We start from the raw sequence: 144,179 nt of genomic DNA on the forward strand, positions 1-144,179 counted from the left end.
TTAAATCAAATATATGCCAGTCAAAATTTTGGACACAACTGCACATTCAAAGGTTTTTCTTTATTTTTACTATTTTCTACATTGTAGAATAATAGTGAAGACATCAAAACTATGAAATAACACATAGAATCATGTAGTAACCAAAAAAGGGTTAAACAAATTAAAATAGATTTGATATTCTTCAAAGTAGCCACCCGTTGCCTTGATGACAGCTTTACACACTCTTGGCTGGTTTTCCTTCACTCTGCAGTCCAACTCATCCCAAATACCTCGTTTTTTCCCACCCCTTTTTTGTGGTATACAATTGGTAGTAGTTAAAGTCTCGTCTCATCGCTGCAACTACGGACTCGGGAGAGGCGAAGGTCGAGAGCCATGCATCCTCCGAAACTCAACCCAACCAAGCCGGAAGCCAGCCACACCAATGTGTTGGAGGAAACACCGTACACCTGGCGACCTGGTCAGCGTGCACTGCGCCCGGCCCGACACAGGAGTAGCTAGTGCGCGATGAGACAAGGATATCTCTGCAGGACAAACCCTCCCCAACCCGGACGATTCTGGGCCAATTGTGTGCCGCCCCATGGGCCTCCCGGTCACGGCCGGCTACCAGAATCTCTGGTGGCACAGCTAGCACTGCGATGCAGTGTCTTAGACACCCGGGAGGCCATCCGGGAGGCCATCCCAAAGTATCTCAATTGGGTGGAGGTTGGATGATTTTGGAGGCCAGGTCATCTGGTGCAGCACTCCATCACTCTCCTGCTTGGTTATATAGTCCTTACACAGCCTGAAGGTGTGTTGGGTTATTGGCCTGTTGAAAAACAAATGATAGTCCCACTAAGCCCAAACCAGATGGGATGGCGTATCGCTGCAGAATGCTGTTGTAGCCAAGCTGGTTAAGCGTGCCATGAATTCTTAATAAATCACAGTGTCACCAGCAAAACACCCCCACACCATCATACCTCCTCCTCCATGCTTCACTGTGTGAACCACACATGCGGAGATCATCCACTCATCTACTCTGCGTCTCACAAAGACACAGTGGTTGGAACCAAAAATCTCAAATTTGGTCTCATCAGACCAAAGGACAGATTTCCACTGGTCTAATGTCCATTGCTTGTGTTTCTTGGCCCAAGCAAGTCTCTTGTACTTATTGGTGTCCTTTAATAGTGGTTCCTTTGTAGCAATTCGACCATGAAGGCCTGGATTTCCGGATTGACTGACCTTCATGTCTTAAAGTAATAATGTACTGTTTTCTGTGCTTATTTGTGCTGTTCTTACCTTGTCTTTTACCAAATAGGGTTATATTCTTTATACCACCCCTACCTTGTCACAACAGAACTGATTGGCTCAAACGCATTAAGACGGAAAGAAATTGCACAAATTAATTTTTAACAAGGCACACCTGTTAATTGAAATGCATTACTCATGAAGCTGGTTGAGAAAATGCCAAGAGTGTGCAAAGCTGTTATTTCATAATTTTGATGTCTTCGCTATTATTCTGCAATGTAGAAAATAGTAAAAATAAAGAAAAACCCTGGATTGAGTAGGTGTGTCCAAACTTTTGACTGGTACTGTACTTCATATTGATTTTGTTGTGTTGAATTCAATTAAGGAATTTCCTCATAGTTTACATTATTTTATTTGACCACACAAGACAGTGTAGCTGAGAGTTACAGTTAATCGTTACTGAAATAATAATGTGATAAGATCATAAAATAATGTGGTTGACTGACTGTATTGCACAGGTGATATTAATCACTCTCTCTGTATATCTGTGGTAATAATAAAATACGTGTGTGTGTGCGTGTGTGAGAGAGAGTAGGTCTACACCCCTACATTTTTCTTCTCAACTCTCAATTGCATTCTCTCTTCTCCTTTCCCTCCACTATGACAGTCCTATTGTCACAGAACTATAAAGGGCAGGCGTATGGCCTACTAAACGTCTCCTACACACATTACAATGGAGACGTTCAACAAAAAGCGACGTTCTTCGCAAACGACCCACCACTAGTATATTATTATGCACCTTGTAGGTGTATGCGATGGAGAGGGGTGGAGGGTTGCTCAAAGTCCTGCCTATCTTATTCTGCAAACATAATCCGTGGTACTCCACCGCTGTGTAAATGATTAAAAAAACAAACTTTCGATATAGCGGATGACTTGACAGGAAAGAGGGAATAGGCTTGTGTTTACAAAAAGTCAGAGCTCAATGAGTGTTTTGTACTCTGTACTTCCATCTGCAACCTTGTACATGTGACTATTTAACTCTAAACGCTATAGGCTACTCTAAAGAACTGTATTTGGGCAGGTGTGTTACCTGTACGTGCAACCGTGTAAGGGACAAGGTTGTATTCCCTTCCTTGGTTTACTACTTCTTCCGGCACAGCTCACTATAGGTTGATCAAATTCTATGCAAATGAGATGTATCCAGCAGATGGGAAACATTGGTGATTAAAAACTTCACTCGCCGCATGTTGTCGCGCTTGTCTGTTCTAATAAGGACATTTGCCAGCCTGCATTTAAACCTGCTTGCTGTCAGCCAAATAAACTCTTGTCCTTCAGTGATAATAGTGCGGGGAGTCCACCTAAACAGGATCACAGGGAGTGAGCAGCTTCCTGGTCATAAAGAAGTGCGTCCTGCTTCAATTTCAGTGATTGCCTACGCACCGCAGTCACCACCAGAGCGGGGTTATTGACGCAGTGTGGAGTCTCCCGGCAGCATTGCCAACTCGGCTGCACTACAGACGCATCCATGAGCGAAACCGCGATGGCCGTGGTACAGCTCGATACCGAGGACCATCAATCGGAGAACGGCTTCGTGTCCCCCGAAACCGAGTCGCCGGGATTGCTCACACGCATTGACAGTTGTGTCTTGCCTTTTCTTGGTGGATTTGGGAAGTACCAGAGACAGCTAATCGTGCTGACATGGATTCCGGCGTTATTTATTGGATTCAGCCAGTACTCTGATGAATTCCTTCTTGCCCAACCGAACAACACATGTGTTCCGCCTATGGCAAACACAACTAATTTGACCAGAAGTCCTTTATTTCATGGGGCAAATAATAGTTTTCCGCGAACAGCGGCGTACGTTTATACCAATGGCACCCTAAATGATACGGCTAGGCATCTGCAACATTGTATGTGCAAAGAGTGGACGTTTGAGCTGCATACCGGACTCATTCAGAATGTGGTTACCAAGGTAAGTTTCGTGGCCTGACATTGAGCAATTAGGACTGCATTTCCATAGTTTATATTATGTCATACATTCCTCCCTCTTTTCAGATGAGGTGCATTAGGTCAATTGATTTATAATAGGCTATTAGCATATTGTGGCGGGTTACCCACAGCAATGAGTAAAGGCTGTTACCAGAGGGCTTTGTCGTTTTCACATAGGTTAATAGTCGTACAATAAAACAATTCCATGTATTGTGGTCTCATAATATAATGTTTTGATTACAGACCAGCACCTGGTTTAACCGTCACACCTTCATATGAGTCAAAACATATGGCTGGTTCATGCATTGCAGCCTCCAATATCCTACTGGCGCAACAAGCCCAGGAATGGATAATAAAATGAGCTGCTGCACTGAGTACATTAATAACCTGTTCGTGGGGCTAAGAATAATAATGGTCAATAACTGGCAGTATGTTGGCAGTACTGTGATCTTAATTTTAACATGCCAACAGTATTCTTAAACGAGGGATGGCATGACATTACTCTTCCGAGCAGCTGACGAGGTGTGAGCTAGAGTGGAGAGATCTCTGACCACGGCGGAATGTGCCTGTGGTCATAAAGACCCAGACCAAAGTGATACTCGAGTTTTGATTTAGAGCAAAGGGCATGTACTGTCATGCTCATTAGTGCTCCTCCACGCGCGCCTCCCGAGAATAATGACTTCCCTGTTTTGCCATTGTCACCTGCCATATATTTAACTTAACACGCCATCACTAGTCTGCCTTTCTTTCTTTCTGAATTTATATCTGAAAAGTATACACGACTACTGTATCAAGGACTGTAGTCATCAGGTAATGGGATTTTTTTCCCCGTTTCCATTGTATTTTTAGTTGTTGATAGTTCAGATTAGGGCTGGGAGATATGGCCCAAATATTATCTCATGGTATTTAAAAAAACATTGAACGGTATGACGGTATTTTTCGTTTTTGAATAATGAAAGGTCTACATTTGCTTTGAGTCGTTAGTGATCCTAGGGTGGCAACAAATACATTCTAAGTGATTTCAATTAGTCTTTCTCCAGTCTGATTGTTTTATACTGTTCAATTCAACTTCAACAAAACAAATGTCAGCACTTTTATAATTTCTGAAGTTCCTGCACCAAATTGTCATACTTGAGTAAAGATAAGCTATAGAAAATGACTCACGTAAAAGTGAGTCACCCAGTAAAATACTACTTGAGTAAGAGTCTAAAATGTATTTTGTTTAAAATATACTTAAATATCAAAAGTAAATGTCATTTATACAATGTACTTAAGTATCAAAAGTGAAACTATAAATCATTTCAAATTCCTTATATTTAGCAAACCAGATGTCGTCATTTTATTATTATTTTTTATTTTACATGCGGATAGCCAGGGGTACATTACACCACTCAGACATAATTTACAAACAAAGCATTTGTGTTTAGTGAGTCCTCCAGATCAGAGGCAGTAGATGTCAAGAGAACATCCCTGGTCAAGTGTGTGAATTTAGCCATTTTTCATGTGCTGCCTAAGCATTCCATATTTAATGAGTACTTTTAGGTACCAGGGAAAAAGTATGGAGTAAAAAGTACAACATTTTCTTTGGGAATGTAGTAAAGTATAAGTTGTAAAAATAAAATGACTTAAGTAAAAATACTTTCAAGTACTAAAGTGCTTTACACCACTGCAGGATATGGGCAAATAATCTCACACTTATTTTTAACCAAATGTTGCAATTGCGATTTGACTTGCGAATTAGAATTATTCTAATTCTATAGTTAGAATATAATAGTGGGCACTTTTGAATACAGTTTTAGATGACAACTAATTCAAATGCCAGGGAGGAGTTATTTTGACAGGGTAGGAACTAAAGTGTTGAAAAGTGTTTCCTAGGGGACTCTGTAAGCTTTAGCTGCATTGCATGTTTTCTCTTAGCTTCATGTAGCTAACGTTTTCTTGCTTTGCATATTCCTCTTTGATTTAGAAGATACTTTTGCACAAACAGCATGCTGATTTAGGTCTACACTATCGCTGGTATTATCAGGCTGTATTAGCTAGCTACGTTTGCTCTTACTCATTACATGTATTAGCTAGCTAGCTATTAGCATATCACAAGATTTAGGGCAACTTGCTAAGAAAAGACAAACTAGCTGTTTGCTGATGTAAGAAACAAACTAATACTGTCATTATAGAATGCTAGTGGATTTATATTAAGAAGCAAAGTGAAAACAACATTGTTATCAACATTGTTGCATGTGCTGCATTGACCATGCAGACTGAACGAACGCAAGTCTCGTGGTTGAGGAACATCAAATGCGCTCCTTGAATGACAGGGGGCGTGGCTAGGTCTGTGTGGAAAGTGGTGCTGAGAGATGACTCAAGTAGCGAAATAAGCTATAAAAAATGACATTAAACATGGCGTGTCACATTTAACAAACCAAACATTCAAATACCGGTGGAGAAGTTAAAGTAAAAACCCAAACCGGGCCCTGCATCAATAACAGTATGTCAGAAAATATGGTATACTGCTTAGTTCAGTTGCTGTTGTAGTTCAATTCCTCTTCCTCTGGTGTTTATCGATCCACACAGGCCTAGATCTAGGCCTCCAGCACCGAAACTCTCATCCATGCCTCCGGAACTTCCTGTTTAGCCTATTGCAACACTCTCCTCACTGGTATCCCCACCAAACGACTTCAACTGAAATCTGCTGCCAGAATCCTCACCCGCATCAGGCCAACCGAACACATCACACCAATCCTAATCAATCTACACTGGCTCCCTGTGCAATCCCGTATTAACTTTAAGACACTCCTCACCCACAAAGCTGTCCACAACCTGGCACCCACCTCCTCCCAGTCTATGCCTCCCACTACCTCTGCTCCTCCTCTGCTGGTCTCCTTGCCACCCCCTTCTCCAACATGGGTGCTCGGCCTTTCAGCTGCAAGGCACCCAGGTCCTGGGAATGCACTCCCCCACACACACAACATGCAGAGAGACAGTCATCTCATTCAACATCCTCCTAAGAACACACATCTTCAAGGATGTCGATAACATTAAGCCTATAGCAGGTAGGCAACCCTGTTCATGAAGTGCCGTAGACTGCGTGAATTTGTTCCAACTAGTCACCACACCTGACCAACTGAGCTAAGGGTTGCCTACCCTGGCCTATAGTTTAGGATTGATTCTGCCCCCCCCCCCCCCCCTTCTGTGTCTTCTCTGTATACCTATGTGTACCCACACCATTACCCTAAACCCGTCTGTAACTTATTCCCAACCCAACCCCCTAAACCCTTACCCTCTAGTCTAAACTGTTTTGTCTGGTCCATTAATTTAAAATTGCACTTTGATGCACTTGATTTGATGATCTTATGTACCAATTGCACTTGATTTGATGTAGCCCTACCTTTTAATATAATATGTTGAGTGCCCTGGAAGGTGTCCACCAAAGAAAATTTATTTATTTATTATTATATACTAGGCTTAGATATACTTAAAAAAAAAAAAAAATAGTGACACAAAACAGGATTTTGCACTTTCAAAATAGACCTCACAAGGCCTACTATTTCACAAAAGGGTGTCTTTCTGTGAGAAGATATTGAGAAATCATTTGGCATTCTTCTCATGGACCCCTAGCGGTATAAAAGTACATCCATAGCAGAGATGCCATTTCTGGAGGGCTGCACATCAGCAACAAAACTACGACTGGAGGCCAATGTTGTACACCCCCAAATTGTTTGCTGGGCTTTGTCGTTACACTTTGTCCCAGTGAGTCCTTTCTAATGTGTAGTAAGTTCTACATAGATAAACTAAACATCCTCTGGACTGAGTTAATGATTTATATTTTTATCAAAAAGGTTGAAAACTGAACTTTAAGGTCACGTATTACTACATTCTAAATGCTATGTCCTGTGTCCCTGTCATTTGTTTTATGTGAGTCAAAGGTGTGTGTTTACACCTGTCGAAAGCAAACTTTTTTTTAAAAGTAGCCTAGTATCTCCATCTCCGTGGGGCAGGGAAGGAAGGGGCAGTAGAGTTTGTTAGGTTTCTGTTGAAGGTACACATTCGTAATCAAACACTGTACTTCAAATACACCAGTTTACCCACAGATGCGTCATCCAGTCCAGTGTTTCTCAACTCAAGTCCATAAGTACACATTTTTGTTGTTGCCCCAGGGACAAACAGTCCTAATTCAACTCATTACATGCTCAATGATTAGTTCACATGTTGAATCAGGTGTGCTTGTTGATGCTTACAATTTTTTTTTTACTCTTGGTGCTTGAGGACTTGAGTTGGGCAACACTGTAGTCTGGTCTATATTGACCTAGACCTGACATTTTGCCACTCAAAGGCGTAAGAGGACCAGCTTGATAAAGAGGCTGGTTTTGAAGCCTTAGTACTATACGGTCACTGTTGACCGTATTACCGGCGGCCACGAGTCACAAAGGCAGTCGAATTCCACATGACTGTTTAGTCACGGTAATAAGACTTCTCCAAGCTCTGTTGCTGCTGCTGGTAATTAGTAGCCTACAAAACTTGCCTTGTACTCGGCACTCTATTGTTCCTCTAATCACTCTGACATCAATGCATTTGTATTTGAAAATCTAATTCAAACACTTCATGAGAGCCAATGAACTCATGTTGTGCAACATTTCTATAGGCTATGCAATTGCGGGAGGAAACAGAGTTGAAGGCCACTATTAAAAAGAGGATCCCATCAGCTTTCTATAGGCCTACTATATTTATTTCTCAACTTTCCTAATATTAAGCACATTGCTTAAATTTACAACAGGAGAATGCCTACCTGGCTGGCATGAAAATAAACCATGGGGAAAAGCGTCCTGCATTCGCTATTTAAGTGCATAGATGACATGTATTTTTTCCCCTGCCCATTTCGATACAGGTGCATGATAATGCTCCATTCTACATCTAAACAAATGTCACACATATTATTTAGTCTATGTAAAGACCAGATTAAATCAAGAATAGTCTGATCGGTGCCAACATTAGCCTATCACTTGTGAGTTCTATATTATCACTTGAAAGAAACAATGCGTTTTTATTGTCATTTTTAAAAATCCGAGTCACACACCTCATGTTGCCTAGCCCATTGGCCTATGTGTTTTAATAAGGTTTGTATAACTAAAGTGGCAAAATGAATTCTTAAAATGAAGCATAATAATCTGCTTTACAAGGGGTGTAGAGTCTAACTGCCATACATAAGCAGCGTGTGAGTTTCAAGTTTGAGGAAAATAATTTTTACCATAAATGCACCTTTATAATAAAAGTTGTACATTTTATAATTGCATTTCCGGTCACTTTTGATAATGGAGTTTTCAACTAATGGAACATTTGAACTTAAAGCCTACCAACATGTGCGCATTGCTGCATTTATTATTTTAGTGTAAGAGCTGTTTGAAAAGACTGCCTGGTTTGGTGGGATGTAGTTTTGGCCTGCATGTCGACGTCATCAGATGGTAAATTAGTTAATAGACCATTAAGAAACCATCTGCCAATAAATAACAGCTAGTTTTCAGTTTTCCGCTCGACACTCAGAATTCTTGTTTGGGAAATTGCTCTTTGCTAAGAAGCTATTTTTGACAAAAAAAACATTTTTTGAAAACAATCACAGTAAGGTACTTAATTGTTGCCCATAAATAATTTGATAGAGATACAAATGTCTGCATTGGAACTTTACATAATTTTTTTTAACAATATCTAACAATGTTGCATCATTCCACCTCCTCTCTTGGACTAAGTAGTATAGCTACTGATATTTCTTTTGGTTTTCCTGTTGACACTGGCACCAGAGCAAGGCAGTTCTTGACACGGCCGAGCAGTTGGTGACAAAAACTAGGTGTCCTTTTCCCCCCAAGCAAGCATTCCACAAACCAACAAGGTCGTCCCCAGAAGGAATTGATTCTCGGGCTAATGGACGAATCCAATCCCACTAAAGGACCTCATTATAAGCCCACTCCCTTTCCCTAGACTCCTGGTCTGACATGCGATAACCAGGAAGTGACACACACGATGACATAAAGTGATGACACCGCAGTCCTTGGTGTGTTTAGATTACATAGGAATAAAGGCACATGATTCCGTCTGAAAATTCTGTGTCTCCCTATCCTTCAGGAGTGGAGCAGAGTGCCGACACGATGGAAAGGTGGTGTCGTTTTCCTGTCACAATGTACTGGAACACACCGAAAACGTCTCATCTCAGACTTAACTCTTTCATAAAGAAATCAAAGGAATTACTTTCACAAAGTCTCTCGGAGTAGGCCTTGGCATAGCAATACAGTAAGAGGATATCTCCTTGAATAGTAATAGTACAACAGTAATAATGCAATGAGAGTTTGGCTATATCGTCTTTAAATATTAATAGTAGAGCAACAGAATGGATTTCCACGGTAATGTCTCCTTGAATAGTCATGGCATAGTAACTGTGCTCCTCAGTGCAACTCTCCCCCTCATAGCTTTGTTCAGAGAAGGATTTGATAACGCTAGGCTCAGAGGAGGAGCGGATAGGGGCTGATGGGGGATCCAGACTGGCTGGTGTGGATGTGGAGGCCCATCCTAATTGAGACCTTGGGCTCCTCGGGGACTCGGTTAATTGGACTGAGCTGAATAAAATAAAACGAGCCTGGATCATTACAGCGAGACAGAGGGTCTCCCACTCTCCCTGCTTAATCTCACGCCGCTCATATATTCTACCTTACATTAAGATGGGAGCAGCATCACACAGCCAGGAGTAGAGCCATAAAGACTATCATCACATTCTATCTAGACCAGTGGTCGCCCACCGGTCAATCATGATAGACTGGTCGATCTTCAAGACATTCCAAGTTGATCACCAGACATGCGCTCCGCCTACCGGGCGGGCCTGGGAGATCTGTGCGTCTACTGCACTGGCCAATCGGATAGCTCAAATCATAGGTTCCTACAGAGCTTCCACGTCTGTGGCCACAGCAAAGTTTTTGATGGGCTACTAGCCTACGTAAGATTTAATACATTTTAAAATCATGACCAGAGAGAGACTGTCAAACTATACAGCAAAGAGCTGCTGTTTTTATGAGTTCATGTTTAAGTTTTTATTCAGCACTGTCAACACTTTTCATTCAACACTATTACAAAACATAAAAGCTGCAATAAATAAGTAGCCAAGTGTATCGATAGCCCTATGTTTTTATAATTATTTAATATCACCTCGTCAAGTGTATTTTAATATCGATCCCGCTAGCTAGCTAATGATAGCTAGCCAGCATACTAGCCATGCATTCAGAAGCTAGCTAGCTTACCTAACAGATATGCAATAAAAATATGCTCTTACTCAGAGCTGCATCAATTTCTTTAAAATACGGGCAGTACTGGGGGTTTGAGCAATTTGTTGTTGTTGTGCTTAATGCTCTGTCGATAGTTGATTTGTTCACAGTACTTCGCTGCGTCGCCAAATGTTGACTTGACGGCTGGACATTCCTCACACACCTGCTTAAATATTTATTCCCAAACTTTTTATGGTTGTGAATCATTTCCTCGAAATGGCGCTGGAAGCGCAGCTCCCCCAACACAGATTTGAGATATAATGTCTCCTTTCTTGCCCAGTGCCTGGTTTTCTTCGACTTGGGTGCCATATTTTGAATTGCCGCTGCGGTTTCCACGTGTGTTGTTGTGGTAGGCGGAAGTAGTGTGTGACAAGTACATCTGGGAACAGACCAAACATATTATCAAACTCCCTCAGTGATATTTTTTTATTTTTTTTGGGGGGGGGAGCCTTATCCCATGCGGATCGTTCATTAAAATCACGGATGTGCAATAGTAAAACGCACATTACCCACATCCTGTAATACTAAATCCGACTGAATAGGTCTCAAGACAACTGGGAACGCTTGGGGGAAAAAACTGGATCCAACTTCCAAGTCAAACTCTTTCTAGAGCTCCAACTTTCTAACGTGAAGATCACTGACTTCATGATTTGACTTCACATTTTTTGGGGGGTGGGGGAGAGTTCCTAGTTGTCTTGAAAGCACCATGACCATCAGAAGCAGTTAACATCAGTCCAGTAAAATAAAAAAAAAGCTAGTTATTTCAATTCATCCTCTGCAGTTCCTTGCAAATGCTGCACTAACTGATTTATTTTGTTATCAAAGCATAAGCTTTTAAATATATGGTCTGAGAATAACAAGATTGGCAGGCCAGGCATATAGCCAATATACTGTGATCATGAATTAAGGCTACTGCCCAAACCACATTTCTACAGAACTGTTGTATTAAGTTCATGTTTTTTAAGTCATGTAAAAAATAAAATCTGAGGGTTAGACCTCAGCTTGCTTTTTGACTGTGAAAGTGATCTTGACTTAGAAAATGTTGGTGGCCACTGATCTAGACTATACTGACTAAAACCCCCAGTGTGGTCAAGGAATGTTGTGGTTGTCCATATTAATTGCAGAGTTAGTGGTTGAAGGGGGAACAGCACTTCTTAAAATGTAGCTGTAGAAGTATCTAGGTGGGACTGTTGTATAGTAATTTCTCTAGCATAAGCCACCTCCAACATCGTTTTAGAATTTGGCAGTACGTCCAACCGGCCTCACATCCGCAGACCACGTGTTTGGCGGCGTGTGGGCGAGTGATTTGCTGATGTAAACAGAGTGCCCCACGGTGACGGTGGGGTTATGGAATGGATAGGCATTAGCCACAGACAACAAACGTAATTTCATTTGATCAGTGGCAATTTGAATGCAGAGAGATACTGTGATGAGATCCTGAGGCCCATTGAGCATGTTTGTGATGCTCTGTATGTCAGCCTGTTCCATTTCCCGCTAATATCTGAGGCAATTGGTGATCACACCAGATACTGACTGGGTTTCTGATCCACGCCCCTACCTTAAAAAAAAAAAAAGGTATTTGTGAAAGGTAATCCATTGATTATGGCCTAATGAATTTATTTAAGTTGACTGATTTTCTTATATGAACTGTAACTCAGTAAAATCTTTGAAATTGTTTTGTTTTTATATTTCTGTAGTATAACAACATGCAGTAATTCCTCAAATGTAATAAGAAATGTTAGAATATACAGCTCCCCAAGCTTGCACCCCTATTCTCTCATACACGTTATCTGTTATGTGTATATGTCCAAGCAGATATCTTTTTCGTTTTTTACAAAAGTCTTTATTCTTTACCTGTAGAAAAAGATTAATTGTATGTTATGACACCTCACTTTCGTACAAGTACGGCGAGATAAGGTTTGCACCCAATTCCACTGTAGTGACAGAGTAGCAGGACTGGATAATGGCCCTACAATGCCCTGTGAGTGAATACAAGAACACCTAGCCTTTGAGAATCTCTATCTTCCATATAATGGCCTGCCCTGTCTTATCCACAGACCCAGAATCAGGGTGGAACAGCAGGAGACCGACACATCTGTTTTGGATAGACGCAAACACACACACGTCAGGTGGGAGGAAAAGAGGCCTGCCTGTGGCACTGAAAGATAAAGCTTTGTACAGGCGTTGTATGTGTGTGTGTGCTGGCGGGAGTTAGATTCTGATAAGAGGTGTGTTTTTGAGCAGAGAGGCAGTAAACATGTAACTAAATATGTGACCCGGCTCAGCCTTTGGCCCTGGTCACAGTGGTTTTAGGATTCATTGATGTCATGCAAGGATCAGAGGGAAGTAGCCAATCACGCCCTCTCTCTGCAGGATGACAAACAGTAAGATTTATATAAAAAAAAAAAAACATTTAATTATATGGTTCATCATCTATATTACCAGAACTGAATAGACTGGAGCACTTTGTGTGTAAGAGACAGAGAGAAGGAGCTATGGGAGTCAGGCAGTACAGTAATCGTTCACTGCATGCCGACACACTACAAGGACAAAAGCCTCTCGTTTCATCCACTATCCGCCCAATAATATTGTCTAGTCTCTTTCTCCACACAGTACATGGTGACTCATACCCAATATGCTATTACCTTAGTGTACACACACCCAAACTGAAGAATGTCTTCTGATCCTTGATGTGTTTGAGTATGTCTTGTGTATACACTTTCAGGATATGGTAAGAATGTCTTGAGTGTCGTCATGCTTCCTGCAGAACTCAGACAAGTCCTTTTTTTTTTTTTAGTTTGATCTGATCAAGTCTCTCTCTCTCCGAAAGTGGTCTGACGGACACTGGTACCATTTTTCACTGTGTGCTCTGTCATGGAAACATACACACAGCAGGCCTTCATAAGGAGATTGTGGTGTGGTAGAAGATGTCCCGTTGAACATTTCTGTAATTTGTTTAACCTTTGTGTAACTTGAGAATTGATTCTGGTATGATATTTATCTGGGATATGATATCAAAATCTTCACATAATAGCTCTAGAATATGGCATTTCTAACCTAGGGGATTTCCAACCTAGGGGATTTCTCAATGAGTTGCATATTAATTATCAAAATGATCTCACTGATGGTACAGTTGTGGGTTTATATTTTTGGATATTCTTTCTATGACAGATGTATCGGTAATGGAAGGTCTTTGACGTCTCTCTCTGTCACTCACACCTCCACCTACTCTCCTATATTCCCTGATCCCAGAGATGAAAGAATCCTTCTAAACGTATACTGTTAATTAGGAAAGAAAACTGATAACCAAGGTGAGTGTTGCTAGGTGGTAACCATGCATCAGTCTCTCTACTCCACTCTCCCTCTCTTCACAGTCCCTGTCAGGCATATAATTTCTTGCTCTTTTTCCCTTAATATAGTTCCTTTATTCTTTTTCTCATTCTTTCTCTTTCCAATCCTCATTCACTGTCAAGCATTTGATTACCTCCCCCACCTCCCTCTTTCTACTCCCTCCCGCTCTTTAGTTAGACATGTACTGTACATGTAGCTGTAGTTGGTGCATAGCGTCCTTGTCAGGGCCAGTCCGAATCACTGATGCAGAGTGACCATTGGGGTTAAACGACTCAAAATCACTGATGCAGGGTGACCGCTGGGGTTAAACGACAGACACAGCAGCGGGGTTTATACAGGGAGGCTCCTGTCCCCCTCTGTCTCCTCCCAGAACTGGTGCTGTCACTCGGGGCCAGTGTTCAGGCCCTGATGCCCTCCACTGCTGCCACACACAGACCCAGAGCACAAATAGGCCTTTTGTCCTTCCACTTGCCTGTCAAACTAATGGATTAGTAAGGCATTGCCTTCTAACACAGAGCCTTCAATTCAGCTCTCTGCAATGACCCTTACAATAGTGTGTGAGTGAATGAGTGCACGAAAGGAAGCATGGTTATGCTTTTTATCATGGCTAACATTTTAAGATTAGCTTTAAGACATGCTGTTCCTCTAACTAAGATGTGGTCAGGCTTCTTGCCCGGTCATGTCTTTCTTTGCTGATTTAATGGTTAAGGTTACTTTCAACCTTGCAGTCGTCAACTGCTTTGAACCGCATTAACCGGTCATGCTTAGTCAGTCACCTCGACCGCGTGGTCTGGTTGGTCCCCCATTCTGCACAGTCATGAGTTCTCCATATCCCATGGTCTTCACAGTCCCAGCTCTGAAGCGCAAACACACACACCACACTTTCAACACGCTAGTTTGACACAGACCAAGACAGAGCAGACTTCCTTGGCTTTTTTGTATGTGGTATTGCGCAACATTGAGTAACTTGTTTGCCTCCTGTCTTCGTCTTGATCCATAGTGACATCGATACTGAAGGTATGAATGACATGGCATACATGTGTCTCATGATCACTGCATGGTGGCAATGAGTAATCCTCCAGAAGTTTCCACTCTGAACACAACAGGTCACTATGCCAGAGGTTATAAGAGGTTATAAACCCTGATCGCCTAAAGACATTGAGTTTCAAAGGAGAAGTGCAAACCCAGTCCCCACTTCATATCCATTGTTATATTCCTTCCTCATATTTGTATGCACAGAGGGGGCTCCAGACCAGAGTACCAGGAACCTAGTAACCATCCCCAATAGCCTGCTTCATTCACAGCTGCATTGGACTCAAATTGTCAGGTGATAGTGGAGTGGATAAGTCGAACAGATTTGGGGTGAAATTATCAGTTTTCAAAAGTGAGTTTATTCATCTACTTTATGTACTGTACACATACAGTACTTGTACAGGAGCTATGACTCTGTATACGATTAGTTGTACATCATGTCTAATAAATCTATCTCCTTAATTAATGTTGTGTGAGATTTGTTCAAAGTTGATTTTTGTTCTGTTCATATATGTATGTACCTACTATATCTATAAATAAATCAAATGCAAATCATCTAGAGTGACAGAGTATGCTTTGCATTCTGGGAATCCCACTGTTGCTGGGGTAGTGGACTACAGTACACAGCTGGAGGGAGAGTACACAGACAGAGGGTATATGTAATTATAGCCTACACACAGAGGGAGATCTAGGCGCTGGATGAGGAAACGCTGCATTATAGGCTATAGTACATTTACATGGCTGAACAATTCTTAATGGAGGCTTTAAAACAACGTTTCTGTGTTTTTGCTGAGTCTCTCTGGTAAAGGCAGTGTTGGCAAAGTGAGAGTTTGGTTAGGGGAAACTGGATTGGGATCAGGGATTTTGTTGCCTGTTTCAAATCACTATAGCAAGGTAGCTAATGCGTTTGGTCCCCATACTGTCTGACAAATAATGTATGTGCTTCATTTAGTTATTGGATGTATTGAGTAACACACTGTGCAGAAAATCCTCCTTCTAGTAATAGTCGGGGCTTGGGGATGGGCTGCCCACTGCTCTTACACCATAACTGAAGAGTGCATACTTGACTGCAAACTCTGGACACTTCTCCTAACATGGTGGGGTGCTAGTGTGTCAATGCGAAAAAATTACAATTATGCTTTTACTTCCTCCACTTCCACCATTATCAACACTAGTACTAACAATTCAATGCTGTCTGTGTGTGTGTGTGTGTTTGTGGCAATAAATGAGTTACTTGAGTGTCTTCTGCATCATTGTCCCTGTGATCGGGGACCCGGGGTGATTGTCTCTAGTTTAAACCTGCACCTTTCTGAGTTCACCAACCAACAGGTGGCACTCTTAATGGTCATTCGAGACGGATTAGAGACAATTAACCCTGCCTGCCTTGCTGAGGCTCAAAGGCAACATCACCACTTCAGGTGACTGCCACTCCAGGAGCTGAGCCAAGTGACACCTCTGCTTCTCATCAGTACTGATTACTCGCACCTCATCACCCCAGTCCAGCTTGTTCGATCATGTATTGCAGGCAGTCCTGTAGCTGTTAAGACAAAGTTGGGCTGGTTGGTCTAGGGACTCACGGGTCTGCCTTCGCGTGTCTGCTCACCGGCATCCTGATTCGAGACGGATTAGAGACGATTAACCTGGATAAATGACCAGTAGGGGCTAATCACCGTCCTCTCAGCTCCTCAGCCAACTCTTGGCCTTGGAACAGGGCGGTCCTGACCAGAGTTATGCAAGCACACACCGGCGAGAAGAGGATGGCGGGAATGACGGCGGCCTGCTCAGGAGGCTCACCTACCCGGAGAGATCTTTTGACGTGCTCATTGAAGCTTTCGACCGGCCCAATCCTTAGTCACAGGCCTCAGGCGTCCAAGGTCTCCTGGAGACGCTGAAGGAGATGGAGAAGCTTACTCTTACCACCCGGACGCAGCCGCTGTGGCTTCTATGTACCCACCTCAGCAGCTAGTACAGCCCCTGAGCCAGAAGCTGCACCAGCAGAGATGACCATCACAAGCCCCGAGCCAGTAGCTGTATCTAGGTGCTACCGCCTACATGTACCCACCTCCGCATCCAGTGTTACCCACCTGACCAGCCTCAGCCCTGGCCAAGGTTGCCACAGTACCTGCCACGGATCGGCGCCTTCTTGCACCTAGAGACACTGTCAACAAAGATGACAGGAGTTTGCTCTCTTCAAGATGGCCCTCGAAAACCTATTGCTCCCCGATGAGGACGCATTGGTCAAGTTTCACCACTTTCTTGACCACCTCAAGCTGCCTGATCCCCATCTCATGGCCATCTCACTCCATGACCCAGTGCCATACACCGCTGCCATGGCAGACCTTGAGCAGCAATGGGGCCAGCTACATTACCTTGCCCTGGAGATCTGTCATCATGACGTTGCAAGACATCCGGCCAGGGGACACAAGGCTTCTGTCAGTTTCCTTTTCTCATCAAGACCTTAGTGAGCATGCCCTGTTCACTTTGGCCCAGGGGTAATCGAGTCCTGTGGCTCCAAAGTTGAGTGTCTTCTGGGGAAGCTCTGAATACAGGGCCAACGTCAGTCACATGCATACATACATACATGCATGCATGCCTGCCTACCTACAAGCAAGCACTTGTACCTAGCACAATGGCTGAAGATGGAAGCAGAGTGCCAGAGCAGCCAGTGCCCTTAAACAATGGGACAAGCCTGCAGCCTTTGAGCAGAAACACCCCGGTGCTTCTATACTATGGGGCTTCAAAGACACCTGCACAGGAACTACCACTTACACAGCCCACAGCAGAGACCAACGCGTATTGTCCCTGTGCAAAAGCAAGGACCACTACCTCATCAGGTGTTAGAGATTCAACTCAATGACTGTCGAGCAGAGCCTCAAGTGGCTGAAGGACAAGCGCCACTGTCGACGGTGCAGCCAAGCTCACCGTGAGGCTCTGTAACTTCAGGAGACTATCTGTGGTGGATAGCACCTCGTTGTACTCCATTAAGTGCACACGTAGAAGTATAGGTCCAAATATCCCGACACCTCTTCATATCCAGCGGTTGTTCAGATGGGTCAGGTGAGCTCCTCAGGCCGGACACTGCTCAAAGTGTTCAAGGTTCTCCTGCAAAACAACAAGGATGGGAACCTTGGAGACCTATGAAGCCTCAAGCTCGGGCATGACGGGGCGGAAGAGTCCCTCACCGTCGGAGAGTGCAACAAGATAAGGGCTCATCTCTCAGCTTCAGATGCTGTCCCTTAGAGGGACCCAGGAGGGCCTTCTCCAGGCCCTTCTCCATCACACACAAACCCATCCCACCTTGCTAAGGCTCAAAGGCAACACCACCACCTCCGGTGACTGCCACTTCAGGAGCTGAACCAAGTGACAACTCTGCTTCTTATCAGCGCTGATTACTCACACCTCATCACCCCAGTCCAGCTTGTTCGATCATGTTTTGCAGGCAGTCATGTAGCTGTTAAGACAAAGCTGAGCTTGTTGGTCCAGGGACCCACGGATCTGCTGCATCCACCAGATGAGATTCCCCACAGCAAATGCAGCACCCCCTGCTGTGCTCACAGGGCAGCTATCCAGGCAATGGACACCAGCCTGCAATCACCCTGATCACACAGGGCGGCGCAGCGCTTCTAGAGACAATCAAATTGTATTTGTCACATGAGCCGAATACAACTGGTATAGACCTAACCGTGATATGCTTACTTATAAGCCCATTACCAACAATGCAGTTTTAAGAAAATATTTACCAAATAAACTAAAGTAACACAAAATAATAACAACCATGCTATATACAGGGGGTACCGAGTCAGTGTGTGGGGGTACATGTTGAGGTAATTTGTACATGTAGGTAGTAAAGTGACTGCATAGATAATTAACAGCCAGAAGCAGCAGTGTAAAACCAAATGCGACCGAGCCTGGACTCAGAACCCAGTGTCTCTGGTGCCCCTCAGGAGGCCCCTTGCTAGCTAGTTAGCATAGTTAGCATGACCAATTATTAGTTAGACATTTTACGACTTTGGGTGTGATCTTAAAGTCATTCTGTATTGCCAGAGTGCGCTTGTAAATTCAGAGCGTTGTCAGATTGTCCGTTTAAAAAAAAAAAAAAAAATATTCAGTGTTTCGCTCTCAGATCGCACACTGACTGCTCGGGCCGAGGAGTAGGGTTGATTTGAGCGTTCTGCCCAGACAACGGCAGTCAAGCACCCAAGGTAGCTTGCTAGCTACTTCCAGACACAAATGAGACCACTGACCATTTTACTCGCCTTAGCAAAGCTGGTTATGTTAGAGCTGGTTTCATGTTATCCAGAGTGTTGGTGACTAACTGTGCTGCTGGCAACAATTTAATGACGTTTTTTTGCGACGTTTACTGACTCAACGGGTGTTGAGCGCTTGTAAATGATTTATTCTGTACTGTGGGCACTCATACGCGAGTGCTTCGAATTCAGAGTAAATAGCCAGAGCGAATTTATGAAAGCACCCGATTGTCCAATGAGAAGGCAGAACGACTATACCATTTTAGCTAAGCTAAGAATGATGGGAATAATCAAATCAATAAACGTTGGGTAGGTAGTGAGCCTATAGTTAATATACTGGCAAGTTTGATGTTTAAGTAGCCAACTAACATTAGGTAGCTAGCTACAACATACCAGTACATACTGCTATACTGAGACGCTATGTGGTTCGTAAGGACAGTGTAGCTAACAAATTGTCAGCCAATATAACATATGGTAACTTATTTGAAAAGTCATTAGTTTATTACATTGCTCAACATTTTCATAACATTTGTCATAATTAGTTAAAGCAATGAATTTGTATCCGCTCTCATTGTACTTCGACTGCATATTTTCCGCCATTTTCTTAAAATCTGGAAACGATGTGAACCATGTCCATTTCATGAAGAATTGAAATATGGTTCTAAACTACAGAATTAGTGTCCTTTGCGTGTGTGCTTCTTATTTTGGTGAATTTAGTACGACATCCGGAAACTTTTGTCATACTAACTATATCCATACTATGACCAATAAACGTACTATATACTCAATCACGTATTTGAGCAAAGCTTATGACTTGGGTGACTGGAGTCTTTGACAATTTTTTTTTGGGGGGGCTTCCTCTTACACCATCTAGTATAGAGGTCCTGGATGGTAGGAAACTTGGCCCCAGTGATGTTCTGGGCCGTACGCACTCTGAAAAGTCATTAGCATTGTCATGCCCTCTTCACGACTGTCTTGGTGTGCTAGGACGATGTTAGTTTGTTGGTGATGTGGACACCAAGGAACTTGAAGCTCTCAAACTCGCTCCACTACAGTCCTGTCTGTGTGTTCGGCCCTCTATTTCCTGTAGTCCACAATCATCTTCTTCTTTTGTCCCTTTTTGCCTTCTGGTAGACAGTCATTGTAAATAAGAATTTGTTCTTAACTGACTTGCCTAGTTAAATAAATAGTCAGGGCTTGTTTATTATTTTGTGTTGTAAGGCCTGCTGGAGGGAGTCTGGGCTGCTCTTAGAACATGCTAGGACATTTCTCCCAACTGTTGAACCAGCCCGCCCACCTGATCCCAGGCCAATGGGCGGGTGAGGCAGGGACAATTACAAAAACATAGTTCCACCCTAACAGGTCTTAGTTCTTCCAAGAGAGATGTGGATACCTTCATTCAAGTGGAGTACACTTTAGCAGAAGATTGCATACTGTACTGCAAACTCTGGACACTTCTCCTAACATGGGTGAGGTGCTAGTGCATCAATGCAAAAAAATAATAATAATTGCGTCCACCATTATCAACAATGGTACTAACAATTCAATGCTGTGTTTGTGGCAATAAATGAGTGACTTGAGTATGTCTCCTGCGTCATTTTCCCTGTGACCCGAGGCGATTGTCTGTAGTTTAAACCAGCACTTTTCTGAGTTCACCAATCATCAGGTGGTGCTTTTTTTTCCTCCTTAGCTGAGATAATTAATACCTGTCTGAATATGAAATGACTGATGTTAACGTGTTCTTTCTCCCTACGCCGTATTATGGCTGCCCTCTCTCTCTCTCTGTGTGTGTGTGTTTCAGATGGGTCCGGATAAAGCAGAAACAACACATCTGTTGTTTACATTGGATGGCCTAACCTTCATATGTTCTTAATCTTCCTTTACAGTGGAGTCTGGTGTGTGACTCGGCATGGAAGGTCCACATCGCTAAGTTCTCTCTGCTTGTGGGCTCCATATTCGGATACCTGGTCTTTGGGGTCCTGGCAGACTGGTGAGTTTTTTTATTTCTAACTACTACATAATAAAGTTAATATATTTGAATAGACATTCAGTTCAGGAGTGTTCAGTGTGTTTCTTGCTAATGCACCGAAACAATAAATACCTTAAGGGGCAGACTCGAAGTCTTTACCTTGTATTGTTTAAATATGGGACCTCTCCTCCCCCCCTTGTCTCTCTCCCCTCCCTCCATCCTTAGGTTTGGTCGCCACCCGGTCCTGATCATCTCGGTCCTGTTCATGCTGGTGTTCGGTCTGACCGTGGCCTTCTCGGTCAACGTTCCCATGTTCAGCACCCTGCGCTTCTTCGAGGGCTTCTGCCTGGCAGGCATCATCCTCTCCCTCTACATCCTCAGTAAGTCTTCAGTAAGTCCTGCAGGCCTAGTACACCATGCTTTTCTCCATGCCTTTGCTATGCTGTACAGTCAATTGATTTATCTGTTTTGTGAGAATTTCAATTAGTGTTGGGGTAATGGATGTGCTGCAGTGTGGGCAGTTGTTGGTTTCCATAGCCTTGTCTTTGTGGGGTGTGTTATATTAGACAGACCCCCATGTCTTGAGTTGGCGTTGGGATTCTATATATCAACAGATGGTGTTATGACTATGAGTAGGGCCATATTACCTGACTAGGGGCTACATCCCAAATGGCACCCTATTCTCTAGGGCTCTTGTTAAAAGTGGTGTACTATGTACAGTAGGGAATAGAGTGCCATTTGGGACCCAGATTAGGGAAAACCTTAGTGACGAGGTGTAAATATGGTGTGAGGGGTGTGTTCTTTCCAACAGCTGCTGTTCGTTCTAGTTGCCTGTAAACTGTTAGGACAGGCCCCTGTATCACTGGAGATGACTGCAAGCGTTTCAGAAGGAGCTGTGGAAACCTATCGCCCCACAGAGAGAGACGCTGCCTTTCCTATGTGGGTTATGTAGATGCTGTTGCAGCAGCTTCCATAGGTCCTAGCTATCGATCTGTGTTGTCACTCATCCCCATTTCCACCAGGCCTCTGCGTTGATAGAGATGACTGCAAGTATATGTACCTGTGTGGAAACCTAAGTTTTGTCTAAAATGGCACCCTATTCTTTATATAGTACCCTACTTTGAACCAGGGCTCTGTGTCAGTAGTAGCACACTATATAGGGAACAGAGTACCACTTCAGATGCAGCCCTAGCCTTTCCAATGTGGGTCATGTTTGTGGAGGGTCAGCAGAGGGTCAGAGGCTGTTGAATATGTACTAAACACCGAGGGAGGCAAAGCAGCAATAAGGTACCTGCAGCCTGTCTGGTCTATTACACGGAACACTGTCAGAGCTGTGTCAGGCTCACCCTTTTGATGGGGTCAGTTACACTAGGTTTGTTTTGGTCTGGGTTATAGTTCTAGGAAAGACGACATCACGTTACTGGTAGACGGAGTGGAAAGTTATCAAAATGTTTTTTTGTTTTTTTTAAAAGGTCATCCCAGCTTGATGCCTGTGTTCCTGTGGCGCCAAATACCCTTGATCAAAGTGCCTTTCAGTGTAAATGTAGCCTCGGATAGCATACAGCTTCTATTTTAAAGGGTGTGACCTCCTTCTGAGGAGGTATCAACTGACAGAGAATTGCTGACTTTCCACTTTTTGGAAGTCCCTCCGAAGCACTCCCAACAAGTACAGAACAGCTTTGAAATGAGTGCAGTTTTTCTAAATCAAGCTCACTTCCTTGGTTTGTCCTCTCATTACTGTTAACCAATAGACTGAGTGACAGATACTGAGATGGAAACAGAGGAGGTGGCTAGGTGATAATCTGTCCGCTCCGCTGTACTCGCTGGCCTTGCCCACTGCAGTGCTTCACTGGAACTGTGTGTACTGTACACTCCATAACAGTCAGAGAGATGAATCCTTGTGACCTTTTCTCTCCGCAGTAAAGGTTTGATGAGTGATAATCTGCCCTAGAAAGCCGTTCCAGTCGGTCCTGGCGCTCATTCCCGTTGAAATGCATTTACCCAGCTAGCGAGGAGAGGGTGGGGTGAGGAGGAGGAGGAGGAGATGATAACGTCCTGATAACTAGTCTTGTGGTTGATGCGTGGGGGGACGGAACGGAAGGGGGGCAGAGCCAGGGGGCCCCTTGTCATTCTAATTTACTCCACACCGTCTACCTTGAAAAGCCTCGCAGTGTTCCCAAAATAGACGGCTGGGACCTTCTGTCAGTTTGTTTTGTGTTTGATAATTGCATTCAATGGTTGGTTGTTTACATAGTTTTCGCAAAGTCGTCTCACTGTATGCTGACTAGATACTGTGTATGTATGGACACAATTAAATTAAGGCCCACCCTCTTGTCTGTCTCGCCAACTCTTTTGTCCCCCTCCACCCTCTTTTTCTCTCGCTCGCTCTCCAGTCTCCACCTCTCCGCCCTGTCTTTCTCTATCCTGTTTTTCCACTCATTATCAACTGCCATCCCAGTGATTGCTGAGTAAATACTGTAGAGTGTACGTACGCTCTAAGGAGTGCCACTGAGTCACTCCGGCAACGGTGGTAAAAGACTATGTACGAACCTGGAGTTCAAACCGACTGCATTTCATTCTCCGGCAGTGTTGTTGAGGAACACACAGCAGAGAGGCAGAGCAAGGATATGGGGATTTTCCATGAAGGTTATGTGCTGAGAGGATTCATTATGTCGGGACTACATTGGCTGTCTACTTGTTAAAACTATCACACGGTCATCATGCATTTAGAATGATTGGTATAATTGATTTGTAGCATACCCATGGTTTGGCTGTGCGATATTTGCTTTACAGATTTGTCGAGATTATGTCTGAACTCGCATATTCAAGTTGTGCAAATGACAACCAATACAGTTTGGAATAATTACTCTATGGAATGGTTGGAGTTCTCTTTATTTTTTACCAGCTAGTCAAGTCGTTTAAGTTGAGCTATACCGTTGCCTATATTGTTGTTCTTAATGTGGAGGCGGTATACGTCCACATTCTGCGTCTCCCCTCTGTATTGCCACAACTCTACTAATGCGGGTTGTCTTCAGATATTGGCACTGTTGTTATCCAAACCCTATATTACTAAATTCATAATACTGTTATGTACAGGATAGGCATATTTAGACTTTCCAAAAAAGTTATAATTCACAAAACATCTAAATTTTTCAGGGCAAATTGAAGAATTGTGTATGCCAGGTATCTAGACTCTCATATCAACACAGCTGAGACGTGTGGTGTGGGAAAACCTGGGAAGAACCATGTAGTATTTGGGTCAAGGATAGTTCAAGATGTACTATTAAGGAGTGTAGGCGAGGCTACTCCTTTATAATGTCCAAGGACTTCATATGTTCGGTTCAGCGGTAACTGGCTCTGGCAACCAAAACTGTCATTCTCAATCTAAACGTGAATCGATTCTCAATTGCCATACGGTTGTAGAAACATAAATCCCTCTACTTTCATATCACATCAATATAATTTCAAATTTGCAAAATTCACTGAGTGTACAAAACATTAAGGACACCTTCCTAATATGTAGTCCCCCCCACCACCACCAGAAAAGCCTCAATTTGTCTGGGCATGGACTCTTCAAGGTGTAAACTTTTCCACAGGCATGCTGGCTCATGTTGACTCCAATGCTTCCCACAGTTGTCACATTGGCTGGATGTCCTTTGGGTGGTGGACCATTCTTGATACACACAGGAAACTGTTGAGCATGAAAGACGCAGCAGCATTGCAGTTCTTGACCCAATCCGTTGCGCCTGGCACCTGCTACCAGACCCCGTTCAAAGGCACTTAAATCTTGTCTTGCCCATTCACCCTCTGAATGGCACACATACACAATCCACGTCTCAATTTTTTCAAGGCTTAAAAATCCTTCTTTAAACTGTATCCTCCCCTTCATATTTTGTTCTGTGTATTTTGGGGGGGTATTTTATTAGGATCCCCATTAGCTGTTGCAAAAGCAGCAACTACTCTTCCTGGGGTCCACACAAAACATGAAACATAATACAGAATGACATAATACAGAACATTAATAGACAAGAACAGCTCAAAGACAGAACTATATAAAAAAAATGTAAAGGCACACGTAACCTACATATCAATACATACACACTAACTATCTAGGTCAAATATGGGAGAGGCGTTGTGCCGCAAGGTGTTGCTTTATCTGTTTTTTGAAACCAGGGTTGCTGTTTATTTGAGCAATATGATATACACTTTCTTGAATTTGTTCAGGATTTGGGGATTGTGAAAAGACCCCTGGTGGTATGTCTCATGGGATAAGTGTGTGTGTCAGAGCTGTGCGTAAATTGACTATGCAAACCATTTGGGATTTTCAACACAATGTTTCTTATAAAAAGAAGTGATGCAGTCAGTCTCTCCTAAACTCTTAGCCTAGAGAGACTGGCATGCATAGTATTTATATCAGCCCTCTGATTACAATTAAGAGCAAAATGTGTCGCTCTGTTCTGGGCCAGCTGCAGCTTAACTAGGTCTTTCTTTGCGGCACTGGACCACACGACTGGACAAGAACCTGCAGAACTTGCTTTTTGGAGTGTTGTTTTAAAAAAGCAGAGCATCTCTTTATTACGGTCAGACCTCTCCCCATCTTTACAAACATTGAATCTATATGTTTTGATCATGACAGTTTACAATCTAAAGTAACACCAGGTAATTTAGCCTCCTCAACTTGTTCTACAGCCACACCATTAATTACCCGATTCAGCTGAGGTCTAGAACTTAAGGAATGATTTGTACCAAATACAATGCTCTTAGTTTTAGAGATGTTCAGGACCGGTTTATTACTGGCCAAACATTCCAGAACAGACTTAACTCTTTTGTTAAGAGTTTCAGTGACATGTGGTTACTGATGTGTATATGGTTGAATCACCAGCATACATAGACACACATGCTTTGTTTAATGCCAGTGGCAGGTCATTGGCCTAGAGAGCGGTACACCACACGTTACATGTTTGACATTAGAGAAGCTTCCATTAAAGAGAACACTTTGAGTTCTATTAGATTGCCATATCGTGGATTCAGAGCTGAAGTTGAAAAGCCATAACACAAGTTCTTTTCAACCACCGGTTATGGTCAATAATATCAAAGGCTGCACTGACATCTAACAGTACAGCTCCCACAGTCTTATTATTTATCCATTTATTTCAACCGATCAGTCATTTTGTGTCACTGCAGTACATGTTGAGTGCCCTTCTCCGTAAGCATGCTGAAAGCCTGTTGTTAATTTGTTTACAGATAAATGGCATTGTATTTGGTCAAACACCATTTTTTTCCAACAGTTTGCTAAGAGCTGGCAGCGAGCTTATAGGTCTGCTGTTAGAACCAGTAAAGGCCGCTTTACCACTATTGGGTAGCGGAGTTACTTTGGCTTCCCTCCAGGCCTGAGGACAAAGACTTTCCTCTAGGCTCAGATAAAAAAAATATGACAGATAGGAGTGGCTATAGAGACAGCAACCATCCTCAGTTGCTTTCCATCTAAGTTGTCAATGCCAGGAGGTTTGTCATTATTGATTGATGATTTTTCCACCTCTCCCACACTAACTTTACAAAATTCAAAATTGCACTGCTTTTCTTTCATTATTAGATTTTTTTTATGCATGAATACAATTGCCCACTGTTCGTTTGTTGGCATTTCCCACCTCAGTTTGTCCACTTTGCAAATTAAATAATCATACAAAATAATTGATTTGTGATGAATAGGCCATCTGATTCGATGAAAGATGGAGTTGAATCTGTCTTTCTGCCCATAATTTAATTTCAAGTACTTAACAAGTGACCTCAATAAAGGATCATAGCTTTCACCTGGGTTCACCACCTTGTCAGTCCATGTCATGGAAAGAGCAGGTGTCCTTAATGTTTTCCACACACAGTGTACACTGGTTTTAACCTGTTTAACACAGTTGCAGCCGACAGCATTACATATTTTTTTTCTGGGATCCTTCTTTCGTTACACACGGGTATTCGGAGATGCTAGATGGCTCATTTAGAACAGGTGGTCACCTCTGTCTTCCGTAAACGAGCGCTCTAACATGGAAATATGGCCGCGTGGGAACCCTAACCCTATAAAGATGTGTGGTAATTTATCCTTTTAGTCTTAGCCATCACATCAGCAAGAAATAATTGTCAAGTTCCAAAACGCTTACAAAACCGTATCGCAAGCGAGGCATAGCCTATTAACGTTTGGACAGCGCTTCGGGGCAGTGTTGGCGCATCGGTGTATATGGCAGAAATGTAAGTGAATAGACTCTAATGCGCTAGCGTTACCGTCAATGAAATGTGCTAGGTCAACGGTACATGATTGGACCAAGGGAGTGACCATACACCAAAGGTATTTCATCGCGGTTGTGTCACCTTGCCTTGCACTCCCAAGATTTCCCACGTCAATGGAATTCTTTCTTCTTCCTTCTCCTAAAGTGTGGCTCTGAGTGCGTAGTCATAATCTTGTCGGTCTGATTTTTGCTTTGTTAATCGTACACAAACGTCAATCTAGACAGAGGGACTGTAATCCAGGTGAAACTTTGCAGGGTTCACTGTCAACAACGGTATTTCCCCATGGAAACCACCATGGAAGCTACTGTCTTTTTTTTAGTGCAGTTTCATCTTACCTAGAGACAGGACGCAGTGCTGCGCTATATGGAGCTGATTGACATACTCTCTGTGTGACTTGGGTTTTCCGCTGGTGACTCAAAAGGCTCTGGAGTGTGTGACAGTAATTCCCCTTTAATTACGTAGGAAAGGTGCTCCCTTCCATCTAGCTTCCATCTGTCATTCCCTGCCTGAAAGTATTAGACATGGTATGTTTGGGCACTGGATGCTGCTTAGGGGCCTTACTGTACCTGCATGGGGAAACACTGAGGGTATGGTTAGTAAGAGAAAATAACCAACCTCCTCTCTGTTTCCCTCCCTTAATGATATCCCCAGTGCCTGCCAGCCAGCCATTCAGTGAGCTCTACGGCGGGCGGTAAGCCCCGGTAGGGGAGAGGTTTGTGTAAATGCCTTTGTTCGCTGCACTGGCCTGTCAGATTCAGCCATACTGCAGGGGCGGACAGGGCTGATGTGAGGCTCCTGACACAACCCCTATCACCATCCAGACGAGGGAGAGCAATGGGAGAAACAGAAAGGCAGTGCGCTAGAGAGAGACTGAGGGTGGGGCAAATGGAGCAAGGGATAGGAATATAGCTCACTATCGATGTGATGACTCATTATTACTCTTTTGGTGAAGATTTGATGTTATCAATCTCTTTTTTTATTTTTATGCTGGCACAAGTATGAATGTTTGCTGTGCTAATGTGTGCATTTACCTGCAACGCCCAGGATGTGTGCACTCCAAAGCAGTGGGCCATATTAAGACTAGCACATCCATATCCACCCTATTTTTAAAACATAGCAGAATCACTAATGAAATGCAGTGGTATTTCGACCTCAGAGTTCCATCTCTGACAAGGCCTACAGTATGTTAGCATTTTTGCGCTGTAGCGTCAGTAGAAATCCGGTATGTTAGCATTTTTGCTAGGGTCATTGTGCTCAGGCGCAGTGGGTAGACTTGGCTAGCTAGATTTGTTTCTTTCTCTGTGTTATTGTTAGCTCATGTCTTGCCCCAGCTATGTAGGTCACTTTTCTTCTCTCCCAGCCTGTGATGCGATTTTGAATTCAACTATTTAACTAGTCTTCATTTTTATCATTTTAGCTAGGTCATTGGATACATTTAGTTGCCTATATTGCCAATTTATTATTTTAACTTAATGAATCGTAAATGTTGACGACCATACTCTTATTAATTTGGCTAATCACAATAGTATACCGTGTGTTAGGGAGATCACAGTATTTTGTATATCTACAGCACATAGAAATCATATCAACCCTGAACATAGGCCTCAGCTTGTTGCTTCATACTGTATCATTCCAGAGCACATGTGATCCTGGGATGTTGAACAGTGTCTAAGCAGACGATACTTGATGATATCACTCTCTGGCTGCAGTGTGTTCCCCAGGCTTGCCCCCGCCTGCCTCGCTCACGACATACTCGTGTTCTCTCAGGACTCTGGCATCTTGTTGAGAGATGAGCTGGTAGAGCTGATGATGTCACCAAATAGCTAACTAGGAGTGCCCCAGCCCTGTGTACTAGTAGGAATCACAAGTTTGTGTGTGTGTAGAATTATCCAGATTTGACCACATGTTGTTGCCAAATGCCTAACACTTCCTTATTATTGAACACTTGGGTTGTATTTCACAAAGGGTTAAGTTTAGTCAACTTTTACACTCATTAAGAAATAACTTCAAAATAATTGTGATTATATGATTGACTTTAACTCGTCTATACTCTCATGTTTATAAAGATGGAATGAGTTAAGTCAGTTACTTTGAATCACTGCGTCCTCTACGTGACCATATTTGTTCATCTATTCAGAATTCCACACCTCCAGATGAAGGTCATGTGATATTCTCACCGGGAAATCTAGTCTTGTGACTTTTTATCAGGAGGTGACTTCATCACGGTCTTGCTCTGTTTGTGCTAAAGGAGCAGGGTTGTATCTTGATCACTGTGAAGTAGTGACATTAAATGAAATGTACTATTGACTATCTGATCAGTCCATTCATTCCAGTCTGACGTATTGTAGTCTTTATGCTTCTCAACACTTATTGGACTGTATCGATTATTCTGTGTAGTTACAACTTAGACACTAGAGCCTGCACTCACTTCAACTTAATTACATACACAGTCCTACTCCTAGCTCTAATGTACAGTTAAGAATCGGCTGTACATCCACATTGCTGTACATTTAGCATTGCACAGAGAAACTGAGAAGATGCACAGGAAAACACTTATCTACTCTTAAAAAGTAGATGGATGACAGTGTATCCCCTGTTTGCCATGCTCTATCCTGGTCTGTTTCCCCTCTGGTGATGGGATAGTAAAGCTGGTTTATTCAGGCAGGATTTGGGCTCTGTTCCCCTTCCTGCTGCAGTATGTATGGCTGGGTTCTGCTGCTCAGACAGATTGACTGTCGGTAATTAGTGTGTGTGTGCATGTGTGTCCGTCTGTATCCAGAAGCTTTAATCTGCCAGTACAGAGGGAGAGAAGAGACTGATGTGCAGACAGACATGGAGGGGTTTGAGTGAGTGAACGTGTCTGTGGTCATGCTGAGACTGAGTTCATGTCGGTGACCATATGTGAATGTAGGACGCTCCCATGGTGCAGAATGTACGAGTCTGGGATCCTTATACTGTAGCTTCCATGTCATTTTATATTTTTCATTAATTGATTGTCTATGGGTCTTAGCAAGCAGTTGCTTATCAACAGATAGTATGTTGATGGTGTTTCTCTGTAGAGCATTTACAGACGGATTATCCAGACTATCCCCATCCCCCAACAATGTAACCGGATGAGTTAAAGCTGAACGATGGAGGCAAGGATGGAGGACCCCGACTTAGCTAGTTGACTATACTAGGATGAGTTATGGTTGCACTAGGATCAGTTGAAGCAGAATGAAGGGGCCACGGAGGACACCGGTTTAACCAGCTGACCAAACTAGGATCTGTTTGTGCTGAATGATGGAGGCACAAAGGAATAAAGGCTGAATAAAGGCTTTATAAAGGCTTAACGGAACATGGACCAGTTAGTGATGTATAGCCCTGGCCCACTAGACATTAATGAGCGCTGAGATCAGCCCTATTTCTCAGAGAGACGGATAAGGATGTCTAGGCAGGATAAATTGTGTTTTTTTCTCAGCCAGAAGAGAGGAGGAAATCTGTGACTGGCTGAGAGATTCACTGGGAGGGCTACCACGGAACCCCCTCCGTCCTTCTCTTCACGTCTCCCCCCCCCCCCCCCCCCCCCCCCTCCCTTCCTCCCCTCTCTCTGCTCTAGATGAGTTATGGTGGAGACTCTGTGCTTCCTCTGAGCAGGGTAAAGTTCACTTTTGTGCTGGGTGTACATTCCCACTGGCTGCTCTGCAAACTTTCGTCCCTTTATTCTTATCTCTCACCCCTAGACCCCTTCCTCTCCCCTGGGGCTATATCCCTCCCTATCAGAAGTCCCAGAGTCATGGATGGATGGGGACTTTCTATCCCATAGCTTGATACTGTAGTAGGCCCATATTGCTGACTCAGTTTTATTCAATGTACAGAGACATGACTCAAAATTTCATGATGTATCCAAAGGATGTAGTCACCCTTTGGATACGTAACATTTGCCCAGTACCGTCCAATGTTCAATATGCACAAAAAGCTTATTTCTCTCAAATGTTGTGCACAGTTGTTCCCTGTTACTGAACATTTCTCCTTTGCTAAGTTAAGCCATCCACCTGACAGGTGTGGTATATCAAGCAGCTGATTAAGCGGCACAGTCATTTACTCAGGTGCACCTTGTGCTGTGGACAATAAAAGGCCACTCTAAAATGTGCAGTTTTGTCACACAACACAATGCCACAGATGTCTGGAGGGAGAGTGCAATTGGCATGCTGACTGCAGGAATGTCCACCAGAGCTGTTGCCAGAGAATTACATTTTCAATTCTCTAGCTTAAGCCTTCTCCAACGTTGTTTTATAGAATTTGGCTGTTCGTCCAACCGGTCTCACAACCATAAACCACATGTATGGCATTGTGTGGGCGAGCGGTTTGCTGATGTGAACAGAGTGATAATGCACAGCCCCATGTCGCATGAATATTTACACAATTTCTGGAAGCTGAAAATATTCCAGTTCTCCCATGGCCTGCATTCTCACCAAACATGTCACCCAATGAGCGTGTTTGTGATGCTCTGGATCGACGTATGACGGCGTGTTCCAGTTCCCACCAATATTCAGCAACTTCGCACAGCCATTGAAGAGTGGGCAGCGTAGCCTAGTGGTTAGAGCGTTGGACTAGTAGCCGAGCCGACAAATCTGTCGTTCTGCCCCTGAACAAGGCAGTTAACCCACTCTTCCGAGGCCGTCATTGAAAATAAGAGTTTGTTCTTAACTGACTTGTAAAATAAATGTAAAAAACAGGATTGGGACAATATTCCACAGGCCACAATCAACAGCCTGATCAACTCTATGCAAAGGAGATCAGTTACTTTATGCATGACACAATTCATTTTTCCAGTTGTTTACAGACAGATTTATTTAACTTAATTCACTATCACAATTCAGAGTCAGAAGTTTGCATACACTAAGTTGACTGTGCCTTTAACCTGCTTGGGATAGGGGGCAGCATTTTCACGTTCGGATGAAAAGCATGCCCAGAGTAAACTTCCTGCTACTCAGGCCCAGAAGCTAATATATGCATATTAGTAGTATTGGGTAGAAAACACTCTGACGTTTCTACAACTGTTTGAATGATGTCTGTGAGTATAACAGAACTCATATGGCAGGCAAAAACCTGAGACAAATCCAACCAGGAAGTGGGAAATCTGAGGTTTGTAGTTTTTCAACTCCTTGCCTATTGAATATACAGTGTCTATGGGGTCATATTGCACTTCCTAAAGCTTCCACTAAATGTCAACAGTCTGTAGAACCTTGTTTGAGGCTTCTACTGTGAAGTGGGGGAGAATAAGAGTTGATTCAACCAGGTGTCTGGCAGTGCCATGTGCTGATCATGCGCGCACACGAGAGGTAGCTGCGTTCCATTGCAATTCTAAAGACACAGGAATTCTCCGGTTGGAACATTATTGAAGATTTATGATAAAAACATCCTAAAGATTGATTCTGGTTTGACATGTTTCTACGAACTGTAATATAACTTTTCAAACTTTTCGTCTGAATTTTTGCCTGGACTTGCCCACGCCTTGTGAGTTTGGATTTGTTTACCAAACGCGCTAACAAAATGAGTTATTTTGACATAGCAAACAAAACAAGCATTTATTGTGGAACTGGGATTCCTGGGAGTGCATTCTGATGAAGATCATCAAAGGTAAGTGAATATTTCTAACGCTGTTTCTGACTTTTACTGACTCCACAACATGGCGGGTATCTGCATGGCTTGTTTTTGTGTGATTATTGCATGGTTTGCTTTTTCCTAAAAGCTTTTTTGAAATCTGACACTGCGGTTGCATTAAGGAGACGTGTATATATCTATAATTCTGTGCTTAATACTTGTATTTTTTTTATCAAAGTTTATTATGAGTATTTCTGTAAATTGATGTGGCTCTCTGAAAATTCGCCGGATGTTTGAGGCACAACATTACTGACCATAAAGCTCCAATGTAAACTGAGATTGTTGGATATAAATATGAACTTTATTGAACAAAACGTACATGTATTGTATAACATGATGAACATCAGTTGGCACTCAAAGGACATAAAAGGTTAGTGATTCATTTTATCTCTTTCTGCTTTTTGTGACTTTGGCTGGAAAATGGCTGTGTGTTTGTGATTAGGCTCTGACCTAACATAATCATATGGTGTGCTTTCCCTGTAAAGCCTTTTTAAAATCGGACACGATGGGTAGATTAACAAGAAGTTAAGCTTTTAATTTGGTGTATTGCATATGAAAGTTACATATTTCAAAAAAATATTTTTGAATTTCGCGCTCTGCCTTTTCAGAAGAATGTTGTCGAGGCGGAACCCCTAGCCGTAAGAAGTTTTAAACAGCTTGGATAATTCCAGAAAATTCCAGAAAATTATGTCATGGCTTTAAAAGCTTCTGATTAGGCTAATTGACATCATTTGAGTCAATTGGAGGTGTATCTGCGGATGGATTCCAAGGCATACCTTCAAATTCAGTTGCTCTTTGCTTGACATCATGGGAAAATCAAAAGTCAGCCAATCACCTTAGAAAAAAACATTGTAGACCTCCACATCCTTGGGAGCAATTTCCAAATGCCTGAAGGTACCACGTTCATCTGTACAAACAATAGTACGCAAGTATAAACACCATGGGACCACGCAGCCATCATACTGCTCAGGAAGGAGACGTATTCTGTCTCCTAGAGATGAACGTACTTTGTTGCGAAAAGTGCAAATCAATCCGAGAACAGCAGCAAAGGACCTTGTGAAGATGCTGGAGGAAACAGGTACAAACGTATCTATATCCAGAGTAAAACGAGTCCTATAATGACTCAACCTGAAAGGCCGCTCAGCAAGGAAGTGTTCCAATAAGTGCTCACTGCTCCAATACCGCCATTAAAAAAGCCAGACTACGGTTTGCAACTGCACATGGGGACAAAGATTGTACTGTTTGGAGAAATGTCCTCTAGTCTGATGAAACCAAAATAGAACTGTTTGGCCATAATGACCATCGTTATGTTTGGAGGAAAAAGGGGGATGCTTGCAAGCCGAAGAACACCATTCCAACCGTGAAGCACGGGGGTGGCCGCATCGTTGTGGGGGTACTTTGCTGCAGGAGGGACTGGTGCACTTCACAAAATAGATGGCATCATGAGAAAGAGAAAATATGTGGATATATTGAAGCAACATCTAAAGACATCAGTCAGGAAGTTAAAGCTTGGTCGCAAATGGGTCTTCCAAATGGACAATGACCCCAGGCATACTTCCAAAGTTGTGGCAAAATGGCTTAAGGACAACAAAGTCAAGGTATTGGAGTGGCCATCACAAAGCCCTGACCCCATCCTGTAGAAAATATGTGGGCAGAACTGACAAAACATGCGCGAGCAAGGAGGCCTACAAACCTGACTCAGTTACACCAGCTCTGTCAGGAGGAATGGGCCAAAATTCACCTAACTTATTGTGGGAAGCTTGTGGAAGGCTACCAAATTTTTTTGACCCAAATTAAACAATTTAAAGACAATGCTACCAAATACTAATTGACTGTATGTAAACTTCTGACCCACTGGGAATGTGATAAAAGCTGAAATAAATAATTCTCTATGCTATTATTCTGACATTTCACATTCTTAAATAAAGTGGTGATCCTAACTGACCTAAGACAGGGATTTTTTTACTAGGATTAAATGTCAGGAATTGTGAAACTGAGTAAATGTATTTGGCTAAGGTGAAAGTGAACTTCAGACTTCAACTGAATGTCCGTGTGTACTGTATTTAGAAGGAGCGGGCCCTGGGAACACAAATGTGTTACAGACACAAACCCAGTAGCCGGGGTCAGTGAGGCAAGGGGGAGGGCATGAGCAGATCATGTGATTGCTGGTCAAAAGACAGTGGTCAGATATTGTAGTGTTCTCAGAACAATGGGCCTTCTTTGGCTCACTGGACGTTCAGTTCTTGAAGTTGCATGCTCTATTAGGATCCCACACTGTGTTTGTGTTACTCAACTGCTTGTATTGGTAAATGCAGCAAAAATAAGAAGATTATCACTTTTGTTGGTAAGGCTACCCCTAGTCAACCTTCGATGATATCACCCTGACGTTCAATGACCACCTTGTTGTCACCAAAGCCCTTTATTAGTGCATTTGGTCACTCCTGTCACCCTGGCTTTCTGTGAGTGTTTTGCTTGACATCAGCTGAGCACTTGTTTGTGTCAGCAGGCAGGGAAGGGCCCGAGCTGATGGTTGGCGGTTCGGATCTGGAGCAGGGAATTGTGGGACTGCTGATTTAGGAGGGGTGGGAAAGATTAGGGTCAGCTGGAGGAAGGTGCTTAGGTGGCCCCCACCTTCACCCCTCAACCCCCATTCTGCCCCTTCAGGAGTTTGTTTGTGTGTGTGTCTGCATGAGTGTCTTACATGTTTTCATACGTAGTCATTCTGTACAGAATGTTCTGTTAGTGCGTCCGTATGTGTGATCCTCACAACCACAACACCAAACCAATGCTATTCCCATTGACCATGACTTTACTCACAAAACTCCCACTGAGCTACAGGATGAGGTTATTCAAAAACCCAACATTCCCTCTCCCCCCTCTCTTCACTCCTTCAGTCATAGCTTGGTCGTTCCAGCTGTGTTACTGTTAGTGTCAGGTTGAAGTTACACCAAACGCAACCCCCCTCCTCTCTCCCCTCTTCCCCCTCTTAGCTTGGTGGTTCCAGCTGTGTTACTGTTCCACGAACACAGAGCATTATTCATACGAGCTAGGAGGGGGGCAGATCCTAATTGAAATTCCAGGCTTTTCTTTGGTAGTGGAGCGAAGCTACAGCCTGCAGTCTCTGTATTATCCCGGGCCTGTCACCTTGAAAGACCCATCTGGAGCTGGGCCGCGTGCTCCGGGTGCAGAATGCGGCCGCCAGAAAATAAAACACAAGTCAAAAAAGACAGGAGGAGATGTAAAGGAAGAAATTAATGGAGGACCAAAGGCTGAGGGAGAGAAAGGGGAAGAAAGAGGCAAAGCAACTGTTACAATACCAGACACCTTGCCTGCTTTTAATATATTTTATAATGTGTGCTGCTGCAGCGTCTAGCTAGCCAGCTAAGGGGCTGAGTTGTGTGTTTCTGCCGGCTAGCGGCTAGCGAGGTGGTGGCATGCATGCTAATGACTGTATGAATGAACCAGGATCTTTCTTATCGTAGCTGGGGAGAAGTAAGTACAAGTTGGCCATCGTTAGTTCACCGCAATGGGCTCGGTTCAGGGCAGTGACTCTTCAGTGCTCTTAAGACAAAATAAGCAAATATTTGACGTCATATTCTCTGCATGATAATTGCCAATTTATGCCGTGGCGTCAGTCATACAATGTCCCTGATCTTACCTCTGTATTGCATCAGTTCCAGACAAGGTAATTAGACAATGTTCACGATAGTGGCATCGGTATCAGGATACCTCCTCTCCTTCCCAGGGATGGAGCTGTGTGGCGGAACTAGTGCCACTCTCCCCTCTGTCCACTCTCTGTCAAGTTGAGAAAATGTGGGGGTGACATTGTTGACCTTTGGTTTGACTTGTAGGCTAACCTCTCTCCGCTTTCTCTCTTCGTCCCCCCCCCCTGCGGTCGAGCTCTGTCTAGAACTGTGACTGTGCCTATGTCTGTATTGTAATATTACTCAAGTCTTCTCTTTCTCTTTTCCAGGGATTGAGCTGTGCCTACCAGCCTGGCGTTTCTCCATGACCATGGTGGCCAGCTTCGTGGTGCTGGGCGGGCAGCTCCTTATGCCAGGGATGGCATACCTCTGTCGAGACTGGCAGGTCCTGCAGGCCGTCATCATCTGCCCGCTGATCCTCATGGTCTCTTATATCTGGTGAGGACAACACCTACTTTACTCCCCATCTCAGGCAAAGCACAAAACAGTTTTGGGACAGGCTATACCCACCACCTGCTTTAATTTAGCATCTTTGTATTGATATATTTAGCTGTTTATTATACGGGTGATCCCATTGAGATTGATACTGATTTTAATTTACTTGGTTACTTGCTATAGCCTACCACTCCCAATCATCATACACTACTGTTCATGATTGGGTTATATTGTAGGCTAATGTGGGTTCTGTTTATCCAATGCTTATATTATGTACACTGCCGGTCAAAAATTTTAGGACACCTACTCATTCAAGGGTTTTTCTTTATTTTTACTATTTTCTACATTGTAGAACTATGAAATAACTATTAAGTAACACATATGAAATCATGTAGTACCCAAAAAAGTGTTAAACAGAGATTTTTAAAATAGCCACCCTTAGCCAGCTTTGCTCACGCTTGGCATTCTCTCAACCAGCTTCACCTGGAATGCTTTTCCATCAGTCTTGAAGGAGTTCCCACATATGCTGAGCACTTGTTGGCTGCTTTTCCTTCACTCTGCAGTCCAACTCATCCCAAACCATCTCAATTGGGTTGAGGTTGGGGGGATTGTAGAGGCCAGGTCATGTGATGCAGCACTCATCACTCTCCTTCTTGGTCAAATAGCCCTTATACGGCCTGGAGGTGTGTTTAGTCATTGTCCTCTTGAAAAATAAATTATAATCCCACTAAGCCCAAACCAGATGGGATGGTGTATCGCTGCAGAATGCTGTGGTAGCCATGCTGGTTAAGTGTGCCTTGAATTAGAAATTTCCACTGTCTGTCCATTTCTCGATTTTCTTGGCCCAAGCAAGTCTCTTCTTATTATTGGTGTCCTTTAGTAGTGGTTTCTTTGCAGCAATTCGACCATGAAGGCCTGATTCACACACACTCCTCTGAACAGTTAACAGTTGATGTTGAGATGTGTCTGTTACTTGAACACTGCAAAGCATTTATTTGGCCTGGTAACTCTAATGAACTTATCCTTTATAGCGGAGGTAACTCTGTCTTCCTTTCCTATGGCGGTCCTCATGAGAGCCAGTTTCATCATAGGGCTTGATGGTTTTTGCGACTACCCTTGAAGAAATGTTTCAAAGTTCTCAATGTTCCGTATGGACTGACCATGTCTTAAAGTAATGGACTGTCGTTTCTCTTTGCGTATTTGAGCTGTTCTTTCCATAATATGGACTTGTATACCCCCCTACCTTGTCACTACGCAACTGATTGGCTCAAACTCATTAAGAAGGAAGGAAATTCCACCAATGAACTTTTTAACAAGGTACACCTGTTAATTGAAATGCATTCCAGGTGACTACCTGGAAGGTGACTAAGCTGGTTGAGAGAATGCCAAGTGTGTGCAAAGCTGTCATCAAGGCAAAGGGTGTCTATTTGAAGAATCTCAAATATAAAATATATTTTGATTTCTTTAACACTTTTTGTTGGTTTTGTTGGTTACTAATTGATTCCATATGTGTTTCATAATTTTGTTTTACAATGTGGAAAATAGTTAAAATAAAGAAAAACCCTTGAATGAGTAGGTGTTCTAAAACGTTTGACCGGTAGTGTATGTATGAAATAGAAGTGGGAATAGCGAGGCATGGGAGAACACTCTGTCTTAGTGCCTTGCGAAAGTATTCGTCCCCCTTGAACTTTGCGACCTTTTGCCACATTTCAGGCTTCAAACATAAAGATATAAAACTGTATTTTTTTGTGAAGAATGAACAACAAGTGGGACACAATCATGAAGTGGAACAACATTTATTGGATATTTCAAACTTTTTTAACAAATCAAAAACTGAAAAATTGGGCGTGCAAAATTATTCAGCCCCCTTAAGTTAATACTTTGTAGTGCCACCTTTTGCTGCGATTACAGCTGTAAGTCGCTTGGGGTATGTCTCTATCAGTTTTGCACATCGAGAGACTGACATTTTTTCCCATTCCTCCTTGCAAAACAGCTCGAGCTCAGTGAGGTTGGATGGAGACATTTGTGAACAGCAGTTTTCAGTTCTTTCCACAGATTCTCGATTGGATTCAGGTCTGGACTTTGACTTGGCCATTCTAACACCTGGATATGTTTATTTTTGAACCATTCCATTGTAGATTTTGCTTTATATTTTGGATCATTGTCTTGTTGGAAGACAAATCTCCGTCCCAGTCTCAGGTCTTTTGCAGACTCCATCAGGTTTTCTTCCAGAATGGTCCTGTATTTGGCTCCATCCATCTTCCCATCAATTTTAACCATCTTCCCTGTCCCTGCTGAAGAAAAGCAGGCCCAAACCATGATGCTGCCACCACCATGTTTGACAGTGGGGATGGTGTGTTGCTTTTACACCAAACATAACGTTTTGCATTGTTGCCAAAAAGTTCCATTTTGGTTTCATCTGACCAGAGCACCTTCTTCCACATGTTTGGTGTGTCTCCCAGGTGGCTTGTGGCAAACTTTAAACAACACTTTTTATGGATATCTTTAAGAAATGGCTTTCTTCTTGCCACTCTTCCATAAAGGCCAGATTTGTGCAATATACGACTGATTGTTGTCCTATGGACAGAGTCTCCCACCTCAGCTGTAGATCTCTGCAGTTCATCCAGAGTGATCATGGGCCTCTTGGCTGCATCTCTGATCAGTCTTCTCCTTGTATGAGCTGAAAGTTTAGAGGGACGGCCAGGTCTTGGTAGATTTGCAGTGGTCTGATACTCCTTCCATTTCAATATTATCGCTTGCACAGTGCTCCTTGGGATGTTTAAAGCTTGGGAAATCTTTTTGTATCCAAATCCGGCTTTAAACTTCTTCACAACAGTATCTCGGACCTGCCTGGTGTGTTCCTTGTTCTTCATGATGCTCTCTGCGCTTTTAACGGACCTCTGAGACTATCACAGTGCAGGTGCATTTATACGGAGACTTGATTACACACAGGTGGATTGTATTTATCATCATTAGTCATTTAGGTCAACATTGGATCATTCAGAGATCCTCACTGAACTTCTGGAGAGAGTTTGCTGCACTGAAAGTAAAGGGGCTGAATAATTTTGCACGCCCAATTTTTCAGTTTTTGATTTGTTAAAAAAGTTTGAAATATCCAATAAATGTCGTTCCACTTCATGATTGTGTCCAACTTGTTGTTGATTCTTCACAAAAAAATACAGTTTTATATCTTTATGTTTGAAGCCTGAAATGTGGCAAAAGGTCACAAAGTTCAAGGGGGCCGAATACTTTCGCAAGGCACTGTATCTGTGTAGAATCAGAGGGAAGCTTCTTGGACCCAAGGGAATTTTCCAGTTGCTTCCCCAATGTAGTAACAGTCATAATAGCGTATGATAATTAATAGCTTAACATCCATTCAAATGACCTCTACTGTTCATGTTACTACAGCTGGTGTCTCTAAGGCCTGGGCAATAAATACTCATTCATTAACCATATTCACACTGTATACCTGATGAGCGGCAGGTAGCATAGTGGTTACGAGCGAGAGTACAGTATTGCAGTTATTAATGCGTTTCAATCAGCTAGAAAGAAAGCATGAATGCACACACACACACACACACACACACACACACACACACACTTTCCAGTACCCGGGGATTCCCACAGAGCCTGAGGAAGGAGGGATTATATATTGAGGTTCCTTTCAGCCTCTCATTAAATCCCAATGGGGAAAAAAGGGACTAATTTAATTGATTCAACGGTTCATATTTTCTTGAGCAGATTGTTCTCTTGTCTCCATGTAGGATCTTCCCCGAGTCTCTGCGGTGGCTGCTGGCCACTCAACAGTATGGCCGCTCCAAGTGGATCATGGGACACATTGCCAAGAAGAACCAGGTTAACACCGAGCTGGACACGGATCACATCCTCACAGGTATAGTACACAGGGGAGAGGTCATCCCTTTCTTAACTGCTCTAGTCACAGGTACACATCTCAGTTTTAAAACTGGTGATATTAATGCTGTGTAACTACTCAGCTCAAGACATCAGTCTTCGGGCTTGAATTTCTTTCTCTGTGTATTTGCTGTGCTTTTGGTTATTTGAAAGTGGATGAGTTTGTCTTCTTCTGAAGGGAAAGGACTTTACATCTACTATTTCCCTAGCCAGATCCGCTGGCTCGTCTCTGAGACAGAAGTGCTTGGTCAGTCTGAATGGATCTGACTGGGGAAATCCCCTTCCTTCCTCTATGCCTGGTTCCCATAGTAACAGTCCTCTCTCCTGGGGCCGAGGGAAATTGGCAGGGTAGTAAACCTACACCATGGCCTTCCGGATGGGACCCTCCGGACCCTTAATTAACTTTATTAGGGCCTTTCGAGGGTGGAGAGGCATTGCTCACAGACAACAGATGGGGCCAGGTCAATCACTTTGGATAGTGACTAGATACAACCATAGGCAGTGCCATAATGTAGGCAATGCCATATTCCTGCAGTGGACAAGAGAGAACTATGGTATTGACAGAGGAAATGGTATAGATGCCCCTTTGAATGTAACTGTTTTTCTGGGTGATTTGTGTGTGTGCGCTCATTAATAGTCAAAAGTTTGGGCATACCTACCCATTCAAGGTTTTCTTTATTTTTACTATTTTCTACATTGTAGAATAAAAGTGAATACATAGCAGCATACCATCTTGCATACCACTGCTGGCTTGCTTCTGAAGCTAGTCAGTTCCTGGATGGGAGACCAGATGCTGCTGTTGTTGGAGGGCCAGTAGGAGGAACTCTTTCCTCTGGTCTAAAAAAAATATCCCAATGCCCCAGGGCAGTGATTGGGGACACTGCCCTGTGTAGGGTGCCATCTTTCGGATGGGACATTAAACGGGTGTCCTGACTTTCTGAGGTCATTAAAGATCCCATGGCACTTAAGAGTAGGGGTGTTAATCCCAGTGTCCTGGCTAAATTCCCAATCTGGCCCTCAAACCATAACGGTCACCTAATAATCCCCAGTTTACAATTGGCTCATTCATCCCCTCCTCTCCCATGTAACTATTCCCCAGGTCGTTGCTTCAAATGAGAACATGTTCTCAGTCAACTTACCTGGTAAAACAACGGATAAAAAAAAAATAGAGACAACTGATAGACAATATAACTCACAGGGCTGAGCATGTTTTTTATCATGCAACTAATAAAACATTTACTCTGTCATCACGACTATGTTGATAAATTCATTCCAATTAATAATTTGGGATTGAAAACATTTATTTATTTATTTCACCTTTATTTAACCAGGTAGGCAAGTTGAGAACAAGTTCTCATTTACAATTGCGACCTGGCCAAGATAAAGCAAAGCAGTTCGACACATACAACGACACAGAGTTACACATGGAGTAAAACAAACATACAGTCAATAATACAGTATAAACACGTCTATATACGATGTGAGCAAATGAGGTGAGATAAGGGAGGTAAAGGCAAAAAAAGGCCATGGTGGCAAAGTAAATACAATATAGCAAGTAAAACACTGGAATGGTAGATTTGCAGTGGAAGAATGTGCAAAGTAGAAATAAAAATAATGGGGTGCAAAGGAGCAAAATAAATAAATAAATAAAATAAATACAGTAGGGAAAGAGGTAGTTGTTTGGGCTAAAATATAGGTGGGCTATGTACAGGTGCAGTAATCTGTGAGCTGCTCTGACAGTTGGTGCTTAAAGCTAGTGAGGGAGATAAGTGTTTCCAGTTTCAGAGATTTTTGTAGTTCGTTCCAGTCATTGGCAGCAGAGAACTGGAAGGAGAGGCGGCCAAAGAAAAAATTGGTTTTGGGGGTGACTAGATAGATATGTGTGTGTGTGTGTGTATGTATGTATGTATGTATGTATGTGTATATATATATGTATATATATGTATGTATATGTATGTATATATATATATATATATATATATATATATATATATATATATATATATATATATATATATATATATATATATATATATATATATATATATACATATATATATATATACATATATATATATATATATATATATACATACATACATACATGCATGCATGCATGCATGCATGCATGCATGCTGGAGCGTGTGCTACAGGTGGGAGATGCTATGATAACCAGCGAGCTGAGATGAGGGGGGACTTTACCTAGCAGGGTCTTGTAGATGACATGGAGCCAGTGGGTTTGGCGACGAGTATGAAGCGAGGGCCAGCCAACGAGAGCGTACAAGTCGCAATGGTGGGTAGTATATGGGGCTTTGGTGACAAAACGGATTGCACTGTGATAGACTGCGTCCAATTTGTTGAGTAGGGTATTGGAGGCTATTTTGTAAATGACATCGCCGAAGTCGAGGATTGGTAGGATGGTCAGTTTTACAAGGGTATGTTTGGCAGCATGAGTGAAGGATGCTTTGTTGTGAAATAGGAAGCCAATTCTAGATTTAACTTTGGATTGGACATATAGGACATATAGCCAGTCTAGCCAGCCTTGGTTTGAATATCAACCAAATTTGTTCCCATTCACATTTTCTCCTGACACACAAATGGACTATAAATACATAACGTTATCAATTTTGTTTACCCTGACCAGATGGACAGCACACATAGTCTGTATGCAGCTGTTATTATTTGTAGCCTACAGTTGATCAGACTGAAATATAGTCTCTTTTTCATCAAATACAGCAGGTCAGATCTCTTTTTATGTAGCCTAGGCTGCTTTTTCTCGTGTCTGTCCGGAGTGATTGTGTTCTCACCTATGCTAAATAAACACAGAAAGAAAGTGGAAAGCCTACTTAAGCACGTGCGGGGGAAAAAAATGTGCTGCCTCAGCCTCTCTCTTTAATCTCACTTTTAATGGATGATGCGATGGAAGCGATCAAGTCATTCTTTATTGATTTCGACATCCCAGAAAAGACAGTCAAGTTCCATATTTTCAGCAAGTAAAGCATTGTACAGTGCAATTACCGCTGCAAGCTCCTTGTAGTTGCCGTTGTTAGCGGAAAGTTCCGGCTCGCCGTGTCCTCTAAAAGCCCATTCTTACATGCCAAAAATGCAGTGGGGTCGATAAGCATTTAAGAATATCCATGTTTCTTATTCCTTTCTCGTGGTGTTGCGCAGTTTGAATACGCAGACCTTGGTCCACTTGATCAGGCAGTTTGATGAAAGGCTCCTTCTTAACCAGCTATGGTTGATTAACCAGCAGGTGGTTGAAGAATGCCTTGCGTGGCTAAACAAGGAGTTTTGTAGCTAAAGTCTATGATCATTAAAAGTACTTAAAACCTACGCCCCGGTTTGTCATTATACAAGGAACAAACATAACATGGTGTCAGATTGGTAGTCCCTATGACGAGACAGAGAAAAGAAAGGAGTTACTCTGCAAATTTCTGCGATGAAAATTGAACATTCTACCACAAGTCAAGTGACGTGAGTAGTCGAAGATGCTAGCTTGCAAGAGTGAGGGCAACAAGCCGCAGCAGTGAGAGTGACAGCAGCGAGAGCAAGGACAACGAGCCGCAGCAGCGAGAGTGAATGCAGCGAGAGCAAGGCTGCATTGGAATCTGTTGACGAGCAAGTTGATGAGCAACATACTGAAGTAAGAGATTGACACTGTTCCTGTTCTCCGTCATGGATAGGCTTAGTCCTCCTACTCCTATGCAGTTAACAGCCAATTTAGCTGACAATTGGAAATGTTTCAAGCAGAGATTAAGCCTTTCTACCTAGCAGCCAGTGGAGCAGGGGGAGATGATGACAAATTGAAAGCTTCCATTTTTCTGCATGTTATTGGAGAGGATGCATTGGACATTTTACAATGGCTTTCAGCAAGACGAGGCAAACTTGACATTGACTGTGCTAATGGCTAAATTTGAGGAGTACTTTGAACCAAGCCAGAACGTCACGTTTGAGAGGGAAGTTTTTCTCTGACGATCAGAAACAGGGAGTCAGTTTTGACCAGCATTTGGCTGAGCTGAACACACTGAGCAAAACGTGTGAATTTGAACATCTGAAAGACTCACTAGTGAAAGACAGGATAGTCTGTGGCATACTTGATAATGGACTCAAGGAGAGATTGCTGCGTGAGCAAGATTTAACTTTGGATAAAGCAGTGAATATGTGTCGAGCAGCTGAAACCTCCAGAGCACAAGCTAAAGAGCTGTATAGAGATGAGACGTCAGTGTATGCAATAAAAAGAGAGGAGCACCACACACAATGCCTTACAAAACAAAAACAAGCAAAATAGAGCAATCAAAACACTACTTGTGATTCATCCACAAGCCAAGAAATTGCCTTGCAAATGGCAAATCATGTAACAACTGGGAAAAAATAGTTTCTCAAAATGCTGAAAAGTTGAGGCTACAAAGGAAAAAGCTTCATACAGTCAAGGAGGAGATTGAATAATTCTTTGTTGATTCTGTGGAAGTATGCCATGCAGTAAAAGATGATCGTAGCATCACTTCCTGTGTCTTCCGAGAGAATGGAGCAGATTAAAAGCAAGAACGCACCTGACCAAACAATGATAGAGTTGAAAGAAACAACACTGATAGGTTGGCCCGTACAGAAAAACTGTTTAAGGAGAGTACAGGATTACTGGATGTCCAGAGCAGAGCTCACCGTTGTGGTTGACATAGTGTTCAAAGGCAACAAGATTGTCATTCCCATGACACGACGCAAAGAAATGCTACAGAAAATAGACAAGTGCCATTTGGGTGAGGAAAAATGCAAACGCTGAGGATGAGAAGTAATGTACTGGCCAAGAATGAACCAGGAAATCAGCCAGACCACTGCTTCATGTAAACTGTGTTTGCCCTACAGGCCAAAGCAGCAAGCAGAGCCGCTAATGCCTCATCCGGTACCCAACAGACTCTACTATAAAGTTTACCTTTTTGACTGCAATGGCAAAATTCACATGGTAACAACAGACTACTACTCAAACTACCCTGAAGTAGCAACACTGACAACCACCTCCAGCAAAGCTGTAATCACCTACCTGAAATCAGTCTTTTCAAGACATGGCTTTGCGTCTGAACTGTACTCGGACAATGGCCCGCAGTTCTCAAGTTTCGAATTCCAATCGTTCGCTGACGACTGGGGATTCCGACACAACACCTCAACTACCCAAGGTCCAACGGCTTAGCAGAGTTCAGTCAAAATTGTCAAAGGTCTGATGAAAAAGGCACACGATGGAAAGGGGGATTTTCTAAAAACTCTGATCTACCGCAGCGCACTTTCACCTGCACAAATGTTGATGGGACGTCACATCAGAACCAACCTACCCATCCATGAGGACTTGCTAACACCGAGGTGCTCACAAAATCAAACTTGTGAAGGAAAAACAGAAAGACAAACAAACAGCGACACAACAAAAGAGCAAGACAATTACCTGAACTGAAACCTGGAGATCATGTACGACTCAGACATCACTACAGGAACCTGGATGGAGCAAGGGTGTGTGCAGAGAGAAGTTGCACTGCGATCCTATGAGATCCAAACGGAGCGTGGATCACAACTGAGACGAAACAGAGTGGATCTAAGGCTGCAGCCATCCACTCAAGGGACTGAAGATCATCAGGAGGATACTGCTGAAGTGTCAAATGCCTTTAGAAATGGACAATTCAGTCAGAACACCCTGGCTGACAATGAACGCTGTCCAACTGTTTCAGGAAGCACTTCAACAGAACGACCAAAAAGGACTGTCAAGAGTCCCTGAAAGGCTTATTGAGAATTGCTTTTAAAAAATGTAAAAAGGGGCACCTGGACTGAATGTTTTGTTTGTGAAAAGAAATAGAGCCACAATAGAGTATTGTTGGACAGACTATATTTAGTTGGGGAAAAAAATACATCAGAAATATGTTCGTTGCCTTTTTAAGTGATGAGAGGAATGTAAAAAAAAATATTGGGGGAAAGAAATGTGTGTTCTTGAAAATTGCGTGTTATGCAGGTTGAGTAAACAAATGTGATGTGACGTGTAGTTACAGAGAAAAGTAGTTTTCTGTTTAAAGGAAGGAAGATGTGTTGTGTGTTAATAACATTTAGACTACATCACCCAGCAAGCTATGCGGGTGGTGGGGGGGTGGTATATGTTCATTAAAAGAAGTTAAACCTATTTATACAAGGAACAAACATAACATCCCCAGCTCCCTAAGCTTCTCAACACATAGAACCCCCCCCCCCATAATGCTCTGCAGCACAACCCCAATTAAACGGACTAGATTAATTCTCTGATCCTAATCCTATGATTGGATGGACAACATATCACTTCATACTGCAAAAGCTTTGATTGGTTGGAGGTCGTCCTACAGAACTGGTCATAATTACCATGTAGGTCTATGCCAGGGGGTGAGGCCTACGAGCCTCCTTGGTTTTATATTGAAGTCAATGTAGCCAGATGAGAATGTAAGCTAGCTGTCCTCTGGCTACACCATGGTGCTACCCCAGTGAGTGCTGTTGAAGTTACCATAGACCTTCATTGATAAAATAGTGTTTTTTAATCAATTATTTGGTGACATTAGTAAAGTTTTATCTAAAAAGACTAACTTTGTTTCATTATTTTTATTGATATTACATATCAATGAGGAGGATGGTCCTCTCCTTCCTCCTCTGAGGAGCCTGCACTGATTTTGTATTTGTTTACTTATTTACATGTGTGTGTGTGTGTGTGTGTGTGTGTGTGTGTGTGTGTATATAAATAAATATTTTTAGTTTACAGGACACCTACTCATTCTTTTATTTTTACGATTGTCTACATGGTAGAATAATAGTGGAGACATCAAAACTATGAAATAACACATGGAATCATGTAATAATGAAAATACAGTGCCTTGCGAAAGTATTCGGCCCCCTTGAACTTTGCGACCTTTTGCCACATTTCAGGCTTCAAACATAAAGATATAAAACTGTATTTTTTTGTGAAGAATCAACAACAAGTGGGACACAATCATGAAGTGGAACGACATTTATTGGATATTTCAAACTTTTTTAACAAATCAAAAACTGAAGAATTGGGTGTGCAAAATTATTCAGCCCCTTTACTTTCAGTGCAGCAAACTCTCTCCAGAAGTTCAGTGAGGATCTCTGAATGATCCAATGTTGACCTAAATGACTAATGATGATAAATACAATCCACCTGTGTGTAATCAAGTCTCCGTATAAATGCACCTGCACTGTGATAGTCTCAGAGGTCCGTTAAAAGCGCAGAGAGCATCATGAAGAACAAGGAACACACCAGGCAGGTCCGAGATACTGTTGTGAAGAAGTTTAAAGCTGGATTTGGATACAAAAATATTTCCCAAGCTTTAAACATCCCAAGGAGCACTGTGCAAGCGATAATATTGAAATGGAAGGAGTATCAGACCACTGCAAATCTACCAAGACCTGGCCGTCCCTCAACTTTCAGCTCATACAAGGAGAAGACTGATCAGAGATGCAGCCAAGAGGCCCATGATCACTCTGGATGAACTGCAGAGATCTACAGCTGAGGCGGGACACTTTGTCCATAGGACAACAATCAGTCGTATATTGCACAAATCTGGCCTTTATGGAAGAGTGGCAAGAAGAAAGCCATTTCTTAAAGATATCCATAAAAAGTGTTGTTTAAAGTTTGCCACAAGCCACCTGGGAGACACACCAAACATGTGGAAGAAGGTGCTCTGGTCAGATGAAACCAAAATTGAACGTTTTGGCGTAAAAGCAACACAGCTGAACACACCATCCCCGCTGTCAAACATGGTGGTGGCAGCATCATGGTTTGGGCCTGCTTTTCTTCAGCAGGGACAGGGAAGATGGTTAAAATTGATGGGAAGATGGATGGAGCCAAATACCGGACCATTCTGGAAGAAAACCTGATGGAGTCTGCAAAAGACCTGAGACTGGGACGGAGATTTGTCTTCCAACAAGACAATGATCCAAAATATAAAGCAAAATCTACAATGGAATGGTTCAAAAATAAACATATCCAGGTGTTAGAATGGCCAAGTCAAAGTCCAGACCTGAATCCAATTGAGAATCTGTGGAAAGAACTGAAAACTGCTGTTCACAAATGTCTCCATCCAACCTCACTGAGCTCGAGCTGTTTTGCAAGGAAGAATGGGAAAAATTTCAGTCTCTCGATGTGCAAAACTGATAGAGACATACCCCAAGCGACTTACAGCTGTAATCGCAGCAAAAGGTGGCGCTACAAAGTATTAACTTAAGGGGGCTGAATAATTTTGCACGCCCAATTTTTCAGTTTTTGATTTGTTAAAGTTTGAAATATCCAATAAATGTCATTCCACTTCATGATTGTGTCCCACTTGTTGTTGATTTTTCACAAAAAAATACAGTTTTATATCTTTATGTTTGAAGCCTGAAATGTGCCAAAAGGTCGCAAAGTTCAAGGGGGCCGAATACTTTTGCAAGGCACTGTATATTTGAGATTCTTCAAAGTAGCCAGTCTTTACCTTGGTGAAAGCTTTGCACACACTTGGCATTCTCTCAACCAGTTTCACCTGGAATGCTTTTCCAACAGACTTGAAGGAGTTCCCACATATGCTGAGCACTTTTTGGCTGCATTTCTTTGACTCTGCAGTCCAACTTATCCCAAACCATCTCAATTGGTTTGAGGTCGGGTGATTGTGGAGGCCAGGTCATCTGATGCAGCACTCCATCACTCTCCTTGGTCAAATAGCCTTCGGATCATTGTCCTGTTGAAAAACAAATTATAGTCCCACTAAGCCCAAACCAGATGGAATGGTGTATCGCTGCAGAATGTTGTGGTAGCCACCATCTCACCACCTCCTCCATGCTTCACGGTGGGAAGCACATGCGGAGATCATCCGTTCACCTACTGTGAGTCTCACAAAGACACGGTGGTGGTTGGAACCAAAAATCTCAAATTTGGACTCATCAGACCAAAGGACAGATTTCCACCAGTCTAATTGCTTGTGTTTCTTGGCCCAAGCAAGTCTCTTCTTCTTATTGGTGTCCTTTAGGAGTTGTTTCTTTGCAGCAATTTGACCATTAAGGCCCGATTCACGCAGTCTCCTCTGAACAGTTGATGTTGAGATGTTTCTGTTACTTGGACTCTGAAGCATTTATTTGGGCTGTAATTTCTGAGGCTGGTAACTCTAATGAACATATCCTCTGCAGCAGAGGTAACTCAGGGTCTTCCATTCCTGTGGTGGTCCTCATGAGCCAGTTTCATCATAGCGCTTGATGGTTTTTGCGACTGCACTCGAAGAAAGGTTCAAAGTTCTTAAACATTTTTACTGGTTGACTGACCTCCATGTCTTAAGGTATTGATAGACTGTTGTTTCTCTTCACTTTTTATTTGAGCTGTTCTTGCGATAATATGGACTTGGTCTTTTACCAAATAGGGCTATCTTCTGTATACCAACCCTACCTTGTAACAGCACAACTGATTGTCTCAAATGCATTTAGAAGGAAAGAATTCCACGAATGTACTTTTAACAAGGAACATCTGTTAATTGAAATGCATTCCAGGTGACTACCTCATGAAGCTGGTTAAGAGAAAGTCAAGAGTGCAAAGCTGTCACCAAGGTGAAGGGTGGTTACTTTGGAAGAATCTTAAATATAAAATATATTTTGATGGAACACTTTTTTTTTTTTTTTTTTGGTTACTACATGATTCCATATGTTATTTCTTTCTATGATGTAGAAAATAGTTAAAGAAAAACCTTGAATGAGTAGGTGTGTCCAAACTTTTGACTGGTACGGTATGTTTTATATTCTATTATACAGGGCACATTTTGAAAAGAGACCTAGGTGTCATATCTTCCCTGTCCAAATAAAGATTAGATAACACACACATTATGTAGCCTATTGAATGTAACATAACTAACCCCTGAAAAGGGCCTGCCGTTTGTGGGCCAATTTTATGCAAGGGATTATGGCTGTGCCGCTAGGCCAGAGGATGACTTCAGAGCTCCATGATTGTATAGAGAGCAACTTTGAGTAAAAACTTGGAATGTTGCCCGTCACGTGCATACATGTATGTGTGTGTGTGTGCACATGACCAAAGCGGAGGTTTGTTTTCATAGCAACACCTCGTACTTCCAAACATCCATGCCCCATGCTATGATCTGCGCTGTCCTGGGGCATTGTCTTCTGAAAACATTCCTCTTTCAATTGTTAATTCACTCACTTGTTCCTCCCCCTCCCCACTCACTCTTTCCCCCTGTCATTCCTGTTTTCTAACAGAGATAAGTGATGAAATGTCTTGGTATGAATCACAGTTTGCAGCTGAAGGTGTCCTTTGTCTCTTAGTCCTTAGTCTCTTATCCTCCTTAGTCTCGTATCCTCAGATGAAGCCCTTTCGTTGGCTGTGTACAGCCTGTAGATGAGTGCATTGTGGTCATATTTACCTGATTTCTCTACGCTGTTTCAGAGTTGCAGAAAGCTCTTCAGAAGAAGCCCAAAAAGACATGTATTGTGAAGATGGTGGGGACAAGGAACCTGTGGAAAAACATTGTGGTCCTCTGCGTGAACTCGTAAGTATCTTTGTTTGTGTGTGTGTGTGTGAGTTTATGTAGTATTGTGTGCGTGTGTCCATGATGCAGCTGCCAGTCCGACGACTCTGGGTGTTTAAGTGATACTTCTGGATTTTGGCAATGAGGCCCCTTGTCTACTTCCCCAGAGTCAGATGAACTTGTGGATAACATGTTTGACTCTGCGTTCAGTTTGAAGGAAGTTTCTCACTTCCATTTGCACAATTGCTATAGCGCAATGACTTGGAAGTCTATGGGAACAGCTAGCATAACAGCTAGCATGCTGGCTGTTCCTGTAGACTTCCAGTCATTGTGGTAACACTCGTTAGCATTGGCTCCTGAAACTACCTATAAACCGGTGTGCCGTGATTATGGGACTATTGACCTGTCAGCTCGATGCAGTGGCCGTCTGCTTTTAGCAGGCCTATCTGTCTATCCATCAGTCTGTCCATCCCTCGGTCTTCCTGTCTCTGTGCTGTTTGCAGTCCTGCCTCTGTCCATTTGTCTGTCCGCCGGTTTTTCTGTCCATTGGCCTTCAGAACAAGCTTCACCTCTCCTCACTCACGTAACCCAGTCATTTGTAGACAGCAGACTTAGACACAGCCCAGGCTATTTCAGTGCACAGTGTCCCTAGCTGTAGTCTGACCATACATTTTTCATGAGCTGTGTTCTTATGAGAGAACTGGAGACGAGCAAGAGGGTTTGTGTGCTTTTACTTTTGTTTCATAGAAATACTTTCCTCTTTTTTTTTTTTTTTTTCCTTCATCTGAACTCTCTGTCTGAACTCATATGGTCTTTCTTTGTCCTCTCTCCCAACATCCCTCTTTCTTTCTCTGTCCTCTGTACACTCATCTCCTTACTTCTTTCTCCCTCTCTTGCACTACCCCACACCCATTATCCCTGTTTTCATTATTTCTCTTTCTTGATACCCTTTTCTCTCTCGCTCTCTCTCGCTATATCCAGACTGACGGGCTATGGGATCCACCATTGCTTTGCCCGCAGTATGATGGACCACCACGAGACCCACGAGTCCACCATGTTCCACAACTTCTACGCTGACTACTACACCATGGCGGGCATCGCAGTGGCATCATGCATTGCACTGTGCCCGGCAGTGTCCCTGATGGGGAGGAGGGGTGGCCTGCTCATGTTCATGATAATCACTGCACTGGCATCACTGCTGCAGCTAGGCCTGCTCAACTGTGAGTAGCCTACAGTATAATACGCAATGGTATAGTGCACACACACACACACAGCTGCCTCTTCCTATACGCCAACTATGCACTGCGTGTAGGGCCCCGTGGCCACTAGGGGGCCCCTGACCAAAAAACATTTTTCTCTGTTGAGAGTTAGAAAAGTAGAATCTACATTTCGAAACTTTGGTAGTGCATCAGTAGTTTTCCTCTTATGTCAGCTAACATTGCTATGTAAGGTAGTCTAGCCAGCTGGTAGGCCTAATCGTCATTACTGACGGCCGAGCACGCAGGTCATGTGCTCAGGGGGCCCTGACCTCCTGGGGGTGGAGGTGAAATAGTCTTTATAGTTAGCTACTGTATAGTTGTTTTGATGATGATGATGATGATGTTTGAATGTAGGTCTGTGGGAGGTGGCCTCTTTACTGTGTAACAAGGACGGATGTTGTCCGAAATCTGACAGTACCTAGTCCTTTTTTTTTAAAGAGTTACAAATGTTGAGGGAACATATATTTAACCTAGACCTACAAAATACACCTTGAGATCATTCAAACAGCAAACATATTGTCTTGTTATTGCTATGGTGTAACCAGTGTGTGTTTTGTGACTGGAAGTGTGTGTGTGTGATCATTTGACTATATATTAACCTGTTTCTGTTTTCCTCTCTCTCCCTATGGCTCCTATAGTACTAGGGAAATACAGTGTACATCTGAATATAGGTACAGTACAACCATCAATTTCTCTCCTCTTCATTCTTGTGGGAACTCGGCCCATATTTCCCTGGTTGCAGTTGCTCTACCCTAGACCCTTAACTAATCAATAGCCCATCATTCTGGATCTTAACTGTTTACTCCATTTATAATCCGCTTACTGGAAATACTGCAACTGCTCGATTTTAAAAACCAACAACAAGGTCCTAGGCAGATGAGAGAATTCCACAATAAATGGATAACCAATCTACTGTCTTAAATGTGGTTCAAGCTGTTAGAAACACATTATGATCGCTGGCTAGCTGCAGATGTCTTAACGTGATTTATTTGATGTGATTAGACAAAGACTGGAGGAACTCTGACATTTGTGTAAGATTGGAGGACACTAAGAAAATGTCAGTGTTCCAACATAGTAGCAGAAAGACAAGGGTGCTTTGCGGTGTGTTTTGTTGTGCAATGGGGGTGGTTTAAAGCAAAGGTTGGTATTTCACCATCACTGCGACCTAAATACTGTGACTTGTCCTATCTCTCCCCTTCTCCCAATCACTCCCACTCTCCCACCCACTCCCTAAGAACAACAAACTCAAACTCATTGCAGAGTTCAGTCGGATCCCGTTAGAGCAAACCATGGCGTGTCGTTTCTGTTTGCCGACTATGAGTGACAGTTCAAACACAGGCACCATGGGGCTCAGAATGCCCGTAGGCATCGAGGAATAAATACGTCTCTCAAGGACAAGCTAGCTGCATTCTGTTTACTGCATAAACACACGTTCAGATCCAGCCTGCTTGTCCTTCACAGTGAAACATTACAGCTAACACATGGAACCAGCAGTAGGCTAGTCGTGCAACTTGGTAGTACTACAGTCCATTATAACAAATAAACCTGATGTTGACTGTGTAATAACCACACTACTGCATGGTATTATAGTACGTTATATGGTTCATTAGAACTTTTTTTTGATCTTGCCTGTTCATGTAACTTCTTGCAACTATTAGAAGTCTTCCTGTCTGTGTTTCACTTCCTGATCCTTGCTTTGTTCTGATGATCCTCTCTGTTTGGCTCGGTCTCATTGACCCTAGCTAACCTAAGTAGCCTCTAGCCCTCTTCTTCCCCTGTGTGTTTATCTAGCTCCTCTCTTCTTTCTGTTCTCTCCATCCCTAGTCCTCCACCTGGCAGCAGAATTAGCTTGGCCTGTTGTCTGACAGCCAGAGGATTAGAGAGGAGCAGCAAACTGATCTGAGTTCTGCCTCAGATTATCCGCTTAGGGCAACTTAAACATGTCTCGTTCAGCAACAAACTGATACTGAGACCACTTTCAGATGATCGTCTTGTCAATTTTGAACATGTCTCGTTCAGCAGCACCGTGTGAGTTAGTTCTAGGATTGTTTTGCTGCTGTTTAGCTGAGGATCAGACAGATCAACGTCAGGGTAATCCTTCATGGCTAGTTTAGTTAAATGGATAACATGGTCAGGGTGATGGACAACATACAGGATGCTCAACAACACAGACTCATGGGAATTATGTAACAGTCTAAGTACATTTAATAGGCTCATCTTACTACTTTAATAACAACCTGCTCTTTGAGAATGTATTACATACTGTTCCTCAGTGCACTGAGCCTTCTAATATGAGAAGCATTCATTCAGGGTTAGATATAGTATTTTTCTTTTTGAGTTAATCTCCCCTTTTCTGCAGTACATTAGAATGTATTCTCTCTGTATGCTGGCTGGATAATTGTTATGTTTGCTTTGTTGGTATGCAGAGTACTCGGATACACAAATCTCAACTTAATAGTGAGTCGTGTTTAATGGCTGACTCGTATGTTGCCGTCTGTCTGTACAGAGCGCTCGGATACGCTGAATAAGAACTTCTCCATCGCCTTCTCCATCATCGGCATGTTCTCCTCCCACGCTGTCAGCAACTTGAGCATCTTTTTCTGCGCTGAGATCACGCCCACCGTCATCAGGTAAGCCCACCCACGCGCTGGGAACGGACCACTGGAGCGTACCACAGAGAGGGGCAGAGGGATAGGTTTCAGAGGGGGCTGTCAGTCAGGATATGTGCAGGCCAGGGTTGAGGAGAAAGCTTAATGGAAATCAAAAACAGGGTTCCATTTTCTTCCCCTTTTATTCAGAGATGGGTCAGGTCAAGTGTCTGGTTAATTTTATAAAATTTTACAGAACATTCACTCTGTCAAGCTATGAAAAACATACGGTATACACATCTGGAATTGGAGAAAGATAAAGAGGTGTGGAATTTGAAGGTTGCTGTCATCATGTTGTGTGAAGGGAAAATACCCTGTTTTATGATGCGCACTATCATAATGGAAAGTAGTCGCAGTCTTTGATCTCAATAGAGAGGTTCATGATTCAGTGTCTCTGACCTGCCAGGATATCACCAGAATATTACTACCCTGCTATAAGCACTTACAATGAGTGTGTGTGATCATGGATCTCTTGTTATATGCACAACCATAATAAAGGTGGTGTTCAATATCCATATTTTTTATATTATTATTAATTTATTTAACCTTTTTATTTTGACAGGGAGTCATGCCGAGACCGAGGTCTCTTTCACAGATCAGCCTGGTTTTGAATTAGCCTTTCCCTCTCTTGACAAACTGACACAGCTTTGGATCATCATCATCATCATGATGCTGTGTTGTGTTATGTAAGGTATGGTGCACTGTGCTGCCTGAAGAGTGACTGTGGATCGCCACCTGGTGGCCAGTCACAGAGCAGACAGGAGAGAAATGAGGCTACTGCCTTGGCAGGCAGGATGCTGTTACATGGTATTGCAGCAGTCTCTGCTGCTGTGGGCGTAAAATGGCAAGGACATGTCAATAACACAGACCACGTGTGTCTGCATAAGGACATGAGAATAGTAGGGGCTGGAATGTGGAATGTGCTATTGAATGTGAACATAAAAGAAAGCATTGAAATGGAATGGAATGTAACAAAGCAGAACATTGCACTGGAAATGGCAGAGGTTGCAGGGCACACCTTTTCTACAGGATGGATATGATTTAAAGACGGTGGGTCTTGGAGGTTGGTTTGGGATCGGGTGTAGTCATGTTCTTCAGAGATAGTGACTTCCTAACTGATGGTCCTTGTCTCTCTCCGTAGGGGTGGGGGTCTGGGCCTGGTGCTCGCCAGCGCTGGCTTCGGCATGCTGACCGCCCCCATCATGGAACTCCACAACCAGAAGGGCTACTTCCTTCACCACATCATCTTCGCCTGTTGCACCCTCATCTGCATCATCTGCATTCTCCTCCTCCCCGAGACACGCTACCAGCCCCTGCCCGAGACCCTGGCCGACGGGGAGTGTTACACCCGCCAGCCCCTGCTGCCCCCCAGGAGGCCTGGCGAACAGCGCCTCCTCCTGGCCCAGGTGGAGAGCAACAGGGACTACACCCGGGTCCATGACACGCCGCTGCACGAGGCGGCCGCCACCGCCGTCTCCACAATGGAGTTCACGGCGTCCTCCGCTGTTGACCGCGCAGCACCATCGGTTATTGATATTTCGGCGCCCTCCGCTAGGACGTTAATGTCACACCAGCATGAGTCTGATGGCAAATCCACTGAAGACTCCACTGATATACCCCTCATTAATTCTGTTGCCCCTTCATCCACTTTCAATGTTGATGATGAGACAGCTCCCTCCCCTACTAAAGACATTACCACTGACCCCCTCACAGAAGATACCCATACATCCATCTTGGTCAACACCATTTCCCCTGTCACTGAAACTCTTCCCATCTCTTTATTGGAATCAACCATTCCGCCAGTACTTGATTCAACCCCTACCTCCGCATTGTACCCTTCCACACCTAGTTCCATAGTGGATCCTTCCACTCCACCTGTTATAGAATCCACCCCCACTTCATTGGATGCTCCAGAAGTAATTGAAATTCCCCCTACCTCCACATCGGACTCTCCCCCTGTCATAGAAACCACCCCTACATTGGACTCTACCACTCCCCCTGTCATAGAAACCACCCCTACATTGGACTCTACCACTCCCCCTGTCATAGAAACCACCCCTACATTGGACTCTGCCACTCCCCCTGTACTTGACCTTCTACCCCCCTCTCCAACACCCTCCCCTGGTCCTGTCATCAGTGACATTTTTCTCCCTCCCCCCATGGCGGACTGTACGACTCCTATTGATTCTGCTGACCACATAACCACAGACCCGATCATATACTCTCTAGATGACAAACTCTCCACTCCTCCTCCCCCTACATCCGGCTGTACCATTCCCCTTCTCATAGACTCTGTCCATACTCCAGAGTTGGACTCTTCATCCCCATGTGTTAATAATGTTATTGTTTCTCCCACTTACCCTATCGTAGCTCATTCCCCTGTTCATCCCCCCATCCGCCCACTACCACCACCACCCAATGACTCAGGTCATATCCCCACAACAGTGGACTCTTCCATTCCCCCTGTCATGGACACTGTTCACAGCCCCACTGTGGACTCTACCACTCACCCCATCACAGACATTGTTCAACCCCTTTCATTGGACTCTACCATTCCGCTTGTCATAGACTCTCAGGACCCCAACGTAACAGACTCTGAGACCACAGAGGCGGCCACCGCTTCCACAATAATGGACTGTACCATCTCCTCCCCCATAGACTCGGGAATCCTCCCTATAATGGACTGTACTATCTCAGAAAACCGCGTCATCAACGGGGTGGCGTCGTCATGATCCAAGGCTCTACCTCTGGAACAAGGAGGTGTGCCACTCCCTCGTGGAGGAAGAAGCCCTGGACATCCAGGTCACATGTATGGAGTCACTAACTGGCTGATCAGGCCTCAGACATTTTGGCTGCTCTGTAGGGAGAATGCCAGTGACCGACAGAAGAGGGAACAGCTTGATATGGGGACGAGTGTATCTCTGACACCTTTTACTGGGAACAGCCAGAAAACAGGACAGGAGGACCGTGCTGCGATGACAATAATGAGTGGTTACTCTGCCACAGTGCGGAACTGTAAATAACTGACATCATCAGCGTTTTACATAGTTGTTGTTGGAGGAATCTGTATGTGTCATTTTAGACTGAGATACTGCCAGCCAAAACTCCCTTTGACTTCCTCTGACACTTTATCCCAATGCTTAATTGGAGATGCTATACATACCACTAAAACCATTTTACTGTACATTTGCCTCAATTGCAGACTTAGATGTACGCCCAATGTGTTTGATGTACATTTGCCTTATGTAGAAAAAAAAAAATACTTTAAGAATACAATGCAGAATTTTGAATGTCAACAGTGCCAGATATCTAAACCGAGTTTAGTCACCCAATTGTTTTTGTTTGTCAGAAACTGAATGGAATCTGTGTAGGGAAAAGAGCAATTTGCCAAATATGAAAAAAAACAAAAAAAAGGGCAATAAGTTTTGCCCCAAGTATTGGAGGTGTTTTAATGTATGATGCAATGCGTTAAAAAATGACAAGAGAAACATCTGAAGACTTCAGTCCTTGGTGTTATACAAGCATGGGTGTATGAGAAGGTACTAGAGAAAGAGAATGTCGCGAACTGAAGAGACATGTTCATACGTTTATTAGGACTATGAACTGTTTATGTCGAGAGAAGGAGAGCTTTACCGGTGACGTGGTAGAAGTGAGAGGTCTGTTGGTCCTTTAGGACTATGTTGTGCTTGTTGACGTTGCGGCCCTGTAAGTGAAACATTTGAGAATTTACAGACTATATCAAATGTTTCATGGGACATTTTGTTTCCACTCTTAAAAAAAAATGTGAATGAATTGTACTGTAGGCAATTGGATCTTGTTAATGTGATACTCTAGGTCAAAATGCGTAGTTTGTTGTTGTGCTACTGATGTTGCGCTTGATCACAAAAACAAAAAAAAATATTGCCATTATTTCACAGGGGGGGGGGGGGGGGGTGTCCTTAGTGTATAAAGATAGGCGGCACTGTTAACATTATTTGTGTGAATGTAAGTGGCACTTTAATCTTCGCTACGGGGACTGAGCATGTAAACAAAAATGTGAACTTTTCCATGAAACAAAGAGGTGATGTTCAAATGTTACCTAAAAAATCACAAGAGCTATCTCTGAAATGGACACATGAATGACAAAAGGATTTTGTCTTCATTACAAATACATCTGTCATTGCCACCATCTTGTGTGTGTTTTCTACATGTAATTAGCATATTTGGTGACGTAAAAATATTTGAAGGTTATTTCCCAAATAATATACCAGAAATATTTAAACTTCACCAAAGTATGCAAAATGTATATTTGTGATATTGACTCAAATTCTGTTGCGTTTTGAAATGTAGGCTTATCCCTCTTTTTTTCTCTTTTCTTTTTCTTTTTTTTTTACTTCAAAACTTAACTACCATTTACTTGAATTACTTTCATTGTAAACAATACAGACATGATAGCGAAATGTTGTCGTCATTATTGGAAAAGCTACAACAAATGTCTCTGATTATTTTAATTAAAACCAAAATATATGAAGAGCTTTCTTTTTCTTTGAAAAACCCAAATGTCTAGTGTCAACGTCATGTTTTACCAACGTGTGTGAATGACTGACTATTGACAATAGTACATACCGGGAAAACAAAATGGTGGCTGTCAGTTCACTGCATCAGATTGTGTTGTTAGGCCACTGTTTTACAAATACAACATCACTTGTTGTGATGTAGAGCTTCTTTCTTTTCAAACATCTTTGACATATTGTCCTTTTCAAATGCCATGGAGTCCTGTCTTTTACAGTGTGTTTAATATATATTTAAAATGGAAAATACTTTGGTCACCTCCAAAGCCATTGTATCATGCAATAGCAGCCACTGATCACTCAACTGTGCACTAATCATAAAGTAGTCATCACAACACACACTGTCATGTAGTTCTGTGGATATAAAAATGACTATGTAAATACTAAAAGTGTAACGACCTACTTTCCGTATATTCTCTGGTTATTTCCTGGTAAATAAGCACACTGTTAAAGAAGATATACTTGTTGCTGTGGTCTTCATTCCTAATACTACATACACCTTGTTTGGAAAATTCAAGTGCGGTAGAGAAAGGATATGTGAATCAAGTAAAACTTCATTACACCCCTGTATGAGCCTCTTAGCTTCTTTTAACATCTAATAGACCTCACGGCTCAAACCATAATGTATCCTGTACTCCCGTCAAGTCAGATTAGTACATTTGGTTTAGCTGTGATGTGAGGACGGTGTTACTAACGCACGATAGTCTATTGACACTGGAACAACAGAGGTCAATCGTACAAATGTTAAGAGTATATTGTCTGCAGCTGTAGCAATACTTCTCACCCCACATTTATTGAACTGCAGCCGCTCTTGTCTTAAAATGTCACAATACAACACATTACAACCTTACATTACAGTCTCCGATTTCATATGTGACAGCATCGTCCGCACCAGCGATGGTGTATGCTTGGTCAGAAGTATAATGACACATTCTATTTCTATGGGTAGAGTGGGGTGAATGGCTTGGAAAGTGGCTACACTAAAACGGTACAAGTAGATGGACAATATAATACATTGAGTATACAGTGGTAAAGAAAATGCATTTGGAGATGGAAAAGCAGACTGATATGTAAACTAACTTTGATTTGCTGTGCATTGATAGATTGTGCTGTGATACAGTGGTCTGGAAATGGTTCTCAACTGATCAAATGGCTCCCTCATCCTAAATTGTCCCTACTGCAGGCAAACTATCTTGCGGAAATGAGAAATAATCCTGATATAACAGTTTCTGTTTTTGCATGATTTGAATGAATGAATGAATGTAAAAACATGGATTTTACCAGTTTAATTTTCCCTTTTTTGTTTTAACTTGAATAATGCATTTGTATATAAGCCATACGTGTCGTAATAAACTTCACTATTTATTGATCAATGATGCATTCTGGGTCTTGGTTGAGTTAATTGGTCTGCAGACAATTTTCAAGCCGCCTCTTGAATCTTGACGTGTTTTTGTGCAAGGTTCTTGTTTTCTGTTTGTTTTTTACCACTTGATGATGTCCTCTCTAACCCAAGATAATGACAAGGACATAAAGTGTGTCAATTCTGTATGTAATGGATCAGTTGTCAATATTCACATTCTTAATGAATTGTGGATTCATGTTGGTGTACTGCTGTGCTGGAAAGTCATCCCCTAAATATGATTCAGTAATTTAGTTATATTGATTAGCACTTCACAATAACATTTGATACACATTTTTTTATGTCAGCAATACAATTTGATTTGATCTTTATATTTTAAGGCCATACTAGCTAACCAAAATAACTCATGCTGCCAATAGATTTTTCAGCTTGGAATACTCTGATTTTAACCACTTCCTGTTGTATGATGTCATACAATGAAGCAATACATGGCGAACGTGCTCCTAGGTGAAGGCTTGTCCTGTCTCTGATAAACAAGTGATTAATAAGAACAAATAAGTAACCTGTCTTTGATGGGAACATTGTGGACGGTATAGTTGCAAAGCTCCAAACTGACCTCTATTGGACAAAATGCAGGTTACACCTGAAGCAGATTCAGGACTGCGAGGTACATGGACAATGCCTTGGTTATATTGAAAGGGGGCGTATTTATCGACAATTTGGCTGTATTTCCTTAACTTGTAAACTAACAGCTAGGCCTATGCGCCACGTATTAGATTAAAAGTGCTTGGCAACACCCCGCATTTTGGCCCGGGACAGGGTGATGTCATGGAGAGTGATGCAGCAGGATCCTCATCCCGTCCACTGCATCAAACCGGTGCCCGCTGATAGGCTGGTGCACACATTTGGGATGCAGCACAGGTGTGACGTCACCCAATCAGCATCAACATGATGAGTCTCCCTTGGTTTACCGATCGCCATAAGAATGTAACAACTGCTGAGAGGCGAGAAACACAGTGGTCGCAACCAGGTTGAGGGCACTGTTGTTAGTTGAGACAAAAGGCTGCTATCTGCGTGCACCCAAAAGGCATCATCATGAGGGAGATTGTTCATATCCAGGCCGGGCAATGTGGAAACCAGATTGGTGCGAAGGTAGGTGTTATGTGTATATTTGTCTAGACGCAGAGGTTATTATAGAGCAATCATTTTTTTTGTTAGATGTTTACAATTTTGTCCCAACATGAATCGCACTACATTTTCCAAGAGAACAAAATCAGCCATGCAGTATTATGGGGTCATGTTTTTGGACGAATGTCTCGTGGAAATTAGTGTTTCATTTATTGACAACTATAAGATGCCATTAGGTTGATTATGGGTGTGTTGCTTTTGGACTTGGGCTAGGAGCCAAAGGGTCTGCAGTGGTGTCGCGCACCTGCGGGGCTGGCGCGTCATGCTGTCGCCAAAAGGAGCTGCGCCATAGCGATAGACTACGCACAACGGCCGTCCAGTACTTTTCCATGTCTTGATCAGGTTATAGCCAGATCTCTTAGGTCAAACTATAAAGCATCACGTTTGAATTACCTATTCTCTGTCCCATTTTTAGTTCTGGGAGGTGATAAGTGACGAACATGGCATCGACCCCACCGGCAGTTACCAAGGTGACAGTGACCTGCAGCTGGAGAGGATTAACGTTTACTACAATGAAGCATCAGGTAAATACATCTCAATTTACTATCTAGATTGGTCTTTAAGTAATCTCTGCATGCATCTAAACAACAGGTCTAAGAAAATAATCAACCATAAACTGAGTGTACAAAACATTACAAGCACCAGCTCTTTCCATGACTGACAAGGTGAAAGCTGTGATCCCTTATTTAAGTCACTTGTTAAATCCACGTCAATCGGTGTAGATGAACAGGAAGAGACAGGTTAAAGAAGGATTTTTAAGTCTTGAGACAGCTTAGACATTGATTGTGTGTGTGTGTGTGTGTGTGCCTTTCAAAGGGTGAATGAGCAAGACAACATATTTAAGTGCCTTTGAATATTGAAGTGCTTTTTGGTAGTAGGTGCCAGGCGCACTGATTTGAGTGTGTCAAAAACGGCAGCGCTGCTGGGTTTTCACGCTCAACAGTTTCCTATGTGTGTATCAAGAATGGTCCACCACCCAAAGGACATCCAGCCAACTTGACACAACTATGGGAAGCATTAGAGTCAACATGGGCCAGCAATCCCTGTGAAACGTTTTTGACACCTTGTAAAGTCCATGCCCTAACAAATTGTGTCCGTTCTTAAGGCAAAGGGGGTGCACCTCAATATTAGGAAGGTGTTCCTAATGTTTTGTACACTATGTGCTTTGGCCTTGCCCTAAATAAACTCAGAATAAAAACTATATTCCCTGGTGATGAAAATTGCAGACGTTTTTTGACTTGCAAACTCATGCACTGTAGGCCAAATTTTAAATTGAGAATGTGACATTGTGACCATAATATCTGTCTGGGTGCAGTGGGCCCTGTGGCAGGGCAGGGGAAATGAGGACAGCAGCAGGGACCTGTCAATCTCTCTCCCTCCCGGTCTCTCTCTTTCTCTCCCTGTATCACCTCTTTCTCTGCAGCATCATCTCTCTCTCCCTCTCTTTCTCTCTCTGGCTCTCTCTCCGTCTCTTAAGAGCCCGTCGCGGAGGGGTGGCATGTATATATCTGCAGTGAGTGCAGTCTCTGTAAAACCAACCCAAACCTAACGCTTGCCTTCTGTCTGCGTTGGTCTGATTTTGTATTTTTATTGCCCAGGCATTTGAAGGTCATGGCCATGCAGAATCCCAACCTTTGTCTCTGTCTCTCTCTCATACGGAACAGTCAGTCTCCTATGGCAAACCAGCCAGACTGCAGATTCTGGGGCCTATAGTAGCCTACATGTCCTGTAGTTAGCAACGATGCAATGCTAACAACTATTGACCTCTTGTTAACGTGGCTCTGATTGAATATCTACTCATAGAGAAATGCGCATAGCAGCATGATAAGATGATATGACGATAAGAGAGAAAATGTGTCATGTCTACTGGGAGATGCCATCTTGGTCTGAATGAATTCAGCTTAGCTCAGCCTCCTTGGACTGGAGCTAGCAGTTTTTCTGTGCTGCAGTCTGCAAGGGAGGCTGAGTGAGTGAGTGAGTGAGTGAGTGAGTGAGTGAGTGAGTGAGTGAGTGAGTGAGAGAAAGCGAGAGGGAGAACCCATCCTCCTTCCCTCCCTAAACCTGATGTCCCTGCCTCTCCTCCCCCACAGGTAACAAGTTTGTCCCCCGGGCCATCCTGGTGGATCTGGAGCCAGGCACCATGGACTCGGTCCGCTCAGGGCCCTTCGGCCAGCTCTTCAGACCAGACAACTTTGTCTTTGGTGAGTAGTGGTTATCCAACCGGGTTCCAGATTGTTTTATGCTATCTTGCCCAGCCTGGTCCCAGATCTGTCTGTGCTGTCTTGCCCAATGGGTCATCGTCATGTCCTGTCAGCACTTCCATCCTCAACCCACAGCATGTCACGTCTGTGTCAGCATCCACTGTCATCTCCTCTGAAGCCAAGCTTAGTTTAACTTTGACATAGATAGACGGTGTGTTCAGTGTGCAACTTTTCTGCAACAGCTCAGCAATGTACCAGGAAGGGAATGCAATGGTCGGCGAACGGTTGTGTCAGGCACAGACAGCTAGCATGGTGCAGCAGAAAACAGGGCATAGACTGCTACTGTTGCAGTGCCCATCAAGATGGGGATATAACATTAAATCAAATCCACCCACGACACCTTGCCAATTCTACTGCATAAAGGATAGTAAGGCTACATTCCACATCCTATTGTATATGCAGACTTCTACACTATAATATTTTAGATCATGGTAATGGTACTCTTGATCATGCTCAATTAAGCTGTTACTATCCACTGTAATTGTCCACTCTTAACAAACTGGAATTGTCTCTCTCAATGGAAACTGACAAATAATATTCCCGGTGCATTTGCTTGTTAACTGGTTAACTGACTTTTCATGCTAACTGATGTGTATTGCTACAGTTGAAGTCGGAAGATTACATACACTTAGGTTGGAGTCATTAAAACTTGTTTTTCAACCACTCCACAAATTGTTAACAAACTATAGTTTTGGCAAGTCGGTTAGGACATCTATTTTGTGCATGACATAAGTCATTTTTCCAATAATTGTTTACAGACAGATTATTTCACTTAGAATTCACTGTATCACAATTCCAGTGGGTCAGAAGTTTACCTACATCAAGTTGACCGTGCCTTTACACAGCTTGGAAAATTCCCGAAAATGATGTCATAGCTTTAGAAGCTTCTGATAGGCTATTTGACATCATTTGATTCAATTGGAGGTGTACCTGTGGATGTATTTCAAGACCTACCTTCAAACTCAGTGCCTCTTTGCTTGACATCATGGGAAAATCCAAAGAAATCAGCCAAGACCTCAGAAAAAAAATTGTAGGCCTCCACAAGTCTGGTTCATCCTTGGGAGCAATTTCCAAATGCCTGAAGGTACCACGTTCATCTGTACAAACAATAGTACGCAAGTATAAACACCATGGGACCACGCAGCCGTCATACCACTCAGGAAGGAGACACGTTCTGTCTCCTAGAGATGAACGTACTTTGGTGCGAGAAGTGCAAATCAATCCCAGAACAACAGCAAAGGACCTTGTGAAGATGCTGGAGGAAACGGGTACAAAATTATCTTTATTCACAGTAAAATGAGTCCTATATCGACATAACCTGAAAGGCCGCTCAGCAAGGAAGAAGCCACTGCTACAAAACCGCCATAAAAAAGCCAGACTACGGTTTGCAACTGCACATGGGAAAAATATTGTACTGTTTGGAGAAATGTCCTCTGGTCTGATGAAACCAAAGTAGAACTGTTTGTCCATAATGACCATTGTTATGTTTGGAGGAAAAGGGGGGGGGATGCTTGCAAGCCGAAGAACACCATCCCAACCGTGAAGCACGGGGGTGGCAGCATCATGTTGTGTGTGTGTGTGCTTTGCTGCAGGAGGGACTGGTGCGCTTTACAAAATAGATCGTTTTCCTTTCTCATGATGCCATGTGGATATAGTGAAGCAACATCTCAAGACATCAGTCAGGAAGTTAAAGCTTGGTCACAAATGGGTCTTCCAAATGGACAATATACCCCAAGCATACTTCCAAAGTTGTGGCAAAATGGCTTAAGGACAACAAAGTCAAGGTATTGGAGTGGCCATCACAAAGCCCTAACCTCAATCCTATAGAACATTTGTGGGCAGAACTGAAAAAGTGTGTGAGCAAGGAGGCCTACAAACCTGACTCAGTTACACCAGTTCTGTCAGGAGGAATGGGCTAAAATGTACCCAACTTATTATGGGAAGCTTGTGGAAGGCTACCCAAAACGTTTGACCAAAGTTAAACAATTTAAAGGCAATGCTACAGAATACTAATTGAGTGTATGTAAACTTTTGACCAACTTGGAATGTGATGAAAGAAATAAAAGCTGAAATAAATCATTCTCTCTACTATTATTCTGACATTTCACATTCTAAAAATAAACTAACTGACCTAAGATGGGGAATTTTTTATAGGATTAAATGTCAGGAATTGTGGAATTGTGGAGTTTTTTAAAAATGTATTTGGCTAAGGTGTAAGTAAACATCTGACTTCAACTGTAGATGTGTATTAGCACACAAAGGTGCGATGTCTCTAACACAGGTTCACCATGGGTCTTTCAGGTCAGAGTGGAGCTGGTAACAACTGGGCTAAAGGCCACTACACAGAGGGAGCCGAGCTGGTCGACTCTGTCCTGGACGTAGTCAGGAAGGAGTCTGAGAACTGTGACTGCCTCCAGGGCTTCCAGCTTACCCACTCCCTGGGAGGGGGCACCGGCTCTGGCATGGGCACCCTGCTCATCAGCAAGATCCGCGAGGAGTACCCCGACCGCATCATGAACACCTTCAGCGTCATGCCCTCACCCAAGGTGTCAGACACTGTGGTGGAGCCCTACAATGCCACCCTGTCAGTCCACCAGCTGGTGGAGAACACAGATGAGACCTTCAGCATCGACAACGAGGCTCTCTACGACATCTGCTTCCGTACCCTCAAACTCACCACGCCCACCTACGGAGATCTCAACCACCTGGTGTCGGCCACCATGAGCGGGGTTACCACCTGCCTGCGCTTCCCTGGTCAGCTTAACGCTGACCTCCGCAAGCTGGCTGTTAACATGGTGCCCTTCCCCCGCCTGCATTTCTTCATGCCTGGCTTCGCCCCTCTAACCAGCAGGGGGAGCCAGCAGTACCGTGCCCTCTCCGTGCCCGAGCTCACACAGCAGATGTTTGACGCAAAGAACATGATGGCCGCCTGCGACCCTCGCCACGGCCGCTACCTCACCGTGGCCGCCATCTTCCGCGGGCGCATGTCCATGAAGGAGGTGGATGAGCAGATGCTGAGTGTGCAGAACAAGAACAGCAGCTACTTCGTAGAATGGATCCCCAACAACGTGAAGACGGCCGTCTGCGACATCCCACCCCGCGGCCTCAAGATGTCTGCCACCTTCATCGGCAACAGCACGGCCATCCAGGAGCTGTTCAGGAGGATCTCTGAGCAGTTCACCGCCATGTTCCGCCGTAAGGCCTTCCTTCACTGGTACACCGGAGAGGGTATGGACGAGATGGAGTTTACAGAAGCTGAGAGCAACATGAACGACCTGGTGTCTGAGTACCAGCAGTACCAGGACGCCACCGCTGACGAGATTGGCGAGTACGAAGAAGACGAGCTGGAGGATGAGGAGCAGGATGTCCAGCAGCACCATGATGTCCGCCACTGAGGGATGCCGGGTAGAAGCAGCACAGCAGTCTGTATGTTATATCCACCAGTCATTTTAAATTATCGATAGTTATGGAAGGATAGAGGCGCAGATGAGTTATCGTCGCGTCAAGATATATTATAGCTGTTTAGCCTGAAAACTACTACTAGTGCATTATCATTGTTTCGATTGTCTTGAAGACCATAAGTGATATTAGAAACATAACAATTATGTGAGTATTTTAAATGACGTCATTGGTTTTCCAATTCATGCTGTATCAATGTCAATAAAACAACAATACAGTATTGTCAAAAACCGAGGTTTTTTAACATTTACCTCAGAATACATTCTTTGTCGTGAAATAAAATGGTGCTGTCCTATGAATATCTGTAGGCTTTTTTTCATGGGAGTGCTAATCGTATTCAGCAGGTGAGATACAATGAACACTCCAGACTTGGAGTAGGTGTAACCAAAATTCAGTAACTCAGTTCTCCATGCTGTAATGATGATACTGGATGAAAGAGATGTTTTCTGGTTATAAAATGCAAGGTGAATGTTATTACCATACCCCGAGAAGCTTACTACGTTTATAGTCTTGTGAGTGTCCTGGGTCATCATGACTGTGTGTCTGTCTGGGACAGGAAACACTTCCTCAAAGACTCAGAGAGAGAAAAGGAATATCTGTTTATTCCTCTTTGTCATGTTTTGATCTGAGAGCTAGTAAATCCGATTAAGGGCTGGCCAGACTTGGCAGCTGTTAAGAGTATAGAGTTAAATGTGTGGAGAAGTAGAGCACTCTCCATCTACAAACGTACACGACCAACAACTTACAGACTCGCACAAACAATGACGACATCATTAGGGCGCTCTTTCAATGCCTCAATATTTTGGCTAATTAAGAAAATCAAAGTACCATGGTTTGAACCTAAAAGCCTAATCAGATCTTCACATTGGTTCAGCACAATATCACACCTTTATTCAACTTGTTCAATTTGCTTGATATCATTTACAACAAAGTCCTTGGTAGAATATGAATTGCAAGGCTAGAAAGGCTCACTGCCAAGAGTTTTGACTTACGTTAGGGGTACAGTAAATAACGGTTACATTTTTCATTGCGCTGAGGTCCATAAATACTTGAAGACTGAAGTATTCTGCAACTGAAGTTCTATTTTGACAGACAACGTCTAAAAAGTCTGACCAGGAGGAATGCTGCCAGTGTTCAAGTTGCCAACGTGTTAAAATGAGGTCTTATATTTTCACATTCAGACAACTGGGCGGAAGATGCTCTTGTCAAATACATCATACATTGAATGAATGTGTGGCTACCAAGGAGGACCTATCAGAAACGTATTCATTAGAAACCAATAGGATCACCCAAAACGACAGGTTAGGCCAGGGTGAAGTTATGGTTAGAATTAGAATTGAGCCGGGGTGTGGACTTGAAGTTAGGGTTAGAGTCACAGCTAATGTTTGATATGCCAATGATGACACCTAGTGGAGTGTTACTGCAATTGAATATCTGCTCTGGACTCAGGCTTTGAAGCCAAACAAGTAATAAGACTCCAAGGAAGAGAATATTCCCTGAGATAAACCGACTTGTTTTTGTATATTTTTCACAACATTTCCATGGAGATGTTACGTTCTCAGTGCCTTTTGAGATGCAGTGATTAAAAACCACTCAAAGTCAAATCAAAGTTCACGGTCGTGTACGCAGATTTGAAGATGTTATCGTGGGTTCAGCGAAATGCTTGAGTTTCACCTGTATTGTCTTCTGCGCCTGTGCGTTGTCTCCTTCATCTGAAGCTATTTTGTGAAAAACTATTGCCGTTGTTCTTTTTGTTGCGGAAGTGTATGTTATTAATAATAAGAGTTACCTGGAGAAAGTCGGACCTCTCTGAAATGAAAATGGATGGCCCTCCCTTCAGCAAAATATATTACAACCAAACCCTCCCCTATTACTGAAATAATAATTAAAACATACAGTGAATAGCAGAGAACATGCCTACCGTTTACCCTCACTTCTAGGACAAACCAGAAAGTTAGATAGGCCTATGCACTTTTAGACATTGTTCTTCGCCCTGTAAGTATTTGCAGGAATTTTGATAGCTCACAGGGCTGCGGGCCAGAAGGTTGTGGGTTCTCAGACCACCATGCACCACGCACAAGAGTAGTGGTGGAAATATCTGCTTTACAATAAAAGCATTGCATGAATCTATCATTGTATTTGCGGGTCTGTAAAAAATGAATGTATTTCTACGTCATTTTACATGGCTAGAGACCTTAGCAGAATATGTTTTTATACCACACAAATTACAGGCTAAGAATGGACAGAGAGATAGGCCTATGCATTCATCTTATCATCTTTCTCCAATGCCAAATCAGTTCTGTGGCATAACCCAACGGGAGATGGTCACAAGTGTTTCCTTAAAAACGGTCTGCTAAAACATCTTATATTTTACAGAAAGGGATTAGCTCAATCAATTGATAGCGACAGAATAAGATTACTTTACAAGCAAAGCACGTTTTTTGTCTCCTCGGCTGTAGAAGGTTGTGGCTCAGCCAATGATTGTCATAGAATCTTAACGAAGATATCCACATACTGTATATGCATTCAGAGTCATGTCTTTCCCAGGTATTTAACAGTTTGTTGCTAGCATAAAGCATCATGGACCAAAGTGCTGTTATAGATCACATTATATAATCAAATCTAACAAGGTCAGGCGTATGCTTTTTGCTATGGCATTATACCCATAACCTCTCATACCCCCGCCCCTCTCTTCCTGGTTTTACTTCACTGACATATATAGCATAATAACCAATTCAATCTAAAACACTGAGGAAAATAGAAATGTCATCAATTGCAAATTACATGACCCTCCACTAGACTAGACTTAAACAACACTAAACCCTCCACCTGACTGAAATTGAAAAACAATTTCAATTGTCCTCCAGGGTCCCATTCTGTCCCTGCCCTAAAGTAACCTGGCAACGCTACTTGCATTACTCCTTTGTTGCCCATTGCTTACAGCAACAGTTGAGATTGCTCTCCCCCCCCCCCCCCCCCCCCCCCCTGTATTGTGAATCCAGCACTATATCATGCACTTCAGGTCCATGCACAGTAGCAAGTCAGAACTGGTTTCAAACATCCTTATCGGATCAAATAGAACTATAGACCTAACATTCTCCTGGTAATTCACCTGTGATAATATTGTACCTGTCAGACTTCCGTGGGAAACAACTCTGAAAGATCAAAAGATACTCCCATTGCATTCTTGGAGGGGGTGGGAGGTGAGTCAATATTTCACTGAAGACTGGTAAAGACATGTAGTCCTCTCTTGTAGAGTCCCCTTTTGTTTTTGTGGATGAGCAGTGACAACGTCCGAGATTACATAAGGTATTGGATATTTCAAACTTCCCAAAATTTTGCACGCCCAAATTTTCAGTTTTTGATTTGTTAAAAAAGTTTGAAATATCCAATAAATGTCGTTCCACTTCATGATTGTGTCCCACTTGTTGTTGATTCTTCACAAAAAAATACAGTTTTATATCTTTATGTTTGAAGCCTGAAATGTGGCAATAGGTCGCAAAGTTCAAGGGGGCCGAATACTTTCGCAAGGCACTGTATGTAAACATGTCGAGGTGTGATACAGGAATGATACTATAAAACGGGATTTTCCACTCTCTCTCCCCAGAAGAACCACGAACAGTACCGGGGTAGGAAGGATCTCTTTCCAGCCACACGACTATAACATATGGGTCAATATTAAACCTTTACACATGACTAACAGAGCGTGTATGTTATCACTCAAGTTTTATTGTTACTCTCAAAACATTTGATCAAACTTTTTGATACAGAATGAGACACACAGCAGGAAAATCCCTTATATTGCCACAAAGCATTATATGTGAAATAACTGGCAAAAAAATATCATTACCATTAAAAGCAACATCCGTGTGATACTTTAATGCATATCAGTGCATAATAAGCCAACCTCATGGTAAATATCCTACATAATCTCTATTTTTATATTGCATGAACGGAAAAAAATATATGCAACAATTTAAAATCAATTTTCTGTAAATGATATTAACTTGGCATCAATAACACACTTTTTTTTATCATGGGATAAGTTAATGCATGTGAGGCCAAACAGCAAAAACAAGGCACTATTTGGCTTAAAATGTAAACTATTTACAATAGAAAAATAGGATCTGTTTGAGGGGTCCCACACTTCTATGTCACAATATTTTTGTATGTACCGTTTGTACAACTGTAACATTGGAAACATTGGCCTACTCAACTATGAAATAGATCAAGAATTGACCATCCCAGAAAGAAAAGCTAAATCAAAGATACAGAAAGATTTTGTTACCTGAACAATTAATCCACCACAGCCACAGATTTATCAATTCATCATATCAAGGATGAAATACCCGCTGGTAATCGTAATAAAGCACATTGCTCCAGTAAAAACTAAAATCATTATAAAACAGTCGGTAGAGTATTCATGAATCATTTCAGACCAGCAGAGAGCACCAATCCCTCTGTCTCTCCCTTGACTGTTGTTTCATTGACTAAAAAGAAAACATATCTTTTAAACCCACAGTGACTTGGCTGTACTGTATGTTTTCAAGCAAACGTGAGGTTGTTTTTCTACGCTATAGTACTGGTCTCAGTGTATTTCTCAGTGACAGAGGATTTCTTCTCTTGCACAACAGCGGTGTGGCTCCTGCTACGTGGTGCAGCCGTGGGCATGGGTGTGGTGGTGACTGTGACAGCAGCAGCAGAGGCCTGATTTGACCCCTTCGAGCCACACAGGGAGCTAGAGGTCAAGGTGGAAGCACCCCTCTGACCTATCACCTCTACACTATGACCACCTGAGGAAAAGGTGGAGGATGACCCCTGGCCTCTCTGCAGGGTGACCTGGGGTGCCCATAAGCCTGCACTGCCCCCTACTGCAGAGGCTGGCCCGGACCCGCTCTCAACAACCAGCACTTTCCTAGAACCCTGTGAGAAGCTTCCTCCTGGCGAGAGATGGCCTCCTCCAATCATGGTCTGCCCTGCCCCCTGTAGAATCTGGCCTCCCTGCGTAATGGTTTGGCTCGTCTCTGTAATAACGTGACCTCCCCCAGTAATAGTCTGGCCGGCTCCCTGTAAGAACTGGCCTCCGCCCATAACGACATGACCCTGGCCTCCCCCACCACCCACCCCCATCTGCTTCTCTACTAGCAGCATACCCTGAGAACCATGGAGCCCTCCTGTCTGCACCATCCCCTGACCGGTCCCTACCCCCACATGGCCTACCGCCTGCTGGGCATGGACATAACCACCTCCTCCTCTCTGCTCCACCAGCAACAACTGGGGCTGAGGCTCCACCATGTACATGGTGGGGGCAGCGGCATAGTACATGGTGGGCTGCTGGATGAGGACGGTCTGCCTGGGGATCACCATGTTCTCCTGGATATGAGACCTGGGGATGGTGACTGATCCCTGGTCCCGAGTAATCAGGCTCTCCTGTAGGGGGACGGAGGGGGTGGAGGTGGTGACGGAGGTGTTCAGGGTATTGACATTGAGAGCAGTATTTCTGCTGACCTCTGTGTGAATGGATGTGGTAGGTCTAGGACGAGTGGGTGACACAGACACATTGACAGTCTCCGCCTCCATAGCTATCGACCCCTGGCAGATCTGGGCCAGGGTCTTGAACTTGTGCCCCAGGTCGTTGAGGAAGTCCAAGTCATCATCAGCCCCCAGTAGACTGCAGCAGCCCACAGACCCTACCGGTGACCCCTGACCTTCATAGTCGTAAATCAGCAGGGCATCTCTCTGTTGGTCGATCTGCGCAGTGTGATTGGCTTTCTGCAAAGGTAATTTGATAGGGACAGATTTATTAAGACAATGACTGAATTTAATAAAAATGGCTACAATAACACTGCCCCTCAACTCATATGTCAAAGGAGTAGTCCAAGAAGTTGGATGATGTAAGATACTCACTGCAGAGTAGTACTCCTCTAGGACTTCCTCAGAGAGTGCCATCCCGTCGTAAGCACCAGCAGGTAATCTGGAGAACATTGAGTGTTCATGATGTTCTGTCATGATTCCTCCGCCCATGCCATAGTCCACCTCTAATCTGCCACTGGGCTGGTGGAAGCCATGGTACTGTTGGTGCGCTCCTGTGAACATTGAGGATGAGGTGAAGCCGTCCCCTGACACGCCTCCTGCTGCTCCTCCTATCTCCCCTACTCTTCCTATGAATCCCGCATTTCCCCCGTACTTCCCTACATTCACAGTTTTGATGGGGCATTGCTCCAACTCCACGGGAACGTTCAGGAGAGGAACTTCCTGTGAGGGGGAATGCGTGGGTCAATCAGAGGAGGCAATTTCAGAGCAATACAAATTTTAACTTGAGCCATAATGGAACATAACATGTATTTCCAAAGATCATTCTTATTCACTAACTCTAGAATATTTTCATGTCATCCATTGGCAGTGCCATTATGTATAAAATACCTTGTCTTCTCCTTGTCCTTCAGTGTGATATGCAATCAGGTGTTCTTTCGTGTCAAACGGGATGGGCTTAAAGTCTCCAATGGCCGCTGCTCCTCCACATAGACAGAACAGCAGCAGGAGAGGAACCACTGTGAACCCACATTCCACATTTCAACTCATGGACACAAGACAAAAGCACAAGACATGTTGCTAGGTGAGAGGCCTGGATGTCTTCCCACTGGGCACAGACGTCAATTCAACATCTAATCTGCGTTGGTTCCACGGTAAACGATGTTGATTCAACCAGTGCGTGCCCTGTGGGTTGGCTTAAAGGCCTGTTGTGGACATGACTCATTAATGACTTGTCTTGGCCATCTTACTAATCACTCAAAGCATGCTGTAGTATGCTGTAGTGTAGTGTACACTGTAGTGTAGTTTTACGAGCATGATGAAGCAGTCTCTCCTTCCTAGATTCTTATCAGGTAAGCAGTCTGAGGAAGCCAATGAGTATGAAGATAACAGAGGGCCTACTCACGTAGCAACAGCAGGAGGCCCAGGAGGAGCAGCAGGATGGCAGGCGCTCCTAACGTGATGTCAGTGCCCGTCCGCCGCTCGATGCAGACCTTATTGACCTGATCACAGGTACACACAACCACGTTCAGAACCTGGGTGTCAGCACAGGCCTTCCCCTGCTGGTCACTGATCTCCACAGCAACCTTGTAGTGACCTGGCCACATATGGGCATGGTCTCGTAAAATGGCAGTGGTGGCTAAAAGAAACATGAAAGAGAAAATAAAAATGAATTATACAAATTGTAAAATTAAATCTATCAATCAAATCCATTAAAACATACAACAAGATATAATTTAAATTCAGTTTAAGACTGCACTTTTAAAAACAGGCTCAACAAAATAACTCCAAAACAGTCCCTTAGTGAGAAGCTTGTCTATCTGCTTCCTACATGCCAAACCTAAATGTCCTCGACTAGGCTGTTACCATTGAGGTGCTCCACCATCCACTTCTGTTTGCTGTCATCCTGAATCACTCTGAACTTGAAGGGAGCTCCGTTGGGGAAGGCATCCCCATCCACAGCCGTGACGTACACAGCGGTATCCCCCAGACACATGGTTGTAGTCGTAGCTGTCAGCGTGGGACAGTGGTCGTTAAAGTCTTCCACCTGGATGGCTATTGTCCCTGTGGCCGTTTTGGATGGCAGATCTGGACACCAAAAGAAAATGCAGAATTAGATACAGACCTGACTTGTTCTCTTTTAGCTTCTTGTGGAGCAAAGGTCCTAGAGTGCATCTCCAACTACAACTGTTCTGGGTAGATTTCTTGACTTAATTCCATATCTTACAGAATTGCATTAGGACCAATTGATTATTACTATGGGTACTTGCCTGTTGTGATGGCTATTATCTTGGCGTAGTATGTTCCATTGACCAGGTATTTGGACTCCCGATCAGGCAGTTTGTTCAGCTTGATCTCCGCTGTCTTTTCATCTATGATCAGCCAGTGGTCTTCGTCATATATTTTGGCATACCTGAGAAGATGATCATGACAACGGCACGCGATCGGGATGAACTTAAGGATTCTTTAGTACTGTATGATGGAGATTAACACAACATCACACCACATAATCTTCAACCCCAATAAAACAATATGAAAACATCTGGGACCTCACCTGACATTGGTAGCGATCTGTAATGTGTCGCTGTCGATGGCTGTGTAGGTAGTGATAACCTTGTTAATGGTGACCAAGCTGGAGTCCTCAGAGATGGTCACCACTTTAACCGTTGGCTTGAATTTGGGGCCCTCTTTCTGGTTGATCACATTGATCTTGATGGGGTAAGCTTTTCCCATATCCTCTAATCCTTTGGAGGAGCCAAAGTAGTACTCTGCTTTGTTGGAAACACGTATAGCAAGGTTGAGCACTTTCAGCTCCTCATAGTCCAGTGCCTTTAGAATCAAACAAAAGGGAACAAACAGTAGAATCAGTCAAGTGATACAAACAATGTTGGAATAAGGTGAGAACACTAGTAGTTACAACCCGCTGGGCACAGACGTCATTTCAACATCTAGTTTTGATATATAGTACATTTGGTTGAGCTGTCAACTAACGTGAAATCAACAATAAATGTCTCCATGCCATTGGATTTAGGTTAAAAGTTATATTTAAAAAAAAATGGAAATCCAATCAGTTTTCCATGTTGATTCAACGTCATGACATTGCATTTTTTGTTGTTGAAATGAAGTGGAAACTATTTTGATTCAACTAGTTTTTGCCCAGTGGGGACACTGAAGCTGGAATTCAATCTAAAAGAGAATGTTAACTGTCCTTCGGTTCAATTCTAGCCTCAGAGTCAATCTCTTACCTTGGTTATCCATATTATGCCTTCGTTGGTCTTAGCGTCTGTGGTGATGTTGAAGTAGCCGGCCTCATTGCCTGTAATGATGGTGAACACAGACAGCCAGTTCTCAGTGTACATCAGATCCAGATCAATGGCTTTGATCCTCAGTACTTCCACACCGACCGTGTTCTCCTCCACACTGCCCTCGTACTGCAAACACACATACACACTTCGTAAAGGTCATACAGCCCAGGAACATATTGCAGTGAATTCGGGGAGTCCAGCAACTGTCAACCCAACACCTTAGCCAAGGGATCTGAACCTATTGACGTTAGGTGTTAGGTTAAGGTTGCTACAATATAATAAATATAATTCCCTATTATGCTGAATAGAAAATAGAAAAGTAGTGGAGGTTTTGTCCTTACAGATTCTTTCTCCAGGGTGGGGATGTTGTCATTGATGTCCAGGATTTTAATCACAACTTCTGCTGTTCCCGTGTTTCCTCCGAATGCTCCGTTCATGTCTGAACCTTTTACAGTCAGGGTGTAGGTGTCTTGAGTCTAGACAACCAGGAAATTCAATGGAGCTTACAGTCACTTACAGTTACTCAAATATTGACAAAATGGCCACTGAAAGTGTCACATAGATGCTCACATAGATGCACTGTGTACTGTATAATAGTATACCAAGGCATCTCTCTCACCTCTCTGTCCAGTGTAGTCCTGCGAACCAGTATCTCTCCAGTCTGGTAGTTGATGGCGAACATCTTATCTGAAGCACTCTTCTCCACTATGCTGTAGTAAATCTGAGAGTGTAGAGTGTTCACTTCATCCGCATCTGTGGCAGTCACTTTCATGACAACGGTCTCTGGAATTGACCACGGGGAAGGTTTACTTGTGCAGCACAGGAGTACTATACTGTTGTATTATTACTATTCATTTTACTACTACTACTACTACTACTACTACTATTACTACTACTACTACTACTACTACTACTACTACTACTACTACTACTACTATTACTACTATTGTATCACTACTGTCACTATTCTACTGATTACACTGGTACCAGCAATACTAGTACAACAGCTGCTACAACTTCAACCATTACCACTACTGACTACCAACTCTGATAGAAACATATACAATAGTTGGAAACTACTGTACATGCCTGCAGCACTGGACTCATTGATGGATCCAGATTGGCCAAAAACGAACACTGGTGGGCAGTCATTCTGGTCCTCAACAAAAATATTCAGTTCAATGTCCTTCTCTGCACGGCTTCCATTGTTGTACTTCGCTACTCCAAGTAACTAAAAGAGACCATGATAGAACAACATATTTTGTATTAATTTCTTACATTTTGAGCACAAGCATTCCACGCCTTGGATTAGATTTGAGTGGGTAGCTTACATGGTAGGAAGCGATCTTCTCTCTGTCCAGAATGCCGTGGATTCTGACAAGGCCTTTATCTGGGTTGACGGTGAATAAGTTTACGGGGTTTTGGTCTGCACCGATCCCGGTCAGTGAGTACGTCACTCTTGACTTGTACTGCTCATCAGAACGAATCTGGCACAGACACACATTCCAATCAGCCAAGATAGTAAAACACCATTGTTGTTGTAATAGTATTCATATAGCAGCCTAATTTGTCCAAAGAAAAATGCAGTAACATGAGGCCCCTATCGAACACTTCACACGTCTATATTTATACAGCTGGATTATGGTCACCAAGAATGACCCTAAATGCAGATACAATGTGTTATAAGCATCGGGGGAATAGCTAGGTTGGTACACTACAATGCTATAATGTTATTTTATTGCCAAAATGTTTTTAGTTTTTTTTCAATATAGCTTTCATGTCAAGGTATAGGTATGAAACTATAGATCAATGAATTGTATGTCTGAGTTCTAGAAAAGCAGGCATACAACAATATTTGTTGAGAGACTTCATATTTTGTTTTTAGCCTGAACCATTCCTCAGCTAGAATGACTGTACGTGCCCACACATTGGGCTTGTATCTCCGAGCAGCTTGTTCACAACACATACATCTTTATTTGTATTACTTGTTAAACGAAACCTCATTCTCTGAGCAACTGTATTAGTATAAAAATAATAAACAATATATATATATATTTAGCATACAATGTAGCTCAGTATTTGTATTATTCATTTTACAGTATATTTTTGCTCGTCTTTATCAAGGGTGCCGATCATTAGACCTGACTGTATGTCATGCTCCAGACAAAGGCATGGTCTTATGGTAGTCGGAAACATCTGAACCACTCCACGAGTTTGACAAAGAGACGAGCTCATACCTTTGCGATGTACTCCCTGTTACTGTAATCTACATTCTCCTTCAACGTTTTAGGAGGAATGATCCATTCTCTCTTCTGTCTTCTCAGGTTCAGCCCGCCGCTTTCTACTGCCACCACACATATAAACTACAGAGAAAAACACAACAAATAACGAATGACTCCTCATTTAACATTACGGCAATAACACTGTAATACCAATGTATCTCTTCTAAATCACGCAACACTGTACAAGTTGTACAAAAACGTATATTTTCTAGCACAGTAGTTATAGCTTAATGTAACTAAGTGTGCTGTGCACAGATCCATGTCATGATTGTTTCCTCGGTGTCTGTTCCACTTTGTACAGATTAATGTGTGTGGTTTCTTGACAGGCCAAATTATAATTGCATGTTTAGGCCTGTTCATAATGAAAACCATATGACATGCATACTTAAAATTATATAACTTTAGGCAATTAGGCCAATTAGTTTTCGTTCACTATCACAATGTCTACAAAAAGAAGCTGGATCTATTCAGTTTATGAAAGAAGAAAACATATTACGTATGCTGAGGACCAATGAAAATATCTCACTAATTAATTTCACAACGTTTAAAGGAGAACGTTGTAATAGTGATATCACTGTCGATAGTGGGTGTCGGTATAATTTTTTGTTTTTAAAATCTGAGCTAAAACTGACATTGACCAGATGTGGTCTGACATTCTTTAGGCTATGACTCCCTGGAGAACCACTACGCAGCTAAACGCTTTTTCTTCTCATGTAGTCGTTGTCACTTGCACGCAAACAATGACAGAGAAATTGCAATTAAATGACGGGATATAGAGTAAGCACTCTCTTCTTGTCGGTTTAAGGGATGGCTACAATGCTAAAAAAGAAAACGGTATATTAATTCGAGATATAAACTGTATTGTCGAGATTGACGCTTAAATCTACTTGAGCAGTGCCACACCCCAAAAAGAGAGAACTGTTATAAATGTTAGGGTATATCATTATCAACACCTGTTACGATATGAAACTTATTATTCTTTACTTACCGTTAGTATGAACGGCAACAATATAACAACAGTTTCTACACGGGCCATTGCAATTCAGTAAAACGTTCCCCTCTTGAAGTACAATGCTTTAAATCCGCGGTTAGTATTTTCTATTCTGCATTGGACTTTGGCCTCTTCGAAGGTGTAGACACAACTTTTCTGAGATCATACCAACTGCAATAGGCGGCGCCTCGACGAGTTTCACCACAGCACATATGCTGATTACAAGAAACGCCAATCGAGGCGTAACTAGGGAGGGAATATGTGTGCACAATCCCGACAGGGAAAGCTATTATTATTGTGTTGAAAATGAAATATAAACTATTACAATCTCATGTACAACACACATCACAATATATTGACCAACATTGTTTTGATTTCTTTAGTAGTCCAAAACTGCAGCTAATGCATCCACAATCATTAATATTCTGTAAAATGTTAGGACACCATCTTGTGTCCAGTGCTTTCTCATTCAGGTGTAAAACCTAATTCAGGGATGTGAGATTCCCAAATCTCTGTTTCTGCTAGGAAGGACTACACTCAGAACTTGAAAGACACTCCTGATGTTTACATTTTCAACAGTCTTTAGCCTGGTAATAAATTTATTAACCTAGTTAAATATTATTGCAGTGTGCCTGTCTGTGTGTGTGTCGGTGAGAGAGAGACAGACAGACAGACAGACAGACAGACAGGGACAGATTAAGAAAGTGTACTGATAAAATAAAACAATTCCACTTTTGCATATGTTGCCAAATTACAAGGAACTACTTAATGGTCTTTGGGGAGTAGGGCGGGTGATTTCATCTTTCATCTGGACTGATAAAACCATGGGTTTATTATGGGTGCAGTCTGTCTTCATACAGTAAAAGTCCATCAGGTCCCTTTATGAAAAAAATGCATTCAGAGTGCAGTATAACTGCAGTACACTGTAGTATAACTGTAGTTAGAGTGCAGTATAACTACAATTCAACTATCAAACACTCCAGTTATTCTGTAATTACTGCGTCCAAAATAATACAGTCAACTGCAGTTACTGCACTTTTACTGCAATTTCAAAACTGCAATCTTTTTTTTTAAGGGGTGGATTGCACAGTGTGGATTGGGGGTGGATTGCACAGTGAGACACGGTGTCACGCCCTGACCTTAGTTATCTTTGTTTTCTTTATTATTTTGGTTAGGTCAGGGTGTGACGAGAGTGGTATGTGTGTTTTCGCTTCTCTAGGGTTTTTTGTATATCTATGGGGTTTTGGTTTGTCTAGGTAAATGCAGGTCGATGGTGGCCTGAATTGGTTCCCAATCAGAGGCAGCTGTTTATCGTTGTCTCTGATTGGGGATCCTATTTAGGTTGCCATTTTCCATTTTGGTTTTGTGGGTTATTGTCTATGTGTAGTTGCCTGTCAGCACTCGTGTCTTATAGCGTCACGGTTGTTTGGTCTCCTCGCTATGACGAACGTGACACACGGATGCTAGGGATGTTGCAATCACAACCAAGTGAGAACCTAAGGGAAGGGAGAGGGAGGCAGGATGACAAGATAGAAGGGCAGGATGACAAGATAGAAGGGCAGGATGACAAGATAGAAGGGCAGGACTTCTACAGAAATTACTATTCAATGTTTTTCCTTAATGTGCATCCTGGCCGCCCTAGGCTAGACCAAGAAATGTAGAAAAGTCCCAGTAAGCAAAATTAGGTCGACAAGAGGTCTAAAATACGTATTTTCCAGACGTTGAATTTTGGTTTATTTTATGTTCTGAATGAAATGTGAAAATACTTATTTTGTGACATTGGAAAGATGTATTTTAAGGATGTTGAAATCAGGTTCATTTTCGGTTCTGAATGAAAGTTTAAAAGATGTCCTTTATAGATGTCTATTTTTTTACCAAATCAAGGTCGGTCCAGACCGGACCAAACATAGATGTCTAAATTGCTACAGGGAGACAGGATGGACAGCTGATCGTCCTCGCAGTGGCAGACCACGTGTAACAACACCTGCACAGGATCGGTACATCTGAACATCACACCTGCAGGACAGGTACAGGATGGCAACAACAACTGCCCGAGTTACACCAGGAACGCACAATCCCTCCATCAGTGCTCAGACTGTCCACAATATCCTGTTGTAAGGCAGGTCCTCACCAGACATCACCGGCAACAACGTCGCTTATGGGCACAAACCCACCGTCGCTGGAACAGACAGAGCTGGCAAAAAGTGCTCTTCACTGACAAATCACTGTTTTGTCTCACCAGGGGTGATGTTCGGATTCGCGTTTATCGTCGAAGGAATGAGCGTTACACCGAGGCCTGTACTCTGGAGTGGGATCGATTTGGAGGTGGAGGGTCCGTCATGGTCTGGGACGGTGTGTCACAGCATCATCGGACTGAGCTTGTTGTCATGGCAGGCAATCATAACGCTGTGCATTACAGGGAAGACATCCTCCTCCCTAATGTGGTACCCTTCCTGCAGGCTCATCCTAACATGACCCTCCAGCATGACAATGCCACCAGCCATACTGCTCGTCGTTATGTGCGTGATTTCCTGCAAGACATGAATGTCAGTGTTCTGCCATGGCCAGCTAAGAGACTGGATCTCAATCCCATTGAGCACGTCTGGGACCTGTTGGATCGGAGGGTGAGGGCTAGGGCCATTCCCCCCAGAAATATCAGAGAACTTGCAGGTGCCTTGGTGGAAGAGTTGGGTAACATCTCACAGCAAGAACTGGCAAATCTGGTGCAGTCAATGAGGAGGAGATGCACTGCAGTACTTAATGCAGCTGGTGGCCACACCAGATACTGACTGTTACTTTTGATCCCCCACCTTTGTTCAGGGACACATTATTCAATTTCTGTTAGTCACATGTCTGTGGAACTTGTTCAGTTTATGTCTCAGTTGTTGAATCTTGTTATGTTCATACAAATATTTACACATGTTAAGTTTGCTGAAAATAAACACCGTAGACAGTGAGAGGACGTAACTTTTTGGGCTGAGTTTATATCCAGTATTTCTGAAAACTACAAACTCTCTTGAATACAAATCTGTTTTATTAACACCGCTATCTTTAAAAGAACCAAAGTAAGAACCTTTTAACGTTGTCTACATCCCCAAATTAAAAAGAGAAAAACATGAACTAAAAGATTCAAAGACAGTCAACTGGGTTGTTTTCAAAAAGATTGTTAATGTATTTATATCTTTTGAAACAACACTTATTCATATTATTTGCAATAAAATATCACATAGAACAGATTATTTTGACAACAATAGTGTTGAATTATTGGTACCACTTGAATGAACACATTTCAGAGTCAATATTATTTATTTATTTTTTACATCCGTTTACATTTAAAAGTTGACTAACAGGTTGGATACAGTGTAAAAGATCACAAACAATTAACTATAATAATTATATTAAAGGCCATATGTAATTATACAATCATTACACTATGATGATTATATAATTAAGCAATAAGGCACGAGGAGGTGTGGTATATGGCCAATATGCCAATATACCATGGCTAAGGGCTGTTCTTTGGCACAACGCAAGTTACGCAACCCTGTGGTGCCTTGCTATTATAAACTGGCTACCAGCATAATTAGAACAGTAAAAATAAATGTTTTGTCATACCTGTGGTATATCAAACAGTATACCACAGGTATGACAAAACATTTATTTCAGCCAATCAGCATATAGTACTATATATACAAATTATAATAATTATATATTCTTATATAAAATGATGTACTGTAACTTCTAAACATTACTGTAGGCTAGATATACATTATAGTAGGCTAGTTATTGATTAAGTTGTTATTGTGTGTGTGTGTGTGTGTGTGTGTGTGTGTGTGTGTGTGTGTGTGTGTGTGTGTGTGTGTGTGTGTGTGTGTGTGTGTGTGTGTGTGTGTGTGTGTGTGTGTGTGTGTGTGTGTGTGTGTGTGTGCATGCATACGTGCGTGCGTGCTTGCGTGTTGGTGTGTGCTGTGCCAAACTGATGAGTTCTTCAGTTTCCTGTAAGCCCTCCTCCCAGGCTTAGGGACTGATGGGAAAGGGGTGGTGATGTCCCTCCACTCTTCAGCGGTGAAAGGCCTTATCTCATCATAGCGATACCATGGTCATTTTGTATCCAGTCCTTTTGGAACAATCACTTTTTTTTTCTCTAGCATAGACTCTTCATCTTTAAGCAGACTTTGCTGTGTGACTTCACTGTCTGCAAACTCTTTGTTCTCCACAGACCCTGACCCCTGTGTGAAATAAAATGTTGGTTATTTTTTACCCCCATCACTTTCCTGAAGAAACTGCCAAGGAATGCTGTCAAGTCATATGTTGGAACAATCACTTACCTCACAGTATGTTAACCTTGTTCATCATCATCATCCGTCTGATTGTTTTCCTCATCTGAATTGGTCAAACAACGTTTGACTGCTGTCACTTTGACTTCCTCTCTCATCATCATCTTCAGCAGCAGCAGGGCCCTCGTAAAATAATCATTTATCAATTCTGGCAAATCAGAACCACTATCAACAATTCTCATATTAATTCGATCTAAATAGCTTAAACAATGAGCAACTTCACTACCTGAAAAGGGTGCCATCCTGATGATTGATAGCTGTCAATTTTTGAAGTTGACGTCTTCATTTCGGGCACAGCGGGAAGCGCGGGGGAGGGGGTGACGTGCAGCGGGATGTGCACCTGAAGACTTTAACCATCTTCACAAGGTGCGGATGTGGGCAGTTTCTCCGCGATTGCTTTTCATTTAAAAGATTTATAGATTATAGTTTAACAGAGATAAAGGACTTCATATAATCCACTGCCTTTGCTTGAATCATTGGGAGGGTGCAGTCAAATGCAGGATCATTTCATGTGAATTAGGACAGGGTGACTGACCTGTCTCTCACTTCTAATGTTTTAACAATAGGGTAGGCTATCGTTTAACATGAAGTAGGGTACAAAATATTCATCACTGTTTGTCTTTTGATCACTGTCAACTCCATTTTATTTGGGCCATCTGAATGGATTTAGCTTTCAGTTAGGCTAGGAAAGCAATCTCGGATAAACTCCCTGCATCTGCATCAACATTATAATGATATGGAAAATTAGAATCAATCTGCGCTCTGATCTGTTGATACATAGCCTAGTTGTACTATAAATAATCAAGGAACTGACTACAAGCCTAAGCCAACACGGGAGCTGTCAGTTGGCTAGCCAGGCACCGAACATGAACAGTGTAAAAACTAAATTGACTAATTTAAGACTTGTAAGCACATACTAAGTAAATGGTTCAAAGTATCTGATCCATTACAAATGTCAATTTCCATGAAAATGTCATTTTTACTCAATGGACATTTATGGGCATTTTGCCAACTATCGGTGGCAGCGACATCCGAGGGGTTCTTCTGGGCCACCGCACATATGCCACTGGTTGAGAGAAACTGTAATTGTTTTTGGGAATAATTCTGTGAGGTTGTTGGAGGTGCGTCTTGGTCAGTTTCGCTTGGAAAATGTCACCGTTGTCAATCTGCTGCCATGGGCAGCCACCTAATCATGTCTAATGGGCAGGCCGGCCCTGTCCCTGCCCCTGATAGTTCTGTGCTAGTCTGTGGACCAGCACAGACAGAACAAGGAGCCAGATATTTTTCCGGATGTGTAAATATGAAGCATTCAGTCGTCGTTTCCAAATGGTGATGAGAGGAAGCCCAGTGGCCGGCAGTGGGAGTCTGGGAGAAAATGGAGCGAGATGGATTTTGGCCGACCTTTTGCACATCAATGAAACATTTGATCTCCATAGATTTTTCTGTTTCCAAAACTATAATCTGAAACAAACAGAATGGACTGTATTTTGTAGACTTTACTCCTTGCCAAAGTTTTTTTTTTTAATTGCATGTTTAGAAGGAGTGCAAGGGCAAATTGAGTTATTGCACATGCACTTCACAGAGTAGGCGTTCCCTTTTGGGAAAACTTTCCCTTTAGGCAATCTCAATGTTCAATATGTGCTGGATTTATGGTGGAGTTGCTCATTGGTTGTTTTCCATGACAACATGTGGAGCCTTGAAAATATAATTAGAATTTATAAAGTAAAAAACAAACATGTAGTTGTTAGCTGGGCAAGATGTTTTGAAGCTTAAAATCAAAATCAAAACTACATTTTCTATGACCAAAAAGCGCTTTTGGACATCAGAACAGCTATCACTAACCTCCATTACGTCAATTAGCAGGAGTCTAAAGACATAATGATTATCACGTACCAGGTCCAAATCCCCAACACTAAAGTAGGAGACAGTGCTATAGAGGCCGGCGTGCGGGATACCTGACGAGACTAAGTCGGAGAGAGTGGATAAGTCGCCTCTACCCTCCGTTCTATTGGCAGAGGTGCAATCACTGGAAAATAAACTGTATGAGCTCCGTTCGAGCTATACTATCAATGTGATCTGAAACTGAAACTGTAATATCCTATGTTTCTCCGAGTCGTGGCTGAATAAGGACATGGACAATATAAATCTAGCTGTTTTTCTATACATCAGCAGGACAGAATGGCTGGTAAGCTAATAGGTAGGGATGTCTTTATTAACAACAAATCTGGTTTACCTCATTTCTACCAGCATGTCACATGTGCAAAAAATAACTCCACACACAGAGACACATACAAAGCTCTTCCTTGCCCTCCATTTGGCAAATCTAACCATAAATATATCTTCCTGATCCCTGCTTACAAGTAAAAACTCGAACAGGAAGTACCAGTGACACACTCAATACGGAAGTGGTCCGATGAAGTGGATGCTAAGTTACAGGACTGTTTTTCTAGCATAGACTGGAAGATGTTCCGGGATTTATCCAACGGCATTGAGGAGTTTACCACTAATAAGTACATCGACGACATTGACACCACAGTGACCGTACGTACATATCTCAACCAGAAACCATGGATTACAGGGAGCATCCACACTGAGCTAAAGGCTAAAGCTGTCGCTTTCAATAAGCGGGACACTAATCTGGACCCTTGCCAGGCCCTCTGACGAACCATTAAACAGGGAAGTGTCAATATAGGACCAAGATGGAATTGGCTCTGACGCTTGTCAGATGTGGCAGGGCTTGCAAACTATCAAGGATTACAAAGGGAAACCCAGCCGCTAGCTGTCCAGCCGATCAGAATCGCTAAATACCTTCTATGCGCACTTCGAGGTGATGTGAGCTGATGTGAGCAAGACCTTTAAACAGGTTAACGTTCACAGGTCCGCATGGTCAGATGGACTACCAGGACGTGTACTCAGCGCATGAATTGACTGTCTGGAAAGTATCTTCACTGACATTTTCGAACTCTCCCTGACTCAATCTGTAATACCTGTACATGTTTCAAGCAGACCAACATAGTCCCTGCACCCAAGAACGTTAAGGTAACCTGTCTAAATGACTAAGCCCCATAGCACTCACATCTGTAGCCATGAAATGCTTTGAAAGGCTGGTCATGGCTCACATGAACACCATCATCCCATTCACCCTGGACCCACTACAATTCACATACCGCCTCAACAGATCCACAGATAATGCAATCCCTATTACACTCCACACTGCCCTTTCCCACCTGGACAAAAGGAACACCTATGCGAGAATGCTGTTCATTGACTACAGCTCAGCGTTCAACACAGTTGTGCTTTCCAAGCTCATCACTAAACTAAGGACACTGGGACACCTCCCTCTTCAACTGGATCCTAGACTTCCTGATGGGCCAGGTGGTGAGGGTAGACAACAACATATCAGCCACGCTGACCCTCAACACGGGGGCCCCTCAGGGGTGTGTGCTTAGTCCCATCCTGTACTCCCTGTTCACCCATGACTGCGTAGCCGCCCACAACTCCAACACCATCAGTAAGTTTGCAGACGACCCAACAGTGGTGGGCCCGGCAGTGGTAGGCCTGGCAGATGACACAACCACACTGTGCTGACAATGTGCTGACTACTACCAATGTGCTATCGTGAAAATGATTAATAACTAAATAGATTCACTGTTGCTACCAAAGTCATTCCAAAGGGTAGGTTTAACAGAGCAAATTAAATCTAACCATACTTTATAATTGATATATAATCAATGATGCTATTTAGTATATAGCATTTGCAAAGTCATCAACAGCTATTGTTTCAATTTAACCGAGGGTTCAACCAAAAATATAATATATATATAGGCGTACTGTACGTTTTCAAGCTTTAGTTGCTTTCAAATGTAATCTTACAGTGAATAATTGATATGTTGGATTCATGTCTCCATCTCAACCAAAAATCTAAGTTAAAGAATAGGAATAAATAAAATAAAAGTTGATTTAAAGTTTGATTGAATTCCATTTAGTCGTATTCTTTAACTTTGAAAAGAATACGACTAAAATCTAAGTTAAAGAATAGGACGACATAAAATTTTTGACCTTTTGCAATCCAGGCTGTATCACAACCGGACGGGATTGGAAGTCTCATAGGGTGGTGCACATTTGGCCCAGCGTCGTTCGGGTTTGGCCGGTGTAGGCCGTCATTGTAAATAAGAATTTGTTCTTAACTGACTTGCCTAGTTAAATAAAAGTTCAATTATTTTTTTATTTTTTTTAAATACACTTAAAAAAATAAATAGAATAGGAAGCAGGATAAGATCTTCAGTGTGTGTGTGTGTATGTGTGTGATACCACCTGAGGGCAGGACACAGGGTGTGTCCAGTGATATGGCTCTCTCTCTAACCTGAGTAGAACCCTGGACGCCTCACCACACCGTGTTTGGCAGGGAACAGGTTTCAGCGGCATTCCTCTCTGAAGAGAGAAGAGCAGATAACACCGCTATTGAAACCCCATAAATGAGACACATAACGACTGCAGTCAGCCAATCAGATAAGGCACTCCAGAAATGTGTGTTATATTTGGTGATGTGTCTAAGGATATGAATATGTGTTTATGTGACAACTATCTAGTGATATTGTGCATTCATAACCTGGGTCTTGGTCAAAAGTAAAGTATGATTGATTGTACACCAATAAAGACTGAGATTACTTGTAGGTAGGCCTCAGACCAGTCCTTTGACTGAACAATTACAATGTTCCTTCTGACTTTTTGTCATCTGAAATCTAAAATCAGAAGGGCCATTGACGGTGCAGTAGTTTGTTATCTCTTTGTAGTAAAGATAGTGTCTAGATTTCTTAAAGCCTATAATGCAACTTCTCTCACCCAGACAATGATTCCTCTTCACACACAACGTTGGTGCCCCTCCCTCTCACTCACTGGCTTCAAGGGAAGGTATACACAGAGCCACACCCTCGTCTGTCACTGACCTTTCTACTGAAGAAAGGAGCAACCTCCTTTATAGACTTTCCCTTTTACTGGAACAGTACTGACTAAGGTATTGTTTTGTGTTTACGTTGAACTAAGAGCGTTAACTGACAGTTGAGGGGAGAGTTGCACAAGCCTCTCTTTTTTTTTTCTCTCTTTTTTTCCTTCTAGGTCTCAATAGTTTGATAAGATTTACAGGTAAAGGGGGTTGAAATGATGTGGTTTGTTGAAAGAACAAGAACAATCATCAATCCTTGCCTGGTTCACCTGGTTAGGGGAAATACAACTAGGACTCGTAAATCAGAGAGAATATGAAACCCAATCTGTCATTTGTATATGCCCATACATTTAACTGATTTAAATGACGGGATATTTTCTTCTGTTGGTGTGTAAAACTGACAGCGCACATGTGAAGGCGGGGGGTTAGAACGGTAACATCAGAGCATCTCATCAAACTCTTCCAGAAAGTCTCCAGAACTGTCCAGCATGAGGATAACTTTACCTTAACTTTCTCACACTGTGTTTTTAATGCACAGGTTTTAATGCAATATATGGTCAGGGATGGATTTCTACTTAAAACAACACTCTTACATGAAATTGCTATCACAGGTAAGTTACTTTTGTTTGGAGTTTTGGCTGGGCCTTGGTTGACAATAACAGACATTACTACCTCAAATTAACTTCCCAGTGAAATTATTCTAACACTAACAGACCTGTGCAGAGGGTATCCTGGGGTTGTGTTCACACCTGCAGTTGTCTACTAGCCTGTAGTAGACACACCTATTCACACTAAGCTCTAAATGACTAAGTATTTATCAGTTAATGGATGACTCACGTGGAAGAAAGATTATGCCTCAACACAGGCACGACGACAGAAACTCAGGATGAGGTGGTTTTGTTTCCTGTCTATATTATTATCAACGTCTGCACACGGTGAATAATCCTTTATGCTTTGCACCACAACTTTGTTGGTCCAGCCCCTACAGTACTGTTTGTGCTGTTGTCTGTGACCAATTATGTTTGTACCATGTTTTGTGCTGCTACAATGTTGTGCGGCTGCCATTTTGTGTTGCTAACGTGTTGTTGTCACGTGTTGCTGCCATGCTGTGCTCTCTTTGGTCTCTCTTTATGTAGTGTTGTGGTGTCTCTCTTGTCGTGATGTGTTTTGTCCTTCATTATTTATTTTTAATCCCAGCCCCTATTCCCGCAGGAGGCCTTTTGGTAGGCCGTCATTGTAAATAAAATGTGTTCTTAACTGACATGCCTAGTTAAATAAAGGTTAAATAAAATAAATAAATAAAATAAACAGTATAAAAGCTGTTCACTTGGAGACTGACATAGGAGAAAGGGGAGAGAGAGAGAGAGAGAGAGAGAGGAGAGGGACATTGTTGTAGGGGCATTTGCAGAGTGTGTTTTTGTGTGTGTGTGTGTGCGTGCCTGTGAGCGTGTATCTGCTTTGCATTATGGTGTTACATTCCTTCTCAAGGCCTGTCAAAATGTCCACAACCATGACCCAGACCCACGCGTGAAGGATTTTTCCAAAATGTAATAATAGCAGCAATTAGGATTAACATAATGTCTCTCTCTCTCTCTGTCTGTCTCTCTCTCTCTCTCTGTCTCTCTGTCTCTATGTCTCTCTCTCTCAGCAGAGATCTACATGTACTGAGCTGACTGAATGCTCCAGTCTTATCGGCAGTTTATTGTGATAGCATGAGCTCAACGGTCTAAACACAAATCCCAGCCTCCTCCACTTCAGCTCCCATCCAAGACACATTTACCACATGCAGCAAGAGGGGCAGAGGGAGGTCATGTACTTTCAAGTACAGACCCTGGAAGGCTTTACATGGGTTAACAGGCCTTGGGCGTGTCCGTTGGAGTGAAAAGAAAAGTTTGGGACCAACAGGTATGGTGCACTTGGCTCACTAAAATCTCATACTCATTTTAATAATGACAAAGCATATTCCCAGAACAAGTACACAGATAATTAAATGTTTAAAAAAGCACAATAAAAAAACAAGAAATTAAGATTGTTGGGACGAGTTCAATTAACCACCCAAATAGCACTGTAACGGTAATCAAAACACGGGGAGTGTGGCAGAGTCAGGAATTAGACCTGAGCCAACTCCCCGTGCTTACCGTGGCGAGCATGTGACTGGTCAGGCCCTGTGTTATGGGGTGATGTACACTGTCTCGTTTGAGCATTCACAGGCCGGTGTGCTCTGTGCCAGCGTCCCGTATTTGCCGGGTGGAAGTGGGCATCCAGCCAGAACGGGTTGTGCCAGCTCTGCGCTCGAGATCGCCAGTGCGCCTCCACGGCCCAGTGTATCCGGTGCCTCGGCCAAGGAAGAAGCCTCCTGTATGTCTCCCCAGCCTGGTAAGTCCTGTGCCTGCTCCTAGAGCCGGGCCTCCAGCCCGGAGCCCCCAGAGCCGGGCCTCCAGCCCGGAGCCCCCAGAGCCGGGCCTCCAGCCCGGAGCCCCCAGAGCCGGGCCTCCAGCCCGGAGCCCCCAGAGCCGGGCCTCCAGAGACGGCCTCCAGCCCGGAGCCTCCAGAGACGGCCTCCAGAGACGGCCTCCAGCCCGGAGCCCGCAACGAGGGGCCTGCTATGAGGGTCCCCAGTCTGGGGTCGGCGGCGAGGGTCCCCGCACCAGAGGTGCCACCAAAGTGGGGGGAGGGGGGTCTACGTCCCGCACCAGAGCCGCCACCGTAAAGGAAGCCCACCCGGACCCTCCCCTTTAGTCAGGTTTTGCTGCCGGAGTCCGCACGTTTGGGGGGGGGAGGGTACTGTCACGCCCTGGCCATAGAGTCTTCAAATTCTCTATTTTTGTTAGGCCAGGGTGTGACTAGGGTGGGCATTCTAGTTTCTTTATTTCTATGTTTTCTATTTCTTTGTTTGGCCGGGTGTGGTTCTCAATCAGAGGCAGCTGTCTATCGTTGTCTCTGATTGAGAATCATAATTAGGTAGCCTTTTTCCCACCTGGGTTTGTGGGTAGTTTTGTGTCTGCACCAGACAGAACTGTTTAGTTTTGTTCCACTTTGTTCCACTATTTTGTGTCAGTGTTCAGTTTGAATAAATTATCATGAACAAGTACCACGCTGTGCTTTGGTCTCTTCTTCAGACGAGCGTTACACAGCCAATCAGCATTCAGGCCTTGAACCACCCAGTTTTAAAAAAAATATATGGGATGTGTATAAACACTGGATGACTGACAGGGGGAGCAGTATTGAAGCCACTGCACAGCCATGTTGGTACTCCTCCTCAATTTTACAAAAGATTTGGAAGCTATAGAAATGCATTTATTAATGTCTACATTTGTTTTTGACATTTGTTGTTTATTCTATTACAGACACCTTAATGCATATTTTAAAATTTGTGAGCTAAACAGAAAAATATAAAATTTTCTTCAGAGTACTAATGTTACTGTACCTACTACAATAACATACATTTAGGATAAACATAAATTGATGCTGGATAATGAACAATGCCAAAATAGCCTTTGTGCAAAAACACATTTCTAGAGGTTATCAAGGTACTAATGTGAAGTGAAATAAGGAACAATTAACTACATGAGCATGCCTTGACTACTTCTGGAAGTTTGTTCTTGCACAAAGGCTATTTCAGCATTGTTCATTATCCAGCACTAACTTTATTTAATAGTATTTCATCCCATGATCAAAGAGCACCAACTGGATTAACTACATCCCAAAGAGGCACTCTTATCCTGTCACTTAATTATGTTTAATTGAAATACTGCAAAATGTAATTCATTCCTATGGAGGGCTGCTCCTACTGGGGAGTACCTTTTGTTATTGACCAAATACTTATTTTCCACCATAATTTGAAAATAAATTCATTAAATCCTACAATGTGATTTCTGGATTTTTTTTTTCTCTCATTTTGTCTGTCATAGTTGAAGTGTACCTATGATAAATTACAGGCCTCATCTTTTTAAGTGGGAGAACTTGCACAATTGGTGGCTGACTAAATACTTTTTTGCCCCACTGTATGTGTGAGAGTGACTAACAAAATCAATGAGGGTCCCTGGGCACCTTCAGCCATGATTACAACAAATTTAGATAGCTGGAGACTAATTTACCAAACTAAACATTTTAAGTGACATGGGCTAATTGAGTGACTGTCAGTGAGTGACATATAATAAAGAGAAACTGCCTATGCACAACCAAGTTTCGAAATTGCGCCTTGTGTATTCTACTATTCCGGACCTCGGTATCCTCATATGTAGCTACGGCCCTGCCTGTTTCTGTCGCAGAATGCTTTTTGACAGTACTAGTGATTTAATCGACCACTTGCATGATCCCAGATCCATAGGCTATTTACTTCCTGCATGGGGCTAGGTTGAAAATATACTGTCATTTTCAACCTAGGAATGGGTACACTCAAAATGGCTGTCAGTCCACACATTATGCCATCATTGACTTGAAATTAGATGCCCTTTCTATTCATTCTATTTCTACAGTTTGTCATTGGCAATTTAGCACTAGGTTCATTAGGCTGTAACAGCAGAATTCAGCAGGAATTTTGTTAGGGTGACATGATTTGTCTTACTGTATTATAAACATTATTTTGTCACAGTGTAAACCCAAATGTGTAAATGAATCTTGTGGGGAGACAAAACATTGAAAGATAATTTGGGTTGGGTGTTAATTTATTTGGTCTTTCACAATAGCTGATGAAAGTAATTCTCATCCCCTACAATGGGCTAAAAAATAGACTAATTAGTGTGCTTATCTCAGCAGGAATGCTACTGTTATTCCCATAATTTTATCATTTCACCTTTTACCAATTTTGTTGGTGTAATTAGGCTATTTGAAATATCATATGCCAACTCATGTCTTAAGAAATATATATACAGAAATGCAATGAGGCGTATGCATTTTTATTAGCATTTATGGACATTGTTGAATAATAAGATACATAAAATGAGAATAGGCCATATTGAAATGCCCCTTGCCTCAAATATCCTGTTTTGTCATTTTAGTATTGTGCACAAGCTGCTAGGCAGAACTTGCAGGCAGAAACGCAACAGATCTTGCCTATAAAGCGAAAGATGTCAAGGTTTTTCAAATCAGCCTCAACCACCTGTCAGGTAATTTGTATAAATCCAATGTAACATGAACATATTCAAACCCACAGGACTTGGGAAACATAGATCAGCGGTGGCCAACGCTCTTGGAGAGCTATACATGCACCTCTAGGCAGGATTTTCTATGGTCCTGTTTTAAAGCGATAGTTCACCAAAATGAATTACATATTTACGTTTGTTTCTTATGGACAAGGAGAAACTGCAATCCATCCTATGGTTAGCCACTGCTACCAACTGTTAATATGAGCCATTTCTAACCAAAAACCAATGTAATTCAATGTCCCCCAGTTAGCATATTCCAATTTTCATGGCAAAATTATTTCAAAGTACCTTCAAACCAAGTGGTCAAATGGATTGTGTGTGTATTCAACTTTAAAAGAATCATGTATTTGTATTTTTTTTATTCCACCCTGTTCATGGGCCTAAGCCATGTGAAAATATGTTGAATAGCAGGAAATGAGCTTTAAAACTAGTGGAGCCAATGGCATCCACGTTAGGAAATCTCACTCCAAGCTCTATTCAAATGTTGGCATGCCTGTATTACGAGAGAAAGAAATAGGAACATGTCATGTACGTCATCTTCATTTCCCTGGAACCGTCACAGCAGCTGTAGAAAATGCTGATCATAGGTTTGTTGAATGGAAAGACACTTTACATGATAGCTGCGTTAAGGATTACATTAACCATACAACATATTTTAATCTCTCCTCTTCTCTCTTCTCTCAGAACAAATCAAAATGGTAGGGGCTTGGATGTGGATGTGATTAAATGTATCTGACCCTATTTCCAAGGAATTACAAAAGAGTTACAAAAGCTCTAGTGATTAGAAAACCACTATCTCAATATACAATAAACATATTTCTCATACAAAAGAGGCCAAACTCTGAGTGACATTTCAAATGTTTACTCGGGGAAGATGTACCAGTTGGATGCATACCCTTAGCACTCAAACCGTCCCTACTACAAATGTGTACTTCAGTACTTTTCCATCATCCAGGATTTCTCCATGCTCCTCTGTGCATATCACAGGACTTCTTATCAGTCACGAGAAGCCTTGAGTTATTGGGAGTACACATTCCTACAGTTCACTGCAGTCCACTAAATACACTGAACAAAAATAGAAACGCAACATGTAAAGTGTTGGTCCCATGTTTCATGAGCTGAAATAAAAGATCACCAACATTTTTGATACGCACAAAAAGCTTATTTCTATCAGATGTTGTTCATACATTTGTTGACATCCCTGTTATGCCAATATAAATAAAATAAAATCTGATTTTATTTGTCACATACACATGGTTAGCAGATGTTAACGCAAGTGTAGCGAAATGCTTGTGCTTCTAGTTCCGACAATGCAGTAATAACCAACGAGTAATCTAACCTAACAATTTCACAACAACTACCTTATACACACAAGTGTAAAGGAATAATTCATCCACCTGACAGGTGTGGCATATCAAGAAGCTGATTAAAAGCATGAGGGGTGCTGAGGGTTATTTCTGTCTATAATGAAGCCCTTTTGTTTGGAAAAACTCATTCTGATTGGCTGGGCCACACTCGCCAATGGGTGGGCCTATAACCTCCCAGGCCCATCCATGACTGTGCCCTTGCTCAGTCATGTGAAATCCATAGATTAGGGCCCACTGAATTTATTTCAAATGACTGATTTCCTTATACTGTGTGAACTGTAACTCAGTCAAATCTTTGAAATTGTTGCATGTGGCATTCATATTTTGGTTCAGTATAATTACACTTCTATACACAAAGAGCTTAAACCTAACACTACGTTCAATCTCTAAGGATACATAAAAACTAGATATTAATACTAGGAGGATATAATTATATAAAAGAGTAAAGACAAAAAATATATATAATAATTAGTTGAGTAGTCAAATTTGGCTTAACAAATCACACAATCATTTACATGGGCTAACTCTGTGTGAAATAATACAGGTTGACATGATTTTTGAATGACTAACCCTTCCTCTGTCCCCTATACATCTCCTGTATCTGTAAGGTCCCTCAATCAGGTATTGAATTTCAAGAACAAATTCAACTAAAACGACCAGGAAACTTTTCGAAAGCCTCATTAAAGAAGGGCAGTGATTGGTAGATGGATAACAATAACAAATCAGACATTGAACATCTTTTTAAGCATAGTCAAATGATTAATTATGCTGTGGATGATATATTAAACCACCCAGACACATCAAAGATGGTCATCCTTCTGAACTGAACTGCAGGACAGGAATGAAACTGCTCAGGGATGTTATCATGAGGCCATTGGTGATTTTAAAACAGCTACACATGTTGCACAATCCAGGTGTGCAAAGCTCTTAGGGACTTACCGAAGAAGACTCACAGCTGTAATTGATGCCAATGGTGTTCCTAACATGTACTGACTCAGGGAGCTGAATAATTATGCAACAACTATATTTTTTGTTATTACATTTATATTAAAAACTGTTGTACTTTTTTGTGTAGATTGCTGACAATCAATTCCATTTTCAATCCCACTTTGTAACACAATAAAATGTTAAGAAATCCAAGGTGATTGAATACTTTTGCAAGGCACTGTAAATCCATTGCATGGTGGGACAGTTGATAGGTGGGAACAAGCGCTAAGGGGCATTCCATTTCAGACAATGACCCTTTGCCAATACGTTTCCCCCTGTCGGTAACATTTCTTCACAGTGCTTTCTCATGTTAGAATGTAATCAATCACACTTGTATATTTTATTTTTTACAGACCAGGGGGTGGACTACAGTAGGGTAACTTGGGGTAAAGCGAACCCCTCTGCCTGTAATTCGCACAAAAAACACTTTTTGTCATCCATTTTATTTCCCAACACCTTCCCTGGCTGCCACTACTCTTGCTTAACTAAAAATGTAATCTGTATCATCTCATCTAAGTTAAAGCAACAAAATGATTTTGAAATCAAATCATTAAAAAAATAGTAATTTAGAAAAAGTTACATATGAAGTCAGATCTATAAACGTTTTATCAGTAGGGCAGACTAAAGATAAGTAATTAACCTGTTAAGAAAGAAAAATTGAAATCAGTTTTTAATAAAGTTGTAATATTTTAAGTGATGTTTGGGCCACTCCAGCGGGTAAAGATGCCCTCAGGGTAATCCAGTGCAAGTCAACGGTACCTACTGTATATTACCATTTTCCAAATCATGTATAAGCAACTTCATTTAGTTTCACAATCAATTTGTAGATACAATTTGATTTGGACATGAAGCTTGAAAATTAAAAACTTCATCATAGTGACGATATTTTTAGTGAGAGGAGCAATAACATTTTCTTTCGATATTTGATTTAATAAATAAAATGTATAAAATTGATTTTAACACACTAATCTTCATGAGGCATCTTGCCCCATGGGGACTAGGGCTGTGACAGTCATGGATTTGTGGTATGACGGTAATTGGCCAGCCAAATGACCGTGGTCACTGTAACAACCATTCGAATAGCAAACTTTTTATAAATATGTATTTATACATTTTGTCAAGACGTAGTTTCATACCCCTGCACATCGACTTGGTACTTGTACATAGCGGTCATTTTCTACTCCCTATATGTAGCCATGTTATTCTTATTTGTTATTCACTGTGTCACTATTTCAATGTATTTATCCTATCCTTAACTCTGCATTGTTGGAAAAGGACCCGTAGGTAGTACTTCAGTGTTGGTCTACACCTGTTGTCTACGAATCATGTGACAAATAAATTGGGATTTTATTTAATTTGAACCCAACTCAATTTAAATCTACTGAAAAAAATTATAATCTGCTATGGTCAAATATACAGTATATAATAAATTAGTGCCAGTATATTTTCCCATTGGTCACAATTGTTACCGCTAAGATATGTTCATATACCACGTGCATCATGGATTCAATGTATTGAAAATGAAGGTACATATGTAAACTACAATGAAAATCTTTAACAAATGTAACAATGTATTTGTTTTTTAAACTTTTAAATACAGACTATTGGTGTCAAATTCGTCTGTGCACGCTGACTGCAATCTGTTTTAGTAAGGGGAGTGGGATAGTCTTGAACGGCATTGTTGGTTAAGGGCTTGAAAGCATTTCACGGTACGGTCTACACTTGTTGTATTCGGCGCATGTGACAAATACTATTTTATTTGACCCGGTGTCCAAGTAGGCTACATGTAGCTATGTGTGTAGAAAACGTTTCACCACAGGTAAGACATTTAACTTTTTACTATAGTCAGTTTATAACTCCACTCACTACTTGTAGCTGTTTGTTTGTGTTGTTGGTCTTGGCTAGCCTAATGTTCCGGTCGGCAGCTAGCACGAACTCACTCACCTGGCTGCTAGCACCGTCATGAAAAGGGGCATGAGGGTTTTCTAAGTAGTGAGAACGCTAGGGAGCAGGCAATGTTGCCCTTTAGACATGTTGCCCTTTTCTTAGATGTAGTTGTGTAATTGACTAAAACAAACAGACAAAACAAAGTTTTTGCTGTGAGCCAACAGGTTGTTTTCCCCACAGGAAGGCTGGGCATGACTTCCATCTAATTCCTACAGACGATTGCTAGAGGGGGAGTATCTCATCCCTAGACTACGAATGCGTCATCGACATGCAGGTTAGTGAGTAATCGCGGGCGTGGTAGCATGCCTTCATTTCTACGGTCATATTAGAACAAACGAAATCGTCATTCCGCTACCGGCAATGCCAGTCGCCATAAGGACAAAATGAGGGTACTGACGTAAAGAATATCCACCATCTCAACCCCGCCACTTGACAAAACAACTTTTAGTTATTGTTTTTGCGTGTATAATCGTGTCTAGTCGGATACAGTGTTTCGAATTGCGACAACAAAAATGGCACCGAATTTACCTGTACATTTATGCATTTTTTTGGTAAGTAAGTCAATTCTATTAAATGTTATTTGCTAATGCTATTAAGTGTTTCTGTATTTTTTACATTTTTGATATATCACCTGCTCAAGTTTCTATTAATGTAATTGAATTTGCAAACTTTGTAGCCAAACTTTGACTTTACAGTGTTGCATAGCCTGGGAAAATGTTTTTTTTGGGGGGGCTTCATAGGTCAGTTAATACAGGACTACTAAAGGCCCAGTGCAGTACGTTTGTGATTATTATATATATTTTTAAATGTATACATTGTCCCGTGTTACAGATGGCATTGGTCCACTAATACAGGACTAGTAAAGGCCCAGTGCTCTACTTTTGTGAGGAAAAAATAAATATATATACAGTACCAGTCAAAAGTTTGGACACACCTACTCATTCAAGGTTTATTTTTTACTATTTCCTACATTGTAGAATAATAGTGAAAACATCAAAACTATGAAATAATGGATATGGAAACATGTAGTAACCAAAAAGGTGTTAAACAAATCTAAATATATTAGATTTGAGATTCTTGAAAGTGGCCACCCTTTGCCTTGATGACAGCTTTACACACTTTTGGCATTCTCTCAACCAGCTTCATGAGGTAGTCACCTGGAATGCGTTTCAATTAACAGGTGTGCCTTGTTAATTTGTGGAATTTCTTTCCTTAATGCTTTTAATGCATTTTAGCCAATCAAATGTGTTGTGACAAAGTAGGGGTTTTATACAGAAGAAAGCCCTATTTGGTAAAAGAACAAGTCCATATTATGGAAAGAACAGCTAAAATAATCAAAGAGAAATGACAGTCCATCATTACTTTTAAGACATGAAGGTCAGTCAATACGGAACATTTCAATAACTTTGAAAGTTTCTTCAAGTGCAGTCACAAAAACAATCAAGCACTATGATGAAACTGGCTCTCATGAGGACCGCCACAGGAAAGGAAGACCCCGAGTTACCTCTGCTGCAGAGGATACGTTCATTAGAGTTACCAGCCTCAGAAATTGCAGCCCAAATAAATGCTTCACAGAGTTCAAGTTACAGACACATCTCAACATCAACTGTTCAGAGGGGACTGCGTTAATCAGGCCTTCATGGTCGAATTGCTGCAAAGAAACCTCTACTGAAGGACACCAATGAGAAGAAGAGACTTGCTTGGGCCAAGAAACATGAGCAATGGACATTAGACCGTTGGAAATCTGTCCTTTGGTCTGATGAGTCCAAATTTGAGATTTTTGGTCCCAACCACTGTGTCTTTGTGAGACGCAGAGTAGGTGAATGGATGATCTCTGCATGTGTGGTTCCCACCGTGAAGCATGGAGGAGGAGGTTTGATGGTGTGGGGGTGCTTTGCTGGTGACGCTGTCAGTGATTTATTTAGAATTCAAATCACACTTAACCATCATGGCTACCACAGCATTCTGCAGCGATACGCCATCTCATCTGGTTTTAGCTTAGTGGGACTATCATTTGTTTTTCAACAGGACAATGACCCAACACACCTTTAAGCTGTGTACGGGCTATTTGACCAAGAAGGAGAGTGATGGAGTGCTGCATCAGTTGACCTGGCTTCACAATCACACAACCTCATCCCAATTGAGATGGTTTGGGATGAGTTGGACAGCAGAGTGAAGGAAAATCAGCCAACACGTGCTCAGCATATGTGGGAACTCCTTCAAGACTGTTGGAAAAGCATTCCAAGTGAAGCTGGTTGAGAGAATGCCACGTGTGTGCAAAGCTGTCATCAAGGCAAAGGGTGGCCACTTTGAAGAATATCAAATTTAAAATATATTTTGATTTGTTCAAAACTTTTTTTGGTTACTACATGATTCCATATGTGTTATTTCATAGTTTTGATGTCTTCACTATTGTTCCACAATGTAGAAAATAGTAAAAATAAAGAAAAACCCTTGAATGAATCAGTGTGTCCAAACTTTTGACTGGTACTGTATATATACACTCGTTGAACATCTCATTCCAAAATAATGGGCATTAATATGGAATTGATCCACATGCGTTTGTATATATAGTGTATATAGGCCTATTTCCGCTTATATTTTTTTTTTTATTAAGATTTTTCAGGGGGTGCTGCAGAACTCTCAGCAACCCTACTTCTAACATTCAGCTAAAAAGATCACTGGCAAGGTGCAGCTTGTTGATACATCGACAGTACCTTCAGGAGGTATTCATACCCCATGACTTATTCCACATTTTGTTGTGTTACAGCCTGAATTCAAAATGGATTACATATATTTATTTTTCTCACCCATTTACACACAATACCCACACAATAATGTCAATGTGAAAACATGTTTTTAGACATGTAGTATTCAATACATATTAGAATCACCTTTGGTAGTGATTACAGCTGTGAGTCTTTCTGGGTAAGTCTCTAAGAGCTTTGCACACCTGGATTGTACGATTTCTGGCCATTATTCTTTAAAAAAAAAATATTCAAGCACTGTCATGTTGCTCATTGCTAGTGTCGTCGAAACTCTAATCAATAAGGAGATACTTGTCATTTCTTCAAACAATCAACCTTTATTTGATAAGATTTGCAATAATGTAGCTGGTCAACCCTACACTCTGAGGTGGAAGGCCGAGAGCTCAAATGAAACAAGGAGTACAGAAACCTTATAGGCCCACCGTCTTACGCAAGAGTGTACAAAAACGCATGATCTTGTTATGTGTACGTGTGTGGAGAACAGGACGAAACTGAAGTTAAAGTTACAGACTAACTGTGAATTTGGTCATCTCGTTCTGGAGCAACTGCTGGTTATTCTAATCTTCTAGTGAGGACAATAGGTGTCAAAGCAACAGGAAATCACTCCAGACATAGTTCCTCATAAAGTAGCCAGCAAGAGCCTTTTACTGTCTGCCCGGATGATGTATGGTTTCACTTACACACACACACACACATTCACAAGCATGAACCTGTCGTCCAGCAACAGGCTCTATGACTGGTGTGCAGGATACAACACTTTGCTCTGTTTTAATATACTGAAAAGGAACCAGATCATTCCCTTCTGACTAACAGGAAACCATAGGTTGCCCCAGTCAGCTCCTGACTGTGTGCCCAGAACATCATAGGGACCTAATTTCCTAGTTAGGGGTTTCTATGCTACACACTCACAAGACAAGTTAAAACAGGCCTATACTAATGAACGTACATATCTTCTATCTTATATGATCTCATTTCTTTAGCAATCTCAACCTTAATGCCTAAGCAACTAAGCTTCAGGAAAGATCTTCTAGTACACAAGCATCAGCAAAGTTTAACAAAAATGTCCCTTACACTAGACAGACATTCTCAAGTCTTGCCATAGATTTTCAAGCCGATTTCACTCAAATCTGTAGCTATGCCACTTAGGAACATTCACTGTCGTCTTAATAAGCAATTCCAGTGTATATTTGGCCGTGATGTTAGGTTATTGTCCTGCTGAAGGTGAATTTGTCTTCTAGTGTCTGTTGGAAAGCAGACTGAACCAGGTTATCCTCTAAGATTTTGCCTGTGCTTAGCTCTATTCTGTTAATTTGTATCAAAAAAACTCCCTAGTCCTTGCCAATGACAAGCATACTCATAACATGATAAAGCCACCACCATGTGTGAAAAATATTAAGTGGTACTCAATGATGTTGTGTTGGATTTGCTCCAAACATAATGCTTTGTATTCAAGGCAAAGTTCATTTCTTTGCCACATTTTTTTGCAGTTTTACTTTATTGCCTTATTGCAAACAGGATGCATCTTTTGGAATATTTTTTTTCTGTACAGGCTTCCTTCTTTTGACTGTGTCGTTTAGGTTAGTATTGTTGAGCAACTACAGTACGATGTTGTTGGTCGGTCCTCAGTTTTCTCCTATTACATCCATTAAACTCTGTAACTGTTTTAAAGACACAATTGGCCTCATGGTGATATCCCTGAGCGGTTTCCTTCCTCTCCGTCAACTAAGTTCGGCAGGACGCCGGTATCTTTGTAGTGACTGGGTGTATTGATACACCATCCAAAGTGTAATTAATAACTTTACCATGCTCTACGGGATATTTAATATCTGCTTTTTTTTATACTCATCTACCAATAGGTGCCCTTCTTTGCGAGGCATTGGAAAACCACCCAGGTCTCTGTGGTTGAATCTGTGTTTGAAATTCCCTGCTCGACTGAGAGAATTGACAGATAATTGTATGTGTGGGGTACAGAGATGAGGTAGTCATTTGAAAATAATGTTAAACACTATTATTGCACACAGAGTGAGTCCATGCAACTTATTATGTGACTTGATAAGCACATTTTTACTCCTGAACTAATTTAGGCTTGCCATAACAATGAAGTTGAATAGTTATTGACTCAAGATATCTTAGCTTTTAATTAAATTAATTCATTTGTAAACATTTTGAAAAACATAGTTCCACTTTGACATTATGGAGTATTGTGTGTAGGCCAGTGACACAACATCTCAATTGAATCAATATTAAATCCATGCTGTAACACAACCAAGTGTTGAACAAGTTAAAGGGTGTCAACACTTTTTGAAGGCACTGTACCTGTGCAGCCTATGCACTCCTTGAAAACGTCCATGTACACATTTAAATGTATATTCTTTTGGTTCATCTAGTACAAAGAACTGACAAGACAGAATATCCATGAATACAGTACCATATTTGTAACACAGCTTTTGTATGATATGCCACCTGTTAGAATGTATGAACAATATATCTCTCTCATGCAATTCCAGACCCTCTCATGTGTGGACTCCTGCTTCATCCCTGCCTCCATACAAGCAACAGTACCTCAGACAGTACAAGTTAGACATGTTATTGCAAAAGGTCCTGCCATTCACAAATGTTTCCGTCCTGTCTAACTTTGAATGTACTTAATACTGAATGAAACAATCAATATAGTCATGAACTGTTTATAACCAGTTGACATCGTTAATCATAATCAAGTTATTGTGTTGTGGATGATCCATGTTTGTTTTTTAGCTCTTGTATAGTTGACAACGTTTCTTTCTCTCTCGTCGTTCAGTTGATGTGGACCAATGTGACACCATCACATTGCACTTTACAACTAGTGACCCCGACTTCACAGTACGACCTGATGGCACTATAGTAACAGTCGCCATCACCATGGTACCAGCCAATGGCAGAACATTCTCAGTGCAGTTTCAGGACCCCAATGGTCAGAAGAGAGAAATTAATGTTTACCTTGTCCAGAACTCTAGAAAGGTAAGGTGGATTCTGCATGGGCTTATAGTACAAAGTCTAATTTTTCAAAGAAGTATTGTTATTGTGAAATTATCTATATCACATTGTTGACTTGTGACTTTGTGTGGTCTTTTTTCTGCTTTTTCAGGTATTGAAAGATGGCCTACTAAAGCGCTCCAAAAGACGTTGGAGTCCTCTGCCCTTCAACATCATAGAAAACGACGTTCCGCCATTTCCAAAGGACGTTGATCTGGTAATGTCCTTAAAATAAGTCACAACTTGCATCACATTTCAGCACATTTTGTGTTTGAATATTGATATTAAACCTAAGCCATGTACATATTTTGTGTCATGTAACAAACTCCAATTTATCCTCTACATGTCCTTGCCTTTCTTCCACCCCCATGTTCCACTCTATTTCTCATTCGTTCTCACTTGGAGCTAATGCACATTCTGTACCTGTATGGTCCACGCCCTCACCTGGGGGTTCACACACCCAGACACAAACAGAGGGATCAGTTGGAGCGTTTACTTAGTTGTTTTTTTCTCCTTTTTAACCCTTCCCCTTCCTTTCTAACTACTGGGCTGGGTGTGCACTGTAATTGGATCTGTTGTAACCTGCCTAGGGGAATACATATTAACACAAAATAACTTTCTAACAGTAGTCGAAAAGTATTGTGCTTTAGGCCTATTACCTGTAAGGCTTATGAGTATTTCTGTTATGCATAGCTCAATGCTTCACATTCTAAATTGTGCAATTTCTTAACCTGAGCAGGCACGCACACAGATAGGGCTCTACCTGAGCAGAGCACATGCCCCTTTGTCCTTCTAGTCACTAATGTGCCCTTTTGGGTGGTGGTATAATTTTGTATTCATTTTTTTGTCATTGTTGTTCGTAACCCACTGCCCGCAAGTCATTGTCAAGTTCACAATTTGTGATAATGAGTGAGAGTGTTGCTGCACAAATAAATAGGCTTATGCTCAAATATGTTAAAATTGTCATTTTGAGCACCTGCCCCATGAAAGGTCTGTGCACGTCCTTGAACCAGGGTGATGTTATTATCCCACTGCTTGTTGAAGCTTGACCGCAAATAATACTTGATTGTTTCCTGGTCCAGATTGCATCTGATTCGTCGGCCACTCGCAGTGTGTACTACACCATCAGTGGGCCTGGAGTGACAGAGGAGCCTGTGGGTGTGTTCAGTGTGGTGATGGAGACTGGGATGTTGAGGGTCAACAAAGCTGTCGACCGCGAGAGAACTCCTCAGTTTGTAGTGAGTAGTAAACAACAATTATTGATTGCTTGCTTGAATAATTGATTGATTCTTTATATGTGATGTTAACATGACAATTGTACTCTTGATACCGTAGCACAGACAACACAAACAGTGTAAGCCATTTCTAAACTTAGTCCATCTTCCTCCAGTTTCAAGCCAGAGTGTTTGACAGATACACCAACCAGGAGACAGATCTACCATTACCCATCACAGTGAATGTAGACGATGTGAACGACAATGCACCAACTTTCACTGGCCTACTGCAGTTTACTGTGCTGGAGCAAAGCAAAGCAGGTGAGAAACACACAGCTGAAATAAGAAATACCAGAGTGCCCGTAGCCTCTGCAATACAGTACATGGAAAAAGTGACATACGTTTCACAAGTTAGTCATTTTTCTGAGCAATTTGTGCACACATCCAGACATTGACCTTTGTAACGGGAACTTGTGGATGTGAACTAATAGCCGGTGTGTTGTGATACGTTCTATTGCAGGGACGATGGTGGGGATGGTGAATGCCACAGACATAGACCAGCGTGGTACAGACCACACTAAGATCAGGTACTCCCTCCTCTCTGGGACTAACCTGTTCTACATTAACCCAGAGACGGGAGTCATCAGCACCAAAACAGACACCCTCGACAGAGAGGTCAGTCCCATCGCTGTACCTTTAAAAAAATATCTCACTTACAGTTTTCCAGGGTTCCACGTTGTTGATCACGGCTATCATTGCTTAAATTATTGATCTAAATGTATGTTTGTATTTGTTTTTCAGGTGAATGATAATTATTTGGTGACAGTTGAAATCAGAGACATGAATGGAGCTCTGAATGGTCTATTCAACACAGCCACAGCCACCATTGTGTTGGGTGATATCAACGACAACCCTCCCACATTCACAAAGACATCTGTACGTTTTCTTTGACAACTTTTTACAGTAGTGGAGTTTGTGTATTGCAGTTTATTCCGCAATGTAACAAAAAAGGCATGGATGTCCCAGTTTGTTTTATGAACACTCTGTTTGCTTTGGCCAAATAACTATATGTTACTTCCTTTTGCAGTACGATGTAAAAGTTAAAGAGAACCAAGGAGAGGGACTCATCCTCAGAATCCCCATTGAAGATAAGGACTTGGTGAAGACACCAAACTGGAACACTGAGTTTGTCATCCAAAAGGGGAACGAAAACGGGAACTTCAGGATCGAAAGAGACCCCAAAACGAACGAAGGACTAATTTACCTAATAAAGGTGAGCTGGTACTCACAATGAACCTCTATTTTTTCATCTGATCAAGACTTTCCATAGATGTCTTGCTAGTTATTTATAAAATGAGGCTAATCTATACATTTGGTGAACTATCCCATAACATAAAGACAGTCAAAATATTGAGCCAAAAGGCTTCTTTGCGCATTGTCATTGACGGATGATAATACAGAAAAATAACACTAGGTCCTTGCTGTGTCTCCAGCCTCTAGACTACGAGAAGACCAAGAACCTAAAGCTGGAGGTGTTGGCCCGTAACCAGGCTGAGCTGAGTGGGACCAAGGCCCAGTGGATGTCCATCCCTGTAGACGTCTCTGTAGTGGACGAGGACGAGGGACCAGAGTTCACCGCCCCCACCGTACTCTTCACAGTCAAGGAGAACACTCCTAACGACACCCTGATTGGCACCTACATAGCCATAGACCCAGAGACCAAGAGCAGCGCCGGCATCAAGTAAGACCCTAGTTTACCTTATTGATCTCACAAATAATTGACCTAGCCAGGTCCCAGATCTGTTTGTACTGTCTTGCCATAATTACAGGAGATGGCAAGACTGCACAAACAGATCTGGAACCAGGGTAGTATTGGCCTATTGTGTGACATGTTGATAATAATCATCATAATAACAATAATATGATGTTATAACAAGTGAGGTCAGATTGTGTTTCAAAAGAAGATAGAGGAATGACATGTTTTTTCTCACTCCAGCAGAATTGTACCGTTATACAAGAGAATGCTGTAAAAGTTCCTTCTCTCTCTGTTCCCTCTCAGGTATTACAAGGTCTCAGACCCTGCTTCATGGATCAAGGTAGATGAAAGCACCGGGCAGCTGAAGATCGCCAATAATATCGACAGGGAGTCCCACTTTGTAACGAATGGCGTGTACAACGTCACTATGAAAGCTGTTGATGCCAGTAAGTAGATATTGTTTACAGTGTCTTAGTTAAATACACAATATATACAAAAGTATGTGGAAACCCCTTCAAATTGGTGGATTTGGCTATTTCAGACACAGCTGTTGCTGACAGGTGTATAACATTGAGCACACAGCCATGCAATCTCCATAGACAAACATTGGCAGTGTAGTGGCCTTACTAAAGAGCTCAGTGACTTTCAACGTGGTATTGTCATAGGATGCCAGCTTTCCAACAAGTCAGTTCATCAAATTTCTGCCCTGCTAGAGCTTCTTCGGTCAACTGTAAGTGCTGTTATTTTGAAGTGGAAATATCTAGGAGTAACAATGGCTCGGCCGCGAAGTGGTAGGCCACACGAGCGGGAACACCGAGTGCTAAAGAGCCTAGCACTTAACAATCGTCTGTCTTCGGTTGCAACACTCACTACTGTGTTCCAAACTACCTTTGGAAGCAACGTCAGTACAATAACTGTTTGTCGGGAGCTTCAGGAAATGGTTCTCCATGGCCGAGCAGCTGCACACAAACCTAAGACCACCAGGCACAATACCAAGAGTTGGCTGGAGTGGTGTAAAGCTCGCCGCCATTGGACTCCGGAGCAGTGGAAACAAGTTTTTCTGGATTGATGAATCACGCTGCCCCATCTGGCAGTCCAACTGATGAATCTGGGTTTGGCGGATGCCAGGAGAACGCTACCTTCCCCAATGCATATTGGCAACTATTAAAGTTCGGTGGAGGAGGAATAATGGTCTGGGGCTGTTTTCCATGGTTCAGGCTAGGCCCCTTAGTTCCAGTGAAGGGAAATCTTAAGGCTACAGCATACAATTACATTCTAGATGATTTTGTGAAACAGTTTGGGGAAGGCCCTTTGCTGTTTCAGCATGGCAATGCCCCCGTGCACACAGCGGTCCATACATAAATGGTTTGTTGAGATCGGCGTGGAAGAACTTGACTGGTCTGCACAGAGCCCTGACCTAAACCCCATCGAACACCTTTGGGATGAATTGGAACAATAAGTCTGTGTTGTTTAAGTGACAAGATGAGGAGTATAGTAGTCACTCTATAACACCTGGTGTGACTTATGGTATTTTATTAGGATCCCCAATAGCTATTGCGAAAGCGGCAGCTACTCTTCCTGGGGTCCACACAATACATGACATAATACAGCACATTAACAGACAAGAACAGCTCAAGGACAGAACCACATCTACCCTAGCTACTGGCCCTTATCTCTGTTTTGCATTTATAACAGGGAGGGACTACTAGGGAGATACCAGTACTGTATAGCATCTGTATTTCACTGAACTTTAAAGTTTATGGCTGAGTGTGATTATTGAATACATTGGAAATCTTACTCAGTCAAGCTATCACAATAAAACCACAAAAAAACCATCAATAATTGTTCATTGATATGTTATCGTGTTTCTTACTCTATTTTTAGGTCTCAAGACAGGTACAGGGACAGTGATTATTCAAGTGGAGGATGTGAACGACCACGTCCCAGTCATCCCCTCTAAAGACCTGGTGGTGTGTGAGAAGGATGGGGGAGAGATGGGCTCCGTGCTGGTGGTAGCAGAGGACAAAGACCGAGCTCCATTCGCCGCCCCCTTCAGCTTCGAACTGGGAGAGGAGCATGATGGGAGATGGGCTGTGAAGCGACTTAATGGTATGAAAATGATTCCTACCTCCGGACTCCGTTCCATCTCTATATAAATTGATATCTTGCATATGTGATTTAAAAAGTGAAGCAATTATTTAAATCTAAACGGAAAATGCGCATCTTATAGTGAGTAGTCAGTCTCATACATTCTTCAATACAACGTTAGAGCCAAAGTACTCTAGAATGCAACCTCACCAGAGCCACCTTACACAGCACCTAACTGACAATGAGTATTGTTTAGAGCCAGGAGTTTTTGTCCTTACAATGTAATCTCACCAGGAAAAGTAGTGCCCAAACTCCTGTTCTTTACAACAGTGTATTTCCTCCTCAGACACTGCAGGGATGTTGGAGCACACCATGGAGCTCCCTAATGGTCTGTATACTGTCCCCCTGATGGTCAAGGACCTACAGGGATTTGGAAAGACCCAGACGGTAATGGTCCGGATCTGCCGCTGCAGGAACGGAGCGTGTTTGGCCTACCAGAACTCCACGTCGCTGGGGGTGTGGGCCATCCTGGCCATGCTGCTGGCGCTGTGCCTGCTACTTCTTCTCTGTGAGTCTCTAATGTTTTATTATGTTCATTCATCTTATTTATGTAGGCCTGACAGGTTGGTGTCAGAGCCGTTAGACATTAGGTGATGTCTTAAGCAGCTGATGACAGCTAGTATAACTTTGTTCCTTAGCAAATGGCTTGTGCTTCTTGTTCGTCAGACGAACCTGTGAGCACTTTCGGACCATACATTTTTATTGAGCTACTTTTCTTTTTCGTTCTTTATTGCAGGTATCTTCTTTGCATTCATCTGTGTTACAAAGAATGAGAAAATGGAGCTGGAAGATATGGGAGACAGTGGCGGTATCCTCCTGAAGTCTAACATTGAGGCCCCAGGGGATGCAGTGGTAAGTCTGTCATAATGACAGCATTACAAATCACATTTCTCATGTTCATGGAATCTTAGCAAATTTCACTGTTATGTCCTAATTTGTTTTTGGATGTTTTCTTTCTTTCTCTGAAATATGGCTCCTCAGGATTCAAATCTCATCATCGTTCCTGCATCTGGGATCGACTCATCAGTGAAGGGATCCATGATTGACGTGGGGTGGGAGGGAGCTAAGAACTCTGGTATGATTGGAGGAGGCCTGGGCGCTCAACAGAATCTGCTACAGGAGTCCGGTGGTGTCATAGTGACCGATATGGAGACCGGCTTCTCAGGCCAATACGAAAGCAGCCAATACGTTGGACAATATGGCAGTGGACAATATGGTGGAGGTCAATATGGCGGTGGAAACATGACTTTTGACAACACACGTTTCATGAAATTCAACGACTCTGCAGCCTGGCACACCTGGCAAACGAACGGGCTGTTTTTACAACAGGTAAAGTGGTTGTAGAGAACTTGAGAAACAGCTCAAACAATGTCAATCGTTCTTCCTATTGGTAAAAGCCTAGACAATTCCCATCTGAAATGCTTTCTTACTTGCTAAATCCTGTGTTAGCTTTCATATATCTTGTTTGGTTGGTGAAATGTTGGTCTGTTCTCAGTGTAATACCTGTCAGTAATATCCTATGCAAAGATGTAATATCACCTACTGTAATATTTTCCCTACCATCAGACTAGTCCTTGGCTGCTCTCTATGGACCAATAACAAAATGCATTCTCCTTTCTTCACCTCATCTTTTACATTGTCTACCTGGTCTTTGCAGAAGTTGGCTTACCTAGGGACGAGGGAGGAGGGGCGATATGCCGATGACATCATCCACGCGTACGGCTTCGAGGGGGTGGGGTCTCCAGCCGGCTCGGTGGGCTGCTGCAGTGACCAAGGCAACCAGGAAGACCTGGACTTTCTAAACACATTGGGGCCAAAGTTCAAGACATTAGCTGAGGTCTGTAACAACAAGAAATGAACAAAGAGAATATAATGCAATATGTTTTATTACTGTAAGTGTACTCTTTTTCTGATAATACCATGAATTTTAGGAATCTGTTAAGAGGGTTGCTATGCTATCATTCAGAGTAATCACACTGAATTGCTCTAACTGTTTGTTAGTTCGACATTTTGCACTGGAAAGTACTATGTATTTACTTGTACAGCAAATTCCCCAGTGTTGAATCAACTCTGCGATTGTTAAATGTAACACTTTTTCAGAGTCTATACATACGGGTCCACACTTTTTTCAGTGATATTAACATTTTAATGAATACCTGTAGTGTTAAGGTAACACGTATTTGGGGTATGGTGTAAAGCCATATTTGCATATTTCCCAGTGTGCCTTACCTTTTCGAGTGAATTGTAGATTTGTTAGTGACAAAGACATGGTCATTGCATTCATTCATTTTCAGTCCTGTGGCTTTCACCAGATAAAATTACTAACAGTGTCCCGAAACTCATAGTTTACAGGCCACATCAGGCGTGCATTCACATTATGCTGGCTTGCAAGGTGATGTCATTCCTATTGTAATCTAGCCAGAGTGTGGATATCCAAGAGTTTACATTTTTGATCACCCGTAGCCTGCATTCAGAATGACTGTCAGAGTTTGGAAAATTTGATAGATGAGACTACCTAAACCATCTAAACTGAAACAACAATTGCAATAAATAAAACTAACAGATTTAATTAGTTTAGTAAAATTTATGTTATTTATCTTTGTGTAGCATAATATTCATTGATCAGTCAATGTACAGTACATGCAAACACACAGATATTGAAACAAACGATAATAAAAATAAAAAACTGTAATAGAGGAAATGGGAAATATGATAATGATGGCTGTGTTTTTAAGTGTTTTAATCACACTCAAATCTGGTTATTAACACCAACACTGGAGTTATTTTGCACCACTGAGTGTTCATTTAAATCCTGAACTAGAAATGTTCCACAAAAAAATCAATACTAGTTAACACTGACCAATTTCCTGTGTGTAAATAATGTACATTATGTGATTTTTAGCGCTAAAGATTTTTTGGCTGCTTCTGTTCTGCCTGCTTCTGTTTAGAATAGAAGGTTTTGGGTGATTATTTTTAGAATAGAAGGTTCTGAAGAGACAGGTGCTGATACGGCCCATGGGGTTGATGAGACAGTGTCTGACAGGGAGTCAGTTCACACACTCGGCATGAGGCTGAGTGTGTGAACAGGGAGGGGTTTGAACCAGACAGACAGCCTGTGAGTATTCATAGCGACATGTTGTTCTATTGATTGATCCATAGAAAGGGAGATACCTAGTCAGTTGTACAACTGAATGAATTCAACTGAAATTTGTCAGAGATGTGGGAGGCTTCCTTTATCAACATCCACAGCGCACAGGGAACAGTGGGTTAACTTTCTCAGGGGCAGAATGACCTATTTTTACCTTGTCAGCTCGGGGATTCAATCCAGAAACCTTTCGGTTGCTGGCCCAACATTCTAACCACTAGGCTACCTGCCGCCCCCTTTGACATTACTAGAGGTGCTATGTCATAAACCCTCAAAATTCGTTCCATAATGGGGCGAAAATGGCAGCTGTCTTGGTCAGGGAGAAATCCATAACTAGTCTAATTGGAATGAATGGCAGTAGAGGCATAGGTGATCTATTTCCTGATTTTACTTATGCAGAAAAATAAAAGTGAGGCATGTGATGTATCAGAAATTGTGTAATGTAATTATAGTCGACCTCAAATATTGTCATAAATACAATGTATATGGGTTTTATACAAATGTTATGTGTAAATAGCCCCTAAATGTCTCAGATGTAGTTTTATTGGAAAGCAGTGAGTGCTAATATATGATACAATTTCAGTACTTGTTGCATTTACAACTTGTCTATGTCCTATCATCAACTGATTTGAACCAGTGTATGGCTGTGAATTGACCACATTGTTTGAATGGAATGTTGGCATATTGGGAGTTAATTTGGAATCATTCATCTAAAACTGTTTGGCTAGCTAGCTAACACACATACAGTGCAGATAAATTCTCCACATTCATTGTTTTACACTATCTTATCAGAGCACTGGCATACTCCCTGACCAACATGGCTGACCTTTGGCCAATTTTTAGAAGGTTCATTTCCATTCTAGTATTCTAATTCCTAATTCTATGGATTCATCAGCATTGTCATATGTTCATATTATTAATTTGGAATTCAATTACCAAACTGACCCATTTTGTAAATGAATCGTATTGCCTATTTCGTAAGTGTCAAATTTTGCTAATATGTTTTATTAAGTAAATAATATAAAATACACTTGTTGTGTTATTCACTTTGGTCATGCTGTTTTACTGTAAATACTTCATTTTAAGGAGAGAGAGAGAGTGAGGATGTGAGTGAGAGAGAGTGGATTAGCTTTGAAATATTGTTACTCATGCCTAGATAAGCCTGGTGAATGGTTAAGAGGGTGTGGTTCATTGTTCAGTACAGTACATATAGCCTTGCACAATAACTGTAACATCACAAGGTACTGTAACTAAGGACACTATTCACCCTTGAACCATAGACTTAGACGACACACTGTATCTGTCCTATTGTGGCATCTGTGAGGGAATGGGCAGCGCCATTGAGCCCATCTACATTTTGAAGTAATGAATTTTCTTCTACTACTATTACTTGGTAAACAAACTGAATGGTTGCATACTTCCATCTGGAGTGTGTTTGAACACCTGCTGTTATGAAATGTTTGCTCACTAGTATAATTCATTTGATGACCTGGATGTGATCCTTCCTTAATCTATAGGAAGTCCCACCCAGTTGGCTACTTTAAAATGGTGGTCCTCAATGGCAATGTCCATGCAAAAACATATTATTTCCAAGTAGTAATCTGTACAGTGCCTTCAGAAAGTATTCACACCCCTTGACTTTGTTGTGTTACAGCTTGATTTAGAATGGATTACATTTCTATTTTTTGGTCACTAACCTACATACATTACCTCATAATTTCAAAGTGGAATTATGTTTTCAAAATGTTTACTAATTAGTTAAAAATGAAAAGCTAAAATGTCTTGAGTCAAGAATTATTCAACCCCTTTGTTATGGCAAGCCTAAATAAGTTCTGGTGTAAAAATGTGCTTAACATAATAAATTGTATGGGCTCACTCTGCAATAATAGTGTTTAACTAGATTTTTGAATGACTAACTCATCTCTGTACCCCACACATACAATTATCTGTAAGGTCCCTCAGAAGAGTAGTGAATTTCAAACACAGTTTTAACCACAAAGACCAGGGAGATTTTCCAATGTCTCGCAAAGAAGGGCACCTAGCGTTACATTGGTAAAAATGAAGACAAAAAACAGACAGTGAATATTCCTTTTGAGCATGGTAAAGTTATTAATTACACTTTGGATGGTTTATCAATACACCCATTTACTACAAAGACACAGGCTTCCTTCCTGACTCAGTTGCCAGAAAGTAAGGAAACTGTCCCGACTTCCACCAAAGTTGGTCCCTCTCCTTGTTCGTTCGGCGGTCGAAGTCACCCACCTTCTAGCCATTGCTGATCCTATTTTCATTTTCCTTTGGTTTTGTCTTCCATCACACCTGGTTCCAATCCCATCAATTACATGTTGTGTATTTAACCCTCTGTTCCCCCTCGTCCTTGTCGGTGATTATTTATTGTAAGTGCTTTGCACGTCTGTCCTGGTGTGTGTCGGGTTATGTACCCATTTATTGATTGTTCTGTTTTCCGGTGGGTTTTTGTTATTAAACTGAGCTGTTGGAAACACCGTTTTTGCTCTCCTGCGTCTGACTTCTCTGCCGCCAGTACGCACCCCTTACAGAATCACCGACTCAACTATGGAGTCAGCAGGAGCAGGTACCCCGGGTATAGGGGTGGAGGAGTGCATCCGGGAGCACGCAGCAATGCTCCACCATCTTGGCACCGCCATGGACCGCGTTGTCCAGACTATGGACCACTTGGAGAGACGGGGAGTTCTTCCAGCGCCTCCACCGGCACTGGGGTCTCCTCTGAGCACCCCTCTTCCTCCTGGTCAAAGAGGGGTTCGTCTCTCCCTGCCCCAGGAATACGACGGAAAGGCCGCGAACTGCCAGGGGTTCCTTCTTCAACTGGACCTATACAGTGCCTTGCGAAAGTATTCGGCCCCCTTGAACTTTGTGACCTTTTGCCACATTTCAGGCTTCAAACATAAAGATATAAAACTGTATTTTTTTTGTGAAGAATCAACAACAAGTGGGACACAATCATGAAGTGGAACGGCATTTATTGGATATTTCAAACTTTTTTAACAAATCAAAAAATGAAAAATTGGGCGTGCAAAATTATTCAGCCCCCTAAAGTTAATACTTTGTAGCGCCACCTTTTGCTGCGATTACAGCTGTAAGTCGCTTGGGGTATGTCTCTATCAGTTTTGCACATCGAGAGACTGACATTTTTCCCATTCCTCCTTGCAAAACAGCTCGAGCTCAGTGAGGTTGGATGGAGAGCATTTGTGAGCAGCAGTTTTCAGTTCTTTCCACAGATTCTCGATTGGATTCAGGTCTGGACTTTGACTTGGCCATTCTAACACCTGGATATGTTTATTTTTGAACCATTCCATTGTAGATTTTGCTTTATATTTTGGATCATTGTCTTGTTGGAAGACAAATCTCCGTCCCAGTCTCAGGTCTTTTGCAGACTCCATCAGGTTTTCTTCCAGAATGGTCCTGTATTTGGCTCCATCCATCTTCCCATCAATTTTAACCATCTTCCCTGTCCCTGCTGAAGAAAAGCAGGCCCAAACCATGATGCTGCCACCACCATGTTTGACAGTGGGGATGGTGTGTTCAGCTGTGTTGCTTTTACGCCAAACATAACGTTTTGCATTGTTGCCAAAAAGTTCAATTTTGGTTTCATCTGACCAGAGCACCTTCTTCCACATGTTTGGTGTGTCTCCCAGGTGTCTTGTGGCAAACTTTAAACAACACTTTTTATGGATATCTTTAAGAAATTACTTTCTTCTTGCCACTCTTCCATAAAGGCCAGATTTGTGCAATATACGACTTGTCCTATGGACAGAGTCTCCCACCTCAGCTGTAGATCTCTGCAGTTCATCCAGAGTGATCATGGGCCTCTTGGCTGCATCTCTGATCAGTCTTCTCCTTGTATGAGCTGAAGGTTTAGAGGGATGGCCAGGTCTTGGTAGATTTGCAGTGGTCTGATACTCCTTCCATTTCAATATTATCGCTTGCACAGTGCTCCTTGGGATGTTTAAAGCTTGGGAAATCTTTTTGTATCCAAATCCGGCTTTAAACTTCTTCACAACAGTATCTCGGACCTGCCTGGTGTGTTCCTTGTTCTTCATAATGCTCTCTGCGCTTTTAACGGACCTCTGAGACTATCACAGTGCAGGTGCATTTATACGGAGACTTGATTACACACAGGTGGATTGTATTTATCCTCATTAGTCATTTAGGTCAACATTGGATCATTCAGAGATCCTCACTGAACTTCTGGAGAGAGTTTGCTGCACTGAAAGTAAAGGGGCTGAATAATTTTGCACGCCCAATTTTTCAGTTTTTGATTTGTTAAAAAAGTTTGAAATATCCAATAAATGTCTTTCCACTTCATGATTGTGTCCCACTTGTTGTTGCTTCTTCACAAAAAAATACAGTTTTATATCTTTATGTTTGAAGCCTGAAATGTGGCAAAAGGTCGCAAAGTTCAAGAGGGCTGAATACTTTCGCAAGGCACTGTAAATGGCCACCGTCCACCTGGCTCCATCGGGCCGTGAGAGGGTGTCCGCCCTCGTCTCGTGCCTCACCGGGAAAGCCCTGGAGTGGGCCAACGCCGTGTGGAGAGAGGGAGATGCGACATTGGACCAGTTTGAGGAGTACACCTGCCGTTTCCGGTCTTCAACCACCCGCCCGAGGGTAGCGCTGCGGGTGAGCGCCTCTTCCATCTGTGGCAGGAGACAAGGAGTGCCCAGGAGTTCGCCCTGGAGTTTAGGACCCTGGCTGCCGGCGAGGGATGGAACGACAGGGCCCTGATCGACCATTACCGCTGTAGTCTGCTCGAGGACGTCCGTCGGGAGTTGGCCTGCAGAGACACCACCCTCACGTTCGACCAGCTGGTGGGCCTGTCCATCCGGCTGGACAACCTGCTGGCTACCCGCGGACGTTCTGATCGGGGTCTGGTGGTTCCATCCTCCTGCACCCCCTCTCCGATACCCATGGAGTTGGGAGGGGCGGTGCGCAGGGAGACCGGAGGGGGTTCCAGTTCGTGCACCATCTGTGGCCGCAGAGGTCACACTGCCGGTCGGTGCCTGGTTGGTTCCTCTGGGGATCGAGGCAGCAGGCAGGGCGCTCTGGAGTCACCCCAGGTGAGCCTGCAACATTCTCACCCAGAGCCCTCTGTTGCACATATGTTTATGTATGTCACTTTCCCTGAGTTTTCCACGCATTCCCAGCATAAGGCTCCCGTCGATTCAGGCGCGCCTGGGAATTTTGTTGATAGAGCGTTAGCCTATAGTTTAGGGATCCCCATTGTTCCCGTGGCTGTGCCCTTCCCCGTTCACGCCTTAGATAGTCGACCATTAGGGTCAGGGTTGATTAGGGAGGTCACTGCTCCTTTGGGCATGGTGACGCAGGGGGGTCACAAGGAGAGAATTAGTCTCTTCCTTATTGACTCTCCTGCGTTTCCCGTGGTGCTGGGCCTACCCTTGTTAGCTTGTCATAACCCCACTGTTTCTTGGCTACAGAGGACTCTCACGGGGTGCTCGCGAGAGTGCTCAGGTAGGTGTTTAGGGGTTTCAGTTGGTGCTACTACGGTGGAGAGTCCAGACCAGGTCTCCACCGTGCGCATTCCCCCTGAATATGCCGACTCTATTACCACCTCATTGACGGGGCGATTGTGCGCTAAATCTCCTGGTAGACGCTGCACTTCCCAGGAGACACGTGTATCCCCTCTCACAGGCGGAAACGGAAGCTATGGAAACATATGTCTCTGAATCCCTGCGTCAGCAGTACATTCGGTCCTCCATTTCACCCGTCTCCTCGAGTTTCTTTTTTGTGAAGAAGAAGGAGGGAGGTCTGCACCCGTTTATTGACTATCGGGGTCTGAATCAGATCACTGTGAGGTATAGTTACCCGCTACCGCTCATAGCCACAGCGATTGAGTCAATGCACGGGGCCGCGCTTCTTCACTAAACTAGATCTCAGGAGCACTTACAACCTGGTGCGTATCCAGGAGGGAGACGAGTGGAAGACGGCTTTCAGTACCACCTCAGGGCACTATGAGTACCTCGTCATGCCGTACGGGTTGATGAATGCGCCATCAGTCTTCCAAGCCTTTGTAGACAAGATTTTCAGGGACCTACACGGGCAGCGTGTGGTGGTGTGTATTGATGACATTTTGATATACTCCGCTATACGCACCGAGCATGTGTCCCTGGTGCGCAGTGTAACAGGCCTTTAGTCACCTGAGGGCTCTGTTTACCTCGGCTCCCGTGCTGACCCATCCGGATCCTTCTTTGGCGTTCATAGTGGAGGTGGACGTGTCCGAGGCTGGGATAGGAGCTGTGCTCTGTCAGCGCTCGGTATGCCACCGAAACTATGATGTGGGGGACCGGGAGCTGTTGGCTGTCGCCAAGGCCTTGAAGGAGTGGAGACATTGGCTTGAGGGGGCTAGACACCCTTTTCTCAACTGGACTGACCATCGCGATCTGGAGTACATCCGGCAGCGAGGAGACTGAATCCTCGCCAGGCAAGGTGGGTCATGTTTTTCACCCGTTTTGTGTTTACCCTTTCCTACAGACCAGGCTCCCAGAACGTGAAGGCAGACTCATTGTCCCGGCTGTATGACACAGAGGAGCAGCCCATGGATCCCACTCCCATACTGCCCGCCTGGTGGCACCGGTAGTGTGGGAGCTGGACACGGACATTGAGCAGGCGTTACGTGCAGTCGTGACCGGTTGATCTATTGGGCCCACACGTCACCCTCCTCTGGTCATCCTGGGATCGGTCGGACAGTGCAACCCAGAGGTCAGCTACACCCCTTACCCGTTCCACAGCGGCCTTGGTCGCACCTGTCAGTGGATTTTCTGACTGATCTTCCACCCGCACAGGGTAACACCACGATCCTGGTCGTTGTGGATCGTTTCTCTAAGTCCTGTCGTATCATCCCTCTGCCCTGTCTCCTTCCGGCACTACGGGTTGCCTGAGGATATCGTGTCTGACCGGGGTACCCATTTCACGTCTAGGTTCTGGAAGGCTTTCATGGAAGGTCTGGAGTTCTCGATCAGCCTTACTTCGAGGTTTCACCCCGAGAGTAATGGGCCGGTGGAGAGAGTAAACCAGGATCTGGGCAGGTTTCTGTGGTCCTATTGTCAGGACCGGTCTGGAGAGTGGGCGGCGTTCATGCCCTGGGCCAAGATGGCACAGAACTCAGTGCATACTGGGGTAGAAATCTGTCATCAAGGCAAAGGGTGGCCACTTTGAAGAATCTAAAGTATTAAATATATTTTGATTTGTTTAACACTTCTTTGGTTACTACTTGATTCCATATGTGTTATTTCATAGTTTTGATGTCTTCACTAGTATTCTACAAGAAAAACCCTTGCATGAGTAGGTGTGTCCAAACTTTTGACTCATATTGTGTATATATAACAATTTTGATATTTTTTCCCCCATTAATTGGTGTATTGACCAGATGCATCAGATCTTTTTCAGAGCTAATCTGATTGGTGAAAAAAGGATCTGAATTGTATTGCCTGTCTAAACACAGCTGAATAAAAATAGTGTAAACCCTACTAATAAAAAAGTGGTTATCGTACCATAACCCTTGACAGAGGGTGGTTTCAATCTAACAGTGATTCAAATTGTTATACAGAGTAGGCCTATAGGCATAATGAAAGAAAATTGTGCTACATTCCAATGGTGGAATTGTACTGTGTTTCAGTTTAGGAGATTTGCAGTTATCATTTCTCAATTTAATTAAAATTACTCTGAAGATGTCTTTGAAACATATAATACAGAAGGTCCAGATTGGAACATCTGTCAATCGATTGTGGGTGATGAATATTAAAGATGAGAGTGGACAGTAAAATGGGAATGGAAATTAATGTACAAAGTCTGAAATTCCTCACAATGATCAAACAGTGAAGTGCTTTACAAAATACAATTATCTGGTAAGATTACAATTACTGTCATAATTCTGAGAGGATTACACAATAACATATAGTTTTTATTTCATGTAAAGGAGCGTTGCTAGAGAGTTGGGAGCAGAGCAGCCACATCAAAGATTTCTGCACAAATTCCCACAGGAGCTAATTAGTTTTATCTTAAAAGACTCTTTTTCTTTTTTAATCCACAAAAAATGACTTCAGCATTTAAAAATAATAGAAAATAACAGTTGACCCAATTTTAATAAGAAGGCATTCTAAGAACAGACTTACAAATAACCTCAAACCAAATATATGTATTTTTCAAATGTTCCCCTGTGACATTAAAACTGTCCTTGGATAAGGCAATGAATGACGTAGTACTTTTTATCGTTAAATAATAGTTTTTAATTCTTATTTTTCTTTGAATTACTAGTATTTTACAGGAGCCAAAGCCTGGCCGGCATGATCCAAATAAGCATTCCCCTTTGTACACAGAGTTACTTAATATTCAAAATGTGCCATGCTTATTGCTCATGCTGTAAAGAGGTTACTGGAACGCAGACCGTACGGGATAGAAGACGAGGTTGAAGATGGGATATATTTTGAACCTAGTTAGAAAGAAGGATGCCGGATTGGAGTATATTCAACAAATCTAACAAAGTGGATACTCTGGCAATCTCAACCTCTCTCTCTCTCACAGGGCACTTCGCATCCTCAGCTGCATCTGCGCCCCCACAGTTGACACACAATGCTTTCTCTATCCCAACTTTACACTCCCTCTGACTACCCTCCTGCACATTTCTCACATTGTGGGATATCCCTTCTACACAATGCTTCAACATGTCTGAATCCTTGGCACCTATACATAGCTGCGGGATGCAGGGATGTTGAGGGTGCTGCAGCACCCCTGATAATATATGTGTATCTATACAGTGTGCATATATATTTATATTATATAAACACATATACACTACTGTTCAAAAGTTTTGGGTCACTTAGAAATGTCCTTGTTTTTGAAAGAAAAGCACATTTGTTGTCCATTAAAATAACATCAAATTGATCAGAAATACATTTTAGACATTGTTAATGTTGTAAATTACAATTGTAGCTGGAAAAGGCTGATTTCTATGGAGTATCTACATAGGTGTAAAGAGGCCCATTTTCAGCAACCATCACTCCTGTGTTCAAATGGCACGTTGTGTCAGCTAATCCAAGTTTATAATTTTAAAAGGCAAATTGATCATTAGAAAATCCTTTTGCAATTAGGTTAGCACAGCTGAAAACTGTTGTGTTAATTAAAGAAGCAATAAAACTGGCTTTCTTTAGACTAGTTGAGTATCTGGAGCATCAACATTTGTAGGTTTGATTACTGTCTCAAAATGGCCAGAAACAAATAACTTTCTTCTGAAACTCGTCAGTCTATTCTTGTTCTGAGAAATGATGGATATTCCATACGTGAATTTGTCAAGAAACTGAAGATCTCGTACAACGCTGTGTACTACTCCCTTCACAGAACAGCGCAAACTGGCCCTAACCAGAATATGAAGAGGAGTGAGAGGACCCGGTGCACAACTGAGCAAGAGGACAAGTACATTAGAGTGTCTAGTTTGAGAAACAGACGCCTCACAAGTCCTCAACTGGCAGCTTCATTAAATAGTACCTGCAAAACTCCAGTCTCAACATCAACAGTGAAGAGGCAACTCCGGGATGCTAGAAGGCCAGAAGGCCAGCATCCCGGAGTCGCTTTAATGAAGCTGCCAGTTGAGGACTTGTGACGTGCACCCGTGTTACGTGGACCTGTTGGAAGCCTGGTAGTCAGGGTTACCTGGTACAACAGTTGTTATTATTAGCCTCAGCTGCATGGTGTAAAATATATCACCTCACCTCAAAATGGCTGTCTCATAGGTGAGAAGTTGAAGCGAGGCTAGCAGACTGTCGATCAAGATGACTGGGAGATGTCAGTTGTTTCATTCTTTCCCTTTTCCCACACCAAACTTTAGAAAAAAGTGGGGAAACAGGCTAAGGCAATCTAAGCACTTATGGCCATTTATAGCCTGTAGATAGACCACAAGATGTATGACGAAAATACTGAAGCAGCAATTAAATGAGGTTTAGCGCATTCCTTTAAGAAGCATGAAGTGCAACCTTCAGCACGGCGATGCCATTGGTACATAAATTAATACAACACTTTGTCCACTGTTATCACCACTCAAGCCATCTCTTCCAGTCAGTTCTTTAAAGATGCAATTAATTCTAAAGCGACAGCGTGAAATTAATTTATTGCTTGTAATTAGTTTTCTGCATACTCTGAAACCAGTCTCTCTAGATGTTCGTTTTCGTCCTCCACGGGACACTGAGGGCACTTGGCTGCTGCATCTCAGTCCACCATGGCTGACAGGGACTGGCTGACAGGGAGACACAATGCACTGCAGGGGCTCTCTCTGTGGCCTCTTAAACCACTGGTGGCTGTAACCCCACAGTCCTATTATTTAAACACAAAGGCCTACTGTACGCTCCAAAATTGCTTTTTTTTCTTGTCACTGAAAAATGTTTCCAAATCTAAATCAAAGTCAATAGACTTGAAATTTGATTGTTGACTTTACATTGTTGCTTCTATGAACATAATTCAAGTCAAGATCATTTCCATAAACAGTATACTCTGATATTAGTGGATTTTAAATACAATTTTCCCTTACCACAGTGGACTCCAAAATGATTTTTAGTTCACTGTAAGGATATTTCCATTTACAATATGAAGGACCTGGCCATTGGAAATGTCTTATTACAATGCAAATTAGAATTTTTACAACCGCTAGGTGTCACTCTTACCCCTTCTGTGGTCTGTAGTCTACTTTTTATGGATATTAGAGGCATATCTGGAAGGTGGCTGTTGGCTGATGAGTTCAGTTAGGGTTGCAAAACTACCAGTAATTTACCAAAGTTACCAGTAAACTATGGCAATCTATAAACACTTTGGTAATTTATACTTGAAGAACAAATACAACAACCCCAAAATATGAATATATAGACCATGTTGTACACAGGTTTCTAGTGGATAGACCATATGGTTAAAGAGAACATAGCCTAATTAATTTAAAAAGCATTTAATCAACAACGGCATTATTTTCAATTAACTCTAAAAGTCTTCCAACTATTGATTTTTTTCACAACTGCCACCGGTTTGGTGCCAAAACATTTACAACATACTGACATAGTAAAATTAATAAGTGAGTAAAAAAATATAATGGATATTTCATGCTTAAAAACCTTCATATTAAACACAAATGGTGTTCACTAAGTTGACAGTTTAAATTTAGGATAATGTTTAACAGCTTTGTCATTCTATTTCATATTTTTAAATTATCTTATTTGATTATTTTAAATATTTGATATGCGTTTACACAGGCAGCACAAATCTGTTTTTTCCCACTAATTGGTCTGTTGACCAATCAGATCAGATCAGCTTCAGTCAATAACTGGGCAAAATATCAGAATTGGGCTGCCTGTGTAAACAAAGCCATAAGACCACACAAAGGGCTATAGATAATTACAGATACGGTTGAAGTCGGAAGATTACATAAACCTTAGCCAAATACATTTAAACTCAGTTTTTAACCATTCCTGACATTTAATCCAAGTAAACATGTCCTGTCTTAGGTCAGCTAGGATCACAACTTTATTTTAAGAATGTGAAATGTCCAAATAATAGTAAAGATAATTATTTATTTAAGCTTATATTTCTTTCATCACATTCCCAGTGGGTCAGAAGTTTACATACACTCAATTAGTATTTGGTAGCATTGCCTTTAAATTGTTTATCTTGGGTCAAACATATCCGGTAGCCTCCACAAGCTTCCCACAATAAGTTGGGTGAGTTTTGGCCCATTCCCCCTGACAGAGCTGGTGAAACTGAGTCATGTTTGTAGGCCTCCTTGCTAGCACACACCTTTTCAGTTCTGCCCACAAATGTTCTATGGGATTGAGGTCAGGGCTTTGTGATGGCCACTCCAATACCTTGACTTTGTTGTCCTTAAGACATTTTGCCACAACTTTGGAAGTATGCTTGGGTCATTGTCCATTTGGAAGACCCCTTTGCGACAAAGCTTTAACTTCCTGACTGATGTCTTGAGATGTTGCTTCAATATATCCACATAATTGTCCTGCCTCATGATGCTATCTATTTTGTGATGTGCACCAGTCCCTCCTGCAGCAAAGCAGACACAGAACACGATGCTGCCACCCCCGTGCTTCACGGTTGGGATGGTGTTCTTCTGCATCCCCCTTTTTCCTCCAAACATAACAATGTTCATTATGGCCAAACAGTTCTATTTTTGTTTCATCAGACCAGAGGACATTTCTCCAAAAAGTAAGATCTTTGTCCCCATGTGCAGTTGCAAACCGTAGTCTGGCTTTTTTTATGGCGGTTTTGGAGCAGTGGCTTCTCCTTACTGAGCGGCCTTTCAGGTTATGTCGATATAGGACTCGTTTAGCTGTGGAAATAGATACTTTTGTACCGGTTTCCTCCAGCATCTTCACAAGGTCCTTTGCTGTTATTCTGGGATTGATTTGCACTTTTCGCACCAAAGTACGTTCATCTCTAGGAGAGAGAACGCGTCTCCTTCAGCGGTATGACGGCTGCGGTACGACGGCTACGTGGTCCTATGGGGTTTATACTTGAGTACTATTGTTTATACAGATGAACATGGTACTTTCAGGTGTTTGGAAATTGCTCACAAGGATGAACCAGACTTGTGAACCAGACTTGTGGAGGCGCCTCTTTGTCAAGCAAAGAGGCACTAAGTTGGAAAGTTGGCCTTGAAATACATCCACAGGTACACCTCCAATTGACTCAAATGATGTCAATTAGCCTATCAGAAGCTTCTAAAGCTATGACATCATCATCATAGCTGTTTAAAGGCATAGTCAACTTAGTGTATGTAAATGTCTGACCCACTGGAATTGTGATACGGGTAATTATAAGTGACATAATTTGTCTGTAAACAATTTTTGGAAAAATGAATTGTGTCATGCATAAAGTAGATGTCCTAACTGACTTTCCAAAACTATAATTTGTTAACTTCTTGGTGACGGGGGGCAGTATTGAGTAGCTTGGATGAATAAGGTACCCAGAGTAAACGGCCTGCTACTCTGTCCCAGATGCTAATATATGCATATTATTAGTAGTGTTGGACATAAAACACTCTGAAGTTTCTAAAACTGTTTGAATGAGGTCTGTGAGTTTAACAGAACTCATATTGCAGGCAAAAACCTGAGAAAAGATCCAACCAGGAAGTTGGAAATCTGAGATTTGTAGTTTCATTTAAGTGATTGCCTATCCAATATGCTGTGTCTATGGGGCCAGATTGCACTTCCCAAGGCTTCCAGCAGATGTCAACAGTCTTTAGAAAGTTGTTTGAGGCTTCTATTGTGGAATGGTGTCGAATAAGAGCTGATTCAACAAGTGGACCTGGCTGAGGCCAATCAGTTGTCTACTATGCGGTCACGCGGGCACGCCGTGCCTTCTTTCACCTCTGTAATGAATACGCTATTGTCCGGTTGGAATATTATTGAAGATATATTATAAAAAGACCCTAAGGCTTGATTGTAAACATCGTTTGACAAGTTTCCACAAACTGTCATGGAACTCTTTTGACTTTTCGTCTGGATTGCCTTAGGAATAGTGAACTAAACACGCAAACAAAACAGAGGTATTTGGACATAAATATGGACGTAATCGAACAAAACAAACATTTCTTGTGGGAGTCCTGGGAGTGCATTCCTACGAAGATCAGCAGAGGTAAGTGAATATTTATTATGCTATTTATGACTTTTGTTGACTCCACAATTTGGCGGGTAACTGTATGGCTTGCATTTGTGGATGAACGATGTTCTCAGATTATTGAATATTGTGCTTTTGCCGTAAAGCTTTTTTGAAATCTGACACAGCGGTTGCATTAAGAACAAGTTTCGCTTTAATTCTATGTAAAACATGTATCTTTCATCAAAGTTTATGATGAGTATTTCTGTTATTTGATGTGACTCTCTGCAATTTCTCTTGATGTTTCGGAGGCATTTCTGAACATGGTGCCAATGTAAACTGAGGTTTTTGGATATAAATATGAATTTGATCGAACAAACATACATGTATTGAGTCCTGGTCCTCATACATGTATTGAGTCCATCTGATGAAGATCGTCAAAGGTTAGTGATTCATTTTATCTATATTTCTGTTTTTTGTGACACCTCTTTTTGGTTGGAAAATGGCTGAATGCTTTCTGTGACTAGTTGCTGACCTAACATAATGATATGTTCTGCTTTTGCCAAAAAGCCTTTTTGAAATCGGACACTGTGGTTGGATTAATGAGAAGTGTATCTTTAAAATGGTGTAAAATACTTGTATGGTTGAGGAATTTTAATTATGAGATCTCTGTTGTTTTGAATTTGGCGCCCTGCCATTTCACTGGCGAGATGGGACGCTAGTGTCCCGAACAATCCCAGAGAGGTTAACAAAAAAATTGTGGATTGGTTGAAAAACTGATTTTAATGACTCCAACCTAAGTGTATGTAAACTTCTGACTTAAACTGTAACTGTCATAATCTGAAGTACCCAGAAAGCTCACTAGATGTCATGTGATAAAGTTCCGGTAGTTTCTGGTAATTCTGGTGGGTTTTCTGGTGTAAGTTATATACCCTTCTTTTACAATTCCAGTCAACAGTCTTGCTGGTGCTCTCAGTTTGAAAGTTTTTGCCCGTTCTCCTGCTTTTTCTATTTCTCCTTTTTCTAGTCCTCACGGTTTTGACCCTTGCCTGTTTCTGGACTCTGTGTCTGCCTGACCATCCTGCCTGCCTTGACCTTGAGCCTGCCTGCCACTCTGTACCTCCTGGACTCTGACTTTGTTTTGACCATTTGCCTGTCCAAGACCATTCTCTTTCCTACTCATTTTTGGATGATTAAACATCTAAGACTCCAACCATCTGCCTCCTGTGTCTGCATCTGGTTCTCGCCTTGAGTTATGATAGTACGAACTGGCCTTGACAGACCCAGCAGACTTGGACCCCAACCTCCCGGTACATTTTTTCCTTTTAGTGGTGAGTTGATACAGCCTTCCCCGGTTCCCCGAGAACCCTGCTTACCTACTCCGGAGCAATATTCTAGAGATTCTGGTACCTGTCAGGGCTTTCTTTCTCAGTGCTCGCTTATTTTTCTGTATACTTCTGGCCCTTCTTTGGACACTGTGTTAACAACCCTCCAGGCAAGCTTCAATGCCATACAACTCTCCTTCCGTGGCCTCCAATTGCTCTTAAATACAAGTAAAACTAAATGCATGCTCTTCAACCGATCGCTGCCTGCACTTGCCCGCCTGTCCAACATCACTACTCTGGACGGCTCTGACTTAGAATACGTGGACAACTACAAATACCTAGGTGTCTGGTTAGACTGTAAACTCTCCTTCCAGACCCACATCAAATATCTCCAATCCAAAGTTAAATCTAGAATTGGCTTCCTATTTTGCAACAAAGCATCCTTCACTCATGCTGCCAAACATACCCTTGTAAAACTGACCATCCTACCAATCCTCGACTTTAGCAATGTCATTTACAAAATAGCCTCCAATACCCTACTCAACAAATTGGATGCAGTCTATCACAGTGCCATTAGTTTTGTCACCAAAACCCCATATACTACCCACCATTGCGACCTGTACACTCTCGTTGGCTGGCCCTCGCTTCATACTCGTCGCCAAACCCACTGGCTCCATGTTATCTACAAGACCCTGCTAGGTAAAGTCCCCCCTTATCTCAGCTCGCTGGTCACCATAGCATCACCCACCTGTAGCACACGCTCCAGCAGGTATATCTCTCTGGTCACCCCCAAAACCAATTATTTCTTTGGCCGCCTCTCCTTCCAGTTCTCTGCTGCCAATGACTGGAACCAACTACAAAAATCTCTGAAACTGGAAACACTTATCTCCCTCACTAGCTTTAAGCACCAGCTGTCAGAGCAGCTCACAGATTACTGCACCTGTACATAGCCTATCTATAATTTAGCCCAAACAACTACCTCTTTCCCTACTATATTTATTTTATTTTATTTATTTATTTTGCTCCTTTGCGCCCCATTACTTTTATTTCTACTTTGCACATTCTTCCACTGCAAATCTACCATTCCAGTTTACTTTGCCACCATGGCCTTTTTTTTTGCCTACCTCCCTTATCTCACCTCATTTGCTCACATCGTATATAGACTTGTTTCTACTGTATTGTTGGCTGTATGTTTGTTTTTCTCCATGTGTAACTCTGTGTTGTTGTATGTGTCGAACTACTTTGCTTTATCTTGGCCAGGACGCAATTGTAAATGAGAAATTGTTCTCAACTTGCCTATCTGGTTATATAAAGGTGAAATATAAAAAATAAAAAAATTGAGCAACAGCTATCTTCGTTCCCTTCGGACCGATCGAAGGGAGCATATATTATTACGTTAATGTCGGGAAGGGCGCTTTCCTGGGCCATGGCTGTTTGGGTGCAATAAGCCACCCTTTGATGTCAACTGGAGGAATTCATGGCGGAGGTGAGGAAGGTATTAGAGTCTCCGGTATCCGGGAGAGAGGCAGCCAGTAAACTTCTTGATTTTCGCACATTGGCCGCTGAGATTGCTTGGAATCCGTAGTCTCTCTTCGATACCTTTCTTCACGGATTATCTGAGGTGGATAAAAGATGAGCTAGCTGCTCGGGAATTGCCGGTAGATTTCGACTCCCTCATTGCCCTAACCATTAAAATGCATGGACGCTTAAGGGAAGGCAGGAGTCAGAGGAGGTCTGGCCTCGGCCACACTCGTTCACCCGCTATGGCTCGCTCATCTTCGAAGTAATCGGGAAGTTCTCAAAGGCAGTTTTCCAAAGAGGATCCGAAGCCACCCAAACGCCCTCGTGAATTATCAACGACGGGTGAGTTGAATACTCCTGAGTCTATGCTATTCGGAAGAGCTAGGTTATCGGTTGGGGAACGCTCACATAGGCTGAATTCTAACTGTTGTCTTTACTGTGGAAGGCAGGACATTACATACCCACCTGCCCTGTTAGGAAACCCTTGTCTTTGGTGGGTACAAGTACTTTGGTGAGTCAGACTGAGAGTTCCCTAATTCCCATAACCCTCACACCTTTTTTGTGCTTTTGCTGTGGGGAGACCAATCTATGTCTCTCCGAGTGCTTATTGACTCTGGGGCGGATGAAAGTTTTATGGATGCTACTATTGCTTCTGAGCTAGGTATTCCCATTCAACCTCTCTCGGTTCCCTCCTCATTGCACCTCCCCATGTTCCTGATGTCTTGGGGTTTTCCTGGCTCCAAAACCATAACCCTGTTATTGACTGGACCACAAGCTCCATCATGGGTTGGAGCCCATTTTGCCATTCCCACTGTCTTCAAGCAGCACAGTCTTCCCCCAGATGTCTTCCTCAGGACGTCAGCAAGGCTTTAGAAGTTTCTGTCATTCCCACTGAATACCATGACATACTTAAAGTTTTCAGTAAGGAACGTGCTACTTCCCTACCCCCCGCACCGTCCTTATGATTGTGCCATTGATCTTCTCCCAGGCACCACACCACCTCGGTCGGCTATATTCTCTATCCGGGCCAAAGACCAAGGCTGTGGAAGAGTACAAAGAGGAGTCTTTGGCTACTGGGGCCGTCCGTCTGTCTGCATCTCCTGCCGGTGCAGGGTTTTTCTTTGTGGAGAAGAAGGACAAGACCCTGAGTCTGTTTAGACTACCGGGGACTGAATTACATTACTGTCAAAAATCATTACCCACTACCACTCCTCTCCTTGGCTTTTGAAACTCTCCTAGGGGCCACCATTTTTTCCAAGTTGGACCTTCGGAATGCCTACCACCTGGTTCGGATACGTGAAGGGGATGAGTGGAAGACAGCCTTCAACACAGCCAGCGGACATTATGAGTATCAGGTCATGCCGTTTAGAGGCTTTGGTAAACGATGGGATCCGGAACATGCTTAACCGTTTTGTGTTTGTCTACTTTGATGACATCCTGTTTCTTCCCTGGTCTGCCCAAGAGCATGGTCTTCACTTCAGGCAGGTCCTTCAGCACCTCCTGGAGACCCAACTATTTGTGAAAGCCACTTTTCTGGGTTATGTCATTGCTGAGGGTAATGTCCAGATGGATCCTGGAAAGGTGAAAGTAGTGGTGGATGGGCCTCAACCTAGGTCCAGGGTGCAGTTGCAACGTTTCCTAGAATTGAAAAACTTCTACCACCATTTCATTTGGGGTTACAGCACCCTGGCGGCCCCCCTTTGGGCACTCACTTCTCCAAAAGTACTGTTCAAATGGTCTCCTGATGCCATAAAAGCCTTTCTGGACCTGAAGCATCAATTCACAACAGCACCCATTCACATCCGTCCGGACCCGTCACTTCAATTTGTGGTTGTGGTGGATGCTTCGGATGTTGGAGTGGGGTCATCCTGTCCCAGTGATCTGCCCAGAACCAAAAGATTCATCCCTGTGCCTTCCTGTCCCATCGTCTCAATCCTGCAGAGAGGAACTATGATGTAGGCAACCGAGAACTCCTGGCAGGCAAGATGGAAGAGGGGAGGTACTGGCTGGAAAGAGCAGAACAGCCATTCTTGGTTTGGACCGACCATAAAATTCTGGAATATCTCCGTACAGCCAAGCGCCTTAACTCCAGGCAGGCCCGGTGGGTTCTTGTTAACCAAATTCAACTTCACCATTTCCTACCACCCAGGGTCCAAAAATGTGAAGCCTGACACTCTCTCTAGCCTATACCGTTCCTCTGCCACACCCTCGGTCACCAAAATCATTCACCTTACCTCATGCGTAGCAGCCACAGTGGATTGGGTTATTGAGACCCTGGTTCGCAAGGCACAACGCTCCCTGAGTGGACCTGAAGAGGGCCCCGGCTGCCCAGCTGTTTGTCCCCAACTCAGTCCGGTCCTGGAATGGGCTCATTCCTCCAGGCTAACCTGTCATCCTGGTTCCCGCCATACCCTAGCCTTCCTTCAACAACGTTTCTGGTGGCCACAATGGTTCCTGATGTCGCCGCATGCACGGTGTGCACCCAGAACAAGACTCCACGGCAAGCTCCTTCTGGTCTTCTTCAGCCACTACTGCTCCCACATCGTCCCTGCTCCCATATCTCTCTGGACTTTGTCACTGGACTTCCCCCGTCTAATGGCAACACCGTCATTCTGACAGTGGTGGGTCGGTTTTCTAAGGCCGCTCATTTCATCTCTCTCCTTAAACTATCCTCTGCAAAGGAAACTTCCCAGCTCATGGATCCAGAAGACCATGCTGCACCATGGTCACCCGGTGGATATGGTCTCCGACCAGGGTCCTCAATTCTCATCTCAGTTTTGGAAGGCGTTCTGCAACCTTATTGGGGCATTGGCCCGTCTATCCTCAGGATTCCATCCCCAATCAAAAGGCCAGTTGGCGCGAGCTAATCAGGACCTGGAGACCACCTTAAGATGCCTAGTCTCATCCAACCCCACTACCTGAAGCCGTCAACTGGTCAGGGTGGAGTATGCCTGGAACACCCTTCCCTGTTCTGCCACGGGACACTTCCCTTTCAAGTGCTCCATGGGGTATCAGCCTCCACTCTTTCCGGAACAAGAGCAGGAGGTCAGCGTACCCTTGGCCCAGATGTTTGCCGCTGCTGTCGACATACCCGTAGAAGAACCAAGGTGGCTATTCTCAAGACCAACTTCAGGTATCGTCAACAAGCGGACCGTCGCCGGACGTCAGGTCCCCGCTACCGCATTGGGCAGAGGGTATGGCTTTCCACTCGGGATCTGCCCCTCCGGGTGGAGTCCCGCAAGCTGTCTCCCCAATTCATTGGTCCTTTTCCCATCTCTAGAGTCCTGAGTTCCACTACTGTCAGTCTTGTGTTACCCCATACCCTCCATATTCACCCTACCTTCCATGTGTCTAGGATTAAGGCTGTGTTTCCAGGCCCTTTGTCTTCTGTTTCCAGGCCCTACCATCCCCCCCGGGTCATCAATGGCCAGACAGCGTATACGGTGAGATGCCTCCTGAGGGTTCGACGACGGGGTAGGGGTTTCCAGTACCTTGTTGATTGGGAGGGTTCTGGCCCGGAGGAGAGGTGCTGGGACGAGACGAGACTCCTGCCACAAGGAGTCGCTAGAGCACAATGACACAAGGACATCCAGGCCAGCTAAACCCTCCCCTACCCCGAACGACGTTGGGCCATTACCAACCCCTATGCTCCATATTTTCCGCTGGCTGCTCCACCAGCGAACAATGCACTGAGCTAGGTAGGCTGAAACACCTGCATTTTGGAGCTGCCTTACTCAATAAAGCAAATGCGGCTTTATTAACTCAATTATATATTATTTTACATTGTTTGCAAACTGATATGTGACATGTATTAATGTCAAAATAACATACAAATCAGGCAAAATGTGTATCTATATATATATATATATATATATATATATACAGTATATACACTGCTCAAAAAAATAAAGGGAACACTAAAATAACACATCCTAGATCTGAATGAATGAAATATTCTTATTAAATACTTTTTTCTTTACATAGTTGAATGTGCTGACAACAAAATCACACAAAAATGATCAATGGAAATCAAATTTATCAACCCGTGGAGGTCTGGATTTGGAGTCACACTCAAAATTAAAGTGGAAAACCACACTACAGGCTGATCCAACTTTGATGTAATGTCCTTAAAACAAGTCAAAATGAGGCTCAGTAGTGTGTGTGGCCTCCACGTGCCTGTATGACCTCCCTACAACGCCTGGGCATGCTCCTGATGAGGTAGTGGATGGTCTCCTGAGGGATCTCCTCCCAGACCTGGACTAAAGCATCCGCCAACTCCTGGACAGTCTGTGGTGCAACGTGGCTTTGGTGGATGGAGCGAGACATGATGTCCCAGATGTGCTCAATTGGATTCAGGTCTGGGGAACGGGCGGGCCAGTCCATAGCATCAATGCCTTCCTATTGCAGGAACTGCTGACACACTCCAGTCACATGAGGTCTAGCATCGTCTTGCATTAGGAGGAACCCAGGGCCAACCGCACCAGCATATGGTCTCACAAGGGGTCTGAGGATCTCATCTCGGTACCTAATGGCAGTCAGGCTACCTCTGGCGAGCACATGGAGGGCTGTGTGGCCCCCCAAAGAAATGCCACCCCACACCATGACTGACCCACCGGCAAACCAGTCATGCTGGAGGATGTTGCAGGCTGCAGAACATTCTCCACGGCGTCTCCAGACCTGCTTTCATCTGTGAAGAGCACAGTGCACCAGTGGCGAATTTTCCAATCTTGCTGTTCTCTGGCAAATGCCAAACGTCCTGCACGGTGTTGGGCTGTAAGCACAACCTGCACCTGTGGACATCGGGCCCTCATACCACCCTCATGGAGTCTGTTTCTGACCGTTTGAGCAGACACATGCACATTTGTGGCCTGCTGGAGGTCATTTTGCAGGGCTCTGGCAATGCTCCTCCTTGCACAAAGGCGGAGGTAGCGGTCCTGCTGCTGGGTTATTGCCCTCCTACGGCCTCCTCCACGTCTCCTGATGTACTGGCCTGTCTCCTGGTAGCGCCTCAATGCTCTGGACACTACGCTGACAGACACAGCAAACCTTCTTGCCACAGCTCGCATTGATGTGCCATCCTGGATGAGCTGCACTACCTGAGCCACTTGTGTGGGTTGTAGACTCCGTCTCATGCTACCACTAGAGTGAAAGCACCCCCAGGATTCAAAAGTGACCAAAACATCAGCCAGCATAGGAACTGAGAAGTGGTCTGTGGTCCCCACCTGCAGAACCACTCCTTTATTGGGGGTGTCTTGCTAATTGCCTATAATTTCCACCTGTTGTCTATACCATTTGCACAACAGCATGTGAAATTTATTGTCAATCAGTGTTGCTTCCTAAGTGGACAGTTTGATTTCACAGAAGTGTGATTGACTTGGAGTTATATTGTGTTGTTTAAGTGTTCCCTTTATTTTTTTGAGCAGTGTATATATTATTGTTTTGTTTGCTGTTGTTGTAGCTAAACAGGTGGGGCTCAAAACAGGTGCACATGCCCTGAATGACGTGTCAACACTGAGGCTTTATGTGCTAGAGGCATCACTACAGACTCTGGTTCGATTCCAGGCTGTATCACAACCGGCTGTGATTGGGAGTCCCATAGGTTGGTGCAACATTAGCCCAGCGTCGTCCGGGTTAGGGTTTGGCCGGGGTAGGCCATCATTGTGAATCCTAAATTGTACTTAACTGACTTGCCTAGTTTTTTTTTAAAAAGTGTTCCTCGCTGATGTTCAGTGTCACACCACTGTTAGGCATGCATGGGTTATATTCACTTACATACTTAGTTAGATTCTCCTTATCCACCACCCCCTCTCTTTAAGGTCTCATTTATAAGGCAATTATTTTTATTTGGTATTTATTTATCTTTTTTTAACTAGGCAAGTCAGTTAAGAACAAACTCTTATTTACATTGGCAGCCTACCCCGGCCAAACCCAGACGACACTGGGCCAATTGTGCGTCACCCTATGGGATTCCCAATCAAGGCCGGATGTGATACAGCCTGGATTTGAACCAGGTACTGTAGAGACACCTCCTGCACTGAGATGCAGTGCCTTAGATCGCTGCTCCAGTCAGGAGCTGACGCTGAGCCTTTACTGTACATGGGCGAGATCAGTAATAGATGATTTAGGAGCATTTAAACCCGGCAACAACTAATGAAGCAATTAAGGTAGAAGGAACAAAGAGATCACAACAATAGTATTTTTTTCTTCTTGCTCTTATTTTTTTCAGAGATTATTGAATAGGGAGGAAGAGGAAGGAACATATGCCTGTGTAGCAGAAATGTGTAGGTTACTGGATGGACGTTATGTAATTATAGTCTGTTAGTCAGTGTAATGGAATGACATTTCTTTAGAAATACCAAGAACACTGGGTATGAAATATAGTCATGATTGAAGAATGACATTGTTGTTTTGAAGAGAATTGTTTACATGTAGCCTAGAAAGAGAAAAACATGCTAGGTAACCATGAGATTTTTCTCAGCCATTGTATACAGTGTAGCTAATCAATTTGTATGGGAGAAGTAAGAGTAGATCAAGAGTATGACTAATGTGATATGCCTAAGCATAATGAAATCATCTCATCATCGGATCTATCCTCACCATTTGGGAAAATATTCCATTAATTATTTGTACATTAATTATGCAACAGTATAATTTCCCTGTTTAATGATTTGTTTGGGCTATTGTGTTTCTTTCGGGGTTACAATCACTATCAACCACGCTAATTTTATACATGCAGCTGACAAGTTAATTAGATAAATACATTTAGCAGCGAAAAGCCCCAGAGAGGAATCTTTGTCTCAATTAGTCAACATGATTCAGGAGATAATAAAGAAACAATAAATTCAAAAAATGTACAGGATTCAGGAGATCAGGAGATTCAGGAGGTCAAAACAATTACAGAATTAACATCTATGGATGATGTTCTACAAAATTCTGAGGACTGACATCATCTCAGTACAACATGCTCATTCTCTCATTTAAAAAAAAAAACTGTGTATGCCAACAGTTAAATTCTAACTAACTCACTCTTTGTATGAATGTCCTAGCTTCATTCTAATTCACACTATTTACAAAATGTACAATACCACTGCTATTTGTATGTCTATGTGACATACACAATATGGTGATACACATTCATACAAAATACCCAAGAATAGGAAGTGAAGAGTTCAATTTACGTGTGTTGTACTGAGAAAATAATCTTGATCTGGCATTTTAAAGTACAGCATACGCAATCCCATCTGTCTATAGGTCTAAGGCATAAGAGTGGGGTACAATGATATAAATTACACACATGTTGCAACATGAAAGTGATATGAAAATGTATCTAATAGTGCTCTGATGATGGAGCTTGCTCAGAACGCGTCAGCAATGGCATTAAACAATTTAGAAGGGAATTGGGTTAATTTATTTTACGTCCTGAACTGTACAGAATTTCAGTATCTCATTAAAATTAAAATCTTGCATAATTGCGTCAGATGCTCGATTAAATTCTGGGGGTAGATGTTAAGAGAGAGACACTAACGCGACATGCGAAGTCTCCAGACCCCTAAACGGAAACTGTGCAAGTATCAGGCAAGTTTATGGCCCAAATGTCCCCTCCTCTTTTGAAATTTGAAAGATGCGAGCTCCTGCAAAATTGTGATTTGTCCAAATGATCAGTAACGAAAAAGAAGCGTACTGGAACAAAGCTCCTCATTAATTGTCACATCCCACAGTCTGTTTGACAGACGCTACTACCATTTATGTTACGTGCTTCTGTCCATGAGAGATACGAATCCCCGAGCTGACAAGGTACAAATCTGTCGTTCTGCCCCTGAACAAAGGCAGTTAACCCACTGTTCCTAGGCCGTCACTGTAAATAAGAATTGGTTCTTAAACTGACTTGCCTAGTTAAATAAAGGTTAAATAAAGAAATACGTATCTTATAGATCTTGTCTAGCATATTTCTTCCATCTTTTTTTCAGTTTGAACATCTGTCCAATTGTGCCTTACTTTATACCAACTATAAACAGGAAGTTGGAAACCAATTTTCCATTGGACGATTATTCAATGCATCTGGTCTGGAACACATAAAAATACAGAGTAGGTATATTTGGTCTTTGGAAGAATAAGATGTTTGTGCTTGTCTTTGCGTAATACCATTTTTTAAAGTCCATTAATAGTGTTGGGCTGAAGAGACACATGTAGTCATCATGCTGTAATTTCATGTTCCATATTTTGAACCTGCTGAGAGTCCCACTGGTTATCAAACTTTTGGAAAATCTTTGAAGCAGAAACATCTGAGACGGAATCCTCAGCTCCTCTCGTTTCCAGTCGCGAGGTTGAAAGTAAGATCAATTCGACTGACTGTGTCAAAACGCAGTTACAATCTGTTTAATTAGTACCCAATGCACTCGGAGAGAGATGTACGAGATGGTTCCTGATTGCAGACCAAGCGGTGGGATCTAAAGGGAGATGCTGCTAGTCTCTGTAACGCATCAGAGATGAAAGAAGGGCGCTTGTTTCCGAGGCCCACTCAGAGTCTCAGCGTGACACTGCACTCCTTCGGTGAACACGGTGTCATTACCAGACGATGTCATCTGAATCTGGCATGGATAGGAGAGAGAACAGGCAAAGTGTTTTCCTCTGTAGTTATAATCTAAATTAAGGCCAATCCCCAATCTCTTTCCCGTGTTTCCCAACTCCTGGAATTTCACAACTGAGCAGTCAGCAGTCGACGCTAGGGGATGAGCAAACTGAGTTAGCTACAGTTTCTTCAGAAAGTATACCCCTTTACCTTTTCCACATTTTGTTGTGTTACAAAGTGGGATTCAAATGTCATTTTCTAATGGTCATGTCTTGTCAATGATCAACACAAAATAATCTGTAATGTCAAAGTGGAAGAAATGGTCTAACATCTGTAAAAACAAATTATATGAGAAATGAATTGCTAATATATATTGATTAGATAAGTATTCAACCTCTGGGTGATGTTAGATGTACATGTTAGAATCACCTTTGGCAGTGATTACAGTTGTGAGTCTTTCTGGGTAAGCCTCTAAGAGCTTTCCACCCCTGGATTGTTCAACATTTGGCCATTGTTCTTTTCTTTTCATTCTTCAAGCTCTGTCAAATTGGTTGTTGATCATTGATAGGCAATTTTCAGGTCTTGCCATAGATTTTCCACTCAGGAACATTCACTGTCTTCTTAGTAAGCAACTCACGTGTAGATTTGGCCTTGTGTTTTAGGTTATTGTCCTGCTGTAAGGTGAATTATCTCCCAGTGTCTGGTGGAAAGCAGACCGAACCCAGTTTTCTGTCTTATCTGGTGTGAATTTAAGTATGCTCCCTCTAATTCTCTCTCTCTCCCTCTTCCTCCCCTCCCGGAGGACCTGAGCCCTAGGATCATTCCTCAGGACTACCTGGCCTGATGACTCCTGGCTGTCCCCAATCCACCTGGTCATACTACTACTCCAGTTTCAACTGTTCTGCCCACGGCTAGGGAACCCTGACCTGTTCACCAGACGTGCTACCTTGTCCAGGACTTGCTGTTTTCGATGCTCTGTCTTTACCGCACCTGCTGTCTCAACCTCTGCATGCTCGGCTATGAAAAGCCAACTGACATTTACTCCTGAGGTACTGACCTGTTGCACCCTCTACAACCACTGTGATAATTATTTGACCCTGTTGATCATCTATGAATTAACATCTTGTAGAACAATCTGGCCTTAAATGGCCATGTACTCTTATAATCTCCACCCAGCACAGCCAGAAGAGAACTGGCCACCCATCAGAGCCTGGTTCCTCTGTAGGTTTATTCCTAGGTTCCTGCCTTTCTAGGGTGTTTTTCCTAGCCACAGTGCTTCTACATCTGCATTAATTGCTGTTTTGGGTTTTAGGCTGGGTTTCTGTATAACACTTTGTGACATCTGCTGATGGAAAAAGGGCTTTATAAATACATTTGATTGATTGATTGATGACCTACAACATGGTCAGGCAAGGTAATGTTTCCAACATATTCGGTCTACTAAACTAATATTGATTTAGAACCACGAAGAGTTATCACATGTCGCAAAGAAAACAGGAGCTGCCTCCACTATTCCAGCACCATTTCAACTTCAACATTTCAACATCCTCTAATCAACTATGCTTAGTCTAATACAGTGACTAAAAGACAGCAAAAACAATTTAGTTTTAACGTAAGCTAAATATGATGTGGCTGTCCATGGTACTGATTTCTGTGTGTGCGTGCAAGTAGAACAAACATGTCGACTTGCCCTGCTTGTAGAGAAACGCCAATGCCATCCTCCTCTTTCATGTTGCCTAAACGATCTATAACTGTCATACAGTACATGCTTTAAGTTTTTGTTTTCCTAGGCTACCTCACTAAAGTACTTGCTTGCTAGCCTAACTTCCTTTCATGGGCAATGATACGTCAGGCCCGCTAGTTATAATTAGCATATTACATCTAGCTAGCTACATGTTGAACTTCCATCCTCTCTGGCCAAGGGCACAATGTATGAATTTATGGTTGGATCAGAATCACCATTATAATCATTGGCCAGTACGGATAATTAAATAAAACCACAAGTCCAAATCCATATCTTCATCCATGGCTATTTAGCTAGCTAGCTAGCCACTGGAGTACAACAACACAAGAAGATGCAAAATATGCAAAATTAATGTTTTTTTTCTGTCAATAATGACCTTTGGGTTGTGATGTGATTGGTCTGAAGCCAAATCCAAACTGGCTTCCCTTGACACTTTTGTTTGGTGCGCCAGGATCATTAACAGCTGAGCTCACTCAGTTTAGCTCAATGCTGATTGGCTATTACTTACAAATATTATCAAGGGAAGCAAAATGCTCACTGGTTCCCTTGCATTCAATGCTACGGACAGCAATAATGTCCTACTCTTTCTGACCAGACAGCATCAGATAGATCCAGAGGGGCACTGCTTCGTTCACATGGATGCTGTAACGGGTGAAATACATTCAGTCTCTTGCAAATTTAAATTTATGAAACACAAAGAGACGAAAGATACAAAATAATGTATGTATTTATGAATAGATTTTTGTCCATTTTTTGGGAAAGCCTGGCTTCCCTTGCAATCCATGTATACACACCACTGCCAATAGGTGACCTTCTTTGCGAGACATTGGAAAACCTCCCTGGTCTTTTGGTTGAATATGTGTTTGAGATTCACTGTACAGACATGAGTTAGTCATTCAAAAATCATGTTAAACACTATTATTGCACACAGAGTCCATGCAACTTATTGTGTGACTTGCTAAGCACATTTTTACTCCTAAACTTATTTGCCATAACAAAAGGGTTAAATACTTATTGACTCAAGACATTTAAACTTTTCATTTGTATTAATTTGTAAATCTTTCGAGAAACATAATTCCACTTTTACATTATGGGGTAATGTGTGTAAGCCAGTGACAAAACAATTATACATTTGATCCATTTAAATTTTGGGCTGTAAAACAACAACAACATTTGGAAAAGGTCAAGGGGTTTGAATACTTTCTGAAAGCACTGTATAAGTGAATCTACTCACAATCACAGAGAGAGGGAACAGGGGAGAATGGAGGGGTGTGGAAGAGATGAGAGATTCAGTGAATGTGGTCAAGAGATCTGGTAAGATGCAGAGAAGAAGAGACAGAGGGAGAGTGGCAGAGTGGGAGATAAACAGATACATACAGGAAGAACAAAAGAGAGAGCAAGGGAGATAATAGGAGAGTGAAAGAGACAGGAAGATGGGATGTGTGGGTGAGAGACGAGCTGCTTTGAAGAGGGTGTTTTTGAGCTTATTGGGGGGACTGCCTCAGGGACCTGACTCCTCACTGAGGGGAGGCTCCTCCTCAGCTCTCTCTGTGTGTCATCCCTGTAGTACAGATCTTTATCGGAGATCAGACCACCTGCCAAGGGGACCACCACTAACTTGCAATGTACACTCACTAGGTTGTGCTATTGACAGAGAGGTCCTCTCCTGCTCCTCGACAGAGGGAGGGAGTAAATAAGGAGGTAGGGCTTTACATCTGCATCTACATCACAACATCCTTATGGTACCAGAGAGCTACGGCCTCGATAATCGCTTTGTGCTAGTGTGGAATTTAGGTCTACAGTATGTTGATCTGAAAAGCTTGTGTGGGTAGGGAAATATTGTGATGTGAGGAAAAAGCCAGAGCGTTAGATAAAGGAGTTTAGTCAACTGTACACCATTTTGGCTCCAAATGATCTGTGACAAAAAAAAAGTGATTTTATGAGTGTAATAGCCTTGGATCAGTTCATCCGTCTCATGGCAAGTTTGACAGACTCTGCAGTGTATCTATGGGTGTAGCATCAGCTATTCTCTTCAGAATATTTGTTTTCAATGTAAGTTACAGATTCCTTGCACACTGTGTAATGAATGCAGCGTTTAAAGTGTCCAATATACTCTACCGAAGCCTTTCCCACAGGATATTTTTTTAGTTGTACCTTTATTTAACTAGGCAAGTCAGTTAAGAACAAATTTTTACTTACAATGATGACCTACCTCGGCCAAACCCTAAAGATGCTGGGCCAATTGTGCGCCCACTATGGGACTTGAACCAGAGTCTGTAAGGACACCAGCCTAAGACCGCTGCGCTACTCGGGATGTACCTGGGAGTTCGAGTACAGTGCATCTACATCTCTAACAGGCCACAGAAGTACACAAATTCATTAAGGTTGAATACATGTATCCCAGGTGGTTGTGAAAAATTAAATATAGCATCGCAGAAAATTCCTCAGTAAGCTCAGTGACCACTTTATTGTTTATTTATACCAAAGACCGGCGAACTTAAACCTCGCCGACGCCCTTACATGTCGATCCCTTTCATGTTCCTGAGACTGAGCTCAAAATGCATTTTTTATATCCACCGACGCTGAGGCTGAGGGAATGCATTTTATTGATTTTACTGTCAGACCGGGATCAACACAGGCCTATTGGGAGGCCAGGTATGTATCAACACAGAGCATGGATGGTAAAGTAATGAAAATAGGCCAGAGAATGGTGATGCATAGTGCAGAAGAACACCAGTTCGGTGGATTGAACCCGTGTCACATGTGTGTTAGAGCTCAGTGCTTTTCTCCGTGGCGGCGTTCTATGTTCACAGAGTTTCACAGACAATCAGCAACTGGGATGGTGGATCGCCATGATCACATCATTTTATTGAGATGGTAAATCAGATGATCAATAAGATATATATTTTTTACTATTATTATAATGATTTATATTTCACCAAATCTCTTGCACTCTATAATTCCAGTCACACTGTCCACTGCCTGAAGCCCTGGCAGAAGTTGTACCATATTCCAGAGAACCTGTACTGCTCCAGTAGACAGCATTTCACTCATACTGTAGCAGTGGCTAGAAACTCCAGCAACACAATAATTCAATCCCAACTTGGCCGTGATGTTCCCGGGACTCATTTCATATGTGCATAAATCATTAAGTTGCATTGACTGGATGAGCTTTGTGCCTGGTGCCATCCCGGAATGACCAATGACCGGCCGGTGGCGGGCGGTGTGGATGACCTTTCATGGGCCACTGTCCAGAGAAATTATTCCCTGACGCTCCGATCGAAGGAATGTATTACTGGAACACAGTGATTAATTACTAACGGGGCCTCTCAGCACAAACTGCCTCCCATCCGCCACACATGACGACGCCGCTGACAAGATTATTTGTCATCAACCCCAATCACCCCAAACATCAACCTAACTAGTAGTAGTACCGCAGTACGCCCACCTCTAGATATTCTCCCAGTGTTAGCAGCTCTAATAGTTGTCCTAGGGATAGTAAAATAAATTATAGTACAACAAAATCTTAAAATAGCAACAGTAAGGTCAGGATTATGGATGTGTTCCCTGAATGACTTCAGCCAGCTCATAACCGAACCGGTCACATCGTAGGACTCCCAATTTTCTAATTCAAGTGTCAAGTGTCACATATGGTGCTGTCTGAAAGACCTATCTGGAAAAAAATTATCCAAGCCTAAATTACATACAACAAAAATCTGTAAAAACACTTGAAAATCAAGCATACATTGAACAGTAGCCCCTCACCGACTATGCAGTCATGCAGAGCTTTCTAAATGCTTGCTTCTAGTGATGCTGTAAAATATAAAAGGGTTGTTATAAATAATGGGTTAAATCAGAGGTGTCAAACTTATTCCATGGGGGGCCTAGTGTCTGCTTGTTTTTAATATTTATTTTCAATTAACACCAAGACAACCAGGTGAGGGGAGTTCCTTACTAATCAGTGACCTTAATTCAGCAATCAAGTCCAAAGGAGGATTTAAAAGTCGGCCCTACGTGGAATGAGTGTGACACATGTGGGTTAAATCATTCAGTCTCCAAGCAACAGCAGAACATGCCCAAAGCGATTGAGTTCACAGGCAGCCAGTAGTGCAGCCTGGAACAGATAAAGGTCCATGTAATTACACCACATGAGGCTGGTGAGGGGAGGACGGCTCATAAT

General features: G+C 42.6%; 4 protein-coding genes across 7 annotated transcripts; 3 read left to right on the top strand and 1 right to left on the bottom strand.

The window, feature by feature from the left end:
- The first annotated feature begins 2,421 nt into the window (after positions 1-2,421).
- Positions 2,422-61,435, top strand: LOC110508635 (solute carrier family 22 member 23). Of its 2 annotated transcripts, XM_036966132.1 has the most exons (11): positions 2,750-3,196; positions 21,028-21,131; positions 21,336-21,490; positions 37,009-37,177; positions 40,939-41,066; positions 51,519-51,621; positions 52,582-52,820; positions 53,498-53,530; positions 55,366-55,489; positions 56,649-57,527; positions 57,570-61,435. In XM_036966132.1, exons 1-11 carry the CDS (start codon positions 2,750-2,752, stop codon positions 58,237-58,239), a joined length of 3,051 nt encoding a protein of 1,016 aa, XP_036822027.1. In that variant the 3' UTR covers positions 58,240-61,435. The 2 variants fall into 2 exon arrangements, with proteins under 2 accessions (XP_036822025.1, XP_036822027.1); XM_036966130.1 differs by having other exon boundaries at positions 2,422-3,196; positions 56,649-61,435.
- A 944-nt stretch (positions 61,436-62,379) lies between these two features.
- On the top strand, positions 62,380-68,624 carry LOC110508636 (tubulin beta-2A chain). The gene is made up of 4 exons (XM_021589297.2): positions 62,380-62,569; positions 63,021-63,129; positions 64,696-64,806; positions 67,168-68,624. The coding sequence occupies exons 1-4, from the start codon at positions 62,513-62,515 to the stop codon at positions 68,259-68,261; spliced, it is 1,371 nt and encodes a 456-aa protein (XP_021444972.1). The 5' UTR covers positions 62,380-62,512; the 3' UTR covers positions 68,262-68,624.
- Positions 68,625-72,034: 3,410 nt separating this feature from the next.
- On the bottom strand, positions 72,035-80,629 carry LOC110508637 (desmoglein-2). The gene is made up of 14 exons (XM_021589299.2): positions 80,433-80,629; positions 79,400-79,525; positions 78,494-78,649; positions 78,252-78,393; positions 77,782-77,945; positions 77,504-77,638; positions 77,103-77,288; positions 76,412-76,686; positions 76,128-76,270; positions 75,724-75,945; positions 75,263-75,496; positions 74,749-74,876; positions 74,233-74,580; positions 72,035-74,097 (listed from the first exon to the last, which is right to left on the bottom strand). Exons 1-14 carry the CDS (start codon positions 80,478-80,480, stop codon positions 72,895-72,897), a joined length of 3,510 nt encoding a protein of 1,169 aa, XP_021444974.2. The 5' UTR covers positions 80,481-80,629; the 3' UTR covers positions 72,035-72,894.
- Positions 80,630-98,897: 18,268 nt separating this feature from the next.
- On the top strand, positions 98,898-121,999 carry LOC110508638 (desmocollin-2). Of its 3 annotated transcripts, XM_021589302.2 has the most exons (18): positions 98,898-99,034; positions 99,343-99,436; positions 104,438-104,528; positions 104,728-104,927; positions 105,055-105,159; positions 106,025-106,180; positions 106,333-106,477; positions 106,677-106,831; positions 106,958-107,092; positions 107,244-107,429; positions 107,650-107,897; positions 108,216-108,358; positions 109,797-110,021; positions 110,347-110,568; positions 110,797-110,912; positions 111,042-111,389; positions 111,718-111,897; positions 121,783-121,999. In XM_021589302.2, exons 2-18 carry the CDS (start codon positions 99,431-99,433, stop codon positions 121,822-121,824), a joined length of 2,703 nt encoding a protein of 900 aa, XP_021444977.2. In that variant the 5' UTR covers positions 98,898-99,034; positions 99,343-99,430; the 3' UTR covers positions 121,825-121,999. The 3 variants fall into 3 exon arrangements, with proteins under 3 accessions (XP_021444977.2, XP_021444975.2, XP_021444976.2); XM_021589300.2 differs by lacking the exons at positions 98,898-99,034; positions 99,343-99,436 and adding an exon at positions 99,447-99,713 and having other exon boundaries at positions 121,783-121,998; XM_021589301.2 differs by lacking the exons at positions 98,898-99,034; positions 99,343-99,436; positions 121,783-121,999 and adding an exon at positions 99,447-99,713 and having other exon boundaries at positions 111,718-115,711.
- The last annotated feature ends 22,180 nt before the right edge of the window (positions 122,000-144,179 follow it).

The sequence above is a fragment of the Oncorhynchus mykiss genome, chromosome 28, assembly GCF_013265735.2.
Source record: "Oncorhynchus mykiss isolate Arlee chromosome 28, USDA_OmykA_1.1, whole genome shotgun sequence".
Lineage (NCBI taxonomy): Eukaryota > Metazoa > Chordata > Actinopteri > Salmoniformes > Salmonidae > Oncorhynchus > Oncorhynchus mykiss.

Coding starts and splice junctions, on each gene's coding strand:
- LOC110508635 (XM_036966130.1), top strand. CDS start 2,750: ATGAGCGAAACCGCGATGGCCGTGGTACAGCTCGATACCGAGGACCAT. Junction 21,132..21,335: donor TTTGGGGTCCTGGCAGACTG/GTGAGTTTTTTT, acceptor CTCCATCCTTAG/GTTTGGTCGCCACCCGGTCC. Junction 53,531..55,365: donor CAGTGTACATCTGAATATAG/GTACAGTACAAC, acceptor CTGTCTGTACAG/AGCGCTCGGATACGCTGAAT.
- LOC110508636 (XM_021589297.2), top strand. CDS start 62,513: ATGAGGGAGATTGTTCATATCCAGGCCGGGCAATGTGGAAACCAGATT. Junction 62,570..63,020: donor GAAACCAGATTGGTGCGAAG/GTAGGTGTTATG, acceptor TCCCATTTTTAG/TTCTGGGAGGTGATAAGTGA. Junction 63,130..64,695: donor TTACTACAATGAAGCATCAG/GTAAATACATCT, acceptor CCTCCCCCACAG/GTAACAAGTTTGTCCCCCGG.
- LOC110508637 (XM_021589299.2), bottom strand. CDS start 80,480: ATGGCCCGTGTAGAAACTGTTGTTATATTGTTGCCGTTCATACTAACG. Junction 79,526..80,432: donor TGTTGCCGTTCATACTAACG/GTAAGTAAAGAA, acceptor TTTTCTCTGTAG/TTTATATGTGTGGTGGCAGT. Junction 75,497..75,723: donor GATGGTGGAGCACCTCAATG/GTAACAGCCTAG, acceptor TGTTTCTTTTAG/CCACCACTGCCATTTTACGA.
- LOC110508638 (XM_021589300.2), top strand. CDS start 99,675: ATGGCACCGAATTTACCTGTACATTTATGCATTTTTTTG. Junction 104,529..104,727: donor TAGACATGTTATTGCAAAAG/GTCCTGCCATTC, acceptor CTCGTCGTTCAG/TTGATGTGGACCAATGTGAC. Junction 107,898..108,215: donor AAGAGCAGCGCCGGCATCAA/GTAAGACCCTAG, acceptor GTTCCCTCTCAG/GTATTACAAGGTCTCAGACC.